At 37.3% G+C, this 129,777-nt stretch overlaps 1 protein-coding gene across 4 annotated transcripts; it reads left to right on the top strand.

Annotated features, from left to right (window-relative positions):
• The first annotated feature begins 50,182 nt into the window (after positions 1-50,182).
• Positions 50,183-115,836, top strand: MUSK (muscle associated receptor tyrosine kinase). Of its 4 annotated transcripts, XM_036433042.2 has the most exons (17): positions 50,183-50,608; positions 58,699-58,825; positions 59,555-59,706; positions 64,525-64,652; positions 65,645-65,786; positions 71,414-71,443; positions 78,921-78,950; positions 82,320-82,444; positions 90,023-90,182; positions 96,193-96,199; positions 101,729-101,992; positions 103,345-103,520; positions 104,129-104,152; positions 108,624-108,822; positions 109,332-109,523; positions 110,632-110,780; positions 111,907-115,836. In XM_036433042.2, the coding sequence occupies exons 1-17, from the start codon at positions 50,530-50,532 to the stop codon at positions 112,587-112,589; spliced, it is 2,667 nt and encodes an 888-aa protein (XP_036288935.1). In that variant the 5' UTR covers positions 50,183-50,529; the 3' UTR covers positions 112,590-115,836. The 4 variants fall into 4 exon arrangements, with proteins under 4 accessions (XP_036288935.1, XP_036288936.1, XP_036288939.1 ...); XM_036433043.2 differs by lacking the exon at positions 104,129-104,152; XM_036433046.2 differs by lacking the exons at positions 71,414-71,443; positions 78,921-78,950.
• Positions 115,837-129,777: the final 13,941 nt, after the last annotated feature.

Raw genomic sequence — 129,777 nt, 5'->3', positions numbered from 1 at the left:
TTATCCTTATATAGAAAGCACTTTTGTAAGTCATCTACATTAGCAAGACAATTGAAAATAGGGACAAAGGGTAATGGAAAAGTAATTCACAAAAGAATGAATGTAGATGGACACCAAGCAGAAGAGAAACCATTCAACCACATATGTAATTATGGAAATATTCATTATAACCAAAACAAGAAACTTTCTTTTTTGCATTTCACGTTGGCAAAAATTTATGAATATGTCTTCAGTCCCAGAACTGCCTAAGGCTGCGTTGGCAGACACAAAGCACATGTGCTTCCATTCTTCCGTCCTCATTAAGGTTCAACATTACTAATTCATCTTAGCATTCTTTGCTGCTGGACCCAGATGTAGTCTTGGAGGCCTTCTCATCAGGGAGTACCAGGTCACCACCACTAATTAATCGGGGTTGGTACTCCAGATGGAATCTATTTGCCATCTCTAAAGTTTGATGAAAGTGGAACTGTTCTACATGGTTAGTCCTTGGCAGCTTGATCTAATAATATGATGGTTTTAAAGGTTTGATAATGATCATATCCTTTAGCTAGGAATTCTTTCTAAGGAGATCATCAGAGATGAACATACACATTTATGTATGAGGCTGGAATTTACAGTACTAAATACAAAAGCAAAACATTGGGAATATTGGAAACATTTTTAACATAGCCTAAGATAATGGTTGGATAAAGCATAGTAAATGCATACAAATATTTACATAGTCATTATATTTGTTTTCAAAAATATTTAATGCTATGAACATACTCAATATACCCTGTTAAATTGTGAGGGGAGGAAAAAAATAAGTATGTTGTTCATATTACTCAGGTAACATGAATTTTTTTCAAAATGCGCTAGAAAAAATAATCACAAATATGTAATAATATGTTTATCTTAGGGTGGAGCAATTGCTATTGATTATTACCTTATTCGTTATACTTTAAGCTACAGAATATACCTTTGTATCCATATCTAAATAGTGTTGGGGGTGATCTTTGAGAGAATGGGACCACCAAGTGATTCCCAAGCTGGATCCAAGCATTCAGAGTCTCCTCACCCTCTCCTGTTCTTGGAATGTACGTCTGCCCACCATTCCCATAGTAGGAACTGTTTTCACAGATGAGCCTTAAGAGAAAATGTGTTGTTGAGAACATCAGGACAATATAAGTGATTGACCCTTCATTAAAGCCTCTGTATAAACTTTTAAAATTCTGGCCAAGAGTGCAGGATTTTCCTGTCTTGCAGCCGCCTAAGACAAGCATCAGATGGAAGTCCCTTTGCTTACTACACCTGCTACCTACCAATCTAGAGTGGTCTGCTCTCTCTTTGCACTCTGTGTATGGAGGTCAGTTTCATATTTCACTCGGGAAATTCCTGAGTTTGTGAATCCACAAGATACATATTATGATATACATATTTATCAATAGTATCCCATAGTTAAATAGTTTAATATTATAAACTTCCTAAAATGTCTTTGAATAATAGGAAGGTTTTTTTTTTTCTCCCTTCAAATTCTGGCTTTATGTGAACAATGGTTTTCAAATATTTATTGTGGTGTACAAACCTCCTTAAAACATAATTACTTAAAACAATAATTTATTATTGTCTTCCATGATTCTGTGGGTTAACTGGGATCAGTTCACTGGGTTTCACTTGGATCTCATGTAATTGCAGTTAGATGGAGGCCATGGCTGAAGTCACATATGGACTCAACGGAGCAGCATGTCCAGGGTGGCTTCTTTGCTCATATGTATAAAACTCAAAGCATCTCCATGTGGTTCTCTAAGAGAAAAGCCCAGAGGTCTAATACAGTGTTCACAGCTCCTAGAAGCAGGAAGCACAAGTTGCTGGCTCTGTTAAGAGTCACTACTGGAGATGGTATAGTATCACTTCTGCCATATTCTAATGGTGAAAGCAGAAACAAAGCCTATCTAGATTCAAGGGGATGAGGAAATAGATTTACCTCTTTATAGGGAATTAATGAGATCACATTGCAGAAGATCATGTGGAATGAAAAATATTACTGTGGGCCTCTTTGGAAAACACTCTCTGCCATTCAATATTAGAAGCAATCTGTCACTTTTAGGACTCTCCTACCTGTTCTTCTACTTGCCAGTCTCATACCCAAGGATTCTAATTCTTTATAGAGCTTTAATGAATCCAATGGGTCTGAAGCTGATATAAAAGCTAAAAATTACTTTTATTTTACTACTTGATAATGGACCAATTTGCAGTAGCCTATGGAATGTAAGTTAATCTCAGACTTACAATGTTTACAAACTTGAACGGTTTAAAATGAGATAACAGCCCTGGCTGGTTCTCTCAGTGGTTAGAGCGTTAGCCCACAGACCAAAGGGTCACAGGTTCCATTCTTAGTCAAGGGCACCTGACTTGGTTGAGGTGCAGGTTCCCCAACCCTGGTAGGGGTGCATTCTGGAGGCAACCAATCAATGCGTCTCTCTCACCTCAATGTTTCTCTCTTTCTCCCCCTCTTCCCTTCCTTCCTCTCTCTAGGAATCAATGGAAAAACAATATCCTCCAGTAAAGGTTAAAATAATAATAATAATAAAATGAGGTAACATACTCCACTAACTTCTGTTCATCCTGTTAATTTGTGCTGTTTTCCTCCAAACAGATGTTTCTTATGCTTAATTTGCCTAACAATATTCAGACTAGGAAATCATCCTAGCATTAAAACGATTCATCAAACATACCCACATTTATTTTCCAGACCCTTGGCTCTTTCTAGATCTGCCGTCCATTTTTCAACATCCTTAATTTCTATTGAACCCAGATGGAATCTACATTTGCTGAGAAAGGAAGAAAACAAAACATGTGACAGTATTTTATACTCTTCCATATTATATGGGAAAGGTCTAAAGATATATAATACTAAAGGCCCAATGTATGAAAATTTGTGCAAGAATACGCCTGCCTTCCCTCCAGCACCCAAGACCCAGGCTTCGTCAGGAAGGACGTCCGGAATCATGCCGGAAAGACGTCTGGTCTAATTACCATATTACCCTTTTATTATTATATATGCTCTTAAAAAAACATGCACACATGGGATTTAGTTACAAAAGTGGTAGGCATCTTCTGAAATGTCCTCTAATGATCCTGTCTACTAATATTCGTGCTCTTTTACAATTCTTTCCCTTTGAATGTGGATTGGCCTTAATGATTAACTTCCAACAAATAAAATATGGCAGAAAGGTTATGAAGTCATTTTAAATTAGTTTACACAATGTCTGTTTTCTGTTTTACTCACTCTCTCTCACTCTCTCACTCACTTGCTCGTGTTGTGAGATGCCCCGTGGAGAGGCTCATGGGGCAAGGAATGATATCTCTGGCCAGCAGCCAGCAAGGACCTGCAGCCTGTCAACAGGCAAGGAATGAGCTTTGAAGTGGAACTCTGAAGCTATCAATAGCCACATGAGTGAGCGGGGAAGCAGACCCTCTCAATGTCAACCCTTGAGATGATTGCAGACCTGGGCAGTACCATGACTGCAACCTTATGAGACACTCTGAGCCAGAAAACCCAGCTTAGTAACACCTGGAATCCTGACCCATAGAAAATGTCAGATACTAAACATTTAAGCCACTAAGCTTTAGGGTAATCTGCCATGACAGCAGCAACATGAGTTCCTGAATCCTATATAGAGAAAGCTCAAACAGCACAGAAAGGGCTTGGAAAACTGAACTTACATTGGAATTGACATCCACAGAAGGAGAGACAAAGTTTGTGGTCTGAACTTAACTGGCTTGATCAACTGCTAAAGCCGAACAAAACTAAACAAAATAAATTGATATCTCCAGATGATTTTAATAGACCTGGACTCTCACAATGTAATATTCAAAGTCTTCACGATACCACTCAAAATTACATTTTTTTAAAAAAAAAGAAAAACCCAATCATTTTTGACTGGGAAGAGACCATAAATAAAGGCAGACCCTAAGATGGCCTAGATATTTGAATTATCAGAAAAAAAATATTAAAGCAAATATGATAAATATGCTCCATAAGATAAAGGTGAACACTCTTAAAATGTATAGAAAAGTAGAAGTTTTAAGCAGAGAAACTATAAAAATAAATCAAATGGAAATTTAAAAACTGAAAAATTCAATAACTGAAATTTAAAAAATTACTGACGGAGCTCAATGGCAAAAAGGGATGACAAGGGAAACACTCAGTGACCTTGAGAATAAATCTATTAAAATTATCCAATTTGAAGGACAAAGGGAAACATTGGACATAAAAAAGAACAAAGTCTTTGTCATTCATGATACAATATATAAGTTCTAATATTTGTGTTACTAGAGTCCCAGAAAAGAGGAGAAATGTATTGGTGAAAACACACAACACACACACACACACAACTAGAGGCCCAGTGCATGAAATTCGTGCATGGGGGGGAGGGGTGTCCCTTAGCCCAGCCTGCATCCTCTCCAATCTGGGACCCCTCGTGGGTTGTCTGACTGCCTGTTAGTTAGACATCCCTCTCACAATCCAGGACTGCTGGCTCCCAATTGCTTGCTTGCCTGCCTTCCTAATTGCTCCTAAATGCTTCTGTCTGCCAGCCTATCTTCCCCTAACCATACCCCTGCCAGCCTGATTGATGTTTAACTTCTTCCCTGCCAGCCTGTTTGCCCCTAACTGCCCTTCCCTGCAGGCCTGGTCCCTCCCAACTTCCCTCCTCTGCTAGCCTTGTCACCCCTAAATGCCCTCCTCTGCAGGCTTGATCGCCCCTAACTTCCCCCCTTTGCAGGCCTGGTGCCTCCCAACTACCCTCCCCTGCTGGTCTGGTCCCTCTCAACTTCCTTCCCCTGCTGGACATCTTGTGGCAGCCATCTTGTGTCCACATGGGAGCAGCCACCTTTGACCACATGGGGGCATCCATATTGTGTGTTGAAGTGATGGTTAATTTGCAAATTACTCTTTTATTAGATTATTAGATAGGATAGAGGCCTGGTGCATGGGTGGGGGCCAGCTGGTTTGCCTTGAAGGGTGTCCTGGATCAGAGTGGGAGTTCCCTTGGGGCATGGGGTGGCCTGGGAGAGGGCATTGTGGTGGTTTGCAGGCTGGCCATGCTCCCTGGTGACCCAAGCGGTGGCCCTGGTATCTGGGATTTACCTATCTTCTATAATTGAAACTTTGTAACCATCAGAGGAGGCCAGGGAAGGCCAGTAACTTGGCTTCCTCCATTTCCAGGGAAACTCAAGCCTTCTGTTCACTTTGTGGCTGTAGCCATTTTTGTTGGGATTTATTTATCTTCTATAACTGAAACTTTGTAGCCTTGAGTGGAGTCCAGGGCCCACCAGAGTGGAGCATGGCTTCCTCCATTGCTGGGGAAACCCAACCCTCTTGCTCACTCCATGGCTGCAGCCATCTTGGTTGGGTTAATTTGCATACCCACTCCTGATTGGCTGGTGGGCGTGGCTTGTGATGTAGCAGAGGTATGGTCAATTTGCATATTGCTCTTTTATGAGGTAGGATATCTCATAAAAAAGCAATATGCAAATTGACCATTCCAACACAAGATGGCTGCCCCCATGTGGACACAAGATGGCTGCCACAATTTGGCCAGCAGGGGAGGGCAGTTGAAAGGGACCAGGCCTTCAAAGGAGGGAAGTTCTGGGCAATCAGCCCAGCAGGGGAGGGCAGTTGGGAGGGACCAGGCCTTCAAGGGAGGGCAGTTGAGGGCGATCAAGCTTGCAGGGGAGGGCAGTTAGGGGTGACCAGGCTGGCAGAGGAGGGCAGTTGGGAGGGACCAGGCCTGCAGGGAAGGGCAGTTGTGGGGAACTCAGGTCTGTAGGGGAGAGCAGTTAGGGGTGACCAGGCCTGCAGGGGAGAGCAGTTAGGGGCAATCAGACTGGCAGGAAAGAAGTTAGGCATCAATCAGGCTGGCAGGGGAGTAGTTAGGAGGGGATAAGCTGGCAGGCAGAAGCAGTTAAGGGCAATCAGGAAGGCAGGCAGATGAGCAGTTGGGAGCTAGCAGTCCTAGATTGTGAGAGAAATGTCCCAGATTGGAGAGGGTGCAGGCTGGGCTGAGAAAGACCTCCTGCCCCCAGACCCCTAACCTCCCCTCTTCCCCGCCATGCACGAATGTCATTCACCGGGATTCTAGTATATGTATATTTGAAAAATAACAAATAAAGACTTCTTAAATTTAGTGAAAGACATAAATTTGCAAATTTAACAGGTCCTGAGAGTCCTATATAGGATAAACTAAAAAGTAACAAAAAACAGCTATGCCTAAATCATAGTCAAACTACTGAAAATCAAATATTCAAATATATACTATATTTAAATATATGTAAATATAATGCATTTGCAGATATATATACATATCAATATATATTTGAATATATATAAGTATATATTTGTGTATATATACATATCAGTGTATATATTTATTTATATCAGTATATGTATATATATTTCAGTAAGAAACAAATTACATATTACATACATGGAAATAATATTTTGAATGACCAAGAATTTGTCATCAAAATCCATGGAGGACAAATACAGTGAAATAACAACTTTCAATTTCTGAAAGAAAGTACTTATCAAACCCAAATTCTAGACTCAATAAAATGTCCTACATGAATGACAGCAAGGTACATAAATTTTTGGCTGATGAAAGGCTAGAATAATTAGAAACCAGCAGGTCTACTATAGGCAGCTTTAAAAAATGAAGAAAAATTATACCTGAGGGAAACATGGAATTCCAGAAATAAGAGAAGAGTAACAGAAAATAAGTACAAACATTAAATGCAACAATTGTAACATTGTCTGGTTGTCAATATGAGTGTATGAATATAATTTACAACTATAATATAAAGAAGAAAATGCAAAAGGACCTATGTAGATGTAAGGTTTCTACATTTTCACTTGTCCCAATTTAAAAAGAGAGTTTTTAAAAAGGCTCAACTAAAAATAAATAAATGAACAAAACAATAAATAAAAGGATTCAACTATGTAAATCCGCTTTAAATATGGATGAAAATAAAAGGCAAAATATATATTATAAAACACCAATAAAAAACAGTTGCTATATTATTATCAGACAAAGCAATTGCTACTTAATATCAGAGTGAACATTAGAATAAGGAAATATTATCAGAGATAACAAGGAACAGTAAATTAGTTATTAAACACTGGAAAAGGGGTGAATTCCCCAAGAAGACATAACAGTCCTAAATGTGTAAGGTTCTAACAACAAGGAACAAATTGCATGAAGCAAAAACTGAGAGAACCGAAAAAAGAACTAAGTAAATTAACAAATATAGTTGGAGATATCTGTAATCAGTAATCCATAGAACTAGACAGAAATTAGCAATGGTATAGAAGACTTAAAAACTAATTGCCATTTATAGAATACTCCACTCAACAATATCAGAATACACATTCCTTCAAATGAATATTCACCAAGATAGATCATATTCTGAGCATAAAATAAGCCTTAATCAATATATAAAAATTAAAATAATATAAAGTATGTGCTCACTATAATGGAATTAAACTGGAAATCAGTAACTGAAAGACATCTGGAAAAATCTCAAAAATGTTTGGAAATTAAACAACATATGAAAAATCTCAAGAGGAATTAGAAAATATTTTTAACTGAATGAAAATGAATATATAACATATCATAATTTATGCAATGTGACTAAAACAGTACTTTTTGAGAAATTTACAGCATTAAATGCTTATATTTAAAAAGTCTCAAGCTAATTATTTAACCTTATATTTATAAACCAGTGAAGAAGAACAAAATAAATCTAAAAAATATACAATGTATGTATTATAAGGGGCACATAAACCCTAAATAAATGAACAGAAAAATATAAAGAAAAAAACAGAAAAAGAATAAAGAAAATTAATGAAACCAAAGAATGGTTGTCTGATTAAGATTCTAACAGACAGACCATGGGGAGAAAAAGTTGCAAGTTGTTGACATTAGAACTGAAAGGGAAAATATCATCACTGTAGACCTCACAGACATTACAAGAACAAAGAGGGGGAGAGGGAGAGAATAAAGGAATATTACAAACAACTCTATCAGAAAAATTCCACAACTTAGATGAGATGGATCAACTTCTTGAAAACTATCAAGTATCAAAAGTCATCCCAAACTAAACTTTTGGTGATTCTTTAGTCTACCTTTTTTCCTATAAATCACTAAGCCAGACCATTTTGATTGAAAGGAGAATTGGTATGATCTTCAAGAACCTTGGACAGCTTAGGCTTCTGCAGAAACATTTTAAAGTGTCTGATTAGCCTCTCTTCCCAGGGTCCCCTCTCCCATCGCCCTCCAACACTTTCTCAGCAGGATTTGTGTGCTTTGTATTTGTGCACATCCTGAAAGTCAAAGCACTTGCCTGCTGCTCCTCTGTGGCCAAGCCCTTCATCAAAGGCCTTTCTTCATCCAGCAACACTACTCCCCAATTCAACCAGTTTTCAGTAGCATGTGGCTTGTTATGTAAGTTTTACTTCCTGCTTTAAAGGACCAACTGAGTCCTAAGAGGCACTAAGATCCTTTTTTAAAAACATTTTTTAAGACATTACATGTGTACATATCTTATCATTGCCCCCCCCACTCCCATACATGCCCTCACCCCCGCCTTCCCCCCCCCTCCCTGCCCCCAGTGTTTTGCATCCATTGGTTATGCTTATATGCATGCATACAAGTCCTTTGGTTGATCTCTTATCTGCCCCATCTCTCCCTAATCTTCCTGTTGTAATTTGACAGTTAGTTTGATGCTTGAGGCACTAAGATCCTTGACCAAATAATAATGGCAAGGTCAGGCCACTAAAAAGATATCTGCTATAGCTCTCCCTTCTAATTCCAGAAAGAGCTCCATGTGTTTTGTACAGCTTTTGTCCATAGATTCTGGTTTATGAATTAACATCTAGCGCCCCACCTCTTGTCAGTTTTCCAGCTAGTTTGTGTTTATAAGAAGGAAAATGCACACGCCAAAATCATAGTTCTCATCTCTGTCTGAAAGTGATTAGTCGTGTGTTTTTTTGTTTGTGTGTTTTTCCCCCACCAATTTCTTATATTTTTGGAGTGGTATCTGCAAACTAATACTGCCTGTGAGGGACAAATATATACTGCCAGGAAGCATTTGCCAGTATTGTGATAGGTATGGCAAGGAACATTCCTGGTAATACTTTGAGACAATACAAAAGCAGTGGCGTGTGCAATAGATTGGCTAAATAAGCCAAAAAGTTACAATGTTTGAACCTCCCAACAGTCACCCCACAATTAATAGGAATTTCTTTAAACCACCAAAGCTGGGCATCATTCCCTCCCACATTCCCTGGGAATTCCGACTCCCATCCAAGACCTTCCCTCTCACCAAGGCCTGGAGGATATGATGTTTATGGTCTCTCCCAAACTGGACCTCTCCTCATGGTTACATGTTAGCTACTAGTTTCTCATTGAAGTGACCCCAGCTTTACAGAAACAGCAATGCTGGCACCAACCTTTGTCTAAGCTGAGCCCTTCCCTCTCGCTCTTATTTTTCTTACAGAACCATAATCTATGGTGTGTGCTAACCTTGCTTCTGTAACAACATGTAACTCCTACTCCCCTCTTTCCTACCTTTCAGCAGCTAGCAGGCACTGCACACCCTGGCCTCTTTCACATAATTACCACTTTCTTTATGCTTTACTCTTTCTCTAGACAAGTATTTTCTTTTTTTAATTTTTCTTCATCTGAGGATACTTTATTACCCCTTTATTGGTTTTTTAAATTATATTTTTCAATTACAGTTTACCTTCAATAATATTTTGTTTTAGTTTCAGATTCTAAAGAGGTATTTTCCTTTTTGTTTTCTTGTTTCCCTTTCTAAGTCCCTAGAAATTTTAACTTTAGGATTTGATTTTCACTGTAAATGTTTTCCACAGTTGTGCCATAAATGTCACTAGAGGACTTACAGATTACTTGAAGCTAAAGACAGAGTATGCGATGAAGAATGAAAAACTCACTTATAACAGATAAATCAAGATGCCAGTCAATGAGTATTTTCTGATAAACATAAGAGCACCCATTAATTTACAGTAATTCTGAGAACTTTAGCCATTTGAGTACAGACATACCTCAGAGATATTGCGCCTTGGGTTCAGGACCATCGCAATAATGTGAGCAGCACAATAAAGCAAGACATTATCTTTGTGCTGGAGGTCTTGACTTCAATTTGTTAAAAACACAGTAATGTGAGGCACAATAAAATGGGGTATACCTGTAATCAATAAAGTGAATTTGCATAGTCTTTAGTCTGAAGAACACTGATTTGAATGCACACTGGCATCATCCAGGAAATTTATAAAACATTAATACCTACGACTCACCCACAAAGACTCTGATTTAACATGCATGAGATGCAACCTGAGCTCAAAAGTTTTCCCCCAGGTGACTATTGTGTAACAAAGTGACTCTTTCATGCAGCAAACTTTAGCATGATCAGAAATATGAGTTTGATAAAACATAGGTGGCTAGAGTTTCCGAATAAGTAGGGTTGGATAGGGCCTGATGAGTTCCATTTTAAACACATCTCCAGATGAAACGGTTGCCCTGGAAGCCATACTTCGCTGCAGGGTACCTTCATGTGCATGTGACTGTTCAAAGGCAGGGATGCCTTAGTACATATGGATTTGGACCTAAGATTCTGCATTTCTAATAAGCTCTCAGGTAATACTAACACTGCTGATCCATGGATCACACTTCATACAGCAAAAGATTAGAGCACTATATTAAGAGAAAGGAATCCTATATAATAAAAGCCTAATATGCTAAGTGTCTGGTTGTATGGTTGGCAACTCAACCAAAGTGGAATATGCTAATAGATATGCTAAGGCTGCTCAACTGCTTGCTATGATGTGCACTGACCACCAGGGGGCAGATGCTCCAACCAGTATGTTAGCTTGATGCTTGGGCCTAGCTGATCAGGACTGAGTGAAACAAGCCTGACACACCTTGGACCCCTCCTGTGGTCCCTCCCTGGCTGGCCAACCTCTTGCGTCCCTCCCCGGTCCTGATTATGTACCAATGCTGTCCCTCAGCCTGGCTTGTGCTCTCTTGCAATTTGGGCTGAGGGATTCTCCCCCCCACCCCCCCTACACACACAAGTGCATGAATTTTGTGCACCAGGCCTCTAGTTAATTAAATAAAATATGATTTTGTAAAAACAGTGAGAAGAATATAGTACCAAAGCACCAATTTGAAGGATGTTTTCAACTGTAATTACATTATCATTACACAAATACATATAAAAAATCCCATTATTTTTGAGAAATTACCAACAAGTTTGGCTTAGAAAACATTCATATTTATGCTCAGGCCACTGGGTTTTGGAGATATAATGTGCTATTGATAATTACATATGAAAACTTTTTCTTTCATTTCAAAAATTATTTAAGAAATGCTATTTACTAGATTTGTTTTCCTTCCTATTTTTCAGGCAGTAGGTTACAACTCACTTGCAATTCAAAAGGAAAAATTTTGAAGGCTTATATTTAAGCATTTCCAAGTGAACATCACCAGCGACAAATAATCAAACTAAAATATTAAGATCTGTAGATGACTGAAATGTTTCCTTGACTTACTGTTTTGATGTGATTTTCTTTCATATTTTGAAAAAATTCTTTAGTACCATCTGTTCCTATAATGCTTTGGCATGCTTAAAACATTTCACATCCAGACTATACTTTTGAAATACATCCATGAAAGTTTCTTAAAGAAAATAAATTGGAAAAGGAATTTTCATCCCTCCTAGCTTGTTTTTTAACAAGTAACAGGCAAATACTGAAGAAACACAGAACGACATAAATTTTTTATTATCACCAGGCATTTCCCCTCTGACCCTATGGCTATATTGGGCCTAAGGAAACAATATTGTATGTCCTATGTGCATAATCTGAAATAATTTGTGCAATAGTTTTCCTTTGAAATAGACAGATCTAGTTTATAATTTGAATTATGAAATGATGAATTTTCATGTTGTCTCATCCATTTTATGGATAATCATGAAACAAATGATTAGGCTGCCAAAATAATTTCTCCAAGGATAGTTGATAGACTAGCAATACCAGTAAAAGAAATCCAATAATGTAAATAGATTCTTCCTCTATAAGATTAAAGCATACACTCAGAGATAATATCAAACTTCTTCCAAGTTTTGACAGCAGTAATTGAGGATTAAGTGGCTCACTTTTTCAATTTATATACTTCCAGTTTGCTATTGATTAGAAAATATAAATAAGTGGTATTTAGATAGTGATGCTGCTCTGGCCAGTATTCTCAATGGTTAGAGCATTGGCCTGTGCACTGAAGGGTCGAGGGTTTGGTTCTGGTGAAGGGCATGTACCTGGGTTGCAGGTGGGATCCCTAACCCAGGTCAGGGCACATATATGAGGCAACCAACCCATGTATCTCACATATGTGTTTTTCTCTCTCTGTCCCTTCCTCCCTCCCTTTCTTCTACCCTCTCTAAAAATCAATGGAACAATATCCTTGGGTGAGGATTAACAACAAAAAAGATAACGATGCTGAAATTGTGAACCATAGGCCAATAGTCTCCTTAAGGAAGTCCAAATATAGATGTTAAATTGTTTACCTATATATTCATCCTGTCAGTCATTATTCAAAATACATCAAGCATATGAATTCCATATTAGATTCTGTAATGAATCAATAATTTTCTTAATTAAAATCTTGCCATCATCTTACAGATGTAACTGCACTCCCTCCTGCCAGTATTTTCTATTCTATTTTATTTCCCTTATACTAACCAAAATTAACTCTGTAAAGTTACAATTATATTATGTTAAAGTTCAAACTAACATAGCTTACAAAGACCTTTGTATTTCACTCTTGCTGACTTCTCTGGTTTTATGGTACACCTCACTCTCTAGTCATACTACTAAGTGTTCACCAAAGAAGGCAGGCCTTTGCATGCTGTTTCCACTGCCCAAATCCTTTTCCTCTCTCCTTGTCTGATTCATTCAACTTGCCCTTTAGTTTCTGGCCTAAGCATCAACTCAGCTAAGACTTCTCTAAGGCCTGGTCAAGTGTGAGCCTCTTTCACAATGTTCTACCCCTAAACTGCTCCCCCAACCCCCTCCGACCCCCCCGCCTTCCAGGTGAGCTTTTAAGGAACCAAATAACACTTGATCTTTCTATGTAGTGCCTATTATAGAAAGTGACTTACTTTTCTGCCTCTCCTCCTAGACTGTATACATCCCGAGGACAGGAAATATGCCTTGGGTGCTCTGGAAATATCATTATGTGGACTGTGTCCGGGCACATTTTGGTGATAATTTGTTGAACCATGCATTCCTCCCATTTAATTCGGAGAAGTCATTTTATGATCACGGTATCTTTCCTGCCAGGTTAAGTATGGAGAGGTCATTTTATAGCAGCAAGTGTGTGAGGAAAAGGAAATTATCCTTAGACTTGCTATTTGATGACATGGATTGAAATATTTGATGGTAAATGCACACACACAAGCATATTCTCTTTTTTCGCACATTTTAATTCCAATTCATTATTACAATGTTTTATGCTGAAATCAGTAATGTCCCAATCTGTCCTTTGGAGAAGATTAAGCAAAGCTCACTTTGCTTTGATGTATTATAATGAATCAAATAGAAGGCATCTCTAAAATCAACTAAAATCTTTTTTTTTTTAAAGTAGGGTAAATTTTTTTTAAAGTTAACTAATAATCTGCAGTGTTTCTCAAAGAGTGATACGCGTACCCCCAGGGTACGGGAAGATTTGGTGGGGGTACACGTTGCACCGGACTTTGGTGGGGATATGCACTGCACCGTGCTTAGCTGCGCCTAATTCTACATTCTCATGAGTATGAGAGGTACTCAGCGTTACGAAAATTATAGAAGGGGTGTACATATGTCAAAAGTTTGGGAAACACTGGTCTAGAGAAATAAGTATGCTCTTGGTAAAAAGATAAGAACTTGGTGGATAATTTATTTTGGTTAGGAGAGTATAACAAAAAAATACTGAATTACGAAACAAGTTTTATTTCATTGGTGTCTTTAAATATTCATTGAATTGGATATGACATTCTAGTATTGTGGCACAATTTTTAACTATGTCTGTTGATTCCTAGATCAAACTTGTAAACTAAATATACACACATCCAGGCATATTTGACTGTAACGAATTGCATCAAAAAGCTAATAATATTGTAGTTATCTCTGGTTTTATTTTATTTTCACTTTTTGCTTACCTCTATTTTCCTAAATTTTGACAATGAGCAGGTCAAAAAGAAAACCAATAAACACTTCTTGCACCCAGAAGAGATAATTACATTGTTTAAGAGATCAATAGATATGAGTGATCTATAAATTTATTGCTATAATTTTATGACTTCTCAATTGTACTATGCAAAAAATATGTTGATTTCAATCTGTATGGTATATAGTAAGTATTCAAGTTGAAATATAGGCCAAGTTTTCTTTCATAATATAAATAATTAATAAAGAAGCTTACATATAACTTTGGTCAGAGGAAAGGATGAATGTCTAGCACACAGTAGGTTCCCATTATGTGTTAAATGAACAAATTCGCTAATTAGTCAATAAATGTTAAATAATATTTGTGGTTTAAAATCCCGTCTCTGCTGCCCTCCAGTGGCTCACATGCTTAACTCTGAAACTCCTCAAATGAGAAATATCAAGTGCCTCCTCCAATCACAGATCCTTACTTTAGGTCAGTGGTCAGCAAACTGAGGCTCGCGAGCCATGTACGGCTCAGAAGCTGCGGTTTGCCGACCACTGCTTTAGGGGAATCTGAAGGTTCAGTCTTGGTATTTTTCTTGGACTTAACTACCTTGGTAGATCAGGCCTGTGCTCAAAGAGAAATTTCAGTTGAGATACCAGTCCGACTACTAATCACTAATGGTTTTTGAGATATTAAGAAGACATGAGACAGTTGTAAAGATACTGCAAGTAAGAAAGAAAAAAAAAGATACTGCAAGTAGGTAAATAATATTAAAATTTTCACAAAGTGCAAGATGGATTATGTAAGATAATCACAGAAAATTTGATTTTGAGCCTAAATAGGATTGTGGAATGGTTATTTAAAAAGTAGTTTGCAACTGTTAAGATAAACTACTAGTTGAACACACATTCATTGTGAAGAAATACTATCAGGTTTATCTAGACTATTTTTGTAGACAGGGTAGATAGACTTGGATTATTGTAGATATATCAGACATTTGGCAAATCTTTATATCCCTTTGAACAAAATGGGAAAATATAGGCTGTATTATAAAATCATGTTTATTATTGTTTCCTCTAAGCTGTTAAACCTATCTCTGTGTCAGATATTCACCTCTCCAGGTGAGAGAGGGCCATCAGAGCCTTGTTTTTCACGACCATATCCTAAACAGTTTTTTCTTCTTTCTTTCATGCCTATTTTCATCCTCACTATTGCCCTGGTTTATTTTTCCATTTATGCCTTTACCTTGAACCTTGGAACTATTACTCATTACCATTTGCTGAATACATTTGGCTAGAATTCATATTCTTTTTTTTATTGTTTCTATAAAAAAGGATGCTTATCAATTGAAGATGATAAAACTATAAAATGGAACAGTAAAAGAAAGGTTAAATTCATATTCAGATTTGGATAACAATTTTAATGGCACTATACATAAGAGTTAAATTAAATAAATTTCACATGATTTCTTATCTATTTCTCTTTTTTTAAACTATTTTATAATGTTTAGTTTTGGTAATTATGACATCCCTAATATATGAATTGTTTTTGGTGTTGGGTGTTTTGTTTTGTTTTGTTTTGTTTTGGTTCTGAAGAAACACTCCCAAACAATCAGCAGATGGCACTGCTAACTTGAAGAACCAGTTCCTAGATGTATTAAAAAAGAAGGAAATGGAGACATAACTTTTAAAAACTATTAACAGTCACTGTTTTTTCATTGCACATGTGTATTGCAAAAAAAGAGAAAATAAAACTAAGCAGATGGAATAAATTTAAAATGACCCATAATTGCAGATAAAATTACTATTAACATTCCGTTCATAGCCAAATTTTATATTCACATTTAACAAAAATGAGATATCTTATATACTAAAAGGCCTTTATGCAAATCAACTGAACAGTGGAAAGACCGGTCGCTATGACACTCACTGACAAGGGCATATGCTTAACGCAGGAGCTGCCCCCTGATGGTCAGTGCACTCCCTCAGGGGGAGCACCCTCAGCCAGAAGCCTTGAGCTGGCTCGTGGCTGGTGAGCTTAGTGGCGGTGGCAGGAGCCTCCCCCACCTCTGCTACAGGCTGGCAGGCGGTAAGGAGTGAGGGGTCCCTGAATTGAGAGCCCCAGACTGCAAGAGCCCTGGACTATGAGAGCGATGTCTGACTGACAGCTTAGGCCCGATCCCCGGGGACAAGGAGGGGTGAGGAGACAACCCCCGAGGGCCCCGGACTGCAGAGGATACAGGCCAGGCTAAGGGATCCCCCCAAGTGCACGAATCTCTAGTATTTTATAAGAACTTAGCAACACAGCTTTTAAAATAAAAAACATAACAAACAAAATGTGTAATTAATGTGTTCTTTCTCAGCAACATTATTTTTTAAGACTCTAAAAGTATACCGTAACTTAGTTAACTAGTAACATTGCCTGAAATTTAGGTTATTTCCAATTTCTTATTCTCATAAATAATACTGTCACAAAGATCCTTATGACTAATACCTTAGTTGTGGGGTCATATACTTAATTGTCTACACAGGATAAATTCCTAGAAGTAGAACTTTTGTTTTAAAATATATCTATATTTTTTTAAGTTTTATTTTAAAATTGTTCCCAAGAAAGGATACTATTTGCTATTCTCCTTTTTCATTTTAATTATATACATTGGATATTGTATCAAAAAATCATTTGCTTCAAAATAGGTATAAAATATTTTAAAATATGATTAAATACTTTCAAACATTCTTATAGATTATAAGCTTGATTTTTGTAAGTTTCTTTTACTTTGTTTTTAAGACAAAGTAATTTTTTATTTTTCTACTTATTTTATAAGCACTCTTTATAAATTAAGGTTGTCATCACCATTTAAGTTATATTTTATATCCCAATACCATTAACCCAATAACTATTTAGAGAACATTACATTACTTTAGAAAGAATATATTTTATTTCTTCTTTTTAAAGTTTTTGAACTTTTCCTTTGAGTACTTATGATTTTCATGAATGTCTCAAAAAGGCTAAGAAAAGGGGTAGTCTATATTTGTATGATATAGAGTTTTTTTAATATAAAATTTTATTAATTTCAGGGATGAGTGAGAGGAAGAGATAAAAATATTAATGATGAGAATCATTGATTGGCTACCTTGTGCATACTCCACACTGGGGATCAAGCCCACAAACTGGGATGGAACCATGACCTCCCTGACTCATAGGTCTACACCCAACCACTGAACCATGCTGGCCAGAACTATGACATAGAATTTTACAATCCTATTATATTTCTCAAATGTTCTATATAATGTTACTTATTTTTGACCACTTGATTTTTTCTTGAAGAGATGCTGAATTTCTTATAATTGTTTCTTTTCATTTATACTTGTTTGCTGTTTATATATTTCATTATTATATTACTAGAGGCCCGTTGCATGAAGATTCGTGCAATAGGCCTTCCTTCCCCTGGCTGCCAGCACCTGTTTTCCTCTGGCACCCAGGACCCAGGGCTTCGCTCCAGCCGCAGCAGAGAAGTCAAGCCTCTTCAGTCTTCAGTCGTCTTCAGTCTTCACTCAGTCCAGAGCCATGCCTGTGTATATAAATTAACCTGCAATCTTTGTTGGGTGAATTTGCATACTCACTCCTGATTGGCTGGTAGGCATCATGGAGGTACAGTCAATTTGCATATTTCTCTTTTATTTGTATAGGTTTTATGCATAAAAGCTTATGGCTCATATATTCATTGTGGATTTCGCATTTTGTTCTGAAAAAGTTCTTTACCCTATTTCATTTGTTTCTTTTTAAAACTCAAATTATAGGCTGTTTGCCGCCTGCTCCATCCTGGTGGCGGCAGCCCAGATTCGAATCTGTAATAAAATTTGTAATTAGACTCCGCAAAAAAAAAAATAAATAAATAAATAAATAAAACTCAAATTATACTTAGTATATTTCCTAATTAATGTATTAATTAGTACATTATTATATCAATTATTAGGTGCTCTTAAATGATTGAAATGCTTGATTTTTCAGTAGCTTTAAACATTTTACTCACAGTGTTTCCTATGTTTCTTCAATGGCTTCCTTCAAATTGTAACCGAGTACAAGTCCATGTCATCACATATTGTGGATTAATAGGGTTTAGTGACATAATATAATTGCTATAAAATGTTATCTTTTATGTGCTTAATGTTTAAGGAGCTTCCTAGTTGGAATAATATTTCTCATTTAAATTAATGGATTTAATTTAAATGAGAAATATTTTTACACATTGAGCCTTTTTGTCTTTTACACATTGAGCCTTCAGTAGGTAATCCTTGATTATACAAAGCCTCATTCACCCTTTCCTCTAACCAAAGTTACATGTAAGCTTCTTTATTAATTATTTATATTATGAAAGTAATGTATAATGTTCATTACTTAATGACTGTTTTCAGAAATAATTTAAATTATTTTGAGCAAAGATGTCTGTTTACCCATAAAAACTTAAATGAAATAGGTGTTGTTATTACTATTATTATTATTATCATTGTTATTACAACATTTTAGAAATGAGGAAACAGAGAGATTAAGTTACTTGCTCAAGGTAAAACACCCAGGATTCAATCTCACACAACAAAAACATCTGAGTTTGTTTGTTTGTTTACTTATTTATTTATAAACATATATTTTTATTGATTTCAATAAAAATTTCAGAGAGGAAGGGAGGAGAGATAGAAACATCAATGATGAGAGAGAATCATTGATTGGCTGCCTCTTGCACACTCCCCACTGGGAATTAAGCTCACAACCCAGACATGTGCCCTTGACTGGAATCTAACCCAGGAAGACCCTTCATTCTGCAGGCTAACACTCCATCCACTGAGCCAAACCAGCTAGGTAAGGCTGAGCTGGTGGTTTTAGTTCCACTACCAAGCCAGAGAAAGTGAGGCCTGCAAATAAGAACGGAAAGTGTTGGCTTTATTTAAAACTCTGTGCGGTGATTGTAAGTGACACAGTATTGCTTGGTGCTCTGTAGTTGTGGTGCCCAGTGCAGCACCTAGGCAACCACAGTGGAGATTGTTTTGACAGCTTAGGGAGCATTAGAGACAGTTCGTTTGGCAGGCCCGCTGACATTATCATAGCTAGCAATAGAAGCAGTGAGTGATGAGAGGCTCTTACAACTGAGGTTTGGCAAGGTGTCTTATTAAAGGGGCTGGTGCAAGTACAAAAGATAATAGCAAATGTAGGGGTAATCAACTAGACTAACCTGTGAATTCAATGTAAACCCACTCCACACATACACACATACACACCATGGGGACATTCAATGAACATAATAGATGCCACATGACAGGGTAGAGTTGAAAGCAAAAGTGTTTGCTTATTTCTTGAAAAATAACCCTACTTTTACCTGTCTGCTAATATGGGCTGGAAAAACAAAGAATTCTTCTACCACGAAGGGGAAGCTGAACTGAGCAGGCAAAGGCAATGTAACCCACTTGGTGAGATTACAAAATCAAAGAATTTGGTTTGCATAACCATAGTTCATACCTGGTCTGCGATGCTTTATGAGTAAAATCAGTTACAAATGGACCCTGAGGTTTTTGAATTTTAATGATAATTAGGTTAGTGTAACTAGGCAAAGCAAAACAAAATAAAATGGATAACTTTCAATGGCACAGAAATTAGATTTTTCTGAAACTTCCATTTAATACTGAACATCAGACATCAATAAAGGATAATCTATACTCAATCCATTGTCTTTTACACACTGAGCCTTCAGTAGGTAATCCTTGATTATACAAGGCCTCAGAAAACATACTTATTATGAACCTTTCTTGAGAAAGAAGAAAAATATTTTACTCAGTAGAGAAATGAATCAACATTCACAAGTTAAAGTGATTTTGAGACATAGTGTAACAGGGGAATTGTAACCCAACCCACCATTCTTTTGACATTGTTTCTGAAAATGCTGACTCTGACTATTATGAAGCTTGTAGATATGTTTTAATAAGAATTATAGGAACTAACTTCAAAAGATACAGACCCTGACCTTCAGTCATCCAAGCTCTAGGAGAATTGCTGAACTTCAACTATAAAATCAGGATGATGAAAACCAGGATGACACATGTCAAACCATCACTTGTTTCAAGGTCCCTATCAGAATGGATTGTGTTGGTCTGCACATAGAGAACTTTGCAATCCACTCCTTATTCTTCTTTCCTTTCTCTCCTTATAAAAATCTCTGCCTGCAATGAGATGTGGAGATTGGTTTTGCCACAAAAGCCCCTTTACCCTGCTCAAGTGGCATTGGCTCATTGGTTGATCACTGATCTATGAACCAGGAGGTCATGGTTTGATTCCCAGTCAGGGCACATGCCTAGGTTGCTGGCACAATCCCCTGTATGGGATGTGCAGGAGGCAGCCAATCTCCCATCACTGATGTTTCTATCTCTCTCTCCCTCTCCTTTCTCTCTGAAATCAATTTAAAAAAAAGTCCCCCATCTTCTCAGGTTGCTGAAACTGAAATAAACCTTTCCTTTTCACAAGCACCTGTCTCACAGGTTTGGCTTTCCTTGTGGCAGGCACTGAACCTTGGTTTCAGTTACATAAGAACTGATGAGCACATGAGTAATGTATACAGTTATTAAAAGAATCTTGTAAACATAGCTATAAAACCAAACATAAACATTAAGTATGTTAAAAAATTAGGTATGCATATATTTGAATACAGAATCGTGGCAGATAATTTTAGAAGTAAAAAAGCTATAAAGAAAAAAATTATTTGTAATTCTACCTACAGAGGAAAAAATCTTATTTCCATGTATTTCCTCCTATTACATATATGCATGATGCAATCCATGTTATATAGGCAAGTTTTAACATGTTAAGCACTCAGCCTGGTTTGTCTTCTGGACAAAAAGTATAGTGTCAGTCACTGGTGACTGACTGGCCACTTAATGTGTTATTCTTATATTTAAAAAACTCAATATAGTCTTAACTTCTAAAAGTGTTATATTTTTAAATCTACATAACATTTTATTCTATAATATCCTAGAATTTCAAAATATTTTCTTTTGGAGGCTTTTAGATCATTTCTATTTTGGGGGATATTATATATAAGACATAGATGTAAATATATTTTATAGCTCTCCCTTGGATAGAGTCCTGAATGTGGGATTAGTGGGTCTAAAGATATTGTCTTTTTGAAGCCTTTGATAAAAATTTCTACTTAATTTACACAACCACCATTTGTGTATGAGTGTCTATCTTTGTCATCCGTAGCAATAATTATCCTTAGAAAAATATAATCTTCCAATTTTAAAGGCAAATGATGACATCATATTTTATTCTATATAGGCCCTGTATCATCTACACAAATTAAGATTGTGGCATTCTCCCTGGAATAAAGGTAGCTGATTAAGGAGACAAAGTCAGGTTCTATGTTAATGCAATCCTATATAATAAAAGCCTAATATGGAAATCGACTGAACAGCAGAACAATCAGTCACTATGATACACACTGACCAACAGGGGGCAGATGCTCAATGCAGGAGCTGCCCCCTGGTGGTCAGTGTGCTCACACAGGGGAAGTGCTGCTCAGCCGTACGCTGGGCTCATGGCTGGCAAGCGCACCAGCAGTTGCAAGGAGCCTCTCCCGCTTCTATGGCAGCATTAAGGAGCAGTGAGTTGAGCAGTAAGGAGCAGCAAGAAGGTAGGCATTAAGGTTGATTTTGCAAGTTTTTATGTAATTTTATTGGGTATTTGAAATGCTTTAATTTTTTGTGTCCTTTGTTGCATTTTTTGTTGGAATTTTTTATTAGTTTATATAAGCTATTTTTGCACTATTGTTAGTAACCAATTGCAATCTCTGTAACAAAGGCCTAGTCTTATTTTTGTTATGCAAAGAATGGTCCTACATTATCCTTAATGTTTATGTGTAAAATTCATTTGCATAAGATTGCTGGGCATTTTATAAACATCATTATCACTTCTTTCTGACGAAGCAGCAGCATCATGATCCAACTGTTGATTTTGGGGAGGAGAATTAGGACATAGCCCAGCACTCACTTTAAGTATCTTTTAGTATGGGAGAAACTTCTCACTAAGACAAGAGAGACAAATTCTGTTCAGCTCTTTCATACTGTAAATTTAATAGGGGCAGGCTCCATGTGGGTACATGGACATATCTGTGTAATTCAAAGCTCTATGTTAGGAAATTCACCGTCTATCATTGTCCAACAACTATCTCCAACATTCACTTAATAATAATGAATATGATGTTTTGTTTTCCTTCTATGGACTCATTTCCTTCATGTTTCAATTGGTTCAGAAGTTGAATAGGATAGTCTTTTGAATTCCAATAATTTGGTGTTTGATTTTTTAGTGAGATACTTCAAGATTTTTATAAAGTCAAAGTATTATGCTTTACTTTATTTCTTACATTGTTTTTATTCTTAGAAAATCTTTTCCCATGCTAAGGTCATTCTGAGTTATCTATATTTTTATCCCGCTATTACATGTTTTATCCAGCTTTTCATATGTTACTTAAATCCATTTAAAATTAGGTTATATGCATGATGTGAACTAAAGATATCTTTTTCCAAATAATTAAAAATCTCTGGCACAAATTTTTCAAATACTTTTTTACAAAATTACAATCATTTTATCATATAAAAAGAAAATGAAAAAGATAAAAGAAAATGTTCTATTATATATATATACACACATATATATACATACATACACATACATGTTATGTATGTATACATGTGTATGTTTATAGACATATTAATATATGTCATGTCTATGGATTGTCAATTATACATTCTCTTGCTTCTTTTGCCAAAGTTCTATTTTTCAATTACAAATATATTTTCTTTTAATTGGGTAAGAAAAGTTTTACTCTGAGCAATCTGATTATGTGAATATATGTATAATATAAGACACAATTTTCAGCTATCAAATTTGTAAGCAAATATTTAAATTAATTTTCTACTGTACACTCTCATTATTTTATAAGTGTGATATTCCAACATGTTCATGTGTGTGAGAAGAGGTAACCTATTGCCTGTGAGTAAGGCCATGGACTAAACTGTGGATTGTGCTACCAGCTGGCCTGTTGCATGACTGAGAATGGGCTCCACCAATCACAAATTACATGTGTCTAAGCTTCTATTTGTTAGACAATCTGGCACCAGGAACAGCTGAGAAGAAAGATTTGAAAACAGCTTGCTTGACTGATGTATCTAGAGTTATCTCTAAATCCAAATAAAATGTTAAGTGCTATCAAGAAATCATAAATCAGGCATGTCTCTCTTTGAGCCATGAGCACGTCTTGCTCAAGCTTTTATGACATGCATTTGGGAGAAATACAGTTAGCTTGTATTCAAGAAGAGAATTTAGACTTGCTTATTCCACACAATTAATGAGGTCACACTTTTAATCTGGTTGGACTGTGAGGTGTGCCAAGGGCCTAGTATTTAAGTCATGATGATGAAAACTCCTGGAACTAGGGTTTTTAATCACATAACAGGAATACAGCATCAACTAAGAATGCAGAAGTGGTTGACACCAAGGAGCATGTTGAGAGACAGATACCATCTAGGATAAGCATGTCAAACTCGCAGCCCACAGGCTACACGTGGCCCACAACACATATTTTGTGGCCCAGCCAATATAATGGTATGTAAGTCATGTTTTAATAAAAATTTTATAACTTAATTTTTACAATATCCTGTTAAACATAATTATTAACAAACCACAACAATTGCTAATGACTACTATAATCGTGTTGCATTCATTTCCCTCATGCACCTGACACACAGGCGCACCATTTCTCTCCACCAACACTAGCAGCGAATATTTTAGCAGCTGGTTGCCACGTCATTAGTCTTGTACTGACTTGTTTGGTATGTGAAACAAAAAATATTTCACTTTTGAAGAACAAGAAAAATAGGTTTATCTGCATTATGCTTATTAATTTGTGCAGTTATTCAGTGTCTGATGTTCAAGAAAATGTTAGCGTTCAAGAAAAAAATATTGATTTTTATTTAAAAAGTTCTATTATTTTATGTTAACGATTACTCACTTATTTCAGCCTTTTGTATTCAGCATGTCTCTTTCGAAATTAACCTATGTTTCTATGAAAATTGAAGCTTTTGTGTTTTTTTTGCAGTCCACATAAACTTAAGCCTTGTTTATTTGGCCCTTGTTAGCCTTTGAATTTGACAGTTTGATCTGGTAGATCTGTTTTTGGATAGACACGAACAATGCAGGGATACTGAACACCAATGTTAGGACATTCATTCATTACCTTGGGGAGAGATCCCAGCACTGAACCTTCATGGGTAATGACAATAAATTTTCACATTCTTATATCTATAAAAACTCTAAATGACCATAAGAGACAGCAAAGCTCTAAAAAAAAAAAAAAAAAAAAAAAAAAAAAAAAAAAAAAAAATCTTGATCTGCTATATTAGATGGCAAATTGATACCAGCTCTGCCTACTTTAGGCTGAAAAGTAATTATTAGAAGAATATCATGGAGTCCACAGAATCAATAGGAAGACTAGAGACTCAAACTTAAAAATGGATAAAAACCAAGGAAATTCATGCTCCAGGAGCAGCTGGGCTCTGGACATATCTTGGCACCAGCAATTCAGTCCTGGACTCTGCTGCTGCCGAACACCTTGACAGGAATGAATTCTGAGGTGCCTTTGGTTTCTTCCCAAACCAAGATGCAGAGACTCAGTCAGAGCATCTAATTGGCTAGTCCTGTGTTTGAAGGCATTTGGGAAGAATCTGGAAACTTGGGTTTTTTCTTTTAAAAAATATTTTTATTGATTTCAGAGAGGAAGAGAGAGGGAAGGGGAGAGGGAGGGGGAGAGGGAAAAAGAGATGGAGGGGGAGAGAGATGGAAGGGGAGAAGGATAGGGGGAGGAAGAGGGAGAGGGAGAGGGGTAGGTAGAGGGAGAGGGGGAGAAAGAGGGAGAGAGGGGGAGAGAGAGGGGGAGGAAGAGCGTGGGGGGCAGGGAGAGGGAAACATCAATGATGAGAGAGAATCATTGATGCTGCACATCCACTACTGGGGATAGAGCTGGCAACCCTACGCTGGCCAGACCAGGGTTTCTTTAAGTAAGGCAAGGTCTTGACTTCTTAGCAAGACTGTTGAGAGTGAGAGGGGAGAAACTCTGGGTGTTGAGTAGCAGAGAAAATAAAAATAAAATAGAATAAAAACCACACACATAAATATATCAACAATGGATTTCTGTACCTGAAAATTTAACATTTTGAATATTTGTTCTTTTATATAATAAAAATCTGTTTTAATTTCATGTGTGATTTGTTTTTAAAAGGCTATTTCTTAAAGTATTTTTTCCACCTTTGGTGAAGGAGATATCTTCTGTTTATTCATCCTTTTGAACAAGGAAATGGTATATCTCCATAGACATAAGGTGCTTGGATCCCCTTGGATTTCCCTAAGGAAGACTGATCTCTAGCTCTATGACCTAATAGCCCAAAGAGAGTGAAGAAGGATCTGGAAGAGTGGGCAATCCTAACAAGTAAATCTCTTTTCTGGAGAGTTTTACATCTGTATCTCTCAAAACTTATATATATCAGATGCCACATCTTGTATGGCTAGATCCCATTCCTGGTGTGGCATAAGCCACAGAAATCTGACATAAATGTGCCACCTTCAGGAGTCCATTCTCCACCTCTGCCTCCCATGCCCATTTAATACTCTGAACAGTTAACAGCCTAGGCCTGACAAAAGTTTTACAATGTCCTCATTGCCAGCAACCAGTGACTTGATAAAGTCATCCATGGCTCAGACTCTCAGGATAGCTACTCTGGAATCCTGTTGGACTCCCTCAAGGCACCTATACTATGAAAGTCTCATGAGCAGCAGCTGCCTAAGGCCCTTCAGGAGGAGGGCTTTCCTATGACCTAATGATCCATTTCCAACTCAAGCCCTACTAGGGGTGTCGAACTCAATCAGAGAAGGGGCCAAAATCTAAAATCCAGCCTAAATCGCGGGCCGAATGGTTTACTGAACAGTCATAAACTGTCATTGTGATGGAAACGCAGCGGAGTGCAGTGATGACAGCGAGGTGCGGGCCACATTGCAAGGCCTGGCGGGACAGATTTGGCCCGCGGGCCTTGTGTTTGACACATGTGCCTAGACCCATGGTGGGCAAACTGCGGCTCTTGAGCCACATGTGGCTCTTTGGCCCCTTGAGTCTGGTTCTTCCACAAAACACCACAGCCTGGGTAAGTCTATTTTGAAGAAGTGGAGTTAGAAGAAGTTTAAGTTTAAAAAATGTGGCTTTCAAAAAGAAATTTCAATTGTACTGTTGATATTTGGCTCTTTTGATTAATGAGTTTGCTGACCACTGCCCTAGACCATATAAACTGATGTATGTTTATAACAATTTCTTCTATATCTTTAAAGGCTCTAATTTCTAAGGCAAATGATTTGCAGTCAATTCTGATTAATCTTCTTAAATAGGTCCCTTGTGCCCTGTTATTAACAGAAATTCTAGCATTTGGATGGTACCCTTCCCTAGTTTTCTACATGAATATCATTGTTCTTTCATTTTTTTGGTTAATATCACTAGTTACTAGAAAGAGAAATGCTAGACATCTGTTGTCAAGTAACCACCTTCCCACAAGGCAACATGATCTGCAATTGTTCTTTTTATGTTTTATTTCACCTCTTCCTCTGAATTATTGTCTCATTACTTTCTCTTGGCATTCATAGAGAGGTATGAGGCAAAAATGAAACAGGCAAGAAAAGAAATAGCACATTTTCATCTCCCCACATCTTCAATAGCCTGTTTCCTGTGGGTTCTACTCTTCTCCTTGCTCTAACATTTACATAGTTAACAACTGCTCAGCTCAAATGCACTCTCTCTGGGGAGTCATCTCAGACTGCCCTCACCATTAGCCTGATCCCTATAAGGGCCCAAACTCTATTCCCTCAGAGTGCTCTAAACATGCCTCTCTATCACTTACTGCACTCATCATAATTGTTGATTTACTCATCCATATCCCTAGCCAGACTCTGAGTTCTCTGATGGAGATTTACTCATCACTGTTTCCTTATGGTCAAGGAGTTAAATGAATGAACAGGTTTGGGAAAGAGATACAAAAAGACAAGAAGAAAAGTTTCCTTAGAACTTCTAGATTGTTCCTAAATTAATAACATTTAAGACATCTCATGCTTTGTTCCACCAATTTGGAAAGAAAAATATGAAGAATAAAGAAAAAAGCTGGATTATTGTGCTGATAACCATTGCTGTTTATGCTCTGTTGAAAGCACACTGCATGGGCACTTGGGCTGCTTCCAAATCCTGGCTATTGTAAATAATGCTGCAATGAACATAGGGGTGCATATATTCTTTCAAATTAGTGTTTTGGGGTTCTTTGAATATATTCCCAGATGTGGAATTGCTGTCATAAAGCAATTACATTTTTAATTTTTTGAGATAACTCCATACTTCTTTCCACAGTGGCTGCACAAATCAGTATTCCCATCAACAGTACACAAGGGTTCCCTTTTCTCACCATCTTCATCAACACTTGTTGATTTATTGATGATACCATTCTGACAGGTATGAGGTGAGTGGGTAAAACAGCTATGGTATATTACACTGGAATATTACTCTGTCATAAAAAGTAAGAAAATTTTGCCCTTTTCGACAGCATGAAGTGACATAGAGAACATTATACTAAGTGAAATAAGCCAGTCAGAGAAAGATAAATACCATATGATTTCACTCATATGTGGAATTTATAAGCAAGCAAAATAGAGACAGACTCATAGTTAGAGGGCAGGCAGACAGCTCTGGTGTGGGTGCAATGAGTACTGGGTGTGTGTGCATGGAGGAATTGAGCAAAAAAGAACAAAAAGAGAAAGAACTCATGGAACCAGACAACAGTGTGGTTATTGTGTGGGGGTAGGGGTGGGTAGAGGTAGAAGAGTGTATGGGGGGGGATAATTGGTGATGAAAAAAACACATAGTGCATGTGTTGGAAGTTAACTAATTCGTATAAATGATTATTAATAGCAAATAACTAAATTAAGACATCTTTGGTAAGAGTTTCTATATAATTCCCATTTCTTAATAATCAATGCACTATTCTGCATTGGTAGAAAAACTAATTGTTCACTGTGAAATGCAACCCATTAGCATTACTGATCCTAAACAATGTACAATCTTGTCCTTTATGGCTCCCAGCTGCAAACTGCCTGGAAGATACTTTTGACATGAGCCAGCTTTTTACATCTAACAAATGCCCAGTAAAAGGCACTTAGAATTCTTGTTGGACTAAACTTGCCCCTTCTCTAGAGGGCACATAAATGAATAAATATTAGGAAATCCCCTCCCATTGCACACACACATATGCATGCACGCTATCCTCAGAGCAGCTGTGTTATATTAAAAGTTGGAGGCCTTTTGTTGGGTCAGATGTTTCAGGTCTGCAAAGGCACTCTGGAGAAGAAATAAATATTATGAGTAAGTCTCGTTTCCATGCTTGTAGTGAGGAGACACTAACTAGCACAATTTACTACAGTTTTATACTAAAACAATCTAGTAAAAGAATACCAGCATTACTCACTCAGCACATGACTGCTAAGACAAGACGGTGTCTTATTCCCTAAATATTCAAAACAGGATTTCATTCAGACTCTCTTCCAGATGGACTTTCTTTTCAGTAAAATTAACCAGAATAATCATGGATTATGTGCTCACTAGATCTGTTTTTCAACTTGTTCTCAAAGCTCATCTTTCTTTTACTTTACCAAGTACTGCATATAAATACAACTTCATGAACAAGCGGTATCAAAGATAACCATTACAGTGTCAAAGGAAAAACAGGTTGGAGCTGGGTGGGAACTCAACTTGGAATCCAGGTCATGCCATTTGAGGAATTGGTCTTCTGCTTTGAAGGCTCAGAGTCTGAGGTTGATAAATTTGGTAACAAGAAGAGAATGTACTGGAGATTGATATAAATGTGAATTTATTAATTGACAAGGAGAAAGGACTCTCATCATGACCATAATGCTAGAAGTCTGCATAACTAGCATATTCTCTTCACATTATTAAACTGCATGTGAAGCCAGAATATAGTAAGATTGTTTAGTGAACATGAATTTAGAACAAGGGGACACAGAGAAATTTATTTTTCATGGCACCTGATATGTCCATCTTCCTATGAGGTCTCGTCAAAGGGATAAGAAACACTTGGCCATGCTCTTCCCAAAGACTGGTACATTCTTTTCCAATTCTTTACTAACTTTCACTAATCCATCTAATCTTAGTTTAATTATCACTTTCTTAAGAGAGACTTCTTCTGGTCTTCTGATCTAAGAAAGGGCCCTGACTGTACACTCCAGAGAATGCTGTAATTTCCCTTTATAGCACTTACTTCAATTTATGCTTATATATTTATCTGTCACTCTTAAGTTCTGTCTACCTTTAGACTGTAAGTTCCAGGAGAGAAGGCACCATGTTAGTTTTGAGTTCCAGTAGGTTCGCAGTACCAAACACAGTGCCTGGCACACCTGCAAGTATCCAGTACATATTTGTTGAATGAATAAATGAATACTCATCCAGGAACTGCAAGAGGTAGAGACTGAGAACACAGGTCCTGGATTCAGGCTTCCTCAAAGAAAATCCTGGCTGTACCACATAACAATTATGTGAACTTAAGAAAATAACAAAGGAAGACTCCTTATCTGTAAAATGGGGACAGTGATAGTGCCTGCCTCATAACATTCTAATGAGGATGAAATAGTTAATGGATGTAAATTACTGGAACAGTTACTGGGACAAAGTAAGCAAGCACCAAAACAGTGATTTTTCCTCACTATATGCACATAAAGTGTGTCCTTCAATCATTAGTTGTAGCTGCTATTCAAAGAGTCCATTTTCATGCATTTTTTACTTGAAATTAAAAAGCATTTATGTCAAAACCTACCTCTTCCCTACCTGTAAGGACATTGTGATATTAAACCCCAGATTAGGCCTTTCTAACATGTCTTTCTATGTTGAGGCTTGTCTATCTTCTTCCCATTTGGAATCTCCAACTTATTCTCTCAGGTAAGAGCTCTGCCATTTTCAGTCCATAAAACTAGATTTTAGCCTGGGTCCATATGAATATCCCATAGAATAAACAAATGCACTGAATCTCAGAATTGGGCCAAACTAAAAGATCTTGTACAGTTACTCCTCTGTTGCCGAATTTGTCCTTATAAAAACAAACGAACAAACAAAACCATTAGTGAAAGAAACTGAAAACACAAATAAATGGGGGGAAAGCCTCATGTTTATGGACTGGTAGAATCAATATATTAAAATGTCCATACCACCCAAAGCAATCTACAGATTCAATGTAATCTCTGTCAAAATTCCAATGGCATTTTTCACAGAAATAGAAGAAATAATCCTAATATTTGTATAGAACCACAATATTTAAAGCAAAGTTGAGCAAGAACAGCAAAACTGGAGATATCACATTTCTTGATTTCAAACTATATTACAAAGCTGTAGTAATAAAAAGTATGGTATTGGCATAAAAAGACACACAGATCAATGGGACAAAATAATCTATGCATATACAGTAAACTAATTTTCCATAAAGGCTTTAAAAATACACAAGAGGGCAAAGATAATCTTTTCAACAAATGGTTTTAGGGAAACTGGATAGACATATGCAAAAGAGTGAAACTGGACAAATACTAAAAAATCCACTGAAAATGGTTTTAAGACCCAGAAACTATAAAACATAAGAGAAGTGGTAACATTAGTTTGCCAATGATTTTTTCGGGGGGGGGGGGGGGGGAGGGGGCGCGGATTTGACAACAAAGCAAAGGCAAACAGCAACAACAACAAATAAACAAATGAGACTACATCAAATTAATAAGTCTTTACACAGCAGAGAACACAATCATAAAAATGCCTATGAGATATAGGAAATATTTGCAAATCATATATGTTATAAAGAATTAATATCCAAAATATATAAAGAACACATACAATTCAATAGCTCCGGGAAAAAAAAACCCAAATTTCAATTAAAAAATGGGCAGAGGATCTGAATAAACATTGTCCCAAAGAAAACATACAAATGGCCAATAGGTACATGAAAAGGTACTCAACATCATTAATCACCAGGGAAATGCAAATCAAATCCACAAGGAAATATAACCTCACACCTTTTAGAATGGCTATCATAAAAATGACAGCTATTGGTAAGTATGTGAACAAAGAGAACCCTTGTGCACTGCTGGTGGGAATGTAAATTGATGCATACTATTCACAACAGTATGGCTCTTCTTTGAGAAATTAATTGAACTATTATATGATCCAGCAATCCCATCTCTAGGCACATAGCCAAAGGAAACATAATCACTATATTTGAGGTATTGAAGAGATGTCCATATCCCCATGTTTATTAAGATTTCAGATCAATGGTATGAATAAAAGATTATTCAATAAATTCTGCTGGAACAATTGATACTTTAAATGTTGTATTTGTACTTTTGATCATATGCTAAGAATAAATATGAATTGATTGAAAGTTTTAAATGTAAAAATGGCAAATTCCTAGATGGTCTACAAGAGGTAAATACTGTCTTTTCTCACAATCTATTATAAAATCTGGGGCTAGGGAAAGTACATAAGAAAAAAGCCTGAAATATTAGGTGATATAAAAATTATATGTTTTTTAGTCATAAAAGACAAATAGAACAAGAAAAAGGTTAGCAATGTATATGACAATTTAAGTTCTTAAAATACAAAGATAATATAAGTAAGAAAAAGACAAACATACTAGAGGAAAAATAGACTGAGAACAAAATTGATAAATATTAATGGCAAATACACATATTGCAAAAGGTTATATTTCACACTAACAACAAAATAACACAAGATACTTTTTTAATCCATCAAATTATCATAGATAGTTTAAAAAAATGGTAATGCCATGACAGAGTACATTTTGGTGAAAGTATATGGAAGGAAATTTGGAAAGACATACCAGGGGCCTTATAAATATTCATACTTTGACTCAGCAATTCAATACATATTTCTCTGAAAGCCAAAATGAAAAAATTACATAAAATAGAATTTATGAGAACCTGACAATTTATTCCTAATGGTCAGAAATCAGAAATAACTAAAACAGGTGAATGATTACCCAGATAATAGTATATTTATATATTAAAATAACATTTATGATGGTCAATGATGGTATAAATACACACAAAACTATTTATAGTGTAATTCAAAATTTGCTCAACATATATTTTCTATACATTTAATATGAAGGAAGTTGAGAAATGTACAAATATGGTGATAATGTTTGCTTTCTAAGTTTGGGTAGTATTGTTAAATTGTTAAATAGTATTGTTAAATGATTGTTTTTATTATTCTCAATATTTTATGATTGTCTTGTTCTTATTTTTTACAATGGATGGCTAAAATCAGAAAAAGATTTTTAAAAAGAAAGTATCAGAGAACAAAGAGTGCTTAAAAATTATACCTGTTACTGCAATCCTCAAATATTTCCTAATCCAGAGAGATGCAATCAATAACTTTTATCATATTGCCAAAGAAATGTCTCAAAAATTGTACTTCACTCATGAAGATGGAAAACCACAAAAAAATGTCTCCTTGAGTACATATTATAAACTCTGTCATAAAAGGCCTGTGGTCGTGATGCTGTAACAGTGGAATAACCAAAGACTGATCACCAGGGGCTGCATGCACGGTGAGGCATGCGTGGGTGGGTGGGGACTTGATTCTGGGTCCCACATCCCGCCCAGTGGGGTGGGAGTCAGTCTGGGTCCTGCCAGTGTGGTGCATCTGGGTTTGGCGCAATATTGCACACTGGGCCTCTAGTAATACATAAAGGCCTGTGTAAATCTCAACTCAAAATCTCTACTACTCTCCCTAGTCAGCACAGTTCAGTCTAGGTCTTGCCCTGGGCCACACACCCAAACATTGAGAAAGGGCCAGAACCACAGTTGTTTTGCCTATCCTAATCCTGGTGATTACCAGAACATTACAAAAATAACACTTATCTGTGTGTTTATATTTTTATTATATTAAGTCTCCTAAGAGTGTCAGAGTTATTAATCTTTGCATATTTATTAATCTTTGCATAACCCAACGACATCACTGCAAAAATAGACTATGAATCAATGGACCACGTCATACTGACTCAGTGTGTAGTCTAATTTTCCTAGTGTTATTTTATACTGTAGAGCTGCTGAGAGACTAAATTAAGGATTCTCTTTTCCTGAGGTGGTATATTTTCAAAACTGGGAAATTCTTTTTCAGGCAGCCTTCACATTAGTACATACTGCCTGAGCCCTTATTTATCCAGCATAGTCATATAAGTGTACTGTGCTATTTACAGAAGCATCTAGCATCATCTAGAGTTATTCAAGATGGCTGAATTCAATATAAAGAAGCATTTTCATAATCCATGTGTACAAATAGCAATTATTTCTAGGTAAGGGGAAGAGAGAGCTGATAGTATTCATTTTCTGATCTTTCAATCACATGGCAAAAATGAGGGCAAGTAATTTGAGGAAGCAATTAGAAAAACTACTTTAAAAATGGCTTTAGTTTTCTGCAATTTATGGATTCCATAAATCAAATTAAATCAAATTGAAATTTAGTAGATGCAAAGATCTCCTAAACATTCATCAGGTGAAATGCTGTCTGTAATCTTGAGTTTTGTGCTCACGTTATCCCTTTAATCTGCAAGTTGGAACTGTTCCTGTCAAGGTCACCAGTAACCACCAGTGGCTAAATTAGATGGCTATTCCCACTCCTAAATTCCCTCCCCCTCTCAGCAGCCTTTGACCAAGCTGACCACTTCTTCCCGTTGGAGGAACTTCCTCTCCTTCCCACAGGAATGCACATGCCTTGATGTCCTCCAACTTCTCTGACAAATGTTTCTCACTCTCTTCTGCCCTATTAACTTACTAACTTCTTCCTCTTCCTCAATACAGCCTCCAAACACTGGCATTACTAAGAGCTCAATCCTGGATCTCAATTTAGCTCCATCTATACTAAGGTAAGACCATCTCTGCTGTCTTGTGATTCATTAATCATCATTAACTGTAATGAGCTGTAAACTCCCACACTGATACTCAAGCCCAAAGTTCTTTTCTGAGCTCGGCCTAAATCCAACCTTCTTAGCAGACAGTTTTAGTTGATTATCATATAGTCTTAAACTTCACATACAAATCCAAAGTCATGATTAAAAACATTTTCCTCCTTAAAATATTTTTAACTCAATCTTGAGTATTTTCACCTCCATCTGCCTCCCCAAGTCCTGTTGTTCTAATTCCCCAATATTAGAAGTAACACACCATTACTTCTGCAGTATTTTATTCATTAAACTGAGTCATTAAATCCAGACCACACTCAAGGAAAGGATACAATACAAAAGCATTCCACATTTAAGGGCCACCCTAGAGGCTGCCTAATCACCCCACCACTATGAGGGCATGTTGGCAAGGACTGCTCCGACCCTTCTGCAGTGCTCCCAGCCCCGCCAAGAGCCTCTCCCTTATGCTGCCAAATGGCCTGGTGGAAGCAGTTGTCAATGTTTCTTTTGGATTCCAGGGCTTGGCATAGGGCCTGCAATGACCTACTGAACTCAATTGAATTGTATGTTTCTAAGCCATGGTCAGAACATATAAACAGTGCTGATGGTTGGGACTACACTGAGAAATAAAGCTCATAAGATAGACTGTTTCCTTTGGAGATTATTTAGTTCAGTGTTTTCCTATCCTTTCCACAATATTTTTGAGGAGCATGTGGTAGAAATCTGGAACACTCCAGGTATTATAATAAAGGAGGAGGAAGAAGACAGGCAGTGAGGAATTGGAATAAATCTGTCATCCTGGAAGAGGCTCAGATGATGACTTTAGTTTTCTCTGTGTCTCTTCATGCCTCAGGAGAATCTGGATGAGATTTACAACTGAGGAAAGTAGATGATACGAGGATACGGGAGGGAGGTTTGCAGGGCACTCAAGTACCAGATTTATTATAAGGAAACCAAGGTAAGACCATCACCACCTTCAGGTTCCCAAATGACAACAGCAAGGGAATGCCCAAATAAAATTCACTCTTTTCCCGTACACAGAATATGCCTAGAATTCCTGCCCACCAGTTCTCCCTACTGAGCTGGATAAATAACATAACCTTTTTGTTCTGCCAAGGCTTTATGTATCCAGCACTATGCAATTCCAGTCCTGGTTTTCTCCAACACCGAGTGTGCCTCCAATCTCTTCCCTAAGATGCAAAACACAATTCTGCATGACTTTACACTCCACCTGCTACTCTAAAGGGGAAGGAGGAAATATATTGTATAAGACACCAAGCCAGGGAAATCACTTTCAATGCTTCACTCCCCTATCAAAGGAATCCAAAACCAACATATATACAATATAATATTACTCAACCATAAAACAAAGGAAATCTTATCATTTGCAACAGCATGGATGGACCTACAGAGTATTAAATTCAGTGAAATAAGTCAGTCCAAGAAAGACAAATGCTATATAATTTCACTGATATGTGGCATCTAAGGCCAAAAAAAGTAATAAATTAAAACAGACGCTAAAATGCATCAGTCTGTTGCATGCTTATCTCTGGATCTTTATTGCTCATCTGCTAATTTTGTTCGATTCCACACACAAGTGAGATCATACGATACTTCTCTTTCTCTGACTGGCTTATTTCCATCCATAATAAAGATAAATTTAAAAAAATATATTCAAACAAACAAAAACCAGCCTTACAGACAGAGAGAACTGGTGGTTGCTAGAAGGGAGAGGATTTGGGGGGGTGAAAGATGGGAGGTGAGCTGGGGGGCATGGGTGAAAAATGTGAAGGGATTAAGAAGTACAAATTGGTAGTTAAGGAAGAGTCATGAGAATGTAAAGTACAGCATAGGGAATATAATCAATATTGTAATAACTATGTATGGCGTCAGATGGGTACTAGATTTATTAAGGTGACCACTTAGTAAGTCCAATCACTGGGATATACACCTGAAACTAATATAATGTTATATGTCAACTGTAATTGAAAAATAAAAAAATAAACCTACCACCACAGCCTAAAATTCCTAGGGAGAAAGAAGGATATGGCTTCATTTATTCATGTTTTCATCATTAAATAGGAAACCAGGTGCTACATCAGGAACTCTGCCAGGTGCAGGAATCACAGAGAGAAGAGACATAAAAACCAGCCACCCATAAGCTCACAGTCCTGTGGAGAGAGAGACATGAGCAGAGAATAATTCTGTTGTACAGTGTGTTGTGAGTTAAGAGAGAGGCAAACATAGAGGGGCTCCCAATGAGAACAGAGACGATATCCTATTTGGTCTGGGGCAGCAAATGAGGTTCTCAGAGAAATAAGGGCCAGGGGAAATCTTTAAGGACAAGCCACAGCCAACTAAAAAGAAACAGGGGAGTAGCATTCATGGAGAAAGGAAAGCCTGGAGGCCAGAAAGAGCATGGTGATTTCAAGACTCTAGAGTTATGCCTTGAACAAAGAGTGTGAGGAAGGGAAGATGGGAGAAGTGAGAGGATAGGTGAACAGGGGATACCATGATTTGGAGTATAGAGTGTGTATATATTTTTTAAAAAGTGGAAAGCCGTAAGACATTCTAAGCAGAAGAATGATGTGGCCAAATTTATATCCTAGAAGGAGCTCTCTGTGTAGAGAAATGATTGGCAGGGGACTCACTAGGGAGCTACTGTAGTAAGTAGATAATGAATTAAAGAGCTTAAAGTAAGGCAGTGAGGATAATGAGAAAGAGGCAAATTAGAAAGACTTTGATAATGTGTATCTGATAAGACTCAGATTAGTATAGGGTTAAGGAAAAAGAAGCCTGTCAGGGATGATTCACAACTTAAAGGCTTGGGAAACTGAGTAGAAGATGGGGACAGTCGCTGAAACAAGAGATGAAGGAATCCCCAGGTTTCAGGGAAGATGAGTGTAGTATTGCACACATTAATGTTAAAGGGAATTAAGACCAATTTTCCCTGTTGCTAGGATTTTAGATTTATTTAAATTAAGCCAGACTATTTGGCAGCAGAAATTTAAACTCCAGGTCTTGAGAGTCTTAGGGAAAGGTTTTGAATCAGATTTTATTAACTCTGAAATCATAATACCTTCCTAAGCTTTCTCCCACAGCTCCAAATAATAACATCCCCACAACCATACAGGGAATGAGGCAGATGGGGGAACAAACAATGGAGGATGCCTTGTTTAACTAGCTACATAGGATTAGCTCTTTGTCTGACACTCTTATCCCTAAGGGCACTTTAACATTGAAAATCATGTATAGGTCAACTTAGAGCCATGCTTTCTTGAAAAAAAAATTTTGAATTTATATTAAACTCTTATTTATTAAACACATTCCATATGCCAGTCACTACTGTAAAGTACTTGTTTTCATAGAACTCACCAATAAGAGGAAAAATATATTCTCCAACTTTCCCAGGAGTTTGGAACTGGGATTAGTTTCTGGAAGCTTTTTCATTTCCAGATATATTTTATCTCAAGGAGAACAATGGAAAGCCATTAAGTAGCTACTAGAGGCCCAGTGCACAAAATTTGTGCATGGAGGTGTGTCCCTCAGCCTAGACTACACCCTCTCCAATCTGGGACCCCTAAAGGGCAATTGGACATCCCTCTCACAATCCAGAACTGCTAGCTCCCCACTGCTCACTTGCCTGCCTTTCTGACTGCCCCTAACCACTTCTACCTACCAACCTGATTGCCCCCAACTGCCCTCCCTTGTGGGCCTGATTACTCACAACTGCCTTCCCCTGCTGGCCATCTTATGGTGGCCATCTTTTGTCCACATGGGGCAGCCATCTTGGGGGTTGGAGTGATGGTCAATTTGCATATTACTCTTTTATTAGATAGGATAGAGGCCTGGTGCACCTGTGGAGGCCGGCTGGATTGCCCTGAAGAGTATCCCGGATCAGGGTGGGGGTTACCTTGGGGTATGGGGCAGCCTGGGTGAGAGGCCTGTGGTGATTTGCAGGACAGCCACACCCCACGGCAACCCAAGTGAAGGCACTGGTATCTGGGATTTTTTATCTTCTATAATTAAAACTTTGTAGCCTTGAGCGGAAGCCATGGCTGGCCAGAAAGCTTGGCTTCCTCCATCATTGGGGCAACCCAAGCCTCCTGCTTGCTTCAGCTCTATGGCCACTGCTATTTTGTTGGGATTTATTTATCTTCTATAATTGAAACTTTGTAGCCTTGAGCAGAGGCCAGGACTGGCCTGGAAACTTGGCTCCCTCCATCACTGGGGAAACCCAAGCCTCCTGCTCTCTCCATGGCTACAGCCATCTTGGTCAGGGTTAATTTGCATACTCATTCCTGATTGGCTTGTGGGTGTGGCTTGTGGGCATAGCTGAGGAACAGTCAATTTGCATGTTTCACTTTTATTAGTGTAGATGGCCTGTGAAGGGCATGCTGTCCTAAAGGGCCCCTTACAGTGATGAGGAGAAAGCAAAACTTGAATGTTTTCTGTCCTTTCTGATCTCATTAACTTTAGGTATGTAGTAAACATTTTTAAGATTAACATTTTGGCCGGGACCGGTTTGGCTCAATGGATAGAGCGTCGGCTTGGGGACTGAAGGGTCCTGGGTTCGATTCCGGTCAAGGGCATGTACCTTGGTTGCGGGCATATCCCCGGCAGGGGGTGTGCAGGAGGCAGCTGATGGATGACTCTCTCTCATCGATGTTTCTAACTCTCTATCTCTCCCTTCCTCTCTGTACAAAATCAATAAAATATATTTAAAAAAAAAAAAAAAAAAAAAAAAGATTAACATTTTGTCTCAACTGTTTGGTTTGTTACCTGTGGGACAGCCATATCGGTAAGCAGATATACAGGTGTTTTCAAAAGAAGGATTTTAATCAGAGCTACTGTAGAAGTCATATATTCATAGATGGCATCTCATACTGTAAAATGGCTAAAACCACTCTGAGTGTATACACAGTTAAAAGAGGAATGCTAAGAACTTAAATTTTGGAAAAATAAGTTTTAAATTCTACATAGAAAAAAAGAGGATTTTATGAAGAAGACAATAAAAAATAACAGAAAAACAGGAAAGAGCACTATAAAAAATGTAAAAGAACTTCAAGTAAAAATAACTGGCCAATACTGTCATATGTTGAGGAAAATTCAAATAAGATACATACTAAGATATCTATTAGCTTATCAATGCTTTCATATTGATATTTTATTTTTATCAACATGTTTCCCAAGGCAGATTTAAAAACTTTACATAGTCAAATGTATTCATCTTTATATGACTTCCAGGTTTTCTTTCATATGAAATGCTTTTCCCTTTATCATCTCCTATTCTTGCAGAGAAATCAGTACCTTCCACATCTCCATCAACAACTGAAATATTTGGGGGAACAAGGTTGAGTTTGAAGGTAGTAAGCCTGGGGTTTCTTTTTTACTAGGCACCAGGCTTATACTTCCCAAGTTCCTTAGGCTAAGTCCCACCAGAACCCAGACTGATCTCATTAGTGGATATGCATACATATTGGGTCACCATCTAAGCCAAGCTGCTTGCCAAGATTGTTCACACCAATCTGCAAAAAATCCTGGATGACTCACCCATATGTGGCAAGCTGTGTCCCATTGACCTTGAGATAGCATTTTCTTTCTTTTTTATTTTTTCTTTCTTTTTTTTTCTTTTTTTATTTTTTTTATTGTTGACAGTATTATAGATGTCTCCCATTTTCCATTCCCATTCTTCTTCCAGAGTCACTGGATAACCATGTTTGTGTTTCCCTGAATTCTCAGTTGTATTCATTGAAAAAGAAGGTAAGATTACTACTTATCTTGACCAGTTTAACCTCTTAAGTTTGATTGGACATTAAAAAACCTATAAAGGAATATCTGCAATGCAAACAGAAATAGTTTTGGAGAAAACCATACTCAGATGTCAGACAGATCTGCATTAGAATTTTGCAACCATCATTTACTAGTTATAATATGTTGGGCACCCTTCCTAACCTTTTAAAGCTTTAATTTTATTTAAAAAAAATAGAGAAATTTTTGTTTCAATCAACAGAGAATGAACCTGCTTAAGCTAGGAGAAAGGGAATTTACTGGAAGAATATTAGGAAGCTTATGGAATCCTGGGGAATGCTGGAGATCCAGGCAGGAACCAAAGGTAGTCAGGTGACAAGCACTATGGCCAAAATCTCAGCAGAGGAACAGCACTGTCAGGGTGACACAGCTTTGCTGTTGGGCATGGGGCACAGCCACTTAGCAGTGCCATCACTGGATACTGGATATTGCTGAGGCACTGCCATGGTTGCACCCTGCTCTTGGCACCAATGCCACTGAACATTTGATGCCACTACTACTGGAATGAATCCTAACTACTGTCTTCTTTGCGTCACTTGTTCTAGATTCAGAGGCCCAGCAAAGGGTTCTGGTTACCTAAGTTCAGGTCACTTATCCATACCCAGCAACCAGGGTTCACAAGAGTACGCATATACCACTCTCGATTTTCGTAGGGAGAGCAGGGACCTGCCCCCTACCAAACTCACTCAAACACAGAAAGAGGCTCAAATACTGAATTTTTTAAAATCTTCACTCTACAGGATAATGCCTTTCTTGCAAAGAAGTTTCTTATGATTCATATTTGATCATAAAATCACATCTGTAGTTGTCACAATTTTTAAAATATTCATAAAGACTTTAATCAAAACATGAATTGAATAACATTATACTTGACCTTTTACATAAATTTTTAAGATCTTTTTAGAGCATTTTTAGTTTTATAACTGAGAAAGAAGTAGAGAGATTTCTCATGTATCTCCCATCCCTATAAAACTATACCTCTCCCATTATCAACATCACTCACCAGAATGGTACATTTTTAGTAAGGATGAACATACATTGACAGATCATAATCACCCAAATTTGTAGTTTACCTTAGGGTTTTCTCTTGGTGTTGTAAATTCAATGGTTTTGGACAAATGTACAATGATATATAGCTACTAGAGGCCCAGTGCACAAAATTCATGTATGGGGGGTGTCCCTTCAGCCCAGCCAGCACCCTCTCCAGTCTGGGACCCTTCAGGGGATGTCCAACTGGGCCTAAACCAGCAGTCAGACATCCCTCTCACAATCTAGGACCACTGGCCCCTAACAGCTCACCTGCCTGCCTGCTCACCCCCAACTGCCCCCCCACCCCTCTCCCCGTGCCGACCTGGTCCCAACTACCCCATCCGCCAGCTTTGTTGCCCCTTACTTCCCACTGCCCCCTGTCCGTCTGGTTGCCCTATGCAGCCTGCTGTTCAGTCATTTGGTCGCCCCTCACTAACACCCCCCCCCCCCGCCCCGCCAGCCTGGTCACCCCATGTAGCCTGTTCAGTCATTCATTCAGTTGCAATGGTTCCTTAGGCTTTTATATATATAGCCTATATATCATACTGAATATTTTCATGACTCTGAAAACCCTTTTTGCTCTGCCTATTCATCTCTTCTCCCAACACCCCCAGTCCCTGGCAAGCACTGATCTTTTATTGTCTCTATAATTTTGTATTCTTCCATTTTCCAGAATATCATATATTGTAGTTGGAATCATACAGAATGTAGCCTTTTTATATTGGCTTCTTTCTCTTAATAATATGCATTTAAGGTTCCTTGATGTCTTTTAATAGTTTGATAGCTCATTTATTTTTCACACTGAATATTATATTTATTTATCCATTTACTTTGATTGCTTCCAAAGTTTGGCAATTATAAAGAAGGCTGCTATATACACCTGTGTGCAGGCTTTTGTGTACTTACGTTTTTAACTCCTCTGGTTAAATACCAAAGTGTATGGTAAGAGTATGTTTAGTTTTTTTGTTTTTTTAAAATATATTTTTATTGATTTTGTACAGAAAGGAAGGGAGAAGAGAGAGAGTTAGAAACATCGATGAGAGAGAGTCATCGATCAGCTGCCTCTTGCACACCCCCTACTGGGGATATGCCCGCAACCAAGGTACATGCCCTTTGACCAGAATCGAACCAGGGACCCTTAGTCCCCAAGCCGACGCTCTATCCATTGAGCCAAACCAGCATTGGCTATGTTTAGTTTTTAAAAAAACCACAAACTGTCTTCCAAAATAGCTGTACCATTTTGCATTCCCACCAGCAATATGTGCAAGTTTCTGTTGCTCCACATCCTCACCAGCATTTGATATTCCAGATGTGGCCATTCTAATGGATGTGTAGTAGATAATTTTTTTAATTACTTGAAAATCCTTCTGGCATCATTAAGGGTATAAAGAGCCTGTAGCAGGACACTGAGGCAAAGAAGACAAAGCCTACAAGAATATCTACAATTCCATAGCTTTATGTAGCAGATGGCTGATGAAATTGGCATCTCCAGTAGACAATGTGGAAAGCTTCTTGTCTCAATACTATTTAAACCAGATGTGAGAACTGCAGGGTCTTTAAACTATAGCCACATTAGAATTTTCCATATGGTTTTTAGACTGATATCTTGATGCTGCCAGTGGGACTGGATGAATCATGAGTAAATGCTGAATTCAGGGATATGACCAACAGGTTAGAGGTCTCAGAACAGTTTTGTTCCATGGTCTGGAAAAGCGCCTGTAATGTGGTGGAGTACCAAAGATGAATTTCGACAAGGGGGTAGTATGATACAGAAGCAGTGTTGTAATCATTTGGGACAAGCAGAGAAGTGGGTGAAAGTGTGACATGTTGATTGAATGATTAAAAAAGTAATTGATCCAATGAATGGGAGTACTTGCATGTCTCTCTTGACTGGTATCTCCTTTGTTCTCTGGGAGAAGCTAGAACTCCTTAAAGAAGCCAGCAAGGTGTCCTCCCATTTGTCTACATCTCTCCCGCTTTTTGTCTGTGGAAATGGCTTTTATGAATTCTATCACCGGACTTTCTTGCCCTCCAGTGTCCTGTTTGGTTTGGCTAATGGTGAGAATTTGCCAGAAATCAAAGACATATTCTATGAGCTGGTGGAGTCCCTCACCTAAAGATCTAAGCTTTCTCTCCAAATAGTCATCTCTGTCTACTAGTATAGATTCCAGTAACTGCTTTGGCCCACAGGCCTAGAGATGGCAAAGATCAACTGTTTGTGGTTCATAGCTTCTGCATTAATTCTTGTAATTTCCCCACAATTTATCCCTTTGTATATCTCCCTTTAATCTATTTGAGTGAACCAGCTATTTCCTTTTGAAACCCAGCCAGCAGCTCAAGATATGTAGGATACAACTTTGACTATTTTGGTAGATAATTTTTCCTTTTGGAAGTTCCTGCTAGCATATAATTAAAAACTCTACTTTTTACATTCACTCAATTTTTCTCCCTCCCCCCACCACTACCCTCTCCAGTTTTCCTACTCCTGGACTCTCCCAGGCCCCAGGGTAGTGCCACACTCCAGCAGCCCTACTCTATTTTTTAAAAATATGTTTTTATTGATTTTTTTAGAAAGAGAAGAAGGAAGAGGGGGAGGGAGAGAGAAACATCGATGAGAGAGAAACATTATTGATTGACTGCCTCCTGCATACCCCCTATTGGGGATTGAGCCCATAACTTGGGTATGTGCCCTGACAGGGAATAGAACAGGTCACCTCTTTGTTTCATGGGTCACCGCTCAATCACTAGGCCATACCAGCTGGGCTCTACTTAATTTTTCATGTTGGAAATCTGGTATTCATCTTGACTTTATGACCAAATCTTTTCCATACTTGTCCCAACTCTATATACCCTTTCCTCTCCATCCACACTATTACAACCTCACTGTTTTTTCATGTGTAATAACACTAGCCTCGGAGCTGATCTCTACTCTAAGAAATGAGCTCTGCTACACAAAAGCCAAATGGCCCCAGGTCGTGAGCTATGGTCCTAAAGTTAACTCCTAAACTGGCTTAAACCTAGCCACATCACTGAATTCCTCCCTTTACAGTCCTTGCTGCCATTGGCCATTTTCCTACCTTTGTCCTACCAGTAACATCATCTGCTTATTGACCATTTATGTTTTCAACACATCCATTTTGTTTCCTAGCATCACATTTCACTCTCTCTTCAGGAATGCTGCTTCCTTGGACTAATATATCACAAATAACCCTAGCCATTCAACATCTGTCATTTGAGAATCTAAGAAGTGCTAGAGAGAAAAAAGAAAATTAGACCAAGTGTATAAGTATCAGTATTAACTTCAGAGTGAACAACCTCAACTATGTGCTCCCTTATTCTTCAAAATAACTACTCAATTCTCTTTGACCTCACCTTCTACTTTGTAAAATTTCCCTACTCATCCCCTCCCTTATCCTCTTCTATACATTTTCCAAAATCCTATGCTCAGGACTTCAGCTCCTCCCACCTTTCTTGAGACCTTGAACTATCTATTGTCTCTTTTCCTTCCTGTGTAATTTAACCCATTTTTCTCTACAGGGTTCTTTGCAGCACACCTTTGAAATAAATAAAAAATAAGTAATTTCTGTCTCCATCCAACCTCTCCCTTCAGCTACTACTTACTTTCTTCTTCCATTCATAATCACTTTTCTTGAGAGAATAATATTCACATACTGTCTCCTTTTCCTCACTTCTCATTCACTCTTTAATTTATAAATACCACTCTGTTTTCTCACCTTATGCCCTTCCGTTTCCCGAGACGGCCCTTTCGCAAGGTCATCGACTCCATCTAAGTGGCTAACTCCAATGGCAGCCTTTCAGTTCTTTCTTAGCTAACCTTTCAGTAGCATTCAACATGCTCCTGGGAAGCACACTCTCCTGGCAATGCTTTTTTTTCCACCCTGCATTTTTGTGAAATGCTCTTATTTTTTTCTATCTCATTAGCTGCTTCTTGGCAATCTCTTTTTCTAGCTCTTTATTTATTACTGACTTTTAAAGCTTGGAATGTTTTATGGTTTATTTGTAGGACTTACTCTTCTTTTAAACTCTCTCTTTAGCATATCTCATGTGATTCATTTTCATAGCTTTAATGGCTATCTCCACTCCCATGGCCTTTCACTGCTATTAGAATGAAGTTCTTCCTGAGACATACAAGATCCTGAACCACCATTCCTACTTGCCTCACACAGTTTGCCCTCTCTTTCTGTATTCCAAACACACTGACCTTCTTTCATTTCATCACATCATTGTGCTCCTTCACCTCCTGGTCATTTCCACATTCTCCCCCCACTACCTGTCACAGTCCACCCCAAGACCTCGCTAGTTTGGCTGTCTGACTTTTATTTATCCTGCAGGACATAACTTTAGTGACTTTTTCTCAGAGAAGCATTTTTTGAGTCCTCAGACTAGACCAGGTTCAATTTTATATACTTTTATAGTACAGTATCTCTACAGATTATAATTTAAATATTTATGTAACTGTATAATATCTGTTCCATAACCAGACATTAAAATACATTGCTTATATAGGTATTCAATACAATTTATTCATTAATTGGACAAACATTTTTTAAGAGTCCCCTTAATTTTATAATTTGTAGACCTCCAAATTTCTGATATATCTCTAATCAATATCCTAATAATTAGTGGGAGATTCTATCCCTTTTTCAAAATACAATCCTACAATATCTTTCTGACTGCCCAGGAGTTTTCTGGAAAGGGCAAACCATGTGGCATTTCTGATCCACTGTCTGCTGACTGGTGAGGCAGAGAATTAGGTCGTTGCCCTTTGTGATCATTAGAATGGGCTCTTTGCCAAGCTTCATTAGATGTATGAGAGCTGGTGTAGACCAGGACAGCTTGATGATATGCTTGGTGATATGCTGACTCCAGCAGGAATGGGACTGGTCTCATCAGCTGCTGTGCAGCTGAATTCTGGTGTCTAGTTCAAGATGTGGCTCAGAATGAGTCTGCTTGCTCTGAGCATACTTACTAAGAGTCTTGGCCAGCTTTTGAGATAAAGAAGTAGAGACTAAAGGTAGCAATATAAGCTTAATTGATGGCTGACTGTATTTTATTAAAGAGAAGACTTGCCATCAACCCATATACTTTCCATATGCCCAGAAGGAAGTCAAATAACTGGCTAGCACCCAGTCTCCACTCTCTGTGGCTGAATGAGTCTACTATTGTAAGAAATAGATTTGCTTATATTATAGGATAGAAGGCCATTTTATAGCCAAATTCCAGAAACTGCAGCAAGAAACATAATTGGCTGACGGCCTCCAGTTGCCACATTTTGGAATCATGCCTAAGCCACACTCTCCATGAATTTCTCTTGGCCAGGGAGGGGTTCATTTTGAACCATCACTTTCCCTCGAATTCTGGATTCATTCTCTCCTCCCCACCCCCCCAAACAGAATTTTGTCTCCCTTAGCTTTGAAGAGGACTGTGGTCACTTTAGTCTCAGGTCATGGTAAAATTTGAAGTAGGGAATAATTTTCTGGGATTATTGGGTCTATAGGGTCCAGTTCCTTTTTTTATTATTAAGTATGTTTTTATTTATTTCAGAGAGGAAAGGAGAGGGAGAGAGAGAAACATCAATGATGAGACAGAATAATTGATCAGCTGCCTTCTGCATGCCCTACACTGGGGATCAAGCCTGCAACCTAGGTATGTGCCCTGATCAGAAAATTGAACCAATATGACTTACTGATTCATATATCAATGCTCAACACTGATCCATGCAGGTGGGGCTATAGTTTCTATTGGATTAAAAATGTGCATCATCCATATCTTGTTTGATGTTTTAGGGGGAAAGGAGAAGATGGAGAGTGCTCCCTTACACATCTGCCTCCTGGATTTTGAATGAGGAGACCCCTTGATTGGTTTGCCTTGGATTTCCTTTTATTGATTGCTGCTCATGATCCTGAGCTGAACTTTAGCTCACAAGTCTAAACCCAATTTCCAGAATCCTCTGCTTTATCTGGTACTACTTATGGGAATGAGAGCTAGCCACACTGTTCATTCTGATTCCTGAGTTTCACATTTAAAGAATGAGCTCATCCTACTAATATCTAAATTTGCCATGAACTATGTGACATTTGTTGAATATTCCCAGAGCAGAAATTTGATTAAATCGATATCCCTTCTATTAAAATTACGTTGTGATTATTTTGATTGCAATTTAAGAAATCAAACTAATATTAGCTGAGCCAATATTAGAGAGAGGATTTATCAATTTAAGTAACAAGGATGACAAATAATAGATCTGTATTTGCACATTGAATCTTGTAAATGGAGCATGAATGTCTCCAACAGCCCTGGATTACCTGGCCCTCAGGTGTGATCTAAGAAGGAAGAGTGTATTTTGCAATATGTCCAATAATTTACCAGGGAGACCTTGAACTGACCAGCCTGAGCCATAAACCCATTTCTGAACCAATCATTATAGCTAAGTAGTAGAGGTATTTTATGTAGACAAATTATATAAATTATTTATATCTAGAGTATTAAAGAATCTCCTATAAATAATAAAAAGAAAAATGGCCTAAGAGGAAACTAGACAAAAACCATAGAAGAGAAAGATTAATAACAATAAATATATGAAAAGTTCTCATTACCAACAGTATTCAGTATAATAAACATAAATTAAAACAATAAAATACCAATTTTATTTTACTCAAAAGTAAGTAAGTGTTGATGAGCGTGTGGGGAAATTGGGTCTCTCACTGCTGGGAAGTAGTTAAATATAACATTATATATCCATGATTTAGAAGACAACATAGCCAAAAGAAATAATGAGGTAGTGCTGTATATATTAACATAGGCAAGTCTCCAAGCCTTGTTGTTCAGTAGTAAAAGGTAATTCTCAAATGGCAATTTTAAAAGCCATTGGAGATACACCTTAGAAGAACCTGCAGCAAAGAGTGCAATTTGCTGACAGCCCACAGCTGCCAACTCAGTATTAGGTCTAGTAATAATTAATGTCGTTTTCTAATACTTTTTTAAATCGAATTTATTTAAATAATACAACAAAATTTAATCAACAATATAGTTGCCGTTGTTTTCTACTACTTGTGCCCAATGCTCAGGAAGCATTTTAATCCCTCTGTTGTAAAATTCTTGTGATTTTGATGCAAAAAAATTGTGTCAATGCATTTTTGAGGCATTCTTCATTATTAAATTTTTTCCAAGAAGAAAGTTTTGCAAAGAATGAAACAAATGGTAATCGGAAGGGGCAATATCAGGAGAATATGCAGGTTGAGGGAGACTTCCCATTCCAACTGGCACAGTTTTTCAGCAGTGATTCTTGCAGTATGCGGTCGTGCGTTATCGTGGTGAAGAATTACGCCCTTCCGATTAATCAGTGCGGGTTCTTTTTCTCTTAAAGCTTGGGCTAACCTTTCCAATTGGGCACTATACACTGCACTTGTAATGGTTTGGTTAGATGGTAAAAGTTCATAATGAAAAATTCCTTTAAAATTCCACCAAACACACAACATCACTTTTTTCGCATGCAAGTCAGGTTTTGGCGTGGGCTGCGGAGCCTCATTTTTGTCCAACCATTAAGGCCGCCTTTTCAAATTAACATACAGCACCCATTGTTCATCTCAGGTAACAATTTGCTCTAAAAACGGCAAACGGTTTTGACGAGAGAGGAGCGAACTGCAAATTGTGACTCTTTGATTACGGTTGTTGTCGGTCAACTCATGAGGAACCCATTTTCCAAACTTTTGGACTTTGCCAAGTGCACGCAATTGATTGGAAATTGTTTTTTGTGAACAATTTAAAGTTGTTGCAAGCTCTTATTGGGTAATTTGAGGATTTTGCACCAAAAGAGCTTGAAGAGCTTCTTGATCAAAATTGGACACACGGCCTCGACCACTCTTGTCATCTAACGAAAAATTTCCCTCGCGAAATTTCTCAAACCAACGTTGGCATTTTCTGGCGCTAACTGCATCTTGACCAAGAGCACTACAGATGTTTTTTGCAGCCTCACTTGCTTTTCTTCCTAATTGGAACTCGTAAAGCATGCAGTGCCGAATATGCTCTTCATCCGCCATCTTCTTAGCCCTAGTTTTGCAACAAAAACCAAACCAAACACAAACTTTTTCAAGCAAAACTTGTTAATTGCACTTCACGCGTTCTGTAGATACCACGTGTTTGAAGGTTATGTCAATACAAGTCAACGCCAAGCAAGATTTTAAACGAATGTTTAAAAACGACATTAATTATTACTAGACCTAGATTCATGAAGCCAAAGAATGAAGATGCCACTAAGGCAAGAGGAAACAAATCTTAAAGTAACACAGTAAGTGCAATAATAGAGATGTGTACAATATATTATGGAGGCCCAGAGGAGGCTACCTAACCCAACTTTGGGAAGATACATAATTTGGGGTCTGGATGGCTCTCAGAAGGAGATGATGATCAAGCTGAGCTAGGTGTTAACTGGGTGGAGGGGAAAGAAAAAGCATTCCAGAGACTGAAACTGAATGAGAAATTTATAGAGGCAAGAAAACTGTATATACAGGGAACCACCAGTGGGTTACTAAGTTTTAAAATAAGAGGTGGGAATGTTTTGTAAAAGATGAGGAGGCTAATAAGATAGGCAGTCTAGCAAAGCCTTCTCTTGTACATACTATTAGGGAGGTTTGAATATGTTTTTATGAGATGAGGAGATACTAAAGGCTTTTGAACAGGAGAGGCTATCTGAAAAGATTTTAGAGGATGGTAAGACATAAGGCAGAGAGAGTGAGCAGGCTATCACTGTCATTCAGAGAAGATAAATATCTAAAAAAAAAAAAAAAAAAGAGGTTGGAATAGCATGACACTAGTTGAAATCCTAAAAGGGGAGAAATCAAGGAATACTGAATTAGTACAATCTGTAGGTACTGGTAATGGGTTGGTGTGGGAGGTGGCATGAGAGGGGGAGGAGTCACGATTAGATATAACCCAGGGCTCTGGTGTGAGTGCAGGAGAGGTGGAGAGATGAATCAGAAGATCAGGCAAACTATACCTCAGAGAATACAGTGATGGTTGAAAATGGCATCTGATATTGTCCTTCTGCCACTGTCTTAAAAGGGATTCTAAAGGGATTTTCTTTCTCTTGTTCTTCCAGCCCTACACTTGCATTACTGGCCTAAGTGGATACTCACCAGCTGGCCGTGTCCATCATTACAGCCAAGTCTGAGAATTCCTGATTATACTTAGAGCCTGTGGAGCTGCTGACACAAACGGTCATTAGCAGATGACCCTTTTGTAACAAACTATGCTTTAAAATGTAAACTGTGGGCATTCTGCTTGCATTGTCCAGAAGAAACTTTCTCCTGCCTGAGCCTGGATTAATCATGAGAGAGCTCGTCAACATTCCACTGGTACATATTCTTACCCTGGTTGCCTTCAGCGGGACTGAGAAACTTCCAAAAGGTGGGTGTGAAAACTCTTATCTTCTTGTTGCCTTGTCGTAGTTCTAAACTGTGTGTGTGTGTGTGTGTGTGTGTGTGTGTGTGTGTGTGTGTGTATGCACACGCAAGCGCACTTCCTCTGCTCACGACTGATTCACATAATGGTGGACCTCAGTTTTAGTTGGTAAAGTATGGGTGGAGTGTGTGGAGAAGAGAAAGCTATATAAATAAGCAACTGATTGATGGTCTCCTTTCTACGTAGAAAGTCTGCAGTAAAAACTTTAGCCTGCAGAGCCCTCATTCGAAGAGGAAACATTAGCAGGTAGAAACCTTGAACTGCAAGTTATCAAGATCCTTTTTGTTTATGTTTATGTCAAGCTTCAGGGTGGTCTAAATGGATGATGAAAACCTTTTAACTCAGGAATATAATCAACCCTACTCCCAGACATCCAGAGTGTTCACTCCTGAATGAAAAAATCAATTTCATTTTCACTTTTAATTTTACAAAACACTTCCTAAATATTTTAGTTACTAAAAAAAAATCAGAATTAGGGGAAGATACACACAATTTGCCTACTTAATAAAAGCCTAAAGACAATGGATTCTCAATAACTCTGAGGCCCAGTAATGATTTGGCTTGGCAAGAGACTGTGAACGTTTTTTTCAGAGCCTTTGGAATGTACCGGAAATAACACCACCTCAGGGGAAAGGAAAGCAACTTAAGAAACTGACAAACACCTGTTGCAGTAGCAAGAATGTTCTCAGTGATATGGGTTCTGGCCAGAGTATTATGAAACTGAGACTTGTGAATTTCAAATCAGGAAGAAAGACTGGAAAATTCTGTGATTTGCAAAGGGACTGAGGGCTGCACTGAAATCTTTTTTCAAGAGAAAGCAGATTGAATGGTATCAATTAAAGATTTTTTTTCAAATTAAATGTATTACAGTAGCATAAAAAGACTTCTGTGATTTATGACTCTCTCACATGAATTATTTTCCCTTTATATGCCACTTTATCAGAGAACTGGACATGCTTTTGTATAGATAAGTGAAGGTAGTATCTGTAAGTAGATGGTAAATGTAGCTTTAGATTTCGTGGTTCACTAAAATTTCTGGAGCCACAATGTTAAGATTCACATGCCAATATGATACAGCTTTTTTCATAGCTTGATTTCATATACTTTTGTTTTCTATTTTACATAAGCAGAATGATATCTTCAAATGCATTTAAACATTTAATTGCCAATTAATATGCTGAAGTATCTCCAGATAAAAGTTAACCTCCATCTTTTTAAATAGCTAATAATAGCCAGAAAGATTTATCATCGGCTTCAGATTATTTTCATACTTCCTTTCATACAACGGATGTTCAGTAAGATAGCACCTGGATGTTAGGACTTATGGATTATGTCTTATCTGTGCTATTCTAAACCCTCAAGTTATATAGAATGACATAGTGAAATGCTAAAATGTAGTAAAATTCATTCTTATAAGAAGCAGGACAATTGATTTTGATGGTTCAAATTAGAATTAGGTACATACACAAAAATCCCCAACCTCTTTATATGAGCAACACCTAATTTATATTTTAGAAATAAATGATTTTCATTTTCCAAATTTTAGAGATAAAGCCCTTAGTTCACACTTATTTCTATTTTTAAAACTTCAAAATATCAACCTTAGTAAAAAAAAAAAAAAACTAAGCCTAGCAGAGCAAAGATATATTAACTACATACCCCAGTTCTGAGAATAAACATTATAATGAAAACACAGCCCTTAAAATTATAAATGATGAAATGCATAAAACATGTTGGTCCATACAAAACACAATAATGTGCTATTATTTTAATATTATTTAACATAATAAAAATATTCTACATAAACTATTTCATAGTTGATACTTTTATTTTTGGCAGAAGGCAACTTTTAAGAAAGGTTTTTAGACTGAATCCATTTTTCCTAAGTCCTTTATCATGAATGAATCAGGATAATAGTATTTTACTCTGCCTAATAGTATTTTTACAAAATAGACTGACATTTAAAATAGTGCAAGGGTATTCAGTAGATTCTTTTCTGTCAGCATACTATTTCCTTAATAAAATAACCAACTTTGTAGAATTAATAGCTTATTTTTTGGTTTCAGTTTAACCAAGATTCCTAACATTCAAACACAAGAAAAAAAGTCACTCCTTTCTGAATCATGTTGACTAGTGATACTTTGGACAATGAACTCAATATCATAACCCACAAGTAGGAGAACTTTACAAACAATCATGTATGAAAGCAGCCAATGTTTCACTGAATTGCTTACCTTTACCAATACTTCAAAAATATTTAATGCTTTATCATGAAGTATTAAGTGCATAGCAGAATTTAAAGGGTGGGAGTACAGGAATTCACATACCGTAAGCAGCACTGAATTTCTGTAACATGCACAAAGAGCTCCTGTCTACACTTAATTCTTAATATTACCCCATTGACTAGCATACTAGAAATTTTTGAGTCTGAGTGGTTTCCTTTAAGATATTTGAGTAACCTCTTCTTCTAAATCATATGTATACAGGGATAGGATTCACAGATCCGACATAGGACTAATTCAGAATGGGTTCAGCTGTCATCAAAATCCAGGACACTAAGTCCTGGATGAATGTTTAATAGTGACGTGCATTGTAAGAGTAACTTGTTGCACGTTTGGGGAAACACAAGTTGCTTTAGATATTACTTACCTAAAAGAACAGAAAAAAAAATGAAATGTCAAGATTTCTACCATATTTCCAAAGGTGAAGTAGGCAACTTAGCAATGAAGTAGGACTTGGTGGTCATTGAGGGAAAGTGAAAAGGGAGTAGAGGACTCAGAGGAAGTGGTTCCACTCAGGAAGATGAGTGGAGTTGACCAGAGAATGTAGGACTACTTGGACCATGCTGAGAATCTAGCTGGGGCTGGGGACAGCACCTTTATCTGGCTCTGACCTGCACCATGGTTTCACTTTATCTGACAATCAGATATGAACATAGGAGCTGCAAGGACAGCTGGCTGGATTAGTACATGGTTGGTGCTCCAGGATCAACGCAGCCAAAGAACTACAGAGTAAAAGAGTTTCAATTCTATGGCAACACACCATGGAGTATAGGTTGAATAATGTTGAAAGTGAAATAAGGACATTTAAGGCCTGGAGAAATGTTTACCAGTGCTCAACATATAATGTTAGGTGCTATGCTAAGGATTGTCAGTGACTATTAAAAGGGTCACTCCTGAGCACATGCACGTAGGATGGATCCCTATGAGATCACATCTTCACCCAAAGGAAAGCCCTCAGAAGAAGCAAACTGAGAAATTCTAATGGGCTGAGCCAGAACTCTTACCTGCCTGTGTCCAATGTCATTCCTGAAGGACCAAGAGTGTATTCTGAGACAAAGAATTAATGATACAGTATTTATAAGTGATTAGATTATTCATAAACTTCAGAAATTCCAAAGCATCATAATTTAAAAAAATAACTTATGTTATTACATCACCAGTAGAATAAGTATGTTAAGTTTCCAAGACATGCCAAGTGATGAGCAAAACTGCTTACTCTCTTTCTTTGGGGCCTTTGGAAATTTTCCAATCCCAAGGCATTTTCTCATAGTGATAAAACAATACTGTAATCATGATGTTAGAAAAACCTGAATATTTTCCAAGTCTGAGCCAAAATTTTACTAAAACAGAAGGGAGCAAATACACCTGACTTCTTTGTTTACTCACTCGGTCACGTTAATCAGCAACTATTCTGGCAGAAGTTGGTATGTCAGTGACCAACGTGCTAGAGCCCACAAAAGGGTAACATATTGCCCTCCTCATCTAGCAGCTAGTATTCAAGTTAAGTTGCTCTTTGGGTCTGGGAAAGGGTTGTATTCATTGTCATGTATTTGTTATTCATGTGGTCCTTGTATTGAGGGAAGAAATAGTGCTCTATTATAAACAGCTCTGGCTGAGATGAAAACTGAATAGTAGAATGAAAGTAAACAAGAGTCTGCTGAGTCAACAAGCACCATTAAATACAACTATGTGATAGTGTCAGTAAAATTTTAAAAGCAGATTTGTTTAGATAATTTGGGAATATGGACAAAATGGACTTAACCAACTATATTCTGCTGAAAGAAATTGATATTGGTGTAAATCTTACGACCCCTTCTCAATCTCTAATTAGTAATATGCTGAAGACATGAAGACATGGTATGGTTTAGTTAAAAGATGGGAACATTACGCCAATTTTAACCTTGAAATTCAGCTCTATCCATTTGTACTTTTGTTATATTTAGGCAAGTTATACAACCATTCATAGCCTCCATTATTTTTCATCTGCAAATGAGAATGAGAATGCTGTTTTTATATTTATATTACGATATAATATTTTATTCCATTTTTTTACATATCCTTTAAAATATGTATCATGATAAAATTGTTTATACAATTCTGCTTCCTGCCACTTTTACTAAACACTAGATCATGCACTCATTCTATATTATCAATACTCCTCAAAATGCCATTTGCAGTACTATAAGTGGCATTCTGGTTAGGTAAGAGTTGCTGGTATCTCTTAGATATCTGCTTCTCTAAAATAAAAGCCCTGATTTGCTACATTTGTTGATTTCTGTAGTGTAGATACTCCAACCACAGTTAATTTCAAGCTACAACACTCTTTCTCTCCTCCCTTCCTCCCGCTCTCCCTCCCTCCACTCCCCCTTCCCTCCTTTCATCCCTTCTTTTCCTTCCTCCCTCCCACTCTCCCTCCATCCCTCCCTTCTTTCCTTCCTTCCTTCCTTCTTTCTTATCTCCTCCTTTCTTCCTTCCTTCCCTCCTCCTCCTTTTTCTTTTGATTAAAACATTTCAGTCCCTCCTTTTCTCTTGCTACTTTGGAAGTTTGGTTTTGCATCTATTCTTTTAGTGGCAACCATTAATAATTTTTGTACTATATTCCCTGTGCTGTACTCATACCCCTGTGCTATTTTTATAACTGGTAATCTGTACTTCTTCATCCCTTTCACCACCTTGCCCCTGTCATGTGGCTTCCATCTGTACCTTCTCTGGATCTAGAAGTTTGTTTCTTCATTTATTTTGTTTTTTGGATATGGGTACCATATGATTACACTTACATGTGAAATCAAAGAAACAAAATAAATAAACAAAATAGTGATAAAATTTTAACACATGACTTAAACCAGACATTTTTCTCCCCATGTTTGTAGTTACTCAGTATTGCTGCCATTTTCCTCTTTATGGTAATGAGTTTAACATATTTTAACTATCCACTGAAAATATTCCCTGAATTTTCATCTTATAATTATTTATCTATAATTTTAGCTCCTTTTTTTTAAACACAGAAATTAGTGGTTTACTTTTCAAATATTCCATAATAAATTAAAATTGGAATCATTTTACCACCATCCTTGCTTACTATTGTCATCTTTCATCCCTTTCTTTTGGGTACAAGTTATTTCTTACTAAGCTTATATACTTCCCCAACTGTTTCATAGGTCTGTGAGTGGTAAACAATTTCAGTATTTGCCTGTCTTTATTTTATCTTCATTTTAAAATTATTATCTAAGTTGACTATAGAATTCTAGGCTAATCGTTATTTTATCTCATCACTTTAAAGGTATTAATCCATTGCATTTTTCCTATCAATTGTTGCTGAATAACCTCATGTCAGTCGAAGTGGCACTTCTATTAAGGTGATTGATCTTTTCTTTCTATAGGGTTTAAGATTTTCTATCTTTAACTTTTTATAGATTGAATCCAACATATCTAGGGCTGAATTTATTATTCTTTATCTGGCTTGGCACTTAATATAACTTTCCATCCGAATATTTCATGCTTTCTTTTCAATTTTGAAAAATGGTCAGGTATGTATTCCTTTACAAATTGCTTCTCGGCCATTCCCTCTGTTTTATTTTCCTGGAACTTCCATTAGAAGTGCCTGCCAATCTATATTTTATGTTCCTCAACTAGTCTTTAATAACTTTCATTTCTTTGCACTGCATTCTGTATATTTTAATGATATTTCAATGGAAAATAGTGGCCTTGATGTATGTGATTTTACCTAAAATTTTTGCTCTCATTTGAGCTACTCTTTCAACCTTCTAAAAATATATGCCTTTTATAAAGGCCTCAGAAATATAGTCTGGATCATTTAAATAATGTATCAGTAAATATGCTAACTCTGAGGAGAGAAAGAGCTCTAAGACATGGTCCCTGACCTAATGCTCAAGGTTTTTATAATTGAGTTGAACAAAGTCATAAACAGATTATTTTAATAGTGTCCATATGACAAGTCCTATAAGAGTGACATATACAGGATGAACTAAGGTTAAAGAAAAGGGCATTTGGCATTAACAAATCAGGGAAATTGGGAGGACATGATGCTCAAACAGGATTTTAAGAAAAGAGTAATATTAACAAGGGAAATTCGAGCTAAGTGAGACACTCACAACTAACGTTTTCTATTTTCCTCCACTCTCAGACCATGAGTTTGTCTTTGAATTCTAAAAAACAAGGTTATTTAGATAGAGTAGGTGTGTCTTTCATGGCCAATGTACCAGTTCTTGGTGTTTCCTGAAGCTGTCACCAACTACCCCACATGTTCACTGGGTTTTCATAGGTACTTTGTGTTTCAATTAAACTAAAATGACCATATAATTTATTGTCCTAACTCAGGTAATTTAGGAGTAAAGGGGGCACTATTGATAATTACATCAGGAGACCAGGTATACCTGATGATTATAGCTGATCATCTTATATATCTATCCTACCTTGTCATCTAGATTGTGGGTCCTTACAAGACACATCTTTTTGCTTCTAGTCATTACCCCTAGTCCCTCCACCCTCTCCCTCAGTCCTAAGCAACCACTAATATATTTTCTGTCTATAGATTTGTCTACTCTGGACATTTCATAGAAATGGAATTGTATAATATGTTGTCCTTGTGGCTGACTTTTTTTTTTCTTCTTCACTTAGCTTACTAATATTGTTTCCAAGGTCTGTCTATGCTGTAACATATATCATACCTCATCTCTTTTTATTGTTAAATGGTATTGAATAAATTACATTTTGTTTACATATTAATTTGCTGGCAGATACTTGGGTTGCTTCCACCTTTTGGTTATTACACGTAATGCTGTAATTAAAATGAGTGTACAAAAATTTATTTGAGTCCCTGATTTCAATTTTCTTAGTTAAATACCCAAGTGGAATTGCTGGATCATAGAATAATTACATGTTTAATGTTTGAGGATCCACCATACTGTTTTTCACAGTGGTTGTACCATTTTATATTCCAATCAACAATACACAAATATTCTAATTTCTCCATGTCCTCACCAACATTTGTTGTTTATTTTTTTAGTACAGCCATTCTATAGGGTATGAAGTGGTATCTTTTGTGGTTTGATTTGCATTTCCTTAATAGCTAATGATGATGCTATTATTGTCTATTTGTACACATTCTTTGGGAAAATGTCTATTAAGATCCTTTGCCCATTTTTTAAAATTTGGGTTATATATCTTGTATTATGGACTTTTTCCCGATCTAGTCATATGAAGATGTGAATTCCCTATAAATCAGATGAAGCTTAAACTTCAGAGTCTCTCATTCTTAGAAGCCCCTTCTAAGACCCTCAGTGGACTCAAAAATGTGTTCAAATAAACATATTTTTTTTTTATAAAATGTGGAGAAAATTATTTTTAAACAATTGTTAACATTGCCATCTGACTTTCCACTCTGACTTCCCTTCAGTCATACTTCTGTTCAAGTTGACTGGTGGTGAAGTGGCCATAGACATTGTATATTCATAATTTGATATATTCTTCCTTAAAGAGGGCACCCAAATTATATATCTTTGAGCTTTATAAAACCTGGACCTGTCCCTGTTGTCTTAAAAGCCTTTTTTTTTTTTTTTTGATACTCTAATACCTTGTTTGGAAGTAGAAACAAAAGTCTCTATATAAAACTTTCCTTCCTTTTGGCAAATTTCTGCTAAGCTAAAATGTAATTCTTATTTGGGTATATGATGGTCTCTGACTGCTTACAGAAGTTAGTAAACAGCTTTCATGTTATTTCTCCTCTCCTGTTAGCTCCTGTCATCACCACTCCTCTTGAAACAGTGGATGCCTTAGTTGAAGAAGTGGCTACTTTCATGTGTGCAGTGGAATCTTATCCCCAGCCTGAAATTTCCTGGACTAGGAATAAAATTCTCATCAAGTAAGTATTCTGCCTTTTCTGGTAAGAATGCCAATACTGCCTTGCAATATATCTTGACATGAATGCAACCACAGCTCTTGGCAGTATTAAAATTCACCTTCTATGACATGTAAAATGCAAATGTACTCATTTTATAAATGTAAGATCTGAACTTTAGTGAGGTTAAGGAAATTGCTGAAAGCAAAGCAGTGATTTAATTGACACGAGGAAGTCAGGTCTATTTGCTTCCTTGTATCCCAAAGAACTAAAACTATACCTGGCACATGCTGGGCAGTCACCAAATATTGGCTTAATGAATGCGTAAATACTCAGTTAATTTACTTATGTAAATATTTAACCCTTTCTGCTAGTTGCATTTGTGTGTGTGTGTGTGTGTGTGTGTGTGTGTGTGTGTTTTCATTATCCAGCTGCTATTTCCCAGTAATTGTGGGAATATGACTCTATATCTTGGTAATAATATACTTTCCTGAATAAAGTACCTTTCATCTTATCCAGACATGCCCATTTCTGAAAGACTCAATACTGCTTTGATTATTGGAGCCCAGCAAAGATTAGAATATAATGTTAGCTTTATATTACTAAATAAGATTATTTTGTTATTCAGAATTCACTTGTTTCCTCTGACCTTCAGTCTACTTTCTCATTGACAAGGCATCTTTCTGATCAGTTCACCACAGCCCAAAAATCAAAGTGAGGCTCTAACCTGGCATTTTCCTCTGGGCCCTGCAGGCTCTTTGACACCCGGTACAGCATTCGGGAGAACGGGCAGCTCCTCACCATCCTGAGTGTGGAAGATAGCGATGATGGAATTTACTGCTGTATCGCTGACAATGGCGTGGGAGGAGCTGCGGAGAGCTGCGGGGCTCTGCAAGTGAAGATGAGTGAGTGAAAAAGACAATCATCTACTGATTAAAATTTTTTAAATCTCTAATGTTGAAAGTATTATAGATGTCCCCTTTTTTCTCCCATTGACCCCCCATAGCCTGTCCACACCCTCTGCCCAGGCCTTCAGCAACCTATTGTCTGTGTCCATAGGTTATGCCTATATGCATACAAGTTCTTTGATTTCAAAATTGACTTAGTACATTTTGGAACAGGTGGTAAATAGAGCCTCCCACATACCTAGAGGTTCAGAAGTTAGACAAGTTCAAGGTCAAAACACAACCTTGAGGCAATTAATTCTATACCTCTTCTTTTTTTAAATATATTTTTATTGATTTCAGAGAGGAAAAGGAGGAGAGAGAGAGAGAAAAACACCAATTATGAGAGGGAGTCATTGACTGGTTGCCTCCTGCACACCCCCAACTGGGGATCAAGGCTGAAACTGACTGGAATAGAATCTGGGACCCTTCAGTCCATAGGCCGATGCTCTATCCACTGAGCCAAACCAGCTAGGGCAATTCCACACCTCTTATTCCTGCCATCAACCACCACCCTGAAGGCAAGCCTCAGGCCCTGTCCTCTGCATTTTCTTGCCTTCCACAGCTCTTTATTTGCTCCACCCGGACTTCTTTCACGAAGGAACCACTCTTACTTTTATACTTTGTGCCTTTAGAACAGTTTCATTACAAACATCTACCCCCATCTTTGCTTTTTTTTTTTTTTAATCTCTAATCTCTTAACAGTCCTTCTACCCTTTTGTCTTATTTCAAGTTTGACTCTCTTAAGTGACTTTTCTGCTTAAATGGAGGATGTTGTTCCTCCCCAACACACACACACACACACAAACACACACACACACACACTCTCTCTCTCTTCATGGCCACAAGGCTAGCAAGTATTCATGGCTAATCTCCCAGCCATCATTTAAGCAATGATATTGTGTATTCTTGTGCAAAATCTTTCCTCTCTTGAGGATCTGTGCCTTCTGACCAACTCTACTCATCATGTCATCTATTCACTTCTAAGCACTCACTGCATTTATAAAGACTGATTCCATACTTATCTTTCTATCCACCCCTACTCTTGCTGTCATCCCAGGGAATTTTAACAGTCACAAAACAGAACCACTAGCCATTTCATCCTTATAATTCCTTGACTTCCACAAGTCCAGTGGAGTTTGTCTTAACTCTTTAGCCTACCCAATCAATGACCTGTCACCTCCCAGGAAAGGAACTGTATTTAAAATCTTAGACCCTAGTATGTAACATCTTGGATATGAACACTTCCATTTCCATCTCTGTTTGCTGAGGGAAGCAGTTTCCCAGACTTATGATATGCTTCCAAATAGAAAGCACAAACTCCATCTCTTTCTCAGCTAAGAACAGAGTCTACCTCTCTCACTCCCTTAGCCCCACTACACACTGTCACCAACATGGTCAGTTCTTTTACCCTTGACTCCTCTCTGCTCCCCCTCCACTTACCCCAAAATGGGATTTTATGCCTTCCAGACTTAGTTCTCTCCCCAACCTGATGTTGTATCATCAAGTATTCCTTTTCTTACCAGAATCCTCAAATCTCATGACCTCCTGTGTTATAACCTTTGTTTTCTCCCATCTGACACCATGCTACTGATGGGAGGAGAGGGGCTCAGGAACCACATAAAAAGGCATATTGGCACCATAAGTACCACAGAGACCTTTCTGTTATTATTGCTGATTTTCATCATTATTTATTTTTACTTTATATCTTTCTATTTTGTTGTTACTGCTTTGTTGGAAGGAATCATTAGCTGCTTCTTTTCAGTGTGAGCATGTGAGATATATGTTCTGAATCTTTGCATGGCTGAAGTCTTTACTTTGTTCTTATTCTTAGATAATAATTTCAGGACAGAATGAGAGTTTAAAAAGGCTTCTCCCTAGTTTTTTTTTTTTTTTTGTAGACAATTATTCATTTTCATATAATATTCTCACAGATGAGAAATCTTTTTCTTATTTCTTTATAGGTAAATCCGATGTTAATCTTTCTTTAAAATTTTAGGATTTTTTCTCTTTACTTCTAAATTTTTCTCATATTCACAAGAATATGTTAGGTGTGTGTGTTCCTTTATTGTTACTATTTAGTTTTAGGTGGACCTTTTATTTAATCTAAAGACCAAAGGTAGGCTTTTTATTTTTTTCAAAATGAGATACACTATTTTTACTTCTCATTCTCTTCATTCTATCATATTCTCAAACTCTTAATTATTAAACATTAAATATCATTTTTTCCATTTTCTCCTTGTATTTTCTACATCTCTATCTTGATATTTTACCTTCTTCAAGATCCATATCATGAACTTGGTCTTCAATATGACTATTCTGTTATTCTTCCCATACACGGATTACTTTGATCTTAAAAAATGCATATTTTTAATTTCTAAGAATTACTTCTTTAATTGCTCCTTTTTTGGATAGCAACTCTGCATGTCACAAGATACAATATAAACTCAAGTCTCTCTGTAAGGATATTACTAAAACATTGCTAAAAAATATTTTCTACTTTTTCCTACTTTATTTCTGTTTTCTTCAGGATAAGTTTTTATTTTATTTTGGTTCTTATCTTTTACATTCATGTCTATTCTCAAATGCCTATTAATCTTTTATGTTTGGTTATACTTATAAATGAAGTCCTAGACAAGCGATGGGCAAACTCATTAGTCAACAGAGCCAAATATCAACAGTACAACAATTGAAATTTCTTTTGAGAGCCAAATTTTTAAAACTTAAACTTCTTCTAATGCTACTTCTTCAAAATAGACTCACCCAGGCCATGGTATTTTGTGGAAGAGCCACATTTAAGGGGCTAAAGAGCCATATGTGGCTCACGAGCTGCAGTTTGCTGACCACAGTCCTAGACTAATTAAAATAGGTACCTAGTGGGGCTAGGAGGACATTGTGGAGAAGCTGATTTTGGGGGTTCTGTGAGTAAAAGGGTAGGGGTGAACCTCAAGCAGAAAAATTAAGGAAGTTGGTATTTTCTCATTTGCTGAATAGTAAAGGCTCAATTTTGAAGGCAGAACACATTTAAGTATTTTACTACTTTGTGGTACTACCTTTCCTTTCACTGTTTCTTACAATCTCTCTGGCACTAAATGTTCTTTATATTGGTCCTATCCTAAATCCTCTTCTTTTCTCTGTCCTCTCCTTAGGAAAGCTCACCCACTCATGAGAGTATACACTAGTGTGACCATCCCAATTGCTAAAATTTTTGGAATGCTTTCACACTGTTCGGTAAAGAGCTGTTTCCTGAGAGACCTTCCCTCCCCCCCCCCAATCCCCACCTAGTCCCTGCCCCCATCACTACTCCCACTACTCAAGGGCCTCCCCCAGGAGTTCCCTCTCTTAACTTTCTTATGGATCCTGCTTCAACAAGATGACAAGTTCTGATTCATCAATGCTCATGGCTCCACCCGAATTATGTTCCTTTAGAGTGGGGAACCCATGACTCCACATTAATACTCAATTTATTTTTAGTGTGCTTTATATTCAATTTCCCAAAAGGATTCTCCTCACCTCTCACCCAATAGATCTATTTCCCTGAGCAGATAACATTGATTTGCTTTAAATCAAGACTGTATGCCTAAGATATTATCTGGGACTCAGGTTTGCCCTAGGAATCAGTATAGGGAACCTTTGGTTATATCATAGGGAAAGTGACAGAATTGATAGTTTCCTATGTCATGTTTTAGAGCCTGTCTTGTATTGCCACAATGCAGGATCATCTCAACTCTGAATGACAATAAATATCTATATTGAAAATGAGTAGACCATAAAGTCTTCGCAAATATCACTCACAACCACCCCAACGCACCCCCCCCCCCAACAAGATCAACACATACATGCAAACACACAACTAAAATAGAAGGAAAAACAACTTTATGTCATGTTCTCTTCTGTCAAAGGAACAAACTAATTATGGCACATGACCTAAAAGAAATAAAGTGCATCTATTTCTCAATCCTCTGTTTTGTATCTGTAACATAAGGTTATTAAAGAAATAAATTTAGTTTTCATTATTTTATGAATATTTTAAGTAGTAACATAACTGGTGTCCTGAACTTATCAATTCTTCTATATATGAGATTTAATAACTTCTTCCTCTAAAAGCTTGAAGAATAAAAATTACCTGACATAAACTATTTCTTCTGAAAGAATTGGTTTAAGAATATTTCATAAAATGATAAATTACCCTTCTTTCCTTTGCAGAGTAGATTAACCATAAATCGCATGACAGAATCTGATTACTAATATAATAACATCTGGTTTACTTTCTAGAGGATAAATGTACCTAATTTTTTTTAGTCATCAAGTTTAATAGTCTAATGAAGATGGAAACTAAATGGAAAGTAGGTCATAACTCAGAATTATATTAAAAAATGTAAGCTTAAATATTTTTTTCAAATGTTTTCATGTCTGTGTCCATGAATTAAATTATGTTGAATTGTTATAGTGACAGGTAATTTTAATAAACTTTTTGTTAACTATCTTTTAAAGTGAAGAATATTGTAACTTCAAGCTAGTATGTTTCATAAATTTATATTTTTCAAGTTTTTGATAAAACAGTGATAACCTAAACTTTAGAAATGACTTCTGCTTGTTATCCACTAAAAGACTGCTCTAGCACTTAGTAAATTTTATACTCTAATATGCCTAAAATTGTTCTTAAAATTAATATTTAGAATTAAATAGAAAGTTTAATTCTAAATATCCATTCTAAGAAGCTCTAAGTTTAATAAAGTCATATTGCCTTGTTAATTTTGAATGTTTGTTTCCCTTTAGAACCTAAAATAACTCGTCCTCCCATAAACGTAAAAATAATAGAAGGATTAAAGGCAGTTCTACCATGTACTACAATGGGCAATCCCAAGCCATCGGTGTCATGGATTAAAGGAGATAGTGTTCTCAGGGTAAGTGATTATTGTGTTAAAACATAAAACATATTTTGAAATACAAGAATCCATAGCAAACTCCCATTATACACTTAAAAATTTTAAGGCAAACCAGCTAGGGCTGGCTACAGAAAAACGAGATGGGTACCTGTAGTGTCAGGGAGGAAAAAGGAAGCAAAGCAAAAGCAAAGCAAGAGGCTGTTTTGTTGGCTGGTTCAATACTGGATCATAAAGACGTACCAAATAAAAAAGATGGAACTAAAAGCCATGCTTTGGACCTGATGTACAGTTTCTGGGAGGAGAGAGAGAAATGAGGTTTGGAAGAAAAGGAATGAGAACACTCGGGAGTGGAGTTAGAGCTTGTAGACTCAAGTCTGATGAACAAGCATACATCTTGACAAATACCCCAATCACAAAGAGTAGTCAAAAGTCATTATTTGCATGCTTATTTTGCACTGCTTTTGTATATTATTCTTACATAATAGAATATTCCATAGGGGATTCATACACACACACACACACACACACACACACACACACACAGGTCAAATAATTCAGTATCAAATCAATTAGTGTTTTTAGAATTTAAAATAAAACACATAATATTAAATATTTTGTGGTAATCTATATGCTTCTCTGACTTTCCTTTTCCTATAAATGTTGGTGCATTTCCAACAATAAAAGCAAGGGGTGGCTCTATAAATGTTACTGAATATTTAGAGTCCTAGAAGATAAATTTTTTAACTTGGATATGGTTTTTAGGAAATCAAATAAGCCTTGGTGTAATCAGGTGATGAAAGAAAATAAAAATAAATTAAACGTATGTGATGATTATTAATTTAGGTAACCTTGTACTATCTCATTTACTATAAAATATTATACATTATAGGTGCCAAATATAAATGTTCAAAATTATATTTTTGATGATAACAATGATGACAATAACTTGATGAAATGTGTCCTTGATAGAGCCATGGACTTTTTAAAATTCATGTGCCTATCCCTGGCAGGAAAATTCCCGCATTGCAGTTCTTGAATCTGGGAGTTTAAGGATTCATAACGTGCAAAAGGAAGATGCAGGACATTATCGATGTGTGGCAAAAAACAGCCTCGGGACAGCATATTCCAAATTGGTGAAGCTGGAAGTTGAGGGTAAGGAGCTGCATTCCTTCCACTGAGTGCTATCAAGAGGGGCCTCAAGTTCTGCTGTGAAGGTTCTACTGTATGTAGCTGGCAAAAGTATAGGTGTAGGTAATTCAGTTCCCTGAACTGTTCCAGATATTAGACTCTAAGATCAAGACTGTGAAAAAAAAAATAAAAAAAAAAAAAAAGAAAAGAAAAAAGAAAAGAAAAGAAAGAAATTTTCATTGGAATAGTAAGTCATATTCTATCTATTGCCTACAATCACAGGTAATTTTGACCAAAACAAATTAAATTCACTATGATACTAAAACTAAAGGACAGTACTTTAGAATTTCTGACTGGTATGGACAAGTCTCCCTGGTTAATAAATTTGAAGACATTTGATCTTTTGCAGTTTGTAGACATGACTGAAAATGTTACCAAAAGAAAATAATGTTTTTTTCAAACTGTATTGTTACAAAGCATTGAAAAAAACAACCTCAGAATGTATAATCAAAAACAGTTCTACTTCCATGAGATATATTGTTAAAATATATTTTTCATATTTAAAATGTCCTATAATCAACTAATTCAACAATTCTCTGTGAAAGTGCTTCACTGAGAAATCAGAATCCACATAGGACTAGTTGTTTTACCCATTTGGTTGTCAGATCCTTCTTGACCTAAAATTATAGCACATTTTGCTTAAAAATAGAAGCCGCCAGCACACCTGTGCTAGGTGAGCGAAGTGAATACAAAATCCTTCCCAACTCTTCCTGTTACAAGTTATTGAACTGATCTCTCTGGTTCCCAGTTTTCTCATCTGCAGAGTGGAGTTTGTTGTGAGTATTCAGTGAGGTGCTGACAGTAGTTAGCATGTATGGCCTTTTGTAAACACTGAGTAAATATTGATTAAGAATCATCACCTATTTTTCTGCTTTTCTCTTATCTGATTGATAGTAATTAGACTATCATACAATTATATCCTACTTCAATTGGGGAAGATGTTTAGGATACCCCACAGCTTACTTTGATTTCATCCTACCCTTAAGCCAAAATTTAATCATTCCTACATCTCCTCTTTCTCAATCATATAGTTTACTATTATTAGCTTCTTTAAGATTATTTTTATTTCCCAGTTAGAGCTTCCTCTCATAGCTCTAGTGATCTCACTTCCCACATTTACTTCTACTTGAAATAACATGTTTATTATGTTATTGCATCAACTGCTCGTAAAAATTTTATGAATTCCTCATGAAAATGAATGCAGTTGGTGAGAATAGGGACTGTCAAATGTAAAAAAAGGATGTATTCTCAGTCTAGTTGCTATAATTTAATATCTTCTAAGTTATCAATGCTAATAAAGGTCAGTATGCAACAATCAGTTGATGTTAATTTTACAGCGAAAAATAAGCATACAAACACATTCAGTTACACACTTTGACACATTGAATATCTGCGAGGATTCAGTGTTTGCTTGAACTATATGTGTAATGGTGCAGATTAATGTTATCCATTTGTTTACACTATCATAAATATTTTCCTCTTCAATATATGAGCTTCTGCATTATAATATATGATACTATTTTTTAAGTCACTATCTTCATAGATATTGAAATTATTCACTTTGACTTTGGCTAGAGAAAATTATAAAAAAAAATCTTCAATTATTGGAGTTCAATTACACCATTTAGTCCTACCTTGCCATTTAATTTTGTATCATGCTTATCAGTAAAACTTAATACTCTTTTCTTTCTTCCTAACATTTAAATGGTCATGCTCATTGCTTTAACATTTAATATATGCAGGAGATTTTCTTAAACTTGCTAATATTGAGAGTTGATCACAGTATTTAAAGTTACTCTAACAGTAGGCAAGATGATCTTTTTATCACACATGTCTAATTTCTACTCCATCCTAGTCCCTATTCAAATAGCTGATATACATGAAAATTTGTGACATGCTTAGCAAAATAGGTGTGCCCATGAAAATAATAAGCATTTATTAATGGCATTAACTATAATTATTATGATTAGAACTCAAAAATTACAGCAAATCTGTTTTGGTTCTTGAAGATCTGAAAAGTTGGCTTCCACTTAAAGAAATAGTTGAGGCATTTCCACAAGATATATAAATTCAGAAAAAGTAGGAAGCAACGTGACCTATTTAAAGGAAGGGCCAATTCAGCCAACTACTAAGAACAGGTGAAAATGCAACTGAGAAATGACTGGAAGAATCCCAAAAGTGCCTGCAAAGACCTCCTAGGTTGGCAATGGTGAGGGCGGAAGATGAATCTGGGCCATGGTCAGTCAGGGCAGATGAGCATTTGCTACATGTTGTGTCATTAACTCTGAAAATTAGTTTGAGCAGATTAGAAGAGCTCCACAGTGTCACTGGATTCTGAGCTACACTTATTGCAAATGAGTAGGAAAAGATAGGGCTTTATTCACCACTGCTAGCTTCTAATGAGGATATGCAGGCGAGGCTGTGGATTTGGTACAATGTGTTCACTAAAGCCTAGGTGTCATAACCAACAGAGAAATACCATTTAACACAAAGGCAAAGCTCCCTTTCTATATTGCCATCCTCAGTCGGTGTGTCTCTGAAACAACAATACAAATATATTTTGCCCTTCCATCTTATCTTACAAAGTTCAGACTGTGACATGCAAAATTACTGATGGAACTCCACCTCTAGTATGGTCAAACATAGATGTTTTTCTTAAAGGGTGAGCAATGGGATGGCTAGCACTTAAAAACATGAAATGCCTTATGTGGATTATTTTATTTAATCCACACTAATGATCTGTGACAAAGGTTTGTCATGGTGCTATTTTAGGAAACTGAGGAACAGAGAGGATAAGCTGCTCAGATAGAAGTGTCTAAGAAACTAATTAATGTTTAATGCTGTCTGTTCCATTAAAGAACAACATAGTCATGTGTGAGATTGTCCAGAATAGTGTCAGAAGGGGGATTAGGGAAGAAGCTGGAATTCTGTAAATAATTGAGACTATATTTTTTTTAAAAAAGAAAGACAGTGGGTATAACGTTTTCAATAAATTTAGCAGTGAAAAGGGTAGAGTCAAAAAAGTGAGCAGTAGCTGGAGGCATATAGGTAATGTTGGTTTGCAAAATTTCTCTTTTTAAAGGATAAAAAATGTTAAACTATTAATGAGAAGGAGTCTGGAGAGAAGGACATTTTGAACATGCGAGAGAGGGGGAGGATTCAAATATTGGTGGTGCTTGAGAAGGCAAAAGGGGTGTATTCAGGGGACAAGTGATGCGATCAACTTTATACAGAGGGTGACCACATGTCCCAGTTTTCCCAGGACGTTCTGGCTTACACCTGTTGTCCTGAAATAATTATTAATAGAGTCTCTCTACTACTTCCAAAAGTATCCAGACTTCAACGATAAATTATATGATCACCGTGCTTAGACAGGAAGAGAAAAGTTCCTTCCTTGTAATAGGAAGAAAGGAAAAAGCAGTGATACCAGTATAAACGAGTTAATACGTTTGGTGGATAGAATTTGAGAATGCTCTGTTCTGATGGTCTCTATTTCCTGTAGGAAGTAGAAAGTAAGTTTATCTTCTGAAAATACTTCTATAAGGGGGGGCAGAGGGATACAGAGAGTACAAGGGTTTAAAATAGCTGTGGAGAATGGGAGAGATGACTCACAAGGGAAACCGGGATTCCTGGGCGACATTAAATGGAGAATGGGACATGAATATAGAATGGGGGTTTTTATTGTTGGTTGGGTTTGTTTGTTTGTTTGTTTGTTTTGTTTTGTTTGTTTGTTTGGTTGGTTGGTTTTGTTTGTTTGTTTTTTGCCTAATTGCAGGTTATTTCCTCAGCTTTGCTCACCATTACAGGTATAAGTTCAGAAAAAGTAGAAAGCCAAATCCAGGGGCAAGAATCTGAGTTTTGCCAGAAAGTAAAGAAAACAGGGCAAAGGACTTGAGAATATTACAAGAGAATAATCAAAGCGATGAATAATGCAATCTTCATGTACCAAATAACACAAACCTCAATTAAACATTTACAGCTCCAGAAATTTGACAGATAAGATAATATGAAAATCTTATGACTATAAACACCTAGAAATTCTGGATTGGTTGTACGACTCACAAGAATAAAATGTAAATCTTCAGAGGTCAGGAACGAATAGGATCTTTTCAAACAGAGCCACATTCTCATGAGCTGGTTCTGCATTGTCCTGGAGGTAATGAGAGATGATGTGCCCATCTCTACAACCTAGAATATTGGTTTTAAGACTCTTAAGGGACAGTAGACAAGGTTCTGGGATCCTGTGAAGTAGAGGTTGGCATGAGATCCTTTGCATAAAGCTGAGAATTACTGATGTGAAAAGATGGGCCAAAAAAATTCCATCCATAGGCTCAGAAAAACAACACAGAGGCTTGTCTGTCTCTACCTGGACTCCAGGTGTGCGAGAGGGAAAACAGGTCTGCTTATGAATGAATATTCAACACTCAGGACTATATCCCACATAGGTTTGATATCCAATTCATATTGTTAGCCCAGATGGAAAATTCCCCGATAGAGAAATTAACATTAAAATTGCTCCCAAGTAAAAAATTTTACAACAAAAACTCTAAAAAGAAGTATCTTGCCCTGGCCAGTTGGTCTTAGTTGGTTGGAGCACTGACCTGTGCCCCAGAAGGTTGCAGTTAGGTTGCAAGTTCAATCTCCAGTTAGGGCGTATATGGAAGGTAACTGATCAATGTATCTCTCTCATATCAATGTTTTTCTCTCTCTCTTCCTTTATTTCTAAAAATATCAATAACATTCTAAAAATATATGTCTTACCCAGGTTAGATAGTATTTTCATAATAAAGCCAACTAAGGATGAGTTCACAATGCAAATTCATAGCATCCACAGCAAACAACCTGCCTTGAGTGAGAGGCAGCTGGCACAATGTACATAGCTTTAAGCCATTCAGACAAAAAAAAAATTGGGCAAAATTGAAGTTGGAACCAAGGGAGGGTTCTCAATCAGCAATACTAGTGGGAAGAGGTGGCTTAAGATCAGGACAAAGCTGAGAGCCCCAGAGCAGACCAAGAACAAGAACAGAGCCCTTCTAGGCAGAAGGTTACTGTAGGCTTTCCTGCGGCTTAAACAACTTCTCATTTGCAGGGGGTTCCCAAAGCAGAACCCCGTGTCAACACTTGGGGGAGGCATTAATGGGGAATGAGGATAGAAGGACAACCATTTGGCAAATTTAAGTGGCCTCAAAGCATGAGTGCCCATCCCTTATCTGGGCACTTGAGTCTGTCAGTCTATTGCTCAGCAGTCTGAAAGGCTTCATCACATACTCATAGGGCTGACCAGTTCTATTGAAGGCATTTTAAAAAAGAATTTTTGAAACCTTTGCAATGCATAAGACAATAAGTAGAGTTGCAAAAGACCAAAATAAATTGTGTGTGTGTGTGTGTGTGTGTGTGTGTGTGTGTGTGTGTGTGTGTGTGTAAAAATATCCATACATATAACTATCAGAGATCAGGACAAATTTCAGAAATATTAAACCTCGGCTGTCTTCTTTCCTAGAGATGACACTGCCTTATTGCTTCTAGAAAAGTAGAAGCAATCATGTAATGTTTACACATTTGATTTGCTTTTTTCTTTGTTTATACTGCAGCTCTAAATATGACAAATGCCACAGAGAGAGGTATTTAAAACCCCAGTGTGTGCTGTGCTCTCGGTGATTGCAATTTTAATAAAATTTGCAGTGGTCCTGTTCCCGGCATCGATTCTACTTTTTGATGCCACTAACAGGTTTGATTTGTTGTCATGGGTAACTGTGTATTTAAAAGCCAAACCAAGAAAGAAAAAAAAGAGGCACAAACCTTTGGTATCCCTGGAATTATCAAAAGGAAAATTAAATCTGCATGATTAATACGGTGCATGCTCTAAAAGAAGAGTTTGACCCATGCATTCTGATTTTAGGGGGTATTATGTTGCATTCTCATCTAAACATTTCTCTATTGCTTTTAAAAAACAGTGGTAAAGTGGTCCTTTGGTTGAAGAGTTGTCAGTAAAGGCCTCTAATGAAAAAAGTGTTATATTATTATTTTAGGACTGAAAAGACAATAGTTCAAATTAGTTTAAAATAGTTTAAAAATGTTTCAAAAATTTGTCTTAAATTATTTAAGATAATTGAAGTGTTTAATATAATGTTTGCATTATATTAACTGAAATGAGAAACTATCTGAAATATGCATACCCTAATTAGGCAAGATTTTTATTTCCACTTTTTAGGTATTAAAATAAGATGCACAAGTGAAAACATGCACCAAAAAAGAAGTGTTCTTTGAGTTTTCATTCATTAATTCATCCAACAAAGTTTCATGGAGTGATTTTGCAGGCAGTGTGCAAGACAGAGAAGGTTAAGCCTTCTTCAAGGCTTCATTTCAAAATGTAAATATTTCAATCATGCAAAGATATCCAAGAAAGCTATTAGAACTCTAAGGCAAAGTGAAATTTGAATAATATTGCATTCAGTTATTTCCGTCAGAAATAACTTTTAAATTTTAATTAGTATATTCATTTCCATGAATACAAGTTTTCATGAATATATAAGGCATAATTTTTGGAGGAAGTTTAATGTACTGGACAATAACATGGACTCTAAACTCCTGAGAACATTACCTCGGTTCCAGAGTCTAGAGTAAACTGTCTAAGTTCAAATCCTGGCTCCACTACTTACAACCTGTGTAACTTCAGGTAGGTTACTCAGTCTCTGTGCCTCAGTTTCCCCACGTGTAAAGATGAGGTTAATAATACTCTCACTCAAAGTTATGGAAAGATAAACTTACATAATATATTTAAAGTTCTCATAAGAATTCTTGGCAGAGAATTATGATTCAAATAATAGTTATTTTCAATGTTGGTTCTATGGCTAGTATAACTTCTGAGCAACAAAAAAAATATTTAAACACTTGAAAACAATTATAGTTCTTTATTCTGTGTGTCATCTTTATCTTTGAGACAGAAGTATTATAAAATTCAATGGCAAAGACAAAAAATTTCATTTAAAGTAGAGTTAAGCCCAGCTGGAGTAGCTGAGTGGTTGAGCACTGACCTATGAACCAGGAGGCCATGGTTTGATTCCTGGTAAGCGCTCATGCCCTGGTTGTGATCTTGATCCCCAGAGGGGAGTGTGCAGGAGGCAGCCAATCAATGATTCTCTTTCATCATTGATGTTTTTTCTCTCTTTCCCTCTCTGAAATCAATTAAAATATACTAAAAAAAAAGTTGGTTTTTATTAACTTTGGCCCTGTCAGAAGAATAGCAGTAGACTTCAAATCTGGAATGGGCCCTAGACGTCACATAACTCAATCCTTTACTTTACAGATAAGAAAATTTAAGATCAGAAATATTATTACTACTTTACTCAAGTTAGCAAGGAGCTTGGATGTCCTGATTCTGATGTCAATATATCTTTCCTTTCTCTATATTTATGCTGTGTAGATCAGTGTTCTGGAGCATTCGCATGCTTTAGCATCGGATAAACCTGGGTGTTAATCCTGTTTCTGCCACTTACTACCCTTTTTCCCCGAAAATAAGAGTGTCTTATATTAATTTTTGCTCCCAAAGATGCGCTAGGTCTTATTTTCAGAGGATGTCTTATTTTTCCATGAAGAAGAATACGGTACACATTTATTGTTAAATGAAAATAAAGGAAATTTATTACCTGTAAACGGTACTGTAGCACGGTAGTTGTCAACACAAACCAGACAAACTGTGAATGCTACAGTATCAAGAATTTACTCATTTATTCAATGACAATCATGTCATCATCTTCTGGAACATCATCATAACAATCCAATTCCTGAATTTCCTGGTGAATTTCTTGTGACTCCATTTCTTTCAGAATCAGTGGACCAAATCTCTCATGTTTAGCAAAAGCATTCTAAGGCAGAGCCTAGGGAGGGCCTTATTTTTGGGGGGATGCCTTATATTTCACTCAGAAGGAAACCTGTAAGTAGGTCTTATTTTCGGAGGATGTTTTATTTTCGGGGAAACACAGTAGTTATGCAAGGTTGGATAATTTACATAACCTCTGCAAGTCTATTTCCTCATTTGTAAAATGGAGGCATATCCATGAGAGTATAGAGTTCTTAAACTATCCACTGCCTACCTGGTAGTTCTTTGATACACATTGGCTGCTGTCGGTATTGTCTGTTGTTTACATTGCTTGAGAGCTAAAGGACTTCTACCCAGAGAATATTGCTCGTTAGGTTTCTCAAATTTCACAAATAGAATGTCAACATTACCAACTGCTTCTCTTGCTTCCAAAGAACATAAATCTTCCCTCAAGCAGCAATGCTTTGTACCTGCATACTCGGTACTTGTTAGAGATTATAACTTTGCCTTGGCCCCACGGTGACAAGCAATTTAAGAAGCTGTGTGAAGATGTGCCTTTGCTGGAAAACTGCAAAGCAACTGTTTAGAGCTAACTTTTCCTATAAACCACATGTGTCAAACACAAGGCCCGCGGGCCAAATCCGTCCCGCCAGGCCTTGCAATGTGGCCCGCACCGCGCTGTCATCACTGCACTCCGCTGCGTTTCCATCACAATGACAGTTTATGACTGTTCAGTAAACCATTCGGCCCGCGATTTAGGCTGGATTTTAGATTTTGGCCCCTTCTCTGATTGAGTTCGACACCCCTACTATAAACAAACAAACAAACAAATAATATAACAACATGAAAGTGAAGGTGACCTTAGTGCACATCCTGAATTATATCATATGTTACTCACCACATAAATAGCCATTTGGCAAAAATTTTGTTGAAAATATTGATCATTCCATCAGTCATCGCTCTGAAGTAAATCTCTAGTGAGAATTTGCTTTTAAAAATTTAGTGCCTGGAGGGGGGAGGGGGGGGGGAAGGAATGGTCTCTTTTGAGAAACTGGTATTTTTCTTTACTTCCTGTAATGATAACTATTTATTTTCTTTTGCATCATTTTTTGCCTTAGCTGGCATGTATCTCAGAATCCAATTTGAAGTTTAGTCACAGTATATTACAGTAAACCAACCAGAAATCTCCTTTTCCCTGATGCTCAAGTGTTATTTAATTTCTTTTTAGTATACTCACTTCAAAACTTTTTTGGAAAGAGGTAGAATTAACAAAGTTGATGGATTAATGGAATTTTTCCTTCAGGGTAGTCGTTCTAAAACATCAGTGCAGATCTTATTAGAAGGCATAGCTCCAGGATGCATTCCCCAGAGCTTTGGATCTGATATGTCTGTGTTAAATCCTTTTAACAATTTCCTAGGATCCTTTTGCAGATAGCCTATGAACCACATTTTGAGAAACACTAATTTAAAGATTTCTACTTGGAATATCTTAATTCCAGCTGAAGCTTAAAAATTTAAGGAGAAAATTAGCTTTCCATAATTAGTAAGATAACTGTTAGGATAGCTTCAAATTTATTAATTTGTTGAATACCTAACTATATTCCATGTAATGAATTAATTTCTAAGGATATAGAAATAAATAATGGTTTATTTAATAAGGAATATAGACATGTAAGGAAGTAATTACAATAATTAAAGTTTAATATATTTGCAATGATATAAGTTTGTACAGGATACACACACAGGACAAGGGAGATAGTGAGAGGTCAGGGGAAGCTTCAGATATGTGAGGTCCAATGGGCTTTGATTGATGAATCACAACCAGCTCATGGTTCAGATCATATCACAATGAGGGAGGCAAAAATAAAGGTTTATCATGCAAACACAGTCTGACACTAACTTATAACCAGGGAATAAAAGGACTACAGAGTTTGGGAGAGGACCTATTAATGGTGTTATAAAAACCAGAGTGAGCTGCAATTTGACTCACAGACTAACACTGAGATTATATCCTATTGTATCCTCTTTTGGATATAGTTTTTAAATGGGTATATAACTACTATATCATCAGCATGGAATGTACAGTTTAGGCACCCCATCTCAAAGGTCACAGAAATGTTCCCGATTAAAGACACTTTGATACACAGGATGCTATGGTGTCACTTAAGATTAAGGTTGTGGCTCCTGCTTCTTTCCCCAGCTGAAATATCTGGTTAGTTATCATAATAGTAATAATAATATATATGGTATATAAAGAATACATTTTGGTTTTTAATAAATGTTAGCTTCTTTGACTACTATCACAGCTCAAGTATCTTCCATTTCATGACACCAAATACAAAATGTTATTTGAAAATAAACTATGATTTTTTTTTTTGTTAATCCTCACCTGAGGACATTTTGTCATTTGGTTTTTGGAAGGAGTGAAAGGGAAGGAAGAAGGGGATGGGAGAAAGAGAGAGAAACACTGATGTAAGAGAGACACATCGATTGGTTGCCTCCCACAAACACCCCGGTCAGGGTTGGGGATAGAACCTGCAATCCAGGTATATGTCAGATCCGAACCCACGACCCATAGGTGTGCAGGAAGCTGCTCTCATCACTGAGAAACAACAGCCATGACAGAAAGTAAACTATGATTTTGATACCAGATGTACCATGATTATCTAAGATATTAATATTTGAGGAAGATGAATGAAGGATACCTGGAAACTATATTATCTTGGCTACTCTTCTGTAAATCTACACTTATTTCAAAATAAAAACCTTTCAAAAGGGTAAAATAAGAAAGGTTTCTGTCCTGGTAATTACACAGGCTAGTTCTCCCATTAGTAACAGACAAAAAAGAGATTCTTTTTAAAAGAATAAAAATAGTGAATTGAAACTTAAGTCCAACTTTTTATCGGCTTATGGTTAAACCACTAATATATTTTCTGAATTACTTTAACAAAAAATACTCTTAATAGTTGGTCTATCTATGTCTGAGACTGAAGTAAAAAACAAACAAACAAACAAAAAAACAAAACAAAAACAAGTTAACTTCATGTGGCTCGTCTCTGAATTAGCTGGTAAACACTTCGTGCGTGTAGTCATTATTCATCACCCGTACTTACGAGCTCGGAAAATATTATTATATCAAAGGCCACAGAGAGGTTTCCAACCACAGCCACTTAGAGGATCGTGATGTCACAGAGACAGGCGAGCCTTCCTGTGAGCAGAGAGTCGCTGTCTGTGAGGATGCTGTGTATGTTTTCTAAGGGCCTTGCACTGGGACTCCTTCAGAGATGGAGCCACGTGAATAAACCTCCCCAAGCATAGCTCTGCTTCAAAGGGAGCAGAAATGTAAACAGCAGGGCACACCAAGATCAGATTTGTTTGCTTTAGCATTTAAGAAGTTAGAAAAGAAAAACCAGGTATTGACTTAGGTTTATTGTTATGTATATCAGATTTTCTCTTAATGATCGGAAAACAAAACAAGATTCAGTTCAGAAACCGTGTTCCACAGAGCCTCAATGTGATCACTTTTCAACCACCCCTGGGCCGATTTTTTTTTAAAGTAAAAACAATAAAAACAATTCAAATGACCCTTTTTGTTTTTTGTGATGCTTGTTTCTAACAGGAATCTCCAATGTCTAAAAGAGGATACTAGATGAGACAAATATAGCCTTTTACAAAGTGATTCAAAGAATTCAGTACTGATTAGCATCCATGTTTTAATAACAGGGCCTAGGGAATGGATTTCTCTTTCTACGGCACATAGATCTGATATAGAGGGAACAAGAAAACAATGAGGAAATCTGTGATCTCTTGCTCTGGTGGTCTTGTGTTCAGTGCATGCAGTGGTGCCTTTAAGAGGTTTAGAAAAGAGAATTACTCTGACATTTCAAAGGTATGTTATCTTAGATGCTTAAGAACAGTGGACAGGCTCACTTACGGTGAAGAGTGACCTTTGCTAAGGAAGCTACAGGCCTGGGACGTGACTCCCCACCACGGCCTGCCCAGTTGGACATTTCTGATCAGACCATCCTGCATGGTTACTCCCAGTCACTGAGCTTGTCAGGGCTGCCACGTGAACCCCCCTGAGCAGGTCACAGTTTTTTTGTTCACAGAAATTTTAAGTAGTCTTTGATCTTGCTACTTAAAAATAAATAAGAACATGCCACTGATTTGGTTGGTGAAGGCAGGAAAAGTTCAGATAGAGAAAACTATAAATGAAAAATTATGAGTTCATTTACATTTAAGAGGATTGGTGTTAAGTGTAGAAATGAGGCCTTCTCACTATGATGCTACATACAAAGCAAAAAATTTCTGGCTCTGCACCTGCAGCAAATCTCTCTCAGATTCCTTGTCTGGAAAATCGGCTGAGAAATATCCATTATGTATAATCAAAAGGATATGGTCAGAGTTAAATTAAATGAGATAATATATAATGTGTGCAAATATCCATAAACTGCAAAGAACTATGCAATGTATTTTCAGCATTGAAAGTAGTTAACAATAGCATTATTTTAGAATTATAAATGTAAGTTGCAGTTAACTTATCATTAATTTGAAGAAAGGTCTAAATTGACATGAACAAATAAACCTTCCCAGAAAGAAAAATAGAGTTTCATGTGGGAATCTGTATTAAACCTTGTCTCTTTTCTATAATTTTTTAATGTAATGAATTATCAATTCTATCTACCCAAGTTAGACATTTTTACATTTTCTTTGTAGCTTGCTTCACTCGCAGTCTCCTAGCAGATGGTGAACTCATCCTCTGTGCTCTGAGCAGCCTCTGAGAGCTGAAACAGAGGGACTCTCAGCTGGTGACAGGCTCTGTTCTGCAGAAACCCCCTAATCCTCTGTTTACCACAACATGAGTCTATTGCCATAGAAATGATAGCTGAGATCCCAGATTCAACATCCCTGACTTCACAGCAGGGCCTTGTAAGAGGAGAAGCCACGCTAACAGGAAGAAACACATTTTGTAAGAAGAGAGTAGGGAGTCTGTTACCTTGAAAGAAAAGGTAATTGTCAACATAAATAAAAATGCATGAGTGAGCTATGTTGTTGGTGTGCTGTGGTTTACTTTCTGTGTAGTACTGCCTGGCTAACAACAATCATTTGAAATTTTACATCATGTAGTAGTTAGCTTTGAAAAGGTCAGCCTTTCCCTTGATTGCATTTGTTTTTTATTGAAATAAGAAACAAGCAGATTCTAATTACTTGTTGCACAACTGATATTCCCTTTTCATGCTGTGTTGTTTTTGTTTGTTTTGTCTTATTTTTATTAATAGAAGAAACTGAACCTGAGCAAGATAATAAAGGTATTTTTTTTTTCTTTCTGCACTGCTTCTTTTAAAATGTACGGCTCCATTCAATTGTTTATTTCTGCTGACCTCATAAACAACTCTAAGTGCCTTATTTTGGAAGAAAATAACATACGGTGTATGGGGAACATTAAGTCAGCATTTAACAGAGTGTTATTAGATGGGCTAATCTATTATATAATGTAATTGGTAACTATTTTATTAAGAAAAGATTGAATCAACAGAAATTTTAAAGTTGGTATTGCAAATTCTGAAAATGCAGACAAAGTGAAATGAGATAAATCAGCAGGAGACTATCAGTGTCACACAGGCTGGAATGGAAAGCAACCTTTTGACTGAAAGTCTTTGGGGAGGAGATGGTGTTAACATTTTTGAAGAAATGTAGAACTATGAAGGTGCCAGCTTGGGCTTTTATTGTTACTATCACAAAAAGACAAGTATTATGCAATTGCTCCAAACTAATTAAACAAATTAATTTTCAATTGTATGTAGTGCAAAATAGCTGAAAATCATTTGTTTTTGGGGGAAAAAACCCTCTCCTAGAACAAGTTTTTCTATGACCAATATTAGGCTGGAATTATTTGAAATGGCACCTCCGTATCATAGTAACTCAAATATGGTATTTGAGTTGTGTCCCTATTTCGAAACATCAGGCTACTTACAACTAAATTTAGATATAATAATTTCACCTGCTCCTGTTTATTTATTTATTTTAGTTTTATTTGTGTTTGCTTGCAATTTACTATCAGCCACTTTTTATTTAAATCAAGTAACCTTAAAAATTTCTGTAAGGAAAACTAGAAACATAAAGAAAAGAACAAGAGGAAATAAAATCAATGAGAGTGCACAGTGTCCTCTGAAATAATTGCTCAAACAGCATTTATATGGGACTGCATTCCTGTGGTCTTATTCCCTTACCAGAAAAAGTGAGGTAATTCATCTCAGCCAAACCGCTCATTAATTTCAGTCTTCATTTGGATCCCCGGCCCATTGGACTTCCATCACACACAGTGCAGTTTCAAAGTGTATAATGGCTGTATCTCCTGATTACAAATCCAGATCGTAACAGTGATAATCAATAATAAAACTAATGTATTTGAAAAGTACTTTGAAAAATGGAGAGACAGAGAAAAAGCGAAGGGAAAATGTTACGGTTCTGTTATAAAGGACTTTGGAATCACTGGCTACTTAAGCACAATTTTGAATATAAGATTCTCAACCTTCAGTTAGCACCGTAAACTTAGCCAAGAGAAATTAAGAGGCCCAAACTTATGACTAGATATCATGATAGAAAATGCAGGGATAAATATTGCCCGTGTCTATTTTCTATGTTGCCAATGAACAATAGGAAAGGAAATGGGCAAGAGCTCACAGTGAATTGAAGAATGATGGGTAACTCTATTGAAAAAAGAATGGATCATTTTTTTCTTTAAAAATCCATATCAAAACAGTTGTAGACATACTCCAAATTACTAAGTATTGTCATACCCCTTCTATTAAGCATCTTATTTATGTAACAAAAACATTTTTATATTATCTTTCATGCAAATAAAATACAAGTAGAAATAGTAAATATTTTACTTGATATGAAACATATCACATTACTTTTAAAATGAATGACCTCAAATGTAATTTCAATTTGTGGCTACCACTAAAATAATGGGAGTTTATTATTCAACTATGTCTATGTTTATTATTATAGATGTATTATTATCCAAGAAGTTTAGGCTGGCATTTATTTTTAATTGCAACGAGCTTTACTTTGTGTTTTATAAATGTGATGGAATTCCTTTTACCCAACTTTCATCTTTTGTGCTTAGGACATATGGGTAATAGCAATATCAGTGTTTTTGCTGATAAAACGTGATTGAAAATAAAGCTTTATATTCCTTCACCCAAGAATTAAACAAACATAACTTCTGATTCTTCATTCTCCTCAACTCTGTTCCATTCTGCAACCCTTCACCCTGAGTTGTAGGATGGAGAAGCCCTGACCTGGAGAACTTACCTGCTGCATGCTAACGCCACACCTTCTTGTTTGCAAGGTAGCTAGGAGAATGATGGCCCAGAGAGGGCTGAGATACTCATAGTATGTACAAGTCCCAGTCTCACCAATCAGAGGCGTAACTCATTCACTCAGTTATTATTCATTTAACAAATATTTATGAATGTCCACCAGGATTCTGGATCATCTATCTATCTATCTACCTATCATATGTCTATCAATTGGCCTGTATAAATGAACCCAGCAGCTCTGCCTTTTGTGATGCCTACATTCCAAGTAAAGAGCCAAAAAAACAAAAAATCAATAGTTAAGACATGATGATAAATGCTATGACAAAACATAAACAAGAATAAAGCAATGGATCCAGGGAACATTATGATAAGGAGACATTTGTGTTGAAACCCAATAGATCAGTGGTTCTTAATCTTTCTAATGCCACAACCCTTTAATACAGTTCCTCATGTTGTGGTGACCCCCAACCATAAAACTATTTTCATTGCTACTTCATAACTGTAATTTTGCTGTTAATGAATCGTAATGTAAATATCTGTGTTTTCTGATGGTCTTAGGCTCTACAGCAGCAGTTCTCAATCTGTTTGCTGCTGCTGTCACCCTTTTACAGCAACTATGGGAGTGAAGTAATCCCATTACAAGCTGTTCAAAGACCCTTCTTTTTTCAGATTCTCAGAGACAATGGGACCCACAAAATGATCATTTCAATAGTCTCACACTAAAAAAAAAAAATGTATGACACATAAGGATAGCCCTAACACCTACAAGAGTTATTTTGGCCAAATGATGAATGTGGACTCAAGTATGCTATATAATCTAGGTCTCCATTATTGTTGCCAGAAAACATTAGAAAAAAACAAGATTACATGGGTTCATCCTTGCTAGGATGCCAGCCAGCTTATGGTAGTTGTCAGGTGCTCACAACTTGAGCCAAATTGGGAGAAATCTCCTATTAGATGCTCAGATGAGGTATTATGTTAGTCATTTTGGAGGAAATATACCCTGCCTCCTGGCTGGCTTGTGTTCTTGAGAAACTGAGAATGTCCAAGGGGGAAAGCCTCTGTCATACAGTCCTGATGGATACTTCTTTGGACCCATGCAGCATAATTGCAATCTTTTACCATTTCACCTTTGAGCCTTGTTGTTATGAAACTTCAATGGAGGTGCCACCTTCACTCGCTTTTTTTAAAATGTGTTTTATTGATTTCAGAGATAGGAACGGAGAGGGGTAGAAGCATCAATGATGAGAAAGAATCATTGACTGGCAGCCTCCTGCATTCTGTAAAGACCACTCTACTTTGACCACATCAGAGGAAAGAGGCACTCACCACTTCCTGTTTTCCTAACAGTTTTTGCCAGAATCCTGCGGGCTCCTGAATCCCACAATGTCACCTTTGGCTCCTTTGTGACCCTGCGTTGTATGGCAACAGGCATCCCTGTCCCCACCATCACCTGGTTTGAAAACGGAAATGCCGTGAGTACTATCTATGTGGGGATTTGTCTGGGGAAGACTCACTGGTGGTGAATTTCAGTATATACCACATATAGGGGTTGGCAAAAGTAGATTTCCAGTTGAGTACCCGAAACATGGTTTATTCTTTATTATTTATTAATTATCATATTATTTTCTATATACAAAAGTATAGAGCTACTTTTACCCATCCCTGTATTTGTAGTTACCCTGATCTCTATCACTGGTCTCACCTGCATCTCTCTTTTCAAATCCTTCCAATATTTTCATGCTAAAAGTCACTGCCATAGAAATTGAACACCAAGGGTTTACATTCCTTGTATCATGGGATATAGTAGAAAATCAAATTCGTTATGCCTTTGTGTAAAAGGGAAGTGTTAGCAATTCCTTCCCACACAAGTAAAATAATTTTTACAAAAATCATTTAAGCCTGGCTGGTGTGGCTCAGATTGTTGAGCATCAACCTAGAGGATCTGGAGGTCACAGTTTGATTCCTGGTTGGGGCACATGCCAGGGTTGTGGGCTCCGTGCAGGAAGCAGGTGATGAATGATTCCCTCAAATCTTTGAATTTTTTTCCATCTATTTCTCCCTCTCCCTTCCTCTCTGGAATCAATAAAAACATATTTATAAGAATTTATCACTTAGAATCAGTTCATTGCTAGAATCTACTTATTCATTCTTCCCCAATTTCCTAACTGCTATTTATGACTCGAACACATTTGGGGTAGGAAGAAGGGAGGAACAGTCATTAGGATGGAAACTGTCTAATTTAACTCTTTCAAGTCTGCTTTACAATTCTGTGCCTAACAAGTGTTTAAAACTGACTCTTCAGAAATCAGGGAATACTCAAGATGATGCCAGTGATGCACTTTCCTCAAGATCACTATCTCTTTTTCATCCCCCAATTTGTTAGTTGATGGGGAGTCTCTCTGAAGGCCTTTCTGAAAGATTTGAAAATAACTCCAACTCAGATCTTCTACAAACCTTGCATGTACAAACCTTTGGGTCCAGACCATTGAACAGAGCTACTACCTCTTTGCTCCCTCCATTGAAGCTGCTAGGTAGCCTGACTCTGCTTCTTAGATTTTATAAATGGGAATTAGACACCTATATGCTGTGTCAAGAAACTGCACTTGTGTCAGAGTCCCCAATATCATCTTCAAGTTTTATGATTCACTAAAAAGACAGAACCCAGATAAGCTGTTATACTTTTGGTTCTAGTTTATCACAATGAAAGGTATCGGGCTAAAATCAGTAAATTAATCAGTTGTTCTCTCCCAGTGGAGTTGCATGGAGAGTGCTTAATGGTCCAAGCAGTGATGTATGACAACATGTACAAATTATTATAACAGGGAAGCTGCAAACCTTGGTGTGCAGTTTTTACTGAGGCTTAGTTATGGAGGAATGGAGGGCTAACATGACTGATTTTAACTGATCTCCAGCCCCTCCAAAGGTTGAACTGATAAAGCATGTCCTGAGGTCCTTGGTGAACAATTCCCATTGTTAACATGAACTATCTGGCTTGGTCCCAGGTCTCAGGTATACAAAAACATGCTTATCAGACAGGATATTCCAAGGGATAAGGTTATCTCTCAGGAGCCAGTCAAAGGCCAGCTTTTTCTTTCTACTGTGCAGGGTTTGAGCAATCAAGCCCATTGATTAATCCTTTACTACACAACAGGGGACATATATCAACTCTCGAGGTGGTCCTATTGAGGACCTCTTTCATGCCTCAAGGAGATGGAGTGGGGATGGCTCTCAATATAGCTGAACAACTCAAACCTTGATCACTCATCTAAGGGATTCTCAGCTATTTTCATGTTCATGTTTTGAGGCATAGTCTCTGTCCTACTTTTTGGTGTCTTGGCCACAGTGTCCATATATTATCATATTACAATATATTAATGACAGCATTTTAAAGCCAAATGAATGTTCCAAATGAGGGGAGGAGGGTGAAAAAGGAGAGGAAAGAAAATGGAAGAAGTAGGCCACTGGATATGAAAAAAGAAAGAAAGAAAGAGAGAGAGAGAGAGAGAGAGAGAGAGAGAGAGAGAGAGAGAGAGAGAGAGAGAGAGAGAGAGAGAAAGAAAGAAAAAAGAAGGAAGGAAGGAAGGAAGGAAGGAAGGAAGGAAGGAAGGAAGGAAGGAAGGAGCCGCCGCCGCCGAGAAGGGGAAAGATGTGTGTGGAAAACTGTTGGTGAATGAAATTTGGGTGGATGTTGTAAATTAGAAAAAAGATTCCACATTCTAAGGCCTCCCCATCTAATGAAGAATGCCATCTTGCCTGTAGCACCCTCTAAAGCTTATAATTTATTTACTATTTTTATTTTCACTATTGGTTCTGCTGAAGGGCCTTTTATTTTCCTCTTCTGATACTTGAAAAAAACCTACCTTTCTCATAATTTGTTATTAAAATTGATTCTTCTTATCTAATTGTCTACCATGCACCTTCTTCAGAATAAATTAAGTGAATAAATGGATGTCATTTTATAAGCATGTAACTTGAGGTATGCTGGAGTAAGAATGAGGTGGGGAGTTAGAAGACCTAAGTTGTAAATGCTCCTCTCCAGTTAATGAAATTTTAGTGGAGTCCATTTACCTCTCAGACATCAATTTGCCCATGTCTATAATGACAGAGATGTCACATGTCTGGAGAAGGTGATCTCCAATATGACATCAGAGCTAACAGTCTCTAATTTTGCTAAATTATAATTAAGTAATTCATAGTCCTGTTCTTCTTTAGCTCTCCAATTACATCTTGTATCATTTAAAATTTGAATCTTATGTGGCAATACATTTTGTGGCTTTTCCATGGAGGCTGTTATAGTTGTCTTAAGTGTCTCAAGTTGCTAAAGACATGACGAAAGAAAACTGAGGGGCTGACAACATGACTCTACTAATTAGTCTTCTCCCTGGAAACAGTAATAAAGAAAAGCTATATGCTTTTAAAATAATCCTGAGTTTTCAAAAGGGTCTATCAGTTTAGAACTGGGCAATGTATGATTCTATCTGTTGGAGTTGAGAGTAATAAAAAAGTCAGGTGGTTTGAGTTAGTTTTTGTCTTATTGAGACCCCAACTTTACCCTTTAAGATGTTATTCACAAAAAGCAAAAGGCTAAATAGACCCATTGCCCCAGATTCTAAAACAGAAATAAAACAACCTAACAGTGACTCTCTCCCAGGAAGAAAGCAAAGTACATCTGTAGTTCTCAGTGTCAGAGAGAAGTGTTGCTCTTACAGCCAAGCTTTGTTCTTGGTGATATGCTCCAAATCCAAACGAAATTGAGATGACTTTGCCTGTGCTGATGCAAATCACTGGAAACGGAGACAATTTCAGGTATTAAACGTGGTACAAGTAGCAAACCAGAAAGTCTGTTAAGGATAACAGGACAGAGGTCACAGCCCTGATATCATTTTGGGTGGACTGAATGAAGATGAATGCAGACCTGGGAGCTAGTAGGCACAGAATAAATAAAACAGAGTTTGAACTGTGGCTCCTTCCTAACTACAAGTTAGTGAACTAGCTTCACTAACTACTAAGTACAACAGGTCTTCTAAGAGATGTAGATGCTCCTTTTCTCTCCCTCAGTGAACACACCAATAAACTAACACTCCAAACAGTTATAGTCGAAACAAGAAAAAGACAGCAACATACCCCAAAGTGTTCATGAATTATTTCGCTTTCTTCCTGTGGATATGGCATTTATTTTTCATAAAAATTTGTACTCTTAGATGAACTTCAGAGTGAGCTGTATGTTCCTCTTGTTGTACAACATTAGAAATAGTAGTTGGATGTGGAGAAGCAAAGCTTTTCTAAAAGAAAATATCCTTGTATTGTGATAACCAGATTTATTTCAAGTTATACCTATAGTATTATAATATCTATTATTATATTTTGTCATTCAATAAAAAATGTAGAAAAATTGCATGCTGCCTTGCTTTGTTCAATAAATATAGTTCCTATTTTAAAATTTGAACCATTTTAATTTATTAGAAGAATGTTATCAAATAACCAAATTATCTGCATTGTATTGTGTTTGTAAATTTTCTTAAAGGGAGGCTCACTTATATTTTACACATATTTTTTAAGAGGCAGAATGTTAGGTTCAATGTACATTAGCTTTGAAGTAATCTTATCCTATTAGCTGCGTTAATCAAAATAACTACATCTATAATTTTTTGTGTGGAATATTTTAGCAGCTAGATTAAAAGAGGGCAATGTTTATGGCTATGCTGATCAGAAGCAATATGGACATTTTTCTCAGCCTATTATTCCTTTTTCTATGATGCATAGATAGGCATTATTACAAATCCCTGAACCTCTATCCCCTGGATCCCACCTAGCAGCTCAGTGAGTTAAACCCAGATAGCTGGTACTATTTTCAGGACAAGGCCAGTGAGACCAGAATACCTTGCAAAGGTCTTCCTATGCTAAATTCAAAGCATGATGAAGAGATTATCCAGTACTTGGACATTCAAATTCGTAAGAATTTACACTTCTGAGAAGTGGATAGATGATCTCAAAACAGCATAATGCATACTGACATATTTAAAATATCCCATAGGTCTTCTATAACACCTTGCGACCTTGCAAAACGGGTGGGGAACATCCAGCCTGTGGGCCATACAAGGTCTGCAAAATCATTTCGTCTGGCCTTGCTAAGGCATTAGGGAGAGTTAATGAAATGTTTGAACAAATAAGCAGGCTAATTTTTAAGTTGATAATTTTGTATGGCCCCCAAATTATGTTGTAAATAACCAAATGGACCTTGGCAGAAAAAGATGTTCCCCACCCACTCTACAAGGTTTCCCATCCATTTTCTCAGGTGTGAACCACTATGTCCACTTAATAAAGCTTCCTGTTTGCCTTCTTTTGAGAAAGTGAACACCACACACTGAGCAGAAAGCTGTTTACCCAGTTCCTTCATGTCAGCATGCATGGGTGACTTGGAGAAAATAATGTATTTACTGGGTAAACACCAGGTATAGTCACCTTAGTGAGGTCTTGGTTTTGCCTAGGCAAACCTTGGTGAACACTCACAGTAAAAATCTGAACTCATCCCTTTGATCTTTTAAACCTGAAGGATAGAAAGATCAAAATGGAGGGCAGAGGGTTGTTTATGTTTTTAGGTCATCAAAAACACTAAACTGTTGGTCAGGATGATACATGAAGGAAGAAAAACAAATTCAAACTATGACTAACAAGGCCCGCTGTGCATGAGTCACAAACTGGATCAACTGGGCCTCTGCAAACAGGAGGCAAAGCATTTAGGAGCCACAACATGATCAAGCAAGGAGCCCCATAACTCCACTTATTCGCTGAAGTATTTCAATAACTGAATGAAATCCAGAAGAGAGGTCAGGCCATTTAAAAATCACTTATTTTCCCTACCAAGAATGTTTTCAGTGACCTTTGAGGAGATGTTAGAAAAGACTTTCTTAGGTGTGAACATGAAAATAGTTGGAGTTTAGCCAGCAAAGGGGGGAGAGAGGGAATTACTCATTTCAGAGTTGTTTCCAAGGCATTGTACTTCTTGAAAGAAAAGACTAGTTTTGCAGAGGAAGGTAACTTTCTACAGATTTCACTTCTATGAACTATAAAGGGATTATATTTATAGACAAGACAACCTTGTAGCATACAGCATGGTGATTGATCACAGAGGTCTTCAGCTTTTCTCTCATTGTTGCTTTGTATTAAAATATAGGGAGCCTACCTCCCCCCCCCGCCACTTTTATAATTGAAAACAAAACAAAATTTATGGAGAGACCAAAAATGTAATTCAAATTGTTCAGTCCTTTTGATCTAACTTGGACACTCAAATTCATAAGAAGTTATACTTCTGATAAGTACAACAATGAATTTTAAGTCCCAAATGAGTATATGTCTCTTAAAGATATTTTTCTCTCTACCTTGTTAATTTCTCATAGAATCCAGTCTGCTTATCTGGGGAAAATGCCACAATACTTGATCTGACCTAGGAAGTTTCCCCAGTTAAGGTAAATTGATGTTCACATAACTAATTTTATTATAAGGATGGACTCTAGTAATGCAAGCAGAGAATAACAAAGACAAAGAAGCTAACAGGGCAAACTTCACTGCCTGATTGCTACAGAGAGTGATTGGTTCCAGGGCCAGCCAGCCACCCAGCTGCAGAAGGAAGAAAGCTGGCTTCAACCCAGGGCTTCCAACCCCCTTGCTATCGTCTACAACCCTCCCTCAGGCAAAACAGCAAAATAACTGGCTCCAAATTTCTCATTCCCAACCTCATTCCCTACTACTGGGCAGAGAAGTCCTGGGGACCCATCTCCACCCTCCAATATAATGTCAAGGCAAACTAAAGCCTTAGTTGTTATGGCATTCCCCCTCACATAAGCAGTGATGACTTAAAAAAAAAAAAGTATTAAAAAAATGGCATAGAGCTAGAGAAAAAAAAAAAAAGGTAAATCACCATTTTTTTTAATGCCACCACCTAAACAATGACATTCAAGTCAGATATTTGTTTTGTTCATGGTTGGTTGATCTGTGGAGATCACTGCTGTTACTGTTCTTGTTTTCTAATGACTCTTCATTTGTTCTCATTTGGAGGACTAGTGAAGGCACTATAAGAGTGAGGAAAAGCACAGGATTTTGGGTCAGATTAGCATACAAATTCTAACTCTGCACTGGGCAGTGACAACCACAGAGTTTGAATGATGATGAATAATAAATAAGCATGTATGTATATTAACCTGTCAATTATGTGAAATACTGAATTGATAGCCTGCCTCTTCCAGGATATTTGATTTTCTGATTTAAGAAGTATGGCATGATGTATGTCATGCCTCAGAAACAGAATCAGCTGCACAAACATTCTTTTGGGTAACCATCAAACTATCCAATGTATATGTGTGGGGAACTGAACAGAAGTTATGGGAAAATAAGACCAAAAGTATACAACCTCTCATTCTTAATTATCTCTTATCTTCAAAAGATAGAGAGTATATCTTGGGAAATCCACACTGCCTATCTTTCCTTAATTACATTAGTTATCTGTTACTGTATCACAACCATCCAAAGCTCGGTGGCTTAAAACAATAACCATTCATGAAAGCTCAAGAATCTATGAGTCAACTGGGTAGTTTTGTTCATTTGAATCAGGACTGCTTGATCTTGGTCTAGAATAGCTTTATCATATACTAGTATTAGGCAGTTATTGTTGGCTCCACGCTGGAACAGTGGGAATAACTGGGCTCTATGTACCTCATCGTCTAGCAGGCTATCTCTGGCTTGTTCACAGAAGGTCACAGATTCCAAGAGCAACAAGACAGCAAAAATAGTGTGCAAGAACTTGACAAATCTCTGTGTCTTTTTAAATCATGTCACAAGGCCAACCTATACTAGAAGATGCTTCCTTTTGAGGGAAAAGCTACAGTCACATTACAAGGTCACGGACATACAGACAGAAAAGACTGTATTTTTGCAACCTACTAGATGCCTTTTGATCATAATCCTAATCCATTTTCTTTCAAGTCTACTGATACAGAAAGTTAGGAAATCTTTTACCTAATTCTATGTGTGTGTTTTTCTCCCTACTCCAACAGGTTTCTTCTGGGTCCATTCAAGAAAGTGTGAAAGACCGAGTGATTGACTCAAGACTGCAGCTGTTTATCACCAAGCCTGGGCTCTACACATGCATAGCTACTAATAAGCATGGAGATAAATTCACTACTTCAAAGGCTGCAGCCACTGTCAGTATAGGAGGTAAGGTGGGTTTTTGCAATTGCTTGCTCCAGGAGGGGAGAAAAGTTAGCTTTATTCCACAAATATCTCATATTGGGAAAATATTTTTATATATATTTTACTCCAGTCACCTGTGGCTTATTTAATCCTTCATGTGGACACCCCATAATTATTGATTTTGCTGATTTATTGCCTCAAAAACTTTATCCTCAGATACCTACTCAAGTGATGGGTAACAGCTTTCAAAAGCTTCCTTCCTTCTCTCCTCCCTTCCTTCCTTCCTTCCTTCCTTCCTTCCTTCCTTCCTTCCTTCCTTCCCCTCTATTTGTCCCTTTCTTCCCTTCTTTCCTCCTTTTCTTTTTTCCTTTCATTTTTTATCTTTCCTTTTCCACCTTTTCTCTCCTTTCCCTTCTCTCTCTCTCTTTTTTCCCTTCCTCCTCTTTTTTCTTTGGGTTTATCAAACTTTCCAAGACTCTCAAAGAGTAAGTTGGAGGTATTTACCATGGTTGTGACAATTTCTTCATGGCTATTTCTGGAGGGCAATTTTGCTTAGGAGTATGTGACCTACCTTGTGGTCTTTCCCTTTCCTGTTTCATGTAAGTGATAGCAGGACTTACAGGTGTTCCAAGGAAAAGATACATAGAGTTCTGGGATACTTGTGTTGGGTTTTGAAGGTTTATTTTTAAAATTTAAATGTCCCAAAGGCCCCTGAGAACATCTGTGGAATTTCTAGCGATTAAAATAATCCCTGTATCAGGAAATTCCCCAGCATGTTATATTCATAGCATGTCCACTACACAGGGGTCAGCAGAAAGATGCTTGTGCGCACATGTAATTCAAGCATTGGTAGAACCTGTGCCCAGTGCCAGGTTTCCAGAGCCTGGAATTGCTTACTACAGTGCCACTTCTTTGATCTGCTCTGATGGAGAAATTTCTAATAATGCTTTTCATGTTTAATATGAGGCGAACAGAGACCACGGAAAAATATAAAGGGAGCATTGGGCAAAGCTCGACCTCTGAGGCATACCCATGAAAGTAAGATTCTAAAACTAAGATCTTCTCCAGGAATATATGTGCCTATGTTGTCTTGAGACATCATATCAGTTATTCTAAAATTTCTTCTGAAGAAAAACATTTCTCCCAGAGAAAATGTGTGAGAATCCTAAAAGCAAATTCAACTCAACAAATAAAAAAAGGATTACTGGTTACACAGCATTTTGTTGTTTATAAAGTACTTTTACGTGCAGTTATTACATACACTGGATTTTTTTACAGAGAGAAAGAGAGAGGGATAGAGAGTTAGAAACATCAATGAGAGAGAGTCATTGATCAGCTGCCTCTTGCACACCCCCTACTGGGGATATGCCCGCAACCAAGGTACATGCCCTTGACCGGAATCGAACCCAGGTCCCTTCAGTCCCCAAGCCGACGCTCTATCCATTGAGCCAAACCGGACCCGGCAGAATGCCCTGACTTTAGTCAATGAGTCTGAAAATGCATGTTGAGCAAGTGTTAGGTACTATACTTGAATCAATAAATTTTAATCCTGCACATGGGGGAAAAAGTTACCAAGAAGGAGGAAAGAGGAACTCCCTCCAGTTGCTAACTCATAAAAATATACAAGGCCCTTTGTTCAGCCTCTGATCTGTTTTCCTGTGGATCTCACTGACTATGAGGAGATTTTAAGCTCCTCTACTTTTCCTAGTATTTCCCCAGGAAGATCCAGTGAGGATGTCTCAATGGTACAATGGAGTAAGACCTCTGAACACCATGAGACACCTGCCATTTTCTCTTCATCACTTTGACTTTTTCTTTTTAGTTAAACCTGCTAGATGTTTCAATGAAGTCCCTCTGCCATAATTGAGGAAATTACCTTCTAACTCTGCAGTGCTCCCTGGACCAATGTTCTACAGAAGTGAGGCCACTATGGTGAAAGGAATCTGTTGAGTCACTCTTACTCAAAACTATTTCAAAGAGCCTTGGTCTTATGCTCTCCAGATATTCCAGAGCTTGGCTGTGGCACCTGCTTTCTCTATTTCTTTTTCAGGTCACTTTCTCCTTTTGGCCTCTGATGGGGCTGGCCAGAGAACCAAAGCCTGGTGTCAGATATGGTGCCACCCTTTGACATTCTGGCAATGCTACCTTACCTCAAACTTCTTTCTCTTATTTCAGTCAACCCCATCCTCCCTTAGTGTCCTGTAATCAACAGCCCCTTTGTCACATTCTTTGTGTCTCACTTTGAAGCTTTTTCTCCATCTGTTTATTTACTCATCCTGGCGGGGAAAACTGGAAATGGAAAAATCTGGTCTAGTGCTTCAGATTAAGTTTAATGATACTTCTACCGTTTAAGGACAAGAAAAGAAAAAAAAAATCAGCACTTATTTCCCCCAAACTCTTCCATGTGTTTGCCCAAATCCTTATGCATTGTTTAAGAAATATGATATACTTCTTTCTGACTCATTTACATTTGTTATTAGTCATCAAAAGGAGTCAGAAAAACTTTTGGAACCTCTCCCTATGAACCAGGAAGTTGCATTTCCCCTCCAGTCACAAATCCAAAAGGTTCAAATCACAGGATAGTTGGCAAGATGCCTTCTCTTTGTCATCAGAATCCTGGGCCTTATGGCAGAGACCCAAACTCATTTTAGTAGGCCAGCATTATTCTGATATGAAAGCCAGATAAGGACACTAGAAGGAAAGAAAACTTCAGACCACTACCCCCAATAAATACAGATGCAAAATTTCTAAACAAAACCTCAGTAAACTGAATAGCACATTAAAAGGAGCATACACCATGATCAAGTGAGATTTACCCCAGGGATGCAAAGCAATAAATATGATATGCCACATTAATAGAATGAGAGATAAAAATTATATCGTTATCTCAATAGATACAGAAAAGGCATTCAACAAAATACAATATGTTTTCATGATAAAAATTCTCAACAAATTGGGCATAGGAGGATCATATCTCAACACAAAATGGACCATATATGACAAACCCACAACCATCATCCTACTCAACAATGAAAGATTGAAATCTTTTCCATCAGGACGAAAAAGACAATATAGGTGGCAACCTCATTGACAATGTTTTTTTCAACAATTTTTAAAAATATGACACCAAAAGCACAAGCAACAAAAGCAAAACAAGTAAGTGGCACTATTTTAAACTAACAAACTTATGCACAGCAAAAGAAACCAACAAAATGAAAAGGCAACATATGAAATGGGAGAAAATACTTGCAAATCATGTATCTGGTAAGGAGTTAATATCCAAAATTTGTTTTTAAAAACCCTCATTCAACTTTAAAAAGGTAAAAACACAAACAACATGATTTAAAAATGAACAGAGGATCTGAATAGACGTATTTTCGAAAGAGACAATGAAATATCACCTCATACCCATTAGAATGCTATCATAAAAAAGACAAGTATTAAAACGTGTTGGCAAGGATGTGGAAAATACGGGACATCTTGAGCACTGTTGGTAGAATGCAAATTGATTCACCACTATGAAAACTAAAGAAATTAAAAATAAACTGCTATGTAACCCAGCAATCCCACTTCTGTATTTATATCTAAGAAAACAAAAGAAAGTGAAAACAGGATATTGAAGAGATTCTTGCACTCTCATTTTCTTTTCAGCATTATTCACAATAGCCAAGATAGGAAAACAGCCTAAGTGTCTATCAGCAAACAAATGCATAAAGAATACATGGTGAATATACACAATGGATTATTATTCCCTGGCATTTCATGGTGGCTTTATAAGTTTTCTTTTTTTTCCTTAAATTTTACTTTTCAATCACAATTGAGATTCAATATTATTTTGTACTAGTTTCATTTATACAGCAGAGTGATTAGACAATCATACTTTACTGTTTCTCCCAATATTTTCAGTACCCACCTGGCTATCTGGTTTCATATTGATTAGAAGTGTTTTGTTTTTGTCTTTAGTAAAGGGGGAAAGCAAGAAGGAGTAATAGCCAGTAGCCACAATGATTGCTACCAGCTGTTCCGCAGTTAGGCATAAGAGCTAAGCACTCTTTATAATCAGGCAGCTTGCTTATATTAGAGTCACTGTATGTTTTAGAAGAGAGCCAAAGTTTTACTGACTTCCCAGATAATTTAAAAAATACTACAAATATTGATGACTTATGGAAATTTTTGGAATTTAAAATATCTTGTTTTGAGATAAAAGCACTTGTTTATGATTGCAAGGTTCTTGGACCCCTTTCCTACTCCCCATCCTCCCTCCAAAGAAAATATGAGAAATTTCAGTAAGAAATGCATGGAAGCCCAGAATATGAGGGCATCCTCCAATTTTCTTAATATTCTTGAGACAACAATGCACCCTTAATTAATTACATTTTTCCTTTTTTACTTGTCCTTAAATAGAAGCATATCTAAGCTTATTATTTCCTCCCAAGTACTATGCCTGGATTCTCCTTAGCATTGGCACATATCCATGGTATTGAGTTCTCCCTTTTACATTTTAAATTAAGGGCTCTTTCATATACATAACCTTGGCCTCCTCAAGTTTCAACAGGTTTCCCTGCTCAGCTGCTCTCAGAATCTGCCTTTACCTCTCTAAATTACATACCATTTCTCTGGAAGAATTTCCTGATGTCTCCTTCCACCTGTTCTATCTGTGCAGTGGCAGAATTGGAATGAGGTTTTGGGTCATAGTGGTGCCACATGTAGGATGATTTCTGAGCCTCATCATCAGACTCATTTAATAAAAATCCCATAAAGACAAGACTTACACACTCAAGGTTACAAAAACCTCATAGTCATCAACCCTCACAAATGCCTAACAGATGATTAGAAACACAAATCTCTGAGTTTACAAGGTTTTTCAAGAGGACAGACTTTTCAGAAGAATTCATTTTATTTTTTAAATACATTTTTATTGATTTCAGAGAGGAAGAGAGAAGAAGAGAAAAACATCAATGATAAGAGAGATTTATTCATCAGCTGACACCTGCATGACCCCTATTGGGGATTGAGCCCACATCTCCAGAATGTGCCCTGACAGAAAGTCCAGCCGTGATCTCTTGGTTCATAGGTCAATGTTCAACCATTAAGCCACACCAACTGGGCAGAAACTCAGCAAAAGAAGAATACCCAAATGGACCTGAAACCTTAAAAAGGAGTTAGAAATTGACATTAGGAGAAATTCTATAAAGGCAAATTGGATTTAGTCAAAGCCTATGTTTTACTTCTTACTTTTATGATGGCAACTGGGGCCCAGACAGACATAGATCAAGTATTTGATAAAGAGTGCGAAGTTTTAGATTTCCTATACAAAAAAAAAATGAAATCATTCAGAGATGCTGGTCAATTACACCCTTGCAAGGGTTTTCCTGCCTTGGGAAAGTCCAAGTTGGGGCCATTTCTGCCACTAGCCTCATAACTCACTTGAGGAGAGGGCCTTTTTCCCAGTGCCCTGAGCTTTCATGCTGTGGGCATAAGTTATGGGTCTCTGTGTGAAATGAAAATGCAGGATCTCTTGTTAATAAATGAAGTATTTCAAGAAGGTGACAGCAGTGCAGTAAACTAAGCATATAGTCCTTCTGAGCGCAGGCCGCGGTGTGGCTGCACAGGTCACACGGCTGTAAGGCTAGTGAGTCTATGGAAATAACACCTCTCTCATCTCTCCTTCTCTCTTCTACTCCTCCCTCTCACCTCTTCCCACTTAGCCTCCATATCTTGTTTTCTGGATGAAAAGCCCCTGGTGGCTAATGGAGGTATATTCGGAGCTACAACCCTGACTGTGCTGATGGCTCCCATGGTTGCTTTGACTTGAATTCAGTACTTAGAGACACTCAATATTTTCTTAATCTTCTCAAAATCTGCCTGTTAATGTGGTATCTAGCCTCCTAGCAGAAGCAGAGAACTTTCCAGAAATTTAAGAGATTAGAGTTATCAAAGCTATCTCTTGCAACCATATAATGAAAATGTATTAATTTTTGCTTCTTTTCCCTTTTAACTTATTTCCTGTGGGAACTTCCTTTCCTGTTATAAGAATGGAGGTAAGACATTGTTATTATATCAATGTTTTCTTTTGTTGAGTTTTAATTTATATTTGACATGCCATCTATTGTCTATTTGCTGAGCACTGTAATCTTTCAGAAACTTTCTAATTTCAAATCCTTTTAATACTCTTACAAGGTGATGATGAAAATGAAGATGGGTAACATCTACTGAATAACATCTAGGGTGTATCAAGCACTGTTTTGGCTTTATATGCATTATTTAAAGTTATCCTCAGGAAATCCCTATGAAATAGGTACTATTATTATCCCTATTGTACAGAAAAGAAACTAAGATAGTTTCTTTGAAATGGAGAGTTCCAGTGACTTACAGAGCAAGTAAATTATAGGCTTGGAAAGAGAATCCAGAACTGATTCCCAAACTCTCCCTCATTGCTTTATCCTGTAGATAAGGAAGTATCACCTTGTAATATAATATTTGGCAATTTACAGTGTTTTATTTGCAGTAAAGTTGGCTTTTATAAAAACTCTAAATTTATAAATGATGAAACTGAGATGAAGAAAAATTAATAATAGTAATAGTGATAATAGTGGCTAAGTTTTGTGGTCGACACCTTTCTCATGTTAGCATTTCAGCAATTTTATGGGGCAAACATTATTATTATCATTACTATATTTTTAGATGCAGAACCTATTGCACCAAGAATTGCCAGGACTGCCTAGCAAACTACAAAGCCTACATTTGATCTCAGGTAGACAGATGCAAGAACTTAGATTGGTAATGCCTATACTAACCCAGTTAGCACAGTACCTGAGCAGGATCTAAACCACCAACCACTCTTCCTAATTTCATGGAATGAAAGAACACATTGCATGTGAAAATTTGGTTAGTTCTTTATCTTATCCCAATTCATATAGATTTGGCCTACTCATTTATCACAGTTCTAAGAGACAGAGTTCTGATCCTTAAGAATTCTACAGTGAAGCCGAATAAGCTACTGAGGGGACATACAACATAAACATGGTAAAAATTAAATTAAAATGCAGGCCACCAACAGACCCTTTCTTTATTGGTAACACACCTGTTCTTTCTATGCATTTTTAAACCACTCACTCTGTTCCTGGCAATATATAGGAAAGTAAATAATCAAAACAATTCAACATATTAATGGAAGCACATACAAATTCCAAGGTCTCAAGAACAGAAGTAGACCATTCACGTGCATATAAGTGCAAATGAAAAATTTTACACTCATTAGTAGTCAAATACCTAGTAATGCTCATTAAATAAAATCCCACACCATTTTTCACTTGTGATAACACAAGCACTCTCAAACTCTGTTGGTAGGAAGAAAATAGCAATAACCTTTCTAGAGAGCATAATTTTTATTAAGCAACTTAAAATGAATATTGGATAAATTCACTTTTAATAACTTACGTTAGGGAAATAGTAAGTGTATGAACAATAAAATCCAAAACGTTTCCTTTTATTTATTGGTGAAATGTATGAGCAATTTCAATATCTACCAATAAGATAGATTGGTGTGATTTCAGGATGTTTTTGAATAACATAATGGCATAGGCAAATGTTTATATCATGCTAAGTAAAAATGAATGATATAAAAACATGTATAAAATAATTCTAAATGTAATTATGTACACCTTGTATACTATCTATAGTATATATAAAACTCTATATTACTCTTATGTATATACAGATTATAACTGATATGTGTACAAATATTTAAAGTGTATATATTTGGCTAATATAATACATTTTCAAAATTTAATTTAAATTTTGTCTTTACATCACTCTCTGTTCCACACAATAAATAAACAGTAATTTTAGAAGTAACATAAGAGGTGTTTTTCAGGGGAGGCCATGTGCTTCTACTTGAGGACACTGGGTCTGGCATTTCAGAAAAATGACATTTGATATATGTCTTAGAGCAGGGGTTAGAAAACCTCTGCAAAAGGCTGGATATTAAATATATTAGGCTTTGTGGGGTCTACAGTCTCTGTTGTCACTGCTCAATTCTACTGTTTCAGGGTAAAAACAGTATGACCATTCATAAATGATGGAACATAACTCTGCTCTGATCAAACCTAACTTACAGAACTGGCATTGGAGTTTCATATAATTTTGACTTTTTTTGGTGTGTTTTTTTTCAACACCATTCTTAGGTCACAGGAAATATACAAATGGGCAGCAAGGCTGAATGTAACCTGTGGTTTGTATTTGTTGACTGCCTTAGAGAATGAATCATGTACAAAGGCATGAAAGAATAAAAATTCCAGTTTGCTTTGGAGATTGGAAGAGGCATAGAACCCTGTTGGGAAAGTGCAACAGTAGACCAGAGAGTTGGGATATAGGGAAAGATTTTCCACATCAAAGGAGGGACATGTGGGCCACCCCTAAAGAGGCCAGTAGAAGGTGTAGATTTTTCACTGGAGTAGTGGGGTTGCCTTATCTCAAACCACAGCTAGTCCTCTGCATGGACAAGGCATTGTGTTCAAAGGCAATAGAGGTCTTCCTCATAGAAACTATACAATCACTTTCAAAAATGTGCATGCATTTTAAAGCAGAGAGAGTAAGAGTAAATGGTGTACTGAGACTCTTTTAAGTACTCCATTTGACCAAGGAAAATTGTGTGTAATAAAAGAATTTAAAAGGGGGACTTGGGATAATTCAAAGAAACTTTACAGAAAGGAAGATGAGCCAGGTTTAGTTTGTCAGGAGAGAGAGAGGGACTGGCTCCATGAGCAATATTAACTAACATTTTTAACAATATTAACTAACATTAACTAACCGAGACAGTCTGGCAGATCATTCTAAAATAACTAACATTCTGCGAACAGATCCCTGTGACCTCTGCCCCACTGTTCAAATGAACAACAGGACCAGCTGCTTCTGGTGTTGCTCCAAGGGCCTTCCCAAGAACTGCTTGCAAACAGGGAGGGGTCTCCTCACTTGCAAAAGACAACAATGCAAGTTATTTGCATTTATTTTGTCCCCTAAAGTGTTACTGTGAGCTCCTTTCAAATTTTGTTTAAGTATAAGGGTTAGGAGGTTGAGGGACAAAATGGCCCAATTTGCCTTTGTGTTTTGCCTCTAAAATTTAATAAATACATACAATTTGAGGTTTATAAAGTCTGTAAGAGAAGAGTAAAAAAGAAAGTTGTTTCAACTCTGAAACTATGGGCAGTCTCGGACTCTCTCAACTTATAATATATTTGTATATATATCATATGCATAAAATGTGTATATTTGGTCCTGTATATTATTTCTTACATTGTAGAACTAATCCTAGTAAGTCTTTAAAGCTTCCAGAAATATTAGAGACAAAGAGAATTAATATGAACCATATACTTTGTATTTTACGGTTTCCCCCAGCATACAAAGGGTTTGCACAGGCTAGTTAACCTCAAGCTGATAGAAAAACCAAAACTGCAACCAGTTTCATTTCTATTAAAGACATAGCCTGTTTTTTCTTATATATATATATTTGCATTATGTAAGTAATATTCAAAAAGAAATGAAGACTCAATACCATAAGTCAATAAAGTTGTTAAAAAAAATGTAGAGCCTTTTAGGAGACACAGCAGAAATTCAGTGAGAGACTGGTAACTGACTTAATAATCCTTATCTGAGGCTATTTCCACTTATTTTTCTTCTCTTTCTTTTTTCTAGTTTCCAATGTTTTTTGTTTGTGAGATTAAAGAAAAAATTATGAGTGCTTTTAATTGAAAAAAAAAAACCAGAAAAATAAAGAACCATTATTCAATAGTTAACATGTGACAGCAAAGCCTGCATGAATCTTTCTCAGCTCAGAGACAGTAGGGGAAATATTGAACTTCTACATGACAATTTTTTCCTGTTAGTGAAGAACCACACCTTCACATACCCATCCTCCCTTTTCCAAGATATATTAATATGTGAGACCATTTTGTAAACCGGTTTGAGCAATTTCTGATTATTAGGTATTATTATTCAGTTTCTTAAAGCACCACATTGTGCTTCTTCTGAACTTTCTTAGTGTTATCTTAGACCGAGCTCCTTCCCTAAGAAGTGGGGTCATAGCTATTTCTCTGGGTGTCTTCCCAACCTTACCTGGCCAAGTTTTCATGGGAGTTCTGTGTTTTCTTATAGAGCAAGACCTTTGTTCTAAAAACCTGCAACATGCTAGAAGTAGTATGGTCAAATTCAGGTAGACTAATTAGGGAAAGGCAAGTATAAATTAGAGGAAAATTTTATATTACAAAACATTATAAGTATATTGTTTTTTGGAAGTTCATTGTTTTACCTGATTGAGTTGTATCTCAATGAATAGATTTGCTTTAAAAAAGCCAATGGTTGGTTTCTAATTAAAGTATCAATTTTTCAAATGGGTTTTCTTAACACTTTAAAAATTTGGCACAAATTATAATTTGCTTAATTTTCTGATCTTAGAACCCTTTATATAAAACTAGGGGCTTGGTGCACAAAATTCATGCAGGGGGGGGGGAGTGTCCTTCAGCCTCGCCTGCACCCTCAGACTGCCAGCAGTAGGACATCCCTCTCAGAATCTAAGACTGATGGCGCCTAACTGCTCACCTGCCCCCAACTGCCCTCCCCTGACAGCCTGATTGCCCCTAACTGCCCTCCCCTGCAGGCCCAGTCCCCCTCAACTGCCTTCCCTACCCTGTAGGCCCAGTTGCCCCCAATTTCCCTCCCCTGCAGGCCTGGGTCCCCCCCCCCCAACTGCCATCCCTACCCTGCAGGCCCAGTCGCCCCAAACTTCCCTCCCCTGCAGGCCTGGTTACCCCCAACTGCTCTCCCCTGCAGGTCTGGACACCTCCAACTGCCCTCACTAACCTTTAGGCCTGGTCGCCCTAACTGCTCTCCGCTGATGGCCTGGTCACCCCTAACTGCTCTCCCCTGACAGCCATCTTGGGGCAGCTATCTGGTGACCACATGGTGTGGCCATCTTGTGACTACATGGGGGTGGCCATCTTATGTGAGGGTCAATTTGCATATTAACTCTTTATTATATAGGATATGTAGATGGAATGCTGGAAAGATGGTTGAGAGAATCTAAGTATGGACAGTGTCTCAAAGATATATGTATGCTACAAAATCTAAGTATTTAACTATCCTAACACATAGATAAACTATTTGTAAAGCTTTGGATCAGAGTATTTACTATGCTAGATTATTTTTTAATCATCATGATGAATATTATTTTATGTATTTGTTTATCTACACAGCTTATTTGTAAGAAGAATCTCATACTGCTTAATTAAGAGCATTCAAATTCTATATATAAAGATACCTATAGTTTCCAAAGCTTCCCACATCGATTATCACATCTGATCCTCATTATAGCTCTCTGGAGTAAGCCAGAGGTGAAATAATTGCAGGTGGAAATGTGAAGACAGTATTCACATGGAGCACTTCAACCAATTTGTTAGTGCAATTTTCTCCCATTTCTGTAATGTACAATAGATGTGGGAACTGGAGGAAAAAAACACAGACTAACTGCTAAGAAATAGCATGTGATTGAGAACACTGTTCACTGCTTCTTTCAGTAAACCACAGAAAGATAACAAAGGCTACTGCGCCCAGTACAGAGGGGAGGTGTGTGACGCTGTCCTGGCAAACAGTGCTTTTGTTTTCTTCAACAACTCCTACGCGGACCCTGAGGAGGCCCAAGAACTACTCGTACACACCGTCTGGAGTGAGCTGAAAGCAGTGAGCCCGTTCTGCCGGCCAGCAGCAGAGGCTTTGCTGTGTAACCACATTTTCCAAGAATGCAACCCTGGGGTGGTACCTACTCCTATACCCATTTGCAGGTAAAATTTAAAGTAAATAAATGGGTGAATGTATTTAGCTGTCTCCAAACAGGAAGAGTTTTCAAAAGTGGAAGTTGTCTTATGCATTAGTAAAGACAAAAACTGGCTTTTGTCCAAAATAGAAGGCAATTAGTTGGACAAAACTCCTATCATGTAAATCACTGATGATACCTTACAATACAAGGGTTCTGAACTTCTAGAAAATATAAAAGTATAATAGTCTGTTGCCCTTGTTATTGTTCACATTATCATATTCTTAAATATCCTGCTTTCTATGAAATAAAAAAAATCCTAAACTAATATATATCTTATTAGTAAGCCAAGAGATAAAGGAAAATAAAACTACATTTCAAGCATTTCAGCATTATTTGCTAATAAATATGAGATCAAGATGAGCATTTCAGAATATTACTTTATATGTGTAAACATATATATATATATATTAAATATATTTTTAATGATTTTAAAGAGGAAGGGAGAGAAAGATAGAAACTTCAATGATGAGAGAGGAGGATCATTGATAGGCTGCCTCCTGCATGTCCCACACTGGGGACGGAGCCCACAACCCAGGCATGTGCCCTGACTGGAAATTGAACCTTGACCTCCTGTTTCATAGATTAATGCTCAACCACAGAGCCACACTGGCCACTGTATATATTTTAAAATACATTCCACCCACTATTTTAGTTTAAGTACTGATACTCTTGTCTCATGTTGGGGTGGGGAGGAGGGGGAGAAGCAGGGAAGCACACAGCAATGGGACAGGCCTCAGCTTCTCCAGAGCGGGGGCTGGGTAAGGCCTTCCATGCCCTCCTGCCAGGAAAGTTGTATGGTTTTGTTTTGAAAGACAAGTATGTAGAGGTGAGGACTGTGTTTCTCAGGCCCTTCCCATTAGCCCCAAGATTAGAGGAAAATCTCCAAGAATGGAAATTGACTAACAATGATCCATGACTTTTAGTATGTGTGTTTTTGAAACTGTGTGCTTTGTTTTGGCACCTTTGTAGTTATTATACTATAAAGTTGAGAGGAGACAGATTACAACAGATTCCTAATCTAATACCTTTTGAAATTGTAAGTTTGTATTTTTTCCAAGAAAAACGTACTTCACATGTCATCTTACTTTTAAAAGTAGCATTAATTATTACAAACAAAATGAGAAACCATTTCATCTGATAGGATAATATATTCCAGAAAGCCTCACATTATTTACAATAAAACAGTCCTTTCAAAAACCCTCTTGTGAGAACAATGTGCTAGGATGATGTTTTGAAAATAAAGAATTTAGGCACTGCCACAAATTTGGCGCTAACATGCCGTGACTCATCAAGTGTTGTTCTCCATCAACTGTTTAGAGAATACTGCCTGGCGGTGAAGGAGCTCTTCTGTGCAAAAGAATGGCTGGCGCTGGAAGATAAGAGCCACAGGGGACTCCACAGACCTGGGCTGTATCTGCTCTCGCTGCTGGACTGCAGCAAGCTCCCCAGCATGCACTGGGACCCACGGGCCTGTACCAGACTGCCATATTTAGGTAACAGAGTCTTCGCAAGACTTTGGAGGTTAAGAAATAGTTAGTACTTTTGAAGAAACTAAGGTGTGCACTTCAATATCCTAATATTTCTAGGCATTTCAATTCATTCAAATCTTAATTGCACAGACTAGTATAAGGATTTACTTAATTTGTTCTCAGAGAAATTAAAGAGCACTTCTAACTGCTGCTTGAGAGCTTACCTTATTTCAGAAGGGGATCTTAGGAGAGCTTGTAATATTTTCTGGAATGTGCAGAGAAATGGCTAAGAAACTTCTCAGACTTTCTAGAGGAACGGGATAAAGAAATAAAGTCCTCTTTCTTAGCCAGTGAAGCAGATTTTTAAGCATGCAAAAATAAGCCACATGTTTGAAAATGCTGACCTCCCAAACAAAGCTGGATCCCTGCATGCTGCTTTAATGAACTTTGTAAGGAACGTCTAACAGCTGGCTTAATTTTCAAGACGCAATCTTTTCACATTTAACACAAAGAATGTTTTCTAGTTGCATATCAAAGAGCTGAAAGAGAACTTGCTGTTCTTAGCACTCTCACAGACTATCTGAGATATCTGAATGCTCACTTAAAACAGATTTTTATCCTTTCCCCCTCAGATTTTAAAAAAGAAAACCTAACAAGTAAGTAATTTTGTTGTGCCCTTGAAATCTTCTATGTATGTAAGTGGAGTTGTGCATGTGTATGTGTGTTTTTGAAACACACTCATATTTCATAATGTCCAGAACAGAATCTATAGATCCTCTCCAAGGTAGTACCCAGGGAAAGCATGGAGAAAAATCAGTGGTCTCAGCTAATTAGGCCATGGAGAGCCGCATATTTAGTGATGATACAAATGCTATCTCCTACCTCAAGATTATTAGCTTGCTTGATCCCTTACATGGCTATAAAATACACCAAATTGAAAATGTCACTTTTGACTTTACATTCATGATTTCTGTATCAGCTAATTATCCAGAGTGAAAACAAACATCTTTTTCTTCATTGAGCCAATTCACGATCTTTACTTGTGACAACAGATCCCTCTTTTGGAAGATAGGTGTGTGTTTTTTAAGACAGCTAATTTCCAAAAAAAAGTTTACAGGGACAAATCCAAATTATTTTAAAATAGTTGTCTCAAAATTCCTGGGAAAGAATTCAAAAAGTTTGCTTGAAAAGGGATGTCCTAGAAACTAACTTACATCAGAGTGCTTTAACCTATAAAAATGCAGAAATCTTCAGAATGATACGAGGAAAATTTTTCATGTCAGTCAGCTTCCTCGGATTTGAGTGTTCTGAGACTTAAATCATATTTAGTTCCTGTGATACATATTCCAAACCTAATCACCTCTGCACTTGGCTAAGTGCCAGCACTTGATTTTACTGGCTTAAAGGACTAAGACTTAAAAGTATTTTTAAGAAATGCTACTGGCTGCAACCGAATGCCTCAGGGTTTTTAAAACAAGAGCAGTTAGGGAAAAACAAAAACAAAAAATCTATTCTGAAAGTCTGTCAAGTTGTTATTACCAAATTGAAAGAATAAAAAAGAAATGTTTCTAGTCTTTGTCCTAAGCAAACTTTACTTTGATTGGACTTTTAATTGTTGACTGAGGTCTATGTTATCCTTCAACTGTTTACTCATTCATCCATTCAAGTAGTTCACTGAGGGTTTACTGTGTGGAAGGGGCTGCTGACCTTTAATCCTAGATTAGATAGGACTAACATGCACAAAAAGCACCCATATTTCTGCCTTTTAGCCAATTATATAAAGATATAAGTATGAATTACCTACAAAAAGTCATTTTCTATTCTTAAAATATCAACTTTACAAATGAACAAGACACACACACACACACACACACAAACAACAGTGGTGGTTACTGGAAGAAAAGGGGTTTGGGGGGAGGTCATAAAGGGTAAACAATACATGGTGACAGAGAGATTTGCCTTTGGGTGGTAAAAACACAATGCAATATACAGGTTATTTATTATAGAATTTTACATTTGAAACCTAGATCTAGCCTTACCTATAGACACTCCCCAAGCCAACAATAAAACTTTTATTAGTAGATGTACTTTTAGAAAGGCACCACAACTGTTTGGTTTAGGCCCTGATACATGTTATTCTTTTTTTAGAGAATACTATCTCTCCATCCCATACCCACACATATTGATTTCAGAGAAGGGAGAGATAGAAACACCAATCATAAGAGAATCATTGATTGCAAATACCGCCTATTAAGGATCGAGCCCGAAACATGCGCATGCACTCTTGGCCAGAGTAGAACCTGGGACTCTTTAGTCCAGCGGTTGCCAACCTTTCGAACGACAGACCACTGGTTGGTGACCGCTGCTAGTCCACAGGCCGATGCTCTATCCACTGAGCCAAACCAGCTAGGGCCAAGTTAAATTAACATCAAGATGTATCATGTTCACTACAGTATTCTTGATACCAAGAATCAATATTAATATAGGGATACTTTAATGTATGGAAGAATAAGTGAATAAAATTCCCCTGATGTTCAGAGGAAAGGGAAAAGAGATAAAATCATGATGAGAAGATGTCTGATAGTGTGGTTCTGTGGTTGAAGGGGTCATAGTTCAATTCCCAGCCAACATGCCCAGGTGGTGGGCTTGATACCAAGGAGAAGCATGCAGGAGACAACTGATCAATGATTCTCTTTCATCATTGATGCTGCTATCCTTCTCTCACTCTCTCTTCCTCTCTCTGAAATAAATAAAAACATTTTTTTAAAAATCATGTTGAGGAGAGAAACTTTAAAAGGAAATAAACTGGAGTTCCAAATTGATTATTTCAATCCGAAGGTAAAACCAATGTCACTCTAGGGAAGAGCAGAGCAAATAGATCAGAAACAATAATCAAGGAAAAGCAAAACAAAACTATCCCTAAATGAAGAAGTAATTAAATCCATAAAACAAAACTATTATTTAAACTATATAAATTCTTGCATTTAAAAAATAAGTCATCCTAAATTATCATGGATTATCCTCTTAATATGCCACTGAATTCTATTTTCTGGTATTTTTTAGGAAAAACTACCTTTTATTTACTAATAAAATTATACTACAAATTTTATGAATTAAATTACATTCCCTTGCCTGTTAAATACGGCATGAACTGCTTGGTAAAATACAGATACAAAAATAGTAACTTCTCCCTGTCTTTTAATGATTGCCCCATCTTTATTATTAGTAGCAGGTTTCACTCTCCAGTTTAGGCCCCTCTCTTTTTTTAATTAAATTCAAAATATTGTGGCAGTTAACTGGTTACATTTCCTAGTTATAGCTATACTCAGATTTTCTAATTCTTCAAATTTAATAATTAATATCATTTTCCATAAGATTTAAAAAATGTAATTATTTTATTTTTATTGACCTGTGAATCTATTGTCTAATTCCTTCACCATTCCTAATTTGTATGCTTGTGTCTTTTCTATGTTTTTAAAATTAAAATTCAATTGATAGGCTACTTAATAACATTTATAAGGCCAAGTATTCACCTATTTTAAATTCTATCATTTGTGGTATATGTATTCTAACTTATTAATTTCTGCTTGTACATGACTGTTACTTTATCTTCTATTTTCCTTTGTTTTCTGTAGTTTTTGTTTCCTTTCCAAAGTCTGGGGATAAATGTTTAATTCTTTCTCTTTTTTTTATCTAATGGAAAGAGATAATGCTATGAGTTTATCATTTAGCACAGTTTTGGCCAAATTCCATACCCCCTATTAGGAAGTCATTTTCTTTTTTCTTTTTCTTTTTTTTTAAATCAATCTTTATTGTCCATATTGTTACAAAGGTTCCTCATTTCTTCCCCCCTCCACCAGGTTCCCACCCCACCCTCCGCCCCCTCCCCATCCTCCATTATCCTCATTTATAGGTGCAGTTTATGTTCAGTCTCTTCCTCCCTCCCTTTCCCCGATAGTAAATCCCTTTTCAGATAGTAAATCAGTTACTTAGCATTTTCTCACATCAATAATACCACCACATTTTCTAGTCTTTATGTATGGCTACTTTTTACTCTCTGATGGAAAATATACTGAATATATTTTCTTAGATGTCCTATTGGATTTTATTTATTTAATTGCATTTTAGTCAAATAATAGATCTGCATAATTTCTGCTTTTTAATTTTATTGAGATTTTCTTTGGTGGCTGACAAAAAGATCATGTCTGTCATTTTTCCACAAATATTTCAAAATAAGATTTATTTTCTCTTTTTAGGTCATTCTTTACTAGTAAAACTTTCCTGTTGATTATATTATTAAAATACCCTGTATCCACATTCTTGTCTTTACTTAATCAATTAAAAGAATTTAAAATATAATTAATATTATTGTTTTATAGATATCTAATGGACTTTGCACTCTACTGAGTGATATGCATTTGGCATCTTTTGGTTTCCAGGAGTAATGCAGATTTCACTTTGTTTTTATATTGCATAAGACCTTTTTAATGGGAGTTTGACAGTGGTCAATTTTTAGATGAACTAACTTTTGCTCATTGTGTCCCAAGTTTTCATCTTCTTCCATTAATTTTATTCTGTTTATAAAACAACAGTATAAAAGCTCAACTTTAGACAATCCTGATTTCAAGTATAATTTCATTAAAGTATTTTATTTAATAACAAATTCCACAATTGCTGTCATGTCACAAACAATATGATGCATTGGAAAGAGCACAGTCCAGAAACTATTGTGTGTTTTTTTGTTTTTTTATAAACAACAATTTGTTTTGCTTTTGTTTATTATTTTTCATATTATTGATAGTATTATATATATCTCCCTCCTGCCCTTCATCCCCTCATTCTAGCCCCTACCTATTCCCCCAGGTCTGTATTTTTTGGTTGTGACCAAAAAATGTTTTTTCTCTAAGTCTCATTTTTAAAATTCTATGCTCCTATAAGCTGGATATACTTTCAACTGGACCTCACTGGATACTTACAATTAGATTGTATAGATATATATATATAACCTGGGAGAATCTGATACATAAAAAAACTCATTCTTAAAATTTAGTTTACTGATTGCTTAAATACAAAAATTGGATCTTAAAAGTTTAAGGTTGAATGACAAGCATTATTGTTTTCTTTCAGCATTCCCATCAATGACGTCCTCAAAGCCAAATGTGGACATTCCAAATTTGCCTTCCTCCTCCTCCACCTTCTCTGTCTCACCTGCATACTCCATGACTGTAATCATCTCTATCATGTCCAGCTTTGCAGTATTTGCGCTTCTTACCATAACTACTCTTTATTGCTGCCGAAGGCGAAAACAATGGAAAAATAAGAAAAGGTGAGGTTGTAATTTAATCTAACCTCATGTAGTAATGTTTTAAAACCCACATATTTAATATTGGAATAGGGGATGGGAGGTGGAATATATATTACTGCCATGCCAGACTTTTTATGACATCCATGGCATTGCTCTAAAATTAAGCACCCCACCACAATCTTTACAAATATCTTTTTGCATAGAATCACATGTCTTCAGGTTGACAGTTTCAGCACAGAGAAGCTAAACAATAATTCGGAAGAATATGGCTATTCCTGCTCCCATCTTCCCCCTCATCTCCATTGCCACTGCTAGACTGGACAGTGACAAAACTCCTGAGAAAATGTGACATTTGACTCTAGACCAAACAAAAATACTTCATTGCTCTAAAACTGAACGATCTTTGGCTGTCTTAGTATAATTTCTTTTGTTTCCTACTAAATACCAAATCTCTTTAGAACATAAGTCTGAGTATAAAGATCTCACCTGAGCCTGAGCTCCTTACTGATCTCACCTGTCTGAACCTGCAGGGAATCAGCAGCAGTGACCCTCACTACTCTTCCGTCTGAGCTCCTGCTGGACAGGCTGCATCCTAACCCCATGTACCAGAGGATGCCACTCCTTCTGAATCCCAAATTGCTCAGCCTGGAGTATCCAAGGAATAACATTGAATATGTGAGGGATATTGGAGAAGGAGCATTTGGAAGGGTCTTTCAAGCAAGGTAAAAAAAAAATGTAAAAAAAATATCTTCACTAAAATACATTGTGTCTGAAAAGTTACCAAAGCCAGTATGTATAATAGTTATTATCAAAGGAGTTAATTCTTCAAGCCATCAACTTTACTTGTATTGAGAACTGTACTTTGAATCTAAGTAATTTCCCTCTCTACTAGAAGGGTGTGAATATATAAGGAAGAGTCTTCATATGTATAGTGTTCAAATTACAAGTAATCAGCAAAGTTTAATTATCTTTCCTTTTAAGAAAATAATTTTAAATACATTTTAAATAATTTCTTGTAATGTTATTAGTAAATAATTCTCAAGTACACTTCTCTTCCATTTTCTATTGCTATATTCTCTACTTTGTTTAAAGTTTATTTTGAACTAGTTTTTCTATTTAAACACAGAGGGCCTGACCTGTGTAGGTACTATATAGATGTTCTTAGAATAGCAAAATAGAAAAGGAAAAAGAAGTAATGCAAAAATGTTAGAAAACACAAGCTTGAGAAACTAGTATGCATTCGGCCCAATGCCAGCCCTTTGTGTGAACTGGAATAAAATATCCTCTCTGTATGATGCAGCTCCACAAAACTGCTGGGCCAGAGAATGTGAACACCAATTATCACTTTGACCTGGTGTTCTTGGGTGGGACACAACTTTACATCCACTCAAGGTGGCCTTGGGGGGAACTTTCCATGTTTAATGAAAATCTCACACATACTTATTAAAAAACAAAAATATGCAATGTATCATTGTAGGGGCTTTGGGGACATAATGATGAATAATGGGTCCCTACTTTCTTAGGATTTAGGTTCTAACCAGAGATTAGGGAGTTAGGATGGTAATGATAATGCCATTGGGTCTGTGGTCCGTGGTATATAAATTCCTATAATTTATGACTTTTCAAACTTAATCTACATTGAAAATAGCCCAGGAATTTTTGTCAATTTAAGTCAAGGGATTTTAAGAACAATCTACTTATTGGTATCTTTGATTCTGAGGTCTGGAAAAGGCTGCAAAAATGGGGGAATGTAAATGAATATGCATAGACATGTGATTATGAATACGATTCCTGATCTTTTATTTCTTTCTAAATAAATGAACCTCCCAGAGCTCCAGGCTTACTCCCCCATGAACCATCCACTATGGTGGCAGTGAAGATGCTCAAAGAAGAGGCTTCAGCTGACATGCAAGCCGACTTTCAGCGGGAGGCGGCCCTCATGGCAGAATTTGACAATCCTAACATTGTGAAACTGTTAGGTATGAGCATATAAGTGAAGAAATTTATTGTATCAGAAAACAGAGGCTTTGCCAGTTTTCCTTCCTTCATACTTCATTTGTGTGTTTTTTTGCTTCATGCCTTGACAAGAGAAATGTCTCTGTTCCTTCCCATACACTAGATTCTATATAAGGAGTGGAACGTTTCGTAAATTCACCTCAGTTTTTAAAAATGGGCTTTTTAATATTTCACAGTGTTGTCATTTCTTTTCTTTTCTTTCCAGTACATAGAAATATAGTGTTTGTTAATGTCCCTGGAATTAAAAAGTAACCCTACAATAAATAAGCCAAGATTAAATAGTGTTTTTATTTCTCTTCCTTACTGAATAGAGACTTTTAATTATTGCCTAAAATAAATAGACCTAATAATCTATTTTTATGGTGATGCAAAATTGTGCCCAAAGGGTCTATATCCCAAGTTGCCCAGTTTCCCTCTCAAATGTAGCAAGTTTTTAAGATATGAAAATATCCTCCTGAAACTAATTATAAGACTCTTCATGTTAACATTTTTCCTTTCTAGTGTGAATATTGTTAAACCTAAATTTCAGAATGTTTTACGGCAGCAACCTGAAAACTTCATCTAAGATCTTGGGATTGTTTTTGCTATTCTTTAAAAATTTCATGCGACATCTTCCTTACTATCCTTCCTCAAAGAAGCAGCAGCAGAAACACAGAGGAATTACTTACATATTCAAACACCCATTCATAAACTCCTTCACCAAACACCGAGTACCTGGTCTACCAGACATGTAGTTGGTTTGCAGAATGTAAAGAAGACATAATCTCTACTTTTAAAATGTTGGGGAGGAAAATTTCAAATAAATGAATGCTTATGACATAGGATAGTAAGTACTATGTTAAAGGATGATAGAAGAAAAACCTGACACTGGAAGGGTCAGGAGCTAAGGCACCGTAGGAGGAATGATAGATACCTGCATCTTATTAGGTAAATAGATGTTTACACAAAGAGATGGGGTCCATATTTGACTATGAAGCTGTAAACAAAAAGCCAGGGCCCCCTATTTCTGATCTGGTCACTTGCTTTTAGTGCTCTCCCAAGTGTGTCGCTTTGGAAACCCAACCTAACAAAGGATGCTATTCGTTCCAGGTGTGTGTGCCGTGGGGAAGCCCATGTGCCTGCTCTTTGAATACATGGCCTATGGCGACCTCAACGAGTTCCTCCGCAGCATGTCGCCTCACACAGCGCACAGCCTCAGTCACAGTGACCTGTCCTCGAGGGCTCAGGTGTCCAGCCCTGGGCCCCCGCCCCTCTCCTGTGCTGAGCAGCTATGCATAGCCAGGCAGGTAGCAGCTGGCATGGCTTACCTCTCAGAGCGCAAGTTTGTCCACCGGGATTTAGCCACCAGAAACTGCCTGGTGGGCGAGAACATGGTGGTCAAAATTGCCGATTTTGGCCTCTCCAGGAACATCTATTCAGCAGACTACTACAAAGCTAACGAGAACGATGCAATCCCTATCCGTTGGATGCCACCCGAGTCCATTTTCTTCAACCGCTACACCACAGAGTCTGACGTGTGGGCCTACGGTGTGGTCCTGTGGGAGATCTTCTCCTATGGCCTGCAGCCCTACTACGGGATGGCCCACGAGGAGGTCATTTACTATGTGCGAGATGGCAACATCCTCTCCTGCCCTGAGAATTGCCCCCTGGAGCTGTACAATCTAATGCGTCTGTGTTGGAGCAAGCTGCCTGCCGACAGACCCAGCTTCGCCAGTATTCACCGAATTCTGGAACGCATGTGTGAGAGGGCAGAAGGAACTGTGAGTGTCTAAAATGGAGGATGTGCAAATAAAACACTACCATTTCCTCTCAAACTCTGGGAGCCAGAGGAACACAGTGCCCAGGCCCAACAAAACCTAGGTAGAAAGGACAATAGTAGACATGAGTAGCATGTCATTTGTTTCTTGGGGGGGAAAAAGGCCGCACAGAACTCAGAGAGGAGATCAATCTATTCAAAGATAATGATTGGAAACACAGGCTAGGAACATGACAGATAAGCAGAGATAACTACTCTTCCTCATGGGGGAAGTTAGCATTACATATTGTACAGGAAAGAATGTCATCTGCTCTGTTCCTGAATTAGCTGGCAGCAGAAGAAGACTCTGCTGTATTACATTTTAATACGAAATGAGTTAGAGAGCTTCATTTTCAGTAGAGCTAAATCCTGTCCTTTCTGGAAGTGGTGTAGCTTCATGTACAATATTTAAATAAAACACAGAAAGCTAAAAAGAAAAGGAAAAAAACACATTCACTGTCTCCCTACCCAAAGATGGATGTCTGGTTTTTTATAGAATTTTTTTCTTGCATTAATGCATACTTTTATATTTGTCTGTGATCTGCAGAGCTATGGTTCACTCTATCAATAGAGGGTTTGTAAGGAATAAAATGAGCAGTCGGCAAGTCTTCATTCTTACTGTGATTTTTTAGTTCCTTTTTCTGTCTGTGCTTCTCCTCCTTCAGAGGGTTTTCCCTTATATGCACTTGTCATGGATTTATTCTACTTATTTTGTTCCTAACATTTTTTCTGGGGAAAAAAATGTTTTTGAGTTTTATAAGTTTATCTTTTTCTTTGAAATTTTTATTGGTATCTTTTCATTTGCTTTCATCTTTATTTCTTCCTCTTTCAAGGACTTTCTGTCCTTTTTCAATTATTTAGCTGTTTTTTTCCTTTATTTCTTATATAAAGATAAGCACTCTGGCTGAAATAACTTTCTAAATTACATTGTGGACTGATATTATATACCTTTTGCAAAATATTACCATTTGACTTTGTGTTTACTTTTGAAGCAACATATTTCAAATCTGTCATTCATTAATTTTAATGCCACAGTCTATTAAAGCTCTTAAATCATAGTTTATAATATGGGATGTCACAAAAATGATCTATGGCTTTGTGTTATTTTAGACCTGATGTTTTTGTGCCTTTTGACATTTTTTCCTTTTAGAAACCAACTTAATAGGCAGTAGAATTAATATAGTGTTGCTTACCAACCTTCTGCATGATAACCTATCTTTTTACATTTTATGATTCTTTTAAAAATACTCTGAGTCTCAGATTGCTGTGGCACTAGATTTTTCAGTGGAGCGCCACACAATATGTCTTTATTTAAGACCAACATGAATGATCTGAGCAGGAACCTATATTCTCCTAAGAAGCAAATAAACAGAGAAGAGGAAATAGCAGTCTACACTGTATCTGCTTACTTTCATTTAAACTAATTGGTAGTTAGGCAATGGAGAAATGGTCTGAATTCTTGAAAGCACATTTCCCACTGTCTGCCGGAAGGCTCCACCTGCAATCTCTAAATCCACCTTCATGCAACAACTTGTCATCTTTGCTGGAAAACTTCCCATTTCTTATTCATAGTCACTCCAGGCAACCAAGACAAACACATAGAAATTACCTGAGACTTTGTCCTATCCTTCACCCCTGAGATTCTAGCAGTATTACTTTCTAAAATCCTCCTGCTCACATTCCCTCCCCTTCAATTTGACTGCACTATACTCAAACTCTAGCACTGCCTACCAGCCTATTCTCTAATCTTCCTCCCTTTTTAGGCCAGAGCAGATTCCATGGGCTATAACAATGTAAGGACCTACCTATTCATAGTTCTGATTCATAAAAAGGGAAGTAGGAAGTTAGGATGGAGACCTAAGTAGGGAGGTGCTATACATAAAAGTCCCCATTATAAGTTCAAATTGAGTCAGGGACCCAAAGGGCTCGATAAAGAATAAGGTTGCAGCATGAGTTCAAAATAAAAAGCCAAGAGGCCAACAAAGCAGAGAAATTGGAGAGGGCCACTGCAAGTCAAGAGTTTCATGTAGATACCCAAGTCATATATTAAATGGTTCACATATGTGTGTCACATATGCTCTGCAAACTTCAAAGGTGTCTTCTGGTTTCATCAGCTGAGAAAGTTTTATCATAAAAGAAAGACATGGAAGTCAAGCCAATCAGAAAAGCTACCCATAGTAAAGCAGGTCAGTACAGTTACTAGAGTACCCACCTGTACTGTGGGTGTCATGTTGGCCCTCCGAGCCAGGTTTCCATAGCCTCGGTTGTATTGTTTGCCACTTTGAACTAGTCTTTGCTCAATGGGTGCCCGACTTTCCTGTCTCTTTCTCCTGGCTTCCACAGCCTCCCAGGTTCTTGGTCTGTGTGTGTTAAGAAACCAAAGTAAAAAATGTTACAGAAATATAGGTAAATACAGTGAGGGGGCAAGCAAGTAAATATTATGTAACCATTCAACTTCACTAAAGTTTTAAAATGATTGACATCTAAAAATATCAAGTACAACCCCCATTATAGTAATAGTTATAATAAAAATGGCATTATCTGACAGCATTTATTGAATGCTAACCATGTATATTCTAAGGACTCTAAATATATTCATTTAAACCACACAGCATCCCTGTGTCATTGGTACTATCATCATGCCCACATTTGAGGTGAGCAAACAGGCACAGAGAGCCTGTGTAACTGGCCCAAGCACACAGAGCAACAGAGTCTAGTGTCTGACCAAAAGAGGCTGAGCTCTCAACTGCCATACTGTGCTGCTTCAGTTTACTATAGAAGGAACCTCTGTGACTATCAGGTGATTTGTAATTTGCATGTGGTTTCAGAGCACATACTCTACCCCTCTTATTATTAACTTCATATCCAAGTCTTTTTATTGAGTAGCAAAAAAGTATATTGTTGCATTGTCAATTTAATCAGAAAGTCAAGTAGATGACACATTTCTTTTTGTTACCTCTAAATGTATTTCCAATTTAGGTTAAGATCACTGTTATTTTCTTAATGCTTACCCCAAGGTTCTATAATGAGGAACATGTATTCACTTACTCACCAGTATTGTTTTCTCTTTTAAATAAATTTCCCATTGTAAAGTCATTGTATATGATGAGAGAGAGATACTCATTATGTCATTGTTAACAAGTGTCAGAACAATGTGAGACACTAAGTCATCTTAAGTTGTCAACTATCAAGCATGGCGAGAGTACCAGAGTATATCATAACACACACACACACACACACACACACACACACACACACACAAAAAAAAAAAAAAAAAAAAAAAACCGACAATTTTTGGGGGGATTGTGATGGAGCAGAAAAAGAATACTTCTTCTCACTTTGTAGTGTATTATAAACCTATTCCATGTCACAAAATAATCTTTAAAATGTCCAATTTGATTTCTGATATTCCATTTTATGGCTATACTATAATTTACTTTTTTCTTATCCTTTAACATTTGAGTTTTTCTAATTTTCACTATTATAAATTATAATAACCATCCTTATTTGGTCATGGCCATAATTACCTCTTTATGTAAATTCTGAGAAGGATGATGTTTGGGCTAATGGCATGCACAATAGTAAGGCTTTTGTTATGTATTGTCACATTCCCTGGAAATAGGATTCTCATCTCTGCACTGCACAAGAGATCTCATAGCTCTAATCAGAGAATTAATTGCTGTCAGAGAATTAATTCTCTATTTTTAAGAAATGCTTCGTCTATCTGGTTATAGTAAAACTAGAGACCCAGTGCACAAAATTTTTGCAGAGTGGGTGGTTCCTCAGCCCAGCCTGCACCCTCAGCCTAGCCTGCACACTTTCCAATCTGGGATTCCTCTCACAATCCAGGACTCCTGGCTCCCAACCGCTCTCCTGCCTGCCTGCCTGATTGCCCCTAACCACTTCTGCCTGCCAGCCTGGTCACTACCTAACTGCTCCCCTGCCAGACCGATTGCCTCTAATTGCCTTCCCCTGTCAGACTGGTCACCCGTAACTATCCTCCCCTGCACGCTTGATTGCCCCTAACTATTCTCCCCCACCAGCCTGGTTGCTCCCAACTGCCCTACCCTGCTGGCCTGGTCACCTCTAACCTTCTTCCATTGCCAGCCTGGTCACCCCCAACTGCCCTCCCCTGCAGGCCTGGTCACCCCTAAATGCCCTCCCCATCTTGCCTGGTTGCCCCCAATTGCCTTCCCCTGCAGGCCTGGTTGCCCCCAATTGCCCTCCTCTGCCAGCCCATCACCCCTAACTGCCCTCCCCTACAGGTCTGATCACCCCCAACTGCCCTTCCTTACAAGCCTGATCCCTCCCAACTACTGGCCTGGTCACTCATAACTGCCCTCCCCTGCTGGCCATCTTATGGTGGCCATTTTAATTTGATACCAAATCTGTCCACATGGGGGTGGCCACCTTGTGTGTTGAAGTGTTGGTCAGTTTGCATATTGTCTCTTTATTATACAGGATATCTCATTTTAATTTTGCTTTAATTACTAGTGAGGTTGAATTTTTTTTATTCTTAAGTCATTTATAGTTTTTATTTGGGGAGTCATCTATGATTCTCCATTTTTCTATTGTGTTATTCATTTTCTAACAAGGAGAAAAAGTATTTATACTTTTGCCTTAAAATAACGTTTATAGAAGATCTTTGAACAACATGGGATTGAACTGCACAAGTCCACTTATATACCTATTTTTTTTCATCAAAAAGTACCTATATTGTTTTCTATACAGAGGGTCGACTGTATGCATTGATATATACAGTTTCCTTTGGATATCTGAGCATGTATAGAGTTTAGGTTCCACAGGGGGTCCCACACCCAGTCACCTCATGGATACTGAGGAACAACTTAGGTATTGGGGAAGTCAGAAGTTATACGTAGATTTTTAACTGGTGTGTGTGTAAGAGGAGGGAGGTGTCACTGCCCCTAACCTGCTAATTGTTCAAGGGTCAAGTGTACATTTTTGTTATAAAAGTGATAATTGTTTATTTTTAAAAGAAAAAAATAATAAGCAATAGTATATAATAATAATATATACAATGTATAATAGAAAAAATAGCAATCAGTGGTAACTAACATTAACATCAAGACAAGTAGTATTCTTTCAGCCTTTTTCAGACAGGTAAATACAATAGATTGGTAGGTAGATAGATGATTGATAATTTTTAAACAAAAGTGAGATCACATCATTGTATTGTTTCAAGCTTTGTTTTAATCACTAAATATATCACTAATATCTTCCACATCAACAAGTATTAAATGGCTAATGAGTATTCTATTATATGGATTTAATTAATATAACTATTATTTTATTATTGGACATTTATTTTATTTATCTTTCATTATAAAATATAATGTTTTAGTAATTAATCCTATTGCTAAATTTTGTGAGCATCTATCTTAAATTGTGATTTTTTTATATGTAACTCCTAGAAATGGAATTTCTAGAGCAGAAAGTCTATACAATGTTAAAGCTTTTTAACATAATGAGAAATTACCTTCCATTATTTTATCAATATTATAAATCTTTCAGTCAAATACTAGTAACTCCATTCTTTCAAAGTCACCAAAATTAAGCATTAGCATTTTAATCATTGCCAATGTAGCTTAAGGTATTTATTTTGTGGTATAAGCTTTATTTCTTTAAATAAGATAAGGTTGCATTTTTTTCAATGTTTTGGAGATAATTTATTTACTCTTTGATTTACCTCCTACTGCTGTTTTTCTTTCTATTGGATGTATTTTTTTTCTTGTTGTCTTAGTAAAGCACTTTGTATATAAAGGAGCAAAATTTTATCTTACATGTTTCACCTACTTTTATCATGTTAAAAATATATACTTCTATTTGTCTTTCATTATAAAATTTTGTTAATCAGGAAAGAATGCTAAATTTTCAGTCTGCTGAGATGATTGTGGCTTTTTCCTTAATTAATGTTATTATGCAGAAATGTATGAATTGATTTCCCAAGAAATATCTTTGTGGAAATAATCTGTTTGGGTGTCTCATATCAATATTTTAATTTGATACCAAATCTGATTTGTCCACCTGTTCTATATACAAGAGTTTCACTGGGCACTCTGACTGACCACTCACAGGCCATCTTAATTCTGTTGATTCTCGGCCCAGTGTCTTAATTCATGTGAAATCACTTCTTACCTCCCCTGACAGCTGGCTCATGTGTACTGCAGGAAGCAGTTTACATTTTCTGTGCACTGCATTATCTTTCTAAATAAAAGGCTAATATGCAAATTGTCCCCACATTAGTTTGACCAGGAGACCGATCACTCGCTATGACATGTGCTGACCACCAGGGGTGGCGCAGAATGAAGGAAGGCCCCAGCCAGCAGCTGGCAGCCGCTTGGGAATTATCTGCTCATTCTTCCTTAACCTTCTTCGCTCTTTGTTTCCTCCCTCTTCCTACCAGCCTCTTAATATTGGAACTTAGTCCTCGGGCAGCATCTCTCTTTTATCTATACATGCCTTTAGTCCTATCATCCAGTTGTAGGGCTGTAAGTTCTACCCATATGTTTATTTTTAGGTCAAACCTCCCTTCCCAGCTTCATACTCACATTTCAAACTACCTATTATAGACAAAGCTTCGAATTCTCCTCCCCAGAGCCTGTTCTCTGCTCTGTGTATTTCTATGTGTGACCAGGAGCAAAGCTGACAAGAAGCCTTACAGCGTGCCGTGGCCTTTCACGTCAGGGAGGAGTCCCAGAGCCTCTCCAGGGTGAGTGCCACTTCCTGGACTGGTGCTGCCGGCTTAGATACGATTCTCAAGCTTGCATTTTGTGTCCATTTTAACAGCTTCCAATACCCTCTCGGGTTCTGATTACAGCTGGCCGATATTCACCAGTTTTTCTCATGTGCCTGCTATCCATTCCTGATTGGTGGTACTGATATGGATGTTTCCTCTTTAACATGACCTATGTGTTACTCCAGGAGAATCTGGGAGGGGAGAACTCATTGCTGTGCTCATTCCTTATTGTGGGGAGGTTGTTGCCCTGTCCTTGTGGATTCAAATCTTTACAACACACTCGTTTCAGGTCACCACTCTTTGCTTGCTTCACATCTATTTAAGTAGCACAGTCACCAAGATACAAACACTTATAAGTCTGTATTGTGGTCCAGATTGCCATAAAAACAATGGCACCTCTCATTCTCCCAGTGACTTTCAGTGCTGTGGGTCATTCCATATGCTGAAGGGTTAGAAACTACATCAGCAGCAAAGAGTCACAGGCATGAGGGTCTGATTAAACAACAGAAGTCTTGGCCAGGGCCGTTTTTATAATTACAAACAAAGCTACACATGTGACTAGATATTTGCCTTGCCTTCTAAAAGATCATGTCATCTTCACAGAAAGCATAATAAAGGTGAAGGAAAATAATTACACGACTTGTAAGCCATGGCTTCCTTCCTGAGTTCCTCTTAATTAAAAACTTTTAAGAGATTCAAAAGGGATGTTTTTTCTTATAAGCTTTGTCATCATACCTGTAATTACACAAGTAGCCATCATGACTCTCTTTTCAAACCACAGCCTCTGGAAAGTATACACCATCTTTAGAATTTTGCCCATAAGAGGGGAAACCACCTGCACTAAGGTTATGTCAGAGAGACGGTAACCACAAAAAACACCAGACTTAGATATACACTATCATTTTCTGGGTGTGCGCTTAACTATTTAGAGCTGTGATTAAAATTAGAAGTGTTGGCCTGACACTGCTTTCTGACTTGCTTTTTTAGCAATGTTAGCACCATGGTCGTTAGAATAATGCTCCTTGTTATTTCAATTGATGCTTTTACTCAGCATGGACTAAACATATGATTTTAAGTCAACTCCAGTTTTGCTATCTTGTTCTTTTACTTATTGGAACATATTCTATTTAAGGAATTAAGGAAAGCCCATTGAGTGCCAGGGTTTCACTCATTTTATCTTCACTCATTTAAATCAACTTCTCACTCAGAGCTCACCTTCTCAGGAAACTATCAAAACTACCCTGTCCCACATCACTCTGCTCAGGCCACGTTATTTATGGCAGTCTGAACAAAGCCATTCTGATTTCAGTCATTCCCCAAAGTACTCTCAGAAGTGACAGGCAATGAGCATTACAATGAGCAAGAGAGAAAAACTTACAGAATAGTGTTACCGAAAGAGTGAAAAAACACACACAGGTAAATTTAATTTCTAAGAAGGCAGAAAAAAAGACCAGGAAATGCTTGAGGAGTCACAATTTTTTAACATAACTTTTAATAAGTCTCTTTCCTTTGTTTTGTTTTTGTTTTGTTTTTTCCGAAAAACATTAATCACCGTTGTGGGGTGTTTTTTTTGTTTGTTTTGTTTTTTGTTTTTGCGGATAAACACAGTTTCCAATTATGAAATCAGTTTTGCAAGGTTTTTATGAGAACAGTTTTTAATTTTTAAACATGAAAATTTTGGGAGGAAATATGCATCTACTCATCCAATTTTAGAGAAATTTAGAGAAAATTCGAGTTTTGTTTTTTAAATGAAAGGTTTCTTTCCTTATTGCATTAAATGTGAATTTTTCTGGCACTTGCCTAGAATTAACCATTCTGGGGTAAATCATTATATCTACAGCACAATCAGCAAGATTTTTAGCTGGTTGATAAGGGAGGAATTTTATCTCTTGTTTTAATTGATTTTCATTCCTGAAGACATTGTAGATTTTCTTCACATATTTTTATCAATTTATTTTGTTCTGTTTTTGTTTTTAAATCCTCATCCAGGGATATTTTCCCACTGATTTTTAAACAGATTGGAGAGGGGGAAAGACAGAGAGAAATATTGATGTAAGAGAAACATATTGATTATATCTTTTATCTAAAGGCTCCAATTCAAATTTTACTGTTTCTATTGCATTGTTTTAATTTTTATTTAATTATTTTTAATAGGTAATATATTCTCTTGAATTAACACTTAAAGGTAATATAAATCTATACTACAGACTTCTCTTTCCATGAAGATGAAGTACTATTCCCTATTCTACCACTAAATACAATCAAAGCCCCTGAATACCACATACAAATCCAATGTAAGGAGACTGAAGGGTGGAAAGTAGAGGGAAATCAGCGAGGAAGAAGACAGACCCAAGGAATGACACAGTGGTGAATTCCCTGGATTTTCCTCTTGCCTCAAATATCTCAGACTTGGCACTGAAGGAGCTGGCAATTCAGAAACACCAATGGATATATGCCCAAAAAAAGCTCTAACTAAAGCCTGCTCTCTTTAGCCAAAGGACTAGGAAAAGGGCAGCTTAGCAACACAGAAAACTTTTAGACAATAATTACTTTTTTCTAGCCAAACACCACAGAAAAAACTGGCCTTCACCCCACCCAGGCCAGCAATGGCCAAATGGGGGCCTAGATGTCCACCCACACCCATTTATAAAAGATGTTCATACTCCTTCAGGAGTGTATCAGGAAAGACCAAGTTGAGTCAGGAGCTAAGACTTTCACACCCACTGGGTTCTAAATGTGTGTAGAGGGAGAATTTAAAGCAATTATATAAAAGTTTCTACACTTCATTTGAACTCCTAGGATGCTGACGCCAATAGACCACAAATTACACATATATAAGATAATACCTACAGTAAGTATAACAAAATTATACCAAGATATATACTTTAAAAACACTTGATAAAATGAAATTATTTAAAAAAAATTGTTTAAGTAGCCCCAGTTGGTTTGGCTCAGTGGATAGAAAGTCAGCCTGTGGACTGAAGGATCCTGGTCAAGGGCATATGCCAGGGTTGTGGGCTTGGCCCCAGTAGGGGGCATGCAGGAGGCAGCCAATCAATGATTCTCTGTCATCATTGATGCTTCCATCTCTCCCTCTCCCTTCTTCTCTGAATATGTTTTTAAGCCTAACCAATGGACAGTCACCAGGGGGGTGAGGACATGAGTGGGGGAGGGGGGCGGTGGAGGGACATTGGGGGGGAGGATAAGGATATAATACCTTAATAAAGAAAAATATAAGAAATATATTTTTTAAAAAATATTTAAGTAACCCATAGGAAGTCAGGAAAAAGAAAATAAAGAAACCAAACAGAAAGCAACAAATAAAATAGCAGACTTAAGCCCAAACAAATTAATCATTACATTAGTTGTGGGATTGCAATGTTTGGAAAGGCTTTGAACTCCAAATGGGAGAGGATGCACATGTGTTTGTCTGATCACCTGGGGTCTCAGTGGGCTATAGATTTTGATACATTTCTAGAAGATAGAAAGCAGATGAAGCTATGCTAGCAGAAGACAGAACACAGAAAACAAAAGGATCAGAGGCAGAAATCATTCTTATTGCCTAAACCTTATAGGGGCTAAATAGAGACTAGTTTTACTAACTAAAGTCTTATCCCTGGTAAAGGGGGAAACTCAGGCCCACGGATGGTGATCTTTCTGTTGTCAGTGCCTGGGCCATATTAGTAAATATTTTTATTATCACACCTAATAACAAATCTCTTTAGTCATTCCTTCCTCCAAACCATCCATTATGTTTTTATACATTCATTCTACAAATCATTACTGAGTAGCTTGTTAAGTGCTAGGCACTGTTGTAGGTACTAGAAAAAACATTACTGAATAAGATGGACAAGGTCTTGGGTGTGTTATTTCCATTCTAGTAGAGAACAAACAATAAATGTGAAAAAGATTAGTTACATATACAGTGAGCGCTATAAAGGCAGAGACATGCACAAACTAGTGTATTTCCTTCCTCACTCTCACCACAAACAAATGTATCAGCAACTGCTTTGCTACAGCATGCCAAGGGCTCTCAGTATTCTACCTACCCCATGTGATAGTGCCTGCCACATAGTAGCTCTACTATTGTTTGAATTATGTGACTCCAGAATCTGTCCTTATAGCATTCTTCCTGGAACCACTCCCGAGTCACTGTTTTAGGCCAGGTACCCTAGAAGATAAGCCTAAAATGATGATTCCTGTGCCAGTGACTTACTGAGGGAGTGTTCTCAGGGAAAATCCTGAGGGAGGGAGGGAAGCAGAATTGAGCAGCAAACAAGATGTGCAAAGGGGTGATTTCAGCTGAAGTAGGGTTCATCTTGACCTCACAGGGAGCACTGGAGCATAAATCATACCACAGAGGTTGTCCTACTCAGAGGTAAGGGAGACTGCACTGTTATGCCTGTACTTTGGTCACCTATGTGCTAGCAACCATCTCTGGAAAGTGGGTGTTGTTGGTGTCAGGTAACGAACCACTCAGGCACTGCCACATGAGACAGCTCCTGTCATTGGAGGGCAATTCTCTAGAGAAAGAAGTTGGTATAGTAACTGGGGGTGAGTTTCCAGGGGAAGGGGACCTGGGTGGAACACTAAAGCACCAGCTATACCACTGTTGTTTTCAGCACTGCCATTCTAGGTTATGGAACTAAAGAAAATTCTGCTGGATGAAGATCTTTTCCATGTACTTCCTAGTCAGTCTTCCTTCATGGATCGTCAACCATATTAACCTACTTGGAAAAATAATTATTTTAAAGTTTCTGACTTATAGATAACACCCTTCCCTAGTTTCTTTTTGTTTGTTTGTTTGTTCTGCATATATCTTTTTTTTAATATATTTTATTGATTTTTTGCAGAGAGGAAGGGAAAGAGATAGAGAGTTAGAAACATTGATGAGAGAAAAATATCAATCAGCTGCCTCTTGCACACCAACTACTGAGGATGTGCCCGCAACCAAGGTACATGCCTTTGATCGGAATCGAATCTGGGACCTTTCAGTCTGCAGGCTGACTCTCTATCCACTAAGCCAAACTGGTTTCGGCTATATATATCTCTTATTAATTTCAGATAGGAAGGGAGATGGAGAGATAGAAACATCAAACAATGAGAATCACTGGTTGGCTGCCTCCTGCAATCCCCCTACTGGGGGCCAAGCCCACAACCCAGGCATGTGCCTGGACAGGGAATCCAACTGTGACCTCCTGGTTCATAGATCAATGTTCAACCACTGATCCACACAGGCAGGGTCCTTCCCTAGTTTACATTGCTAATACTAGTACAATAGTCTATCTTGTGGATTTTTTTTGTTTGACTCAATCAAAATTTAGAATGAGGAAGGCATTAAAATCACTATCTGAAATTCAATGTCTATTTTCTTGACTTTCTGAACTGTCAATTTGGATCTATTCCTTATTACCAAGTTTATTTTCATGTATATAATCATCTTATTAAAGAATCATAACACAGTGTTTTATGTTGAATGCCTCCCTTAATACTGCTAGCAAATATGGCATAAATCATGGTAACAAAATCAATTTTTTACATTGGTCCAGGATCCTGCCTTCTGTTCTTACTGAAGCAGCAGCTGAACTTTTCTTTCTTTTTTTGGGGGGGGGGCGCGGGGGGGAGTTGAGGGTAAATTCTCCAAATTCAACCATTTCTGGCTACAAAAAGAATGAGATGGAATTGGCCTCGTCCACCATTTCTCTACATAGTACGACATTAGTACGAACAATGCACTTTCAGCCTACTAGTTGTCTTCTTTTCTACAGGAAAGCTATTACTGATGACTAGTCATGGGAAATGTGGCTTCTCCCAGGCTTCTGGAGTCCTCAAAGTGTCACAAATGCCAGGAAAAAGCAAGGAAAGAAGAAGGAGAAGCAGAGAAATAGCTCCTATCCTTTTTATTATTTACAAACTATAGTACATCCCTGCCTTCTGTCATGGATGCAATCTTGGCTCTCCATATTTTAGAAGAAATGGAGGTTTTTCTATTTATTTGATGAAGAATATTCCTGGGGGTATATACCTCTATGTGACAAAAATGCAAAAGGGGATGTGTCCCAGTTAAAGTTTGGTAAAACATAACTCTTCCTGTTGTCAAGGATTTCACATCTTTTCTCACCCTTGAGAAAACTCTCAAAGCAGACCTGACAATGCTTCACAAAGACTACAAAAGGACATGCTCAGCAAGGAAAATTCCAAGTTTGGCAACAAATAATGTAATCCATCCCTCGGCACCAGTTAGTCTCACTCAGAATGAATAATCCACAGCACAGCCCAGTACCAACCTCAGATTTAAGCAAGAGGGGGCCCTGACTTGGGTCCCACAATTTAGAGAGCATCACTCTGGACCTTTTCCAGCCATGACCTTCCTCATGTAAAAGGCACCAAGGAGACATACTTACCTAGAGCCTATATCCCTCCTTTAACACTATTTTCTAGTTATCAGAACCCCAGAATTTCAGTGATGGCACAGGCCCTTTCCCGAGTCCCTCCACCTCAGAATGGACAGTTCTTCGGGTGTGCACACCTCCTTGCTGGGGGGCTAGCTGAGGAAAGTTTTTATGAGAAGAATTAACACAAATGTGTTCACAAGATTGTTCAAATACTGAGCAGACCCAGGAATAGAACAAGGACGACAGTCCAGGGCCCAGATCTTCCCACGCCAGCACACTACCGCTGAGGGCTCTGAAAACTATATATAATAGTATTTAACTCAGACAATAGTAGAGCTACTATGTGGCAGGCACTGCCTGGACTGTGGGGATGGCCGAAACTGGCTCTGCGACATCCCTAGAGGGGTCAAAAATCGCGAGGGGGCACAGGCCAGGCCAAGGAACCCACTGATGCACAAATCCATGTACTGGGCCTCTAGTTTGTATATAAGATCTTTGGTTACTCTCTTCCTACCCTCCTTCCTTCCCCCTTCCGCCTTCCTTCTGAGATTCATCAGTCTGTTCCATGTTTCCATGCCTGTGGTTTCCACTCCTGTGTTAAGCATCTGCTCCCTGTTGATCAGTATGTGTCATAGCTCTCAATCAGGCGGTGGAATGATAGGCCAATCATCAGATCACTTAGGCTTTTATATAGATAGATAGATAGATAGATAGATAGATAGATAGATATAGGTATAGATACATATTTGTACACTTAACCTTCACACTGACCCTATGGGATACATGCTTACAAGGAGATTCAATAACCTGTAACAGGTGACACAGTAAGTGGTGGGCCCAAGATCTGAACCCATGCAACTTGTTTCCATAATCTATTCTCCTAATCATTTCACCATTCCAGCACAGTGTTTTATCCCTCTGTGAGTTTCCAGCTTGAGTAAATTTGACGTGTATCAGAATCTTCTCTGGAATTTTTAAAAATCAGATTTTACTGAATGTAACTTGTTTAATGATAATATCAGGGTGTATCAGGGGCTATAGAGCAGTTTTCTACTGGAGAACTTGACCCAAGACATAGAGTTAGGGAGAGTTTCCTGAGGAAGATGATTCCTGAAACAATTAAAGGATGGGTCCAAGATAGGCAAGCAAATGAGATGAGAGCAGGATAATCTCTTCTGGCCACCAATTGAAGAATAAACAAAGGTAAAAAAAAAAAAAAAAAAATAGGGCTTTCTACCTATAAGCAAATCACAGCAAGACACTCTCAAGGTGAGGGGTGGGGAGGGGGAGGCTTTCCCAAGTCATTTGGCCCCATCCCAAAGTTTCTACCTCATACCTATTGTAGACCAAAAATAAATAAAAGTAAAAGCTAAAATTGTTTAATTGGAAATAGTTCAAATGTTGTGAGATATTTAGGGTACAAAAGTGTCCACAACAACATTGCAAGCATAGTGTGCATATAAGGGTCAAATTGGTTTAATATATAGGTTCTTTTCTTCCTCATTCCAAAACAAGCCAAGACATTTTCTGTTTAAGATCTAGGGATTATAATTACATGCCTTTCATGATTCAATGGTCACAAAAAATTCCAGTCAGAGATAAGTTTTCCAGTGTTCTGAAAAAAAAAAAAAAAAGGGCATGCTATTACGAGCATGCTTAGAACCATTTATGATGACATTGTGTATATATAATCAAGATTTTCCTTTTGTTTCTCCAAATCAGGCTAAAGGGAGAAGCCTCCCACTGAAACTTAAGGCCAAGGGATGAAAGAATTGCTCACCCTCCCTAAAACTTAAACCTCAAAACTGGGGGCAAGTAAGCCAGAGCTTTGTGCTGTTGGACAGGCCCTGGCTGCTGACCAGCAGAGCAGGGTGGGCAATTTGCCCGAAGCACTTGTGAGGCTGGAATCTCTTGGGCAGAATCATTGGTTTGAGAACAGTTTATCTCCAGGAAATGTCTTTGCTGGGGTCAGGCTGGGGGTGGGTGGGGAAAAAAATCTATTTTACTTGATTTTTTTCCCCTAGAAGAGATATTTCAAACAATCCTTATTCATGTCTAAACGTGTCTTTCCAGATAGATTAAAGAAGCTTCTAGGAGGTGTCACAACAGTTTTAAAAGAAAAGACTATTAGGCTACACTTGTAATTGCTATGGGCAATTTGCTCCTGGAATAACTAGCACCAAAAGGCAACCAAGACTGGATTTTATGGGTGTGTGACTTTTGACAAGAAATCTTTAAAATTAATATCCTTTTTTGTTACCAAAAATTGAATGAAAATATTCTATACATGATATCAAATGGACAATTCAATATAATTGATTTATAACATAAAATAATTTATTTTATATTCCTTAATTTGAGGATTTGAGGTTTGACTATCTTAATTTGGGAGGTGTTTATTGGGGGGTTTTAAATCTTCAGATGAGCTTTCAGTTCAAGATGGAAAAGGAAACACATGGGTTTGTCTCACCATCTGGGGCCTCAGTAGACTACAGATTTGATAGCTGTCTGGAAGCTGGCAACCAGATGAGGTCATACTGACACATAACAGAGCACAGGAAACAAGAAAACAGTTCAGTGAAGGTAGAAACCATTCTTCTCTGCTAAGCCCTTGAGAAGCTCTCGATTGGCAGAGACGGGTACAGAGAAGGAAAAGGGAGGGATTTAGAAACCCGTTTCTGCCAATGGGACAGCTCTCAACCATTCGCTCCTTCCTGAGCCCCTGACCATGCAGAGTGATGGGTGATACCAGCATTTAATCAAGAAAAACTACAGGCTATTCTCTAAAATATCCATATCAAAATACAGATGGAAGCAAGGTTGCCCATGTGGATACTGGTGCCTCAGAGTAAAATGATCCTCATGTTGGTCATTTGCCTGCTAGCTCGTGTCTTTTACTCTCCAAATTAAAGCCTAATCACTCTTGCAGCCAGCCCTCTCATTCAAGAAAGTCTTGACTCAGAGAAAAGATCTACAGAAAATTCAGACCTTATGTTGATCAACCCAGCCTTTCACAAAAGGGAACAAAGTCGCAAGCACCTGCAAATATCTGAGACAAAGCATAGGACCAGTGACAGGGATCAGGAGCAAATTACAAAAAGTAATGATTAGAATTAGATTGCTTGAAGAAAAAGCAATTTTTCACAGAGAAGAGCTAAAAAAGGAAAATATTCTAATTAGTATTCTCAGAGAAATTTGAGAAAATATTGAGATATTGCATCCAAAACTATAACAACCATTGGTTACAGAAAAAAGAGAAAAACCATAAGGTTTTACAATTTTTAATATTTTAGCTGAAAGAGTAATCAACTTGATTTCATTAACGATCCATTTCTTCCCCCCTCACTTTATCCACAGCCCTCTCGATTTAACATTGTGGTCCCTTTCCTATAAGTTGCTGGGTTTGTCCAGGTGACTTCTTTTAGCCAATGAAGCTAGCAATGTGATAAAGGTAGAATCTGGGAAAATGTGCCCCCTCTCTTTCATTTCTGCCGTTGCCATAGAAATGCTTAAACAAGGCTTCTGGACCTATGTGAGAGACCTGGGGAGTGGAGCTCCAGCAGGCAGCTGGGGAGCCAGCACATCACAGCTAACTGCCCACTCAGTCTCAGCTAACGCTACCCTTCAGGAAAGATTTCAATGGTCTCTCTGCCTAACAAACACCTCCTTGGCAACTGTCTCATTAGCTTTATACCACCTCATATCATCCATCGCTATGGAAATGACCTTCTCATATTTTTATATTCATGTTTATTGTTTGTTCTCTCTACTCAAGTAAAAATGCCACAGGATTAGGGACCTTGTCCATCTTATTTAGCATCAACAATGCTTTGTATTGAGCAGATCATCAGTAACTATTTGTTGAGTAAACAAATAAAAAAAATGAACAAATGGGTTGGCAGAGAGAATAACTGAAAAGAAGATCGGTTATTAGGAGTGACAGTCATATTTACCAACTAATATGACCCGGACATGGACAGATATGAAAGGTCACCAGCCATAGAAGGCCTGAA

Source organism: Pipistrellus kuhlii, unplaced genomic scaffold, assembly GCF_014108245.1.
Source record: "Pipistrellus kuhlii isolate mPipKuh1 unplaced genomic scaffold, mPipKuh1.p scaffold_m20_p_12, whole genome shotgun sequence".
NCBI lineage: Eukaryota > Metazoa > Chordata > Mammalia > Chiroptera > Vespertilionidae > Pipistrellus > Pipistrellus kuhlii.
Note: the sequence above shows the minus strand (reverse complement) of the source record. Positions and strands in the feature narration are given on the sequence as shown.

Coding starts and splice junctions, on each gene's coding strand:
- MUSK (XM_036433042.2), top strand. CDS start 50,530: ATGAGAGAGCTCGTCAACATTCCACTGGTACATATTCTTACCCTGGTT. Junction 58,826..59,554: donor AGGAATAAAATTCTCATCAA/GTAAGTATTCTG, acceptor TGGGCCCTGCAG/GCTCTTTGACACCCGGTACA. Junction 78,951..82,319: donor ACCTGAGCAAGATAATAAAG/GTATTTTTTTTT, acceptor TTTTCCTAACAG/TTTTTGCCAGAATCCTGCGG.